General features: G+C 41.3%; 4 protein-coding genes across 7 annotated transcripts; 3 read left to right on the top strand and 1 right to left on the bottom strand.

The window, feature by feature from the left end:
- Positions 1-27,789: 27,789 nt before the first annotated feature.
- Positions 27,790-37,884, bottom strand: lhx3 (LIM homeobox 3). Of its 3 annotated transcripts, none has more exons than XM_041960555.1 (6): positions 37,809-37,884; positions 32,514-32,685; positions 32,164-32,366; positions 30,257-30,408; positions 29,144-29,315; positions 27,790-28,223 (listed from the first exon to the last, which is right to left on the bottom strand). In XM_041960555.1, the coding sequence occupies exons 1-6, from the start codon at positions 37,882-37,884 to the stop codon at positions 27,790-27,792; spliced, it is 1,209 nt and encodes a 402-aa protein (XP_041816489.1). The 3 variants fall into 3 exon arrangements, with proteins under 3 accessions (XP_041816489.1, XP_041816490.1, XP_041816488.1); XM_041960556.1 differs by having other exon boundaries at positions 37,815-37,884; XM_041960554.1 differs by lacking the exon at positions 37,809-37,884 and adding an exon at positions 35,123-35,219.
- A 17,347-nt stretch (positions 37,885-55,231) lies between these two features.
- gpsm1b (G protein signaling modulator 1b) lies at positions 55,232-81,870 on the top strand. 2 transcript variants are annotated; one of them, XM_041959991.1, is made up of 14 exons: positions 55,232-55,443; positions 66,419-66,640; positions 67,046-67,181; positions 67,748-67,890; positions 69,587-69,710; positions 70,859-70,974; positions 71,151-71,306; positions 71,398-71,506; positions 71,601-71,715; positions 73,684-73,754; positions 73,852-74,022; positions 79,288-79,447; positions 79,547-79,752; positions 79,903-81,870. In XM_041959991.1, the coding sequence occupies exons 1-14, from the start codon at positions 55,382-55,384 to the stop codon at positions 80,101-80,103; spliced, it is 1,992 nt and encodes a 663-aa protein (XP_041815925.1). In that variant the 5' UTR covers positions 55,232-55,381; the 3' UTR covers positions 80,104-81,870. The 2 variants fall into 2 exon arrangements, with proteins under 2 accessions (XP_041815925.1, XP_041815924.1); XM_041959990.1 differs by having other exon boundaries at positions 79,285-79,447.
- A 718-nt stretch (positions 81,871-82,588) lies between these two features.
- Positions 82,589-91,133, top strand: ak1 (adenylate kinase 1). Its single transcript, XM_041959993.1, has 7 exons — positions 82,589-82,685; positions 88,346-88,383; positions 89,104-89,139; positions 89,252-89,415; positions 89,885-90,001; positions 90,082-90,273; positions 90,360-91,133. The coding sequence occupies exons 2-7, from the start codon at positions 88,377-88,379 to the stop codon at positions 90,423-90,425; spliced, it is 582 nt and encodes a 193-aa protein (XP_041815927.1). The 5' UTR covers positions 82,589-82,685; positions 88,346-88,376; the 3' UTR covers positions 90,426-91,133.
- A 7,935-nt stretch (positions 91,134-99,068) lies between these two features.
- Positions 99,069-138,563, top strand: eng (endoglin). The gene is made up of 14 exons (XM_041960648.1): positions 99,069-99,171; positions 100,189-100,378; positions 113,523-113,665; positions 120,304-120,417; positions 124,554-124,731; positions 127,901-128,072; positions 128,166-128,268; positions 128,564-128,759; positions 129,166-129,317; positions 129,943-130,173; positions 130,387-130,453; positions 134,171-134,281; positions 134,367-134,414; positions 134,497-138,563. Exons 2-14 carry the CDS (start codon positions 100,321-100,323, stop codon positions 134,616-134,618), a joined length of 1,695 nt encoding a protein of 564 aa, XP_041816582.1. The 5' UTR covers positions 99,069-99,171; positions 100,189-100,320; the 3' UTR covers positions 134,619-138,563.
- Positions 138,564-144,179: the final 5,616 nt, after the last annotated feature.

The raw sequence follows: 144,179 nt of genomic DNA, 5'->3' as shown, positions 1-144,179 counted from the left end.
TGAGGAAGGAGGAGGTTTGCATCAACAAGCCCTGATTTACGTCGGTGAACAGATGGTGGAGAAATTGCTCTGTTTGGAAAAGATGTGCAATTTATTTCACTTGATATTGGAGAGAGAGAGAGGGAGTGAGAGAGAGAGCGAGAGAGGGAGCAAGAGAATTGATTGTTGCAGAGAAAGAGGGCTGAGATGAAGTTACTCTTGAACCGACAGGGTGAACTTAACTCTCTTTGTATGTTAAGAAAACAGGTGAACTTTCTAGATGAGATCATAAACCGTGATAGACCAGAGTGCAGTGCAAGCACGTAGCAGCTTGTTTTGAGCATCAAATCATTACTTTTACTCTTTCTTTTACTTTGTCTTGTGTGTAAGAAGCCCATGCAGTTCTTTAGAAATGAGCTGCATTAATGTGAAGTAAATGGCAAAGACAGTTAGAGCGCCGTCACATGTAACAGACAGCTGTGCAGCTGCAGGTCAGCCGGAACCTTCCACCACCAAAGCACTGCAGACCTCTTCTGAATCTGGACCATGAAGGCATCAAAGTTCAAGCAGCTGACCGCCATCCTTTATTTTTATGTTCTTATATATTTTTGCCGGCAAAGCAGTTTTAAACATTGAAAGAAAGATTACAAGAGAAGAAGACAAGCAAACTGATCAGACAAAGTGGTGCAGGTAACTAGCAGCATGTGCAAACCTGAAGGGTTCGGGTTAGGGTTCTGATCATGCAGCACTTGCACCCCTGTACTGTGAAGGTTCGTCATGAACACGAGGCCCGGTTACAGCCTGACTGCTGCTTTATGATATCCCACCGTGTTTCAGGTGTGTCTAATGAGTGACAATAAGCATTTCAAATCTTGGTACCAGCTCTGTGTTGGGGTCTGGTTTCTGAACTCTCACTTTGAGTTTGGCCTGTTCCGTCCTCCACTGTGTCTGGAAGAACACCCCTGATGTAAACCGTCTCATCAATTGAGGATCCATAAACTACCATTACATCAAATAAGTGAAAACATGATACAGTTACCACTTACTGGATCTGATCAATACAGCACCTACTGCCACTTCACACACACGCAGAAAGAGCATTTTACTATATAATTGATTTATGGAGATTATTCAGCCGGCAGAAACATATTGATCTACATGAGGTAGTTTTGATGGAATATGGTGATTCTGCATTTTTATGATTAATATGGACAAGTGCTCCCAAATGGAGCATTTGGTGCCTTTTACACAAGACTGACAACTGTGACAGCAAAAAGTTAGTCTTGATTGCAAAGCTCCGACTGTGTTATTGTATTATAAAGCAAACTGATCAAAGGCCTGTTGAGTTTAACTGGCATGCAGAGAGAGAAAGGTCAATGCTAACGAGAGTCCCTCAGTGAAGAGGGTGCCAATACAGGCAGTTAAAATTGAGATGGGTTAGAAACCTAGGGTGTGAGATAGGACTGGATGTCAGTCTGTGTTTGTCTGTGTGTGTGTGTGTGTGGACATATAAATAAAGAGCACAAGGGAAAGGATACTAGGGAGGTAAAGCTCGAACCACAGCCACCATTAGCCTGATTGGCCGGAGAGGTCAGCAGGGGTCAATTGATGGGTCAATTGCATTGTCGATTTGATGACCCAACCACATCGGTTTGGCAAATAGAGGGCTGGACGCTGGACATGCTCGCCCTCCCTGCCTGCGTCTGAGTTATTGGGCATGCCAAGGCTATGTTGCATTAACACAGAAAAATCTATCCGATCACTTATGCTGATTTACGCCAGGACTGCACCGCCCTGTCAACCCTCTTGACCAGCTCAAGAAAACAGTTTTAATGCAAGAAGATTTATGCTGCAAATTACTTCACAGTGGTAAAATATGAGTGCATGAGGTCTGATGTCTGAAGTGTATTTGCGTTGGATTTTTTCAAGCCAGACTCAGTAACTGAACGTAAAAAAAAAAAATACAATTGTGATGACTTTCCTCAGTAGCTTATATCACTCAACATCTTTTCACTATTGTATCAATTACGGCCATCAATTTTAAAAAAGCCAGACCCAGATGTGATTCGAACCAAAACGTGGCCTAGATTGAAAACACAAGATAAACGCATCGGTTTTCCCAGCCTGTCTCCTAATCTGTAGCAAAGTGCCAGGAGATCTGCGTATCTTTATCGGTGCTCCATTAATGATACAGCAACTACAAAAGTACCCCAGCTCGGATGCCACTCTTCCTTTAACCTGCCAAGACCAGATCCGCCTGAGCCACCAGGAAGAAATAGCTGCACACGCTGTTCCCAGCGACATGATGTCAGGGGTCAAAAAGTTGAGGGTCAGGAAAGCAGGTGACCTAACCTCATTGCATCATTACCGACAACACAATAAAGACAGGATGAAAAGGGGAAATAGTTCACTTGTTTACCTACATTTCTTCATTTTTTGTTTGCTAATCTGCCCATTTTTTTGTCATGCGACAGGAAAAATCTGAATTTATGGGTCCTGTAAAAAAAAAAAATCTCATTCAAAATCCCATTGACATTTGTATTAACCGAAATTAATAAAAACAAAACATTGTACATAACTTTACTCATTAGTGTGTTGTGTAGTTAAGTCCATATGTCTAAATAAGGAGGGTGCATTTTTATTAAACTATGCAACACAAAATATTAGAAATTACAAACAGCCTTTAATCAGAAGTTTAATGTACACCGTTAAGCATCACCAGCTTCACAGAAGAACTGAGTCCAGGTCGAATGTTGTTCTAGACAACAAAGATTACAGGAAAAAAATCTGAAAGGTGACTTTGAAGAGAGTGTTGGTGGATATCATGGAAGTGGAAGAAGTTACAGTGGGAGCAGAGCAACAAGCTGTAAACATGACAGTGACATATCGTCATCTTGCACAGTTTGCATGGAGAGCGTGTTAGCAAACAGTCGCCTGCGTATCCAGAAGATACGGAGCGATGTTAGCATTCGTGTGGAGTCGTGTTTGTGTCAATCTGATTAATGCACGTCTAATATTAACTGCTGCTGCTTCTAGCTCCAGTCTGGTCTCCAGCTCCTGAGGGAAATATCAGGCTCTTTAGTGGGTAAAGTCTGCACTGTGCTCACCAGCTAGTTGCCAACTTTGTGCACTGTTTTGGTGAATCTTATTGGAAGAAAGTTGCATTTTCTCCTCTCCATGTGTTTTCTGGCATTGGCCCATATGTGAGTTTATCAGAGCTTTCCCCCTTCAAAATAGAATAAAAACAATGAGCTGACGGATGCTATAAAGCCGCATAGACCTGAGGGTAAGTGTAGAGTTGTGTTTGGGAATGGGCAACCTGTTTCACATCCACATAGTGCTAATATTAAAATACTGATTATAGCAGCTTTAAGATCACAAAGGTTTCAGCTGCAGAGGCAGTAAAACCCAGGAATCCTCAGTGAGAGATTGCGAAGCAGTACAGAGGCTAGTTAGCTAAGGATGGATGGAGGATGGAGGATTTCATCTGCCTATAACTTCTGTTTCTCCTGTAACTCATGTTTGCTTTTTGTTTAATCTGCCTTTCACATTTTATTTTCTTGCCACTAATTCTACACCTCATTCATTCTGGTGGATCCTTTTCTGCACGATCCCTCCACCTGGCAGCAGCTTACTGCGTGGCTGTCCAAGCCTTTCCCCTCTCTGTCTTTTGCCCCAGATGTCAGCGGAGGGCTTTAAGTATCTGATTGATCGCTCTTGTACCTCATATTTCTTTGCTAGCTGACAGGAGATAACCAGTGTCAATTAGTGTATATGGGATTGCCAAAAGTCTTAACAATCTGAATCTTATTGGAAGAAAGTTGCATTTTCTCCTCTCCATGTGTCTCATTATTGCCATTTCACATGCAAATACTTCACATGAAGAGGAAAAGCAGTGTTTCAGATGTGAATAGCGATACTGTTTCATCTTCTCAACTCTCTAACGCTCATAAACTGTATCGCTGAGCGAAGCAAATAAAACGAAAATCAGGTTAAGGATATCAGTCCTCCGGGCTTCTGTTTGTACAATAGCTGTGTTCAGCAGTGCTGCAGATCAGGTGTCCGGCTTCGCACACGGTGACCCCAGGTTTGCAGGTTTGCGGTTACCTCAAACTCCTCCAATATTAAACACAGACGTCTATTATCTGCAACTGGTTTCCCTTTACACAGGAACACACGCAGAGGCACACACACACAAGCATCCGCCTTTACGTGCGCACGCACGTTTTGTTTGGTTGTGCTGTGTGGCTGCGAGTGTGCGTGTGTGAGCTGAGGACAATGGATGGGCTCGCGATGAAATATTCAGGAAAGAGCCGGTAAGGTGTTAGAGGTCACATCACAGAGAGAAAGAGGAGGAGAAAGAGGAAGAAACAGGTAACATCAAACTTTGTGGTTATGTAGTTAAAACTGGAGCGGTCCTGGCAACATTCACTTCCTGTCCTTTTCCGCAGTGGTTTCTTGCTCCTATTAAGATAAGATAAAATAAGATAAGATAATCCTTTATTAATCGCGCCGCAGGGGAATTTGCACTGGGACAGCCGCAAAGTGGATAGTGTGATAGTAAGAAGCATCAGCAAGAAAAAAAGCAAGATGTGATACATTAGTAAACAATATAATAGGTAGAAATAAGTACAACAAGGCAGTGGTCGATTTACACAAAAGTAAATATTCACAGCTTTAGCATTAGCACATGTGCTTCTGCTTAATGTCAGACATTTATTGTGTTGTGTGTTCATTATATCAATGGCATTAATAACACTGTGATCCCACATATTTTAGTAAATCAGTTATTGTTACTTTCCTCACATTGAGATATGCCAACACACTCCTTCATTAAGAAAAAAAAAGCTGTTTTCTTATGCTCCTTTCTGTGTTAAAGCTGTAGTTGAGCCATGGCTATTGAAAAAAATCTAAACAAGGTTCCCTCCTATTCAAAATCAGCATTTCGTGTCACCATACTTAGTTCCTCTAGACTTCTTACCATGTAACAACATGCTCATGCTACAAAGGCAGACTTGCTCCAGAGCTTGTGGTGGTTTATCCTCCCCAGGTGGGGTTTTGTCCTGGTCTGCTCTCTACAAAGAGCGTTTAGCCTCTCCTGAATAATCCAATGAGACCATCCGGTAGATGGAGACCTGGGGTACGAAACCTGAGAGCGACATCTGACACATACACACAGAGGGGACCTGGGGACTGGGTGACTTCGGCTGGTAGGTGGTGGTGTGGCTTCTGGACATGTCACCTGACCCACAGCTCTCTCTGCCCCCCTTCCCCTGTTCCCGTGTTGATGCCTAAATGGGGCAGAGTGGGTAGTGGCAGGAATAAACACAGTCTCTCACCTGGCCCTGAAGGGTCCAATTTCTAGCAGATAGTCTCTGGTCTTGCTTGGATGTCTTTCCCTGGTCTGGCTTGATATTTTCCCTCTGCTGTGTGTGTGTGTGTGTGTGTGATATACAGCATTACCTCACGTAACAAACGCTGATGACATTTTTTTAAATAACTGCGAAGAGAGGAGCTAGACGAGAAATCAAATAAGTGATAAATGAATACATGCAAGCATTTGAGAAATGCAGCGTTGCAGTTTTTTCATGCATTTCCCACCAAAGTACGTCATGGTGCTCAGTGCACGCTGCGGCCATCACAGGGGTTCATGTCACTGCTGTCAAGCAATCACAATTACTGTGTATTTGTTGGCCACCTCTACGACTCGCCCCGAACGTGGTGCTCAGTAACTTATTGGCCCGTCCCTAACCTTTCTGGGCAGAGGCTGCATCCATCATCTTAAAGTGCGATCTATTCCGGTCCACCTTCAGTCAGGAGGGGAAAGGCCTGAGCCAGCGTGTGTGTGTGTGTGTGTGTGTGTGTGTGTGAGTGTGTCAGCACAACTTATGGGCTGTCAGCACAAAGTGCAGAGCCTTGCCGGAAACTGACAACCACTGAATGACTGACAGGGACATTGCACCATTACCTTCCCTTTACATGTGTGTGTGTGTGTGCATGTTTGTATGCGTGTGTGTATAATCGTGCACATTAAACCTCCCTTCAGTTATATTTCTCTCTTTGCCCTAAAGGATCTTTCTATTTTTTCCGCCACTCTTCACATACTGAGGCGATGCACAGAATCCCACTCATCATTATGATGACTTCAACACTGACACCTACGAATGTGACTGTGGCAAATTGGACAAGCCTCCTTTGCTCATTGCCACGGTAATGGCGTTCATCCTTTCCCAAGACTCTTTTTCTAATTCTTTTTATTACATTTTAATGTACCTCTATACATTTTCAAATCTTACGCCCAAAAACATATTAATTTCCCTCTTGGTGAGAGGCAAATTAATATGTGCACCTCTGTCTCGTTGGTTCTCAGTGTAGTTCCTATTCTCAAATTTTCTCCCACGACTCCTCCTTCATTTCTCCTTTTTTGCTCAGTTTCTCTCGCTTTCAAATATTCTCGCCTCTTTTTCTGCTCCCTCTCTGCGCCACGTGATCCCTCGCTCCATCTCTCCCCCAGCCGACCCTCCTCTTTCCCATCAGCACCCAGGGGCTGATGAATGCGTGGCCTCCTATTGATCGCGATGGGTGATGGATGATGGCTGGGAGATGAGTGATGGGGTGCAGGCAAAGGTGCCAATAAGGGGGCAGCCAGAGGGTGGGGTCTCCCCTACTGGCGCTAATGGGAGAAGACTAGGGGAGACGGACGCTGTGGCAACCGCTCAGCCCCGCCTTTTCAACCCCAACCACGCGCGGTGCTGTGCTTCAGCCCTGCTTTGCATCTTATTCCCACACATCTACGGGTCACGCTTTCCTGTCCTGTTCGAGATCGGCAATGCATCCTGTGTGTTTTGCGTAATTGCATGAGGTTGCAGAAAGTGCTCATGTGTTCCTGTATGTATGGCCATGAGCGTGGGAGGAAAGCAGAGGGTAAGGGTGTGTAAGTGTGCATGTGTGTGGGTGGTGGAGGAGGGAGAAGGGGGGTGGTGAAGTGCCCAAGTGGTGTTTAGTAGGAAAAGATGATGGATGATGGGGCAGGAGGGGAAGACTGCTTCACAGCTCCAAATTGATATCCCAGCAAATGTTTTTGTCTGCTGTGAAAAATGGTGCCGCAACTCTCATCTCCACTCCCCCGCCGCCCCCCCCCCCCCCCCCGTGGTCTCTCCTCGGGCTTCTCTCTCTGCAGTGAATCACGCCCTGCAATCCATTTCCAACGCCCAAAGCTTTACCTCCCGCTCCCTAGCATCCTGACAGCACCTGATCACCGCACTGGCCTCCTGGCTTTCTGCTCACATTGTATACCTGGCTCTCATTTCCTTGTTGCCATAGAAACCCACCTCGAATTATTGTCCATCGCCCCTCATCATTTATCCCTTTCTTTGCCTTGCCCTTCCTGGCACAGCATTTGGAGAAAACTACCCATCAGAGTGGACTATCAGGTGTGGACTATTAGTGTAGCTGCTGGGGGAGGAGTGGAGGAAAAGGTGGAAGTCCTCCAGGGAGAGGGAGGCTCATTCTCTAATTGAGTGGGATGACGTGCAAGTTTGGTAATAGAGCCATATAGTTCAGAAAGGCTATGCTGTGCAGATTAAAAAAAATAATAATTTCACATAGTTTTCAAATATGACACATTTCTAAATGAAGTAGGTAGTTCAGAGCAAAAATAACACATATCACAACAATAGAGGTGTTTTTGGCCTTTTAATGAGTGTGAACTGAAATGCAGGAAATTACCCATAGTGTAATCATATATTTAGTCAAAAAAAAAAAAAAAAAGAATTAAAAGGATTGAAAAGACATTTTAGTGATTTCGGTCTTGACAAGTTCTGTATTTTTCTGTTTTTGAGTGCCATGCAGTTTTATATTTTTACATATATTTTTCCCACCTTTCCAGGCAACCATTGACTCCCAGTCTTTCCTGTACAGTGTGAAAAGCAATTAGCATAGACTCATAAAACTTGTGCTATCCATAGTGAACATCAACTCCGCCTGAGTTCACAACAATAATGTAACCATGGAAGAAATTTCACTTTGAGTTTCTTTTTTTTAAACTTGCATGTCTGCTTATTCATTTTCATATTGACAAATAATGAATGGAAACCAATGGTTGTTCTACAGTAGTAAAAGTAAAAGTAGTAAAAGTACATTTAAATCTAAAATGCAGCAGCTCGGTTTGCAAAATCATGTAATACAAACCTGATTTACAGTAAACTGGGCAAAACATGCAGAATCTCTTACACAGTCTATAGTTTTTAACTACAGGCTATAAACTGAGGAAGTAAGGCTGACACATTCACACTGTCGAGAGGTATATTTGAAAGTGCTCTGTGCTTTATGGTTCTGGTGAAAATCAAGTGTTCAGGATGAGAAATGAGGCTGTAATGTCGGGAGAAAGGGATGAGGGAGTTGAGAGATAACAGGGGGATAACAGGAGAGATAGGGGATGAGCTCACTTCTTTTGCGGTGCTTAAGGAGAGAACCATCTGCAGGAGAGATTGTGCCTCAGATTAGGAGCGAGGCGAGGCTCCAGTGGAGAGGATTACGCCTGCGAAACAGAAGCAGCACTAATAGAGGACAATCCAGCCGCCTGGAATGAGCTTTGCCACCCACCCAGGAAGACACACAGGAGAAGAAAACAAACAAAAAGAAAGAAACGCACACACGGTGAGATACAGGACATGTAAACTCCACTGTAAAAAACACACATACTTACATTAATTTGCACACTGAACTGAACAAAGAAAAAAATATGAAAGAAATGAATGTCACAACGGCAGAGTTTTTCTTCCTCACTGTTTGTATCTGAGGATAAAGTCCGGTTATGTTTGGCTCCAGGATGTGTCGTAACTCTAATCCTAGTTCACTAACTGGGCTGCCCAGTCAAGGGGCCAAGAAGCCTACTCCCATAAGACCAATCTCTCTGACATCTGGGCCTCTGCCTTTCTCTGGGCTCCAGACAGATGTTGGATGATTGTTAAGCTCCCAGGGTTCTTAGGGAAGGAGATGTGAGAGTTGCCTATGTTTGGACAGCGGTTATGAAATAGTTTTGTGTCAGTCAGGCATGTGAATAAGACAAAAGGTGGGGATATCTTCTGTAAAAGATCAGGTGGTGAACTACAGAAAACATGTTTAGCCATGCTAGCAGGGTGGCTCTAGGGATAGCAATGATGAGCTGTTGGTTGGTCGGTCAGTCCACCACTGTCCCCTAGACTGAATTATTTCAAAAACTATGGTTTGGATTGGCACAAAATTTGGAGCATGCATTTGTGGCATATATCCTAATGACTCCCTTCCTACCATGAAGTTAACATTAGTGGTTTTGAGTGAAATGTCTCAGCAACTATTGGATGAATTTCCATGAAATTCCTATGAAACTTGTGCCGCTGTTAGGATGAGTCGCATCAATTTTGATGATCCCTAAATCTTTCATCTAGTGCCATCATCAGGTCATCTTCATTTGTCCTATACTTTGATGCCTGACCAAACACTTGCAAAGCTAATGACATGCCCATCGGCCTCAACTTGTATTCATTTCAGCATGCTAGCACACTGAGCTAAGATGGTAAACGTGGTCAGTGCAGTAACAGTGCAGCATGCTGTCACCAATAACAGCATGATCATTGCTGTTATCGGTGACTGAAGATTCCTAGATTTGTTAATTGACCCAAGAAAGTTGCATGTTTTTTAAGTACTAAACACCACTAACCTGCACTGTTTGGACTGAATCTGCCTTATTTTAATGAAAATTAAAAAAAAAAAAAAATAGAAAATCACTGGAGGTCAAGAGCAAGTGTTTATTTCTCTGTACTTGTAGGAAAATATTTGGATATTTTTTATGGATTCAATGAAGTCAGTCGACAAAAGTCACATTGTTCATCTTCGTGTTGGAGCAGGCAAAGGTCACAAAGGAGTTCAGGTGAGGAAAACCTTCCCTGCTGCTTCATCAAATCCAAATTGACAACAGTCGGCTGTTTTCTAACCACAGAGTGACCTCCTGCGTAAGTCATTCGGTCAGTGCAAACGTGCTAAAACTCCTCTCAGGATCGTTTTCCTGCCTCTGCTAACTTTAGCACTCTCCTCCAGATTTACAGTTGGCGGGTCAGATCCCTTGTTATCCTCAGTCTGCACAGATTTATGGACTTTGGGTGAGTCTCTGTGGTCAGCCAGTACGAAATAATGAACACATCAGTGAGAATACACACACATGCACACACATACACACACACACACACGGGCAATTATTTCTAATAAGAAAAAAAGGCAGGCATACACCCATGCACATTTACACAGACATGCAGACACAGAAGTTTCCACTGTGGTTTACCAGTCTGCACATTAAAATGACGTAGAAACGCAATGTCAACTTTTGACAGTGGTTCTATTCCTAAATAACACACTCTTGTATCTCTTATAGACACCCTCTGTGGTTGGAGTAAGGGCTGGGGTTAGGTTAAGGTTGAGTGTTGTAGAGATGACTGGTTGGGGTTAAGGATAAGAGCGGGGTCCGGTTAAGGTAAGGGGAAACGCACATGGATCAGGAAACACACTTTAAAGGATCTATAATCAATATTTCTACTATAGCAATGTATCGACAATGTGAAAAATGTGAAAGGGGTCACTTCATAGTGATGAACCTATAGACAGTTATCATCCAAATCTGCAGCTCCTGTCAGTTCTATAGTGACTTTCAGCTTGCTGCTTTATTGTTTTGGTTCACTCTCACTGCTCTCATAGCATCATTTTCAACCATAGCAGGCTAAAAAACATAAAAATCCACAGCTGACCCTCTGTACCCACTCTATGTGCTCTAAAGACACAGATATTTCCCTAGAAGAAGTCAGCAGAGACCAACTCTTTCTGTATGGAGGATGACAAATTGGTCCAGTCCACCTTTGTGTTTTGGATCACTCCCAATAAATGTAGGAGCTTCCACTCAGAGGACAGGTATTGCCGGACTGAGGAGCATTACTATTTTTTTCGACTGCTAAGCTAGGCTGAATGAGCTGTTGTACTGGTGAAATGTTGCAGTTGTATGGAGATGGACAAAACATTGGACAATGGTTATGGATGCTTGCATGTACACACACATGCCGAATACTCTGTTATTCCACTGGACATGATTAAGGGGTGCTATGGGGAGCTTGACAATTATTAGCCTGTGTTTTCAGCCCCTCAGTGGCTTTAAGTTTAGGCTCAACTGAGCCAAAAGAGAGTGAATATTGGACTTATATTCAGCATGTAATTGAATGATATTGTAGCCCTGTAACTGTTGGATGTGTAAATAAGCAACTGTTTGCCAACAGCTGTATCAAGTTAACAAGTAATATGCCAATGTTGTGTTTACAACTTGTTTCTGCTGCCCCCAAGTGGCCACGCAATGTTTATCGCAGGTCTCGCACATGCACCGCTCACCTGAAACACTGATATCAACTCTCCATCTAACTCGATGATCCCTCTAAATTACTATTTCATGTTGTAATCCCGTACACTGCTTGTCACTGAAAAGAATAAGAACTTTATACATGACATGTTAGTAAGTAATTTGTAACTGCTGAGCACTGGTCCTGATTCCACAGTACCCCTGTTTGTTGATTAAACTGTGTGGCCCTCTCACTTCATATGGATTTTGGTTTATCTCTGCAATTAACAAGCGCTCTTTCAAAAACTGAACAGTGCTTTCAACCTAAAATGTCTCATTTGGGTTTGATGTGTTCATGCCACAATGGTGGAGTGGATACTTTCTGAATACATACCATAGTAGGCTATAAGATGCTGAAACGTGAACACACCCTGTTCACCCTATAATGTCCATTTGTCTCTTTAAAATGGCTATGATATAGTTTGATTGGTGGATTAAATACTTATCCCTCCCCTCAGTCCGCCTTATTGATTTTCCTCGTCCCCCTCTCCCCCCACCTTCCTACACCCCTTCTTAAAGGTGAAGTGGACGCATGGCCTGATAAATGGCAGAGGATTGATTCGTATTTAATTAACAATTTGCTGGAGACTCTCTCTCCCTCCCCGCTCGACTCCCCATCCCACCCCTCTCTTCTTCCTCTCTATAAGGTCTCAGACGGCTTGTGAGACACGCAATGAGGAGAGGAGAGGTGATGCATGGGTAATTTATAGTCTGATCGATAAGTCCTGGCCTAACATCTACAGTGCTTGGATCTGAGGGACGGAAGGAGTGTCAGGGTCCGCAAACAGGGAAGAAGGTGAACACTGAAAAAGAAAAGAGTGGCAGAAAGAGAAAGATTGATAGAGGGAGACGAAGACAGGTATGGGGAGAGATGCACAAAGAGCAGTATGGAAATCACATTGAAAACATCACAAAAATGACAAACCATGGCACGTTCAGATGCTAGAATAGAGGAGGGAAAAGGATGGAGAAGCTTGCAGGAGAAAAGTGCTGCAGCAATGACACCGCTGGAGATGGAGGAGAGGAGGTGGTGCATGAACCGAAAAGAGAACCGTCTAACCAGGATCAACTGAATCATGAAGTTAGCGAAGGAAGGACAGAGATGCAGATTAGGTTAGCACTAATCTCTGTGCACTTATGCAGGAAGCCTGTCAGTCCCTGCATGAATCAAACTATCTTCTAACACTTGATATAAAGGTATTGAAGTGGAAACATTGCATGAACAAAACTGCCAGTGGGAAACACAGTTAATCAGTGTTGCACAGCAGAATTTAGGATAAATAAAGCACCAGACAGGTGCAATCTTTGAGGCTTTATAGTCAATTTGAATGTGTGCATTGAAAGCAAACTGTTACTCAGATCTTCTGATCTAGATGATCGATTGAAAAATAATATCAATTTGCAATTAAATGGGGACTTGGTTCATAATATAGGTCATCTTCTATGCAAAGAAATAAAGTAAATTGACAAAACAGGTAATTTTAAGAATTGGCTTGAGCACAAGTCACAGTGATGACTCTATTTTCTGATCATTCACAGATCAAACTATTTATATATTTCAATGAAGAAAATGGTCAACAGATTAATGAACAATGAGAATTGTTAGTTGTTGCCACGTTGGTTATATAACACCTATTAGCTTCATATTAAAATGCTGTTCTGTGACACATCCATCAGGGGGCAATGCTGAGTTTAAGTCCATAGTTTTTATGCTCCTCTGGCAGCCCACACACACAGCAGAAAAGAAAAACATGAAAAACTCCTCTTCAAGCCAACTTGAGAGGCGCATGTATACATCATCTGTCTGCACAGCACAGTGAAGCCCTCATTATGATAAAATGCCTCAAGAGAAAAAACACATAACAGTTCTGATGCTCAGCAGCAAGAAAGGCACCAATATGACACAAGTGTTTGCACGACTGGAGAACAATTCCTTTTCTCCAGAACAAACCCGGACCAAGGTGAGCACAAAGGCAGTCCGTGAGCACTGCTGCCACCCCCAGTCAGGATCTCTGGTTCTGGCCACTGGACGCCCCCCCCCCCCCCCCCCCCCCCCCCCCACACACACGGACACACACGGACACACACAAACAGACGAAATGGGCCGCTGAGTGGGCGCACTGCGGGATGAGACCACAGCATTTACAGCCCTCCCCATAAAAGTGTTTTATCACATATCTTGTAATGCAACACATTAAGGGTTGCTGTTGTTATTTCCAGCAAGGTCATTTTTGCCCCCTTCCCCTGCATCTCGCAGTCTCCATCACTGTCTCTCCACCTCTGTCTCAGCTTCTGCTCTTTGCTGTTCTTAGCACGCGGTGACACCAAGGCCTGATAGTGTTATTAAAGTCATAAAGGTGTGAACATTGGGAAAATATACACATGTGGGAATATCAGGGCTGCATCGTGACAAGGTTATCTGTAGCAGCGTCTGCCCCACATTCACATGCAGTCTGTGGTGTCTGTGTGTACGCTTGTGGTGCTTTGTTTAGCTGATATGCACATTTCTTTGTTGGGAGGCTTATGTGAGACGTGTGCACTAAGTTTCTGCCCAATGTGTAATCAAGTGTGTTTGCGCAACTGTCTTCTATGTCATCGTCGCTGCTGTTCATCTTATCTTGGGATTATCCTTCTGTGTCAGACCTACTTTTACCTTTTATCAGTATTTTTAGCCCTTCTTTTATTCATTTTTTTTAGTCACTCATCATCTTAATGAACACATATATGTATTTTTTTTTTTATTATTATTCCTCCCTTCATATTTAAGTCCACAGGCTTTTCTGGTAATCCTATCAGTTCGGCCTTACCCCCTAACCCCACGACTCTCCTCCAGCTCCAGCAGTAATAAAAGAAAAGCATAATCCAGTGTTTAGAAATATGAGATTTGCTTGTTGGAATCCAACGAGCCATGTTGGATTAAGGATGGCCTAGGCTGGCCGAGAGGAGGTGGCTCTCTGCCCTCTGGTGATCCTGGCTCTGGATGGACGGAGAGAAACAGGGAGGAGAGTGTGAAAAGCACAAGGTTGGATCGTTTAATAACTGCAGTTGGTGATATCAAAATGAAAATATTCCTTTATCTTTAGCAGTGATTAGATCCTGGTAAAATTAGTGCACAAAGACACAAAATAACACCTTTTTTGCACACAGTTTGGTACAGAGATACAAATATGTATTACATTTATATGTATAAGAGAAAATGACCCTGTGCCCAGATGTGTCTGATTTTTTTTTTCTGTACGTGTGTGTGTGTGTGTGTGTGATCGAGAGAGAAAGTGGGTGTGTGTTCATGTTATTTATGGCTGCCAGGATTTGAGCTGATAGAACAGGAAATTGGGCCGCTTTTTCTGTTTTTTTCCCCCTTCGCATTTTACTGCACCCCACTCATTTCTTTAATACCCTCTAAAATGTAAATCCGTATGCACACATGCATCCTGGACAATGCGCCCAATGTGAATTTTATGTAAAATGCACCCATAACTCTAGTGGACGATGTAACATATGACTCGATGTAATTTCATTACGTAAAAAGGGTTTTGTGTTTGTTGGAGAGCGGGAGGTATATGCATGTGACTGTGTGTGTGTCTGTGTGTATGTGTGTGTCTTTTTAGTGTGTGTGTGCATGCACATGTTTGTGTTTGGGGGTTAAGAAGATAGAAGAAGTGATTATTAGTAAAGCCTTATGTTTGGTCATGCCTGTGCGTACTGCGTAGGGTCGAGGGTGAATGTGTGTCAGCGTCAAGATCATAGAAATGCAAAGTGGGCAGAGGCATTAAATAAAGAGGAGAGCCTTTCATTGACATTAGAATAATCCAAGCAGTTTTTTTTGTTTGGAGATTTTACCATGCACTTATGTAGGTAGGCAATCTACATATGGGACCGAACTGAAAAGGTCAGATCCCAATAATTTCTAATATTCTAAGTAGTGTAAAACAGAGGCTGATCTTAACTTCGATAACCCTCATGAGAGGCATAAAGGTTGGGCTTTATTTTATTAACTATGTTTTATTATGGTATTTAAAAACAGCACTTCCATATACCAGTAACGCCTTACAGTCACAACTGTAAAATGTACCATTTCATATTTCATATCAGATGTTTTTGTGTTTTTTTAAATCATTCTTTCCTAAAAAATTCAGACCATATGATATGTTTTTTTTTTTAATGTAATAGCAATGCAAAGATGCTGCATAATTACATGGCGCTGAAAAAGCAAATAGCAAACATTTATGAAAGTGGCCATAATTACCAGACAAGTTTTGATTAATTTAATCTTGGTTCAAAATTTTCATAAATTCAGCTCAAAACCAAATGAGAAAAATATGCTATTTATTGTTTATCCTTGGTGCATAATTTATATTGAACACTCCCACTTTTTCCAATAAATAGATATTAGGAATGATCAACACCTAAAAATGTAACCGTGCACACATATTTATGCACATACAATTCATGAATGTGTGTATGAATCCCTCACAGTCCTTTGGCGTCTTTTTATCACTCTGTGTGTCCTTGCGGGTGCATGCTGATATCTCTTCACACTGCTCTGCTTATGCCATAATTCTCACATATATATATGTCCCTGTGTGGATTTTCTTCAATTAGTGTAATTAGAGGTTGGGCTGGGCTGAGTATTCCATCTTTTCCGGCGTTATTTTTTACCCATTAACCTTCTACCCTTTATGTTCCCACCCTTGTGCGTGAAGCAGCCCACAGTTCAGGAGGTGATACAGGGACTCTGGGAACAGATTGCTTTTCCTTCTGCATGCTGAAAAATACATGCAAACGCTGATTAAACCTAATCAGCATTTGCATGTTTAACAAAGAGCTGTGCTCATTTGTCTTTTCTCGTTTTTTTTGTATGTATTCAACAAATGTCTCCCTGTAATATATCTGCTGTAACACACTGCAACTGGAAATACAGTCTTTTATATCCTTTCTCTCTCTACATAAACATACATTGTGCACACACTGCACATGAATGTAAACATGGACGCTCATACACAGATGCCAACCTTTTCTTTTATTAAGGACCTGCCGATCTATAATGTGGAAATCATGCTCTGCTGATATTGATCCAGGTTTTCTTGGGGGTGGCGCGGCTGTTTAGCAGCAATGGGTGTATTTCTACATATATATTTGTGTGGTGTGTGTGTTTTTATGTGTCTCTCTCTGTGTATAAGCTGTACCAGACACTCCAGTCTATTGGATTGAGATTCATTTGCTATTTAAGGGTCAGGGTTCGGGCTACGTGTGCGCTGCATGCCTCGCTGATCAATACCGCTGCCACACACCCTGCCTGACCCCAGCATGTTGTCACCGTAAATCCCCGAGCTCCCTTTTCTCCTGTTCGCCACCGCCGCCTCCTCCTCATCCTCCTTTTACTTCTTAAGTCGCTGAAAGAAGTGATGGATTCAAGGGGGAGCACTTTGTAAGATCTAAATACATTTAATGCAACCGGGGATGGCCCTTTGATGGCTAATGCTCAGAGATTCAAGTGATGGTCTTGTCTCGGGAGGGATGTGCTGAGAGAGGAATTTCGAGTTCCCTGTCTGACGATGACTCAGTTTGTGTGAGGGGAAAGTTAGAAAATGGTTTTTATGCTGAAGGACATTAGGAGCCTGATCTCAGTGGAAATTTGTACGTACTTGTGCAAAAACAAAGGGTTTTTTTTTCAACTGATCTGCACAAAATAAATCTTTACTCTAATCTTGACCAAAATAATTTTTTGCTGAAACCCCCATAATGAACCAAAAACTTATTACTATAGGCACAATGTTTGGGGTTATTTTGCATTATCTTCATGCATGTTTGACATAACGTTCATAGAAATTAGTTGACCAACACACAGTAAAAATACAGTGCTGTCAGTGTTTAAGAGTTTCCAGGACTCCTTTTTCTGTGTCTTTTAAAACCATCAAATCAGGATCAGGATCAACTTTATTGGCAAAGAAGGAGTGCACACGCAAGGAATTTGCTTGCATAGGAAAAAAGACACACAGCTAAATGAGGACCAAAAGACAAATACACACACACACAGGCATTCATTCATCGGTACGCAAACACACACACACGCGAAAATAAAAACACACGGCACATTTGCCCTTCCTTATCGTCCTTCACACATCCCTCAGCCTGCTCCTCATTCCATACAAAATGCAAACACGGTGCCCCTTCACCTCCCATCACTTCTGCTCTACATACCTCCCTCCCTCCACCTTTCTTCCCTCCATCCTTCCCTCCATCTCTGGGCCGACGGTGGCAGCCGTCACAGACATGTCTGCCTGTCTGCTTTGATATACTGGCATAAGGTTTCCCTGATCACCAAGGTCAGGGACGAACAATCTATTCAATCCACTCATTATTATTAGGCGTATAAATAAATTTAGGATGGGAGGCTGCACCTTGAACCTTGAACCTTTACCCTGAGCTGAAATTTATCTTTTTACCATTTTTCCCCTTGTTGCTTGGCGACAAAAGGTGTCTCTTCCTCAGCCTCTCCACCTCTCCACCTCTCCCTCTCTTGTGGTCTTTGGTCCGAGTATGCATCGAATCCATTAAGTGAATGAGATGGATGCTGCCACTCTACATATGCAATATTCAGAGATACAGTTTCCATATGGACCAATATCTTGTTCCACTATAGAGTTTGGGAGAAGGGTCTACCTATTTATGCCAATTTATTTAATTGAAACAAAGGATAAAAAAATTGTATATTTCAAGTTACATTTTCAGAATTAAAAAAAAAATTCTTGCTCAAAGTTAACACATTTTACAACATAATACAAACAACATATACTCAAGCAGCTTTTGTGATAGATAAGATACATAAAAATGGTGCTATTGTGGAAAACTAAAAAATACTGTGTTAAATCCACAATCTGTGAAGCTGGTTAAAGATTTGGTTGAGATTTGGTTACAACATGAAGAAAAAGTTGCTTTGGTTTTACATGCGTGTTTGTCTGTATATGTGTGTCATTCTCCAGGTGGCACCCTTTAAAGCACAAAAACCATCTAAGCTTGAAATCAGAACATGAGAGTCTTGCACTGCACTGTATTCTGGCCTCGTGTTAACAATAGTTGAGCGTCTCCGTCTTGCTTTTGTCCCCGATCTCTCCCCACCCTCCCCACCCCCAGAAAACCAAATTATAAAATCATCGAGAGCATGATGAGATTGCTGCTCCGTTATTAATCTTCAATAAATACATCTTGACCCAGGGATTAAGTGTATGCCCTCTCCACCCCCTTGTCCTCTCCACCCACTGTGTGCCCCCCCCCCACCAACACACCCCACCCTCACTCATCTCTCCAGAGATCCTTTGACATGAATTATGAAAAAAAAGGAAAGAAAACAACAGCCAAGGTTTGAGGGAGAGAGAGGCTGGAATAAATGTTCCAACCTGGACCGAGCACTGGCGACTGATGGGGGCGACCTTGTGGGGCTCTCGGGCTGAAGCGGGATTACTTTTCGGTGGGAAAGACGAATAGCATGGCTTAAGCGTATGTTCAGGATGGGTAGGATGGATGAATTTACAGTTTTTCAGATGGTTACGACATCCTCATATCTAATAAATGTAATAAAATTACAGCATCAGAACATAAAACTATTTGCGCAACTATATATTATAATGAGACGTGAAGGATTAACCAAAGTCATGCTGCAATTGTATATGATCACAAAAAGGAATTCACTCCCCATCTAAAAACTGTTAAAACCACCTCAAAACTTGTTTGGAGAGATAAATTCATCTACCTTGACCTGCATAACAGCACCGGTAAACTGCTGTTGCTTCAGCATGTGACAGACATGTTCCCTGTTTTGTTAATGAGAGAAGAACTGGCTCATGTCTCTGACCTCATTGATTACCTGTTGCCAGGTAAACGCAGCACCCAACAGGGATAAGCATTGTGGAGATTAAGTTGGGCTCTAAATTTGTGGATGCTGGAAATCAATGTTCAAATGAACAGGCGTACAGGAGGCAGCAGATACCAGGCAGAAAAATCAGGAACAAGTACAGACCACAAGTGCACAATGTGACAAACTGGCAAAGGTGGTGGCTGGTGAGTAGATTATATACACTGACAGACTGATGAGCGAATGAGAGGCAGGTGTGTCAGCAGGTGAGCAGGTAGGTGTGGGAGTCAGGTGACCAGGATTGGGGGGAAGGGGGGAGTCCGAGGGCATCTGGTGGATAGGTGAAGAATAACAGGTCTGGAAAGTTCCTCAGAAGTAGCTGGAGGCAGACCGAGCACCACAGACGCAACTGAGGCGGCCACTTGATTTACTCCGCAGCTGCAAACTGTAATAACATTAAGCAAACGATACACAGCGTGAGGTGATATACTGTGTCGTATGAGAGCTGGAGCTCCACGGCGTTAGTGCCGAAAGTCGGAACACCGGTGCCAGTTCCCCAAAGTTTAAGCTGGAGTGTAGCACTGATGATACAGCAGCTTCATTATTTACATGTTTCAGCCGTTTGTGAGACAGTTATGACAGAAAAAGCGTAAACTAATCATGTTTGTCTGTTAAATATGAAGGTGCAGCCATCAGTGTAAGTGTAAAAATGAGTATTTCTTGGCTGGGTGCATTCTGATACTTTTCTGTTTGGATTAAACAAGCTACATATAGTTTGTAATCAGGGAGCTTTAAAGGTGCTGGTAAGCTGTTTCCTTTTCACCTTTGGACACAGCAAGGCTAACTGTTCCGCTTGTTTCCAGAGTGCTAAGATAAGTTAAACATCTCTTGGCTACAGATTCGTATTCAAAGGACAGACTTGAAGTTGGCGTCAGTCTGCTCGTCCAACTCTCAACAAGATCAGAAAGTTTATTCAGATTTAGTGGACTGAAATAGTAAAATCTGTATATTCTAGGAGGCTATAGATACATTACTGATGCACCTTTTACTGCTCAGTAACTGCTCGAAGATATTGTGATCTGTTTCCAGTCAGGATCTCCAGTGCCTTATTAGTAAACCTCTGAATAGCCTTGTAGCAGGATGTGCCAGACGGCGTCTGTGAAGTCCTTCATCAAACACCACAGAGGCCGACCCCAAAGCTACGAACACGTTCAGCTCCAGATTCGACAAAATCATTAAATTCACCTCAGATAGAAAACCAATATTGCCTGTTTGTTGATGGCTGATGGTGGGTTGCTAGACTACAGGTATGAAAAGGTACATATGATGAAGCGATACACATTGAGATCCAGTAGAAGTACTTTATCGTGAGATTTGTACTGTCTGCCAATAACAATCCAAAATCAGAACAATTGTGCATGGACGTTTCTGCTTTTGTGAAGACATCACTCAGCAGCCTCAGTATGCTGCCCTCCTCTCCCTCTCCTCACTGCCAAGCAATATTCAAATTTAAATGCTAACAAGCAAACAAGCAGGCCTTGCCCTCCTTGGCCCCCCCTTGCTCCACTTCATGCAGGCAACAAAAGTGAGCCGAGAGTGCTTCACCCCCCCCTCTCCGTCTTTTCCCACTTCAGCTGCTGGCTTCAAAAACAACAATCATATGAAGTGATTTATCGTCTCCTTCACCCAGAGATCAGAGCAGACTCTGCACCAGGACTCTTTGATGGTCACAGCAGACATGTTATGGCTGCTTTTGTGAAACACTGGAGTGTGTTCTTTGGGTTTTCCAAGTTTTGGATGCAGGAATTCTCCGCCTTGCATCCCTCTATCGCTCCTCTCCTATCCCCTGTGCCGCTGAGAGCTGACAGCTGAGCAATGGCCTTTCCCCTGCGTAGCGATAATTGAAAAGCATGATGGCTGGCTGCTGTTAGAGCGACCATCTGTGAGTCTGAGTGGTTTGGTGAGTGTTGCATTCGTGGGCGGGGAGGTCGAGGGTTATGTGAGAGCCAGACAGCCTCCCGTGGGGAGCTGTTAACACCTCATAGATGCCAAAAGGCCCCAAGATGGCCCTTTGCAGAGCCAAGGCTCCTAATGAGAAAAAGGGTGATTATCCCACTGTGAGGCAAATATAAACACGTGCTGTTATGAATCCCGACAACAGCAATAAGATGGCAAAATCCAACAGAAGTACAGTTAAAGCATCAGTATTTGAATATAAATATTCCCCCAGTGGCTGCAAAAACAACTATATCTTAGCTGTTAAATCCTATGGGTGAGTTTGTTTGTGAACATAGTTGTAGATGGAAGATTTATGACCTAAAAAAAACAATTAATGCTGAAATGATTGCTCAATTATTCAGATGATCCACGGGAAATTAATTAAATCCAGATTCGATAATTGTTTTGTTTTAGTCATTTATCAAAACAGCTTCGAAATGCAAAAACAGCTGGTTGCTTTTCTGTGTTTCATTAAAAATGAAATGCTTTTTTTTTAAATGTTGGTCAGAAAAAATAAACAGTTTCATCTTTAGAAATCATGCCAGGCTCTGGTGTCTTGTTAAATATCTTGCTATTTTTGGCATTTCAGCTAAACTTTTCATGCAATTTGGTAAATATCATTCAGTTCACACACAGCTCAACTGAAACTGTAAAGCAGCTGTTAATGATAACACCTGACCGAACAATCAGTATGCTTCTCATGCACGCACTCCCGGGTTAATGCCTGTATGAAGTGCTTTGAAGATTGCATAAAAAATGACAAACACCCGAATGCCAGCAGTGAGAAGAAGCGCTGAGTGATGCATTAGCCGATACATTTCTAATATGAATGTTCCTGAATGCATTTCAGTCAGCCATTGCAGACAGATTACCAGATATTGCATTCCCGTCTGAGAATGAAATGAAGAGATAATTATGCAGCTGGCGGGTAATGGAGAGGTGGAGCCGTGATAGATTTGATTAAAGTTGTCAGTAAAAACACACGCTAATGACCATGTTGATTAGTTAGATTGCTTTAATGCCGCTGCAGCCATTAATCTACAGCATAAAACAAAAGTATCCTGTTGGTCAGTGCTGTGTTTGCAGTTTGTTTGCTTCTGTGTGTGCAACATCATGGAGACACTCCAGCCATGTATATTAAGTTTAAAGCAGCTTTTGTGCTTTGTTATTTGGAAAAAGGAATATTTTAAACAGAACCCATTAATTTGTTTATATCAAATATATTTTAGGCATGGAAATTTTACTTTTTTCTCTAAATGTTCTGGAAAAAAAAACTCAAATCATATCCTCTATTGATGTGTGACTAATCATCCTCTTAGATTTCCACATCCCAGCACATCTTTGCCTTCCTACAACCACAAGGCCCTAAACCTCTGTGGGATCTTATTCATTAACACGTTGGTTTAATTGATTGATATTTGTACCACAGATAATCCTCCTCCTCCTCTCTCCCCCACATCACGTCGTCCCTCTCCCCCTCCAGAAGTCCAAAAAAGGAAAAAGAGAATGCCGCTGCCTTCATGCATACATTTGAGCACGCACACACACACACACACACACACACACGCGCGCACACACACACACACACACACACACATGCACATGCACCAAGCGGCCTCCTCTCCGTTGCTGCTCCATTAGGTCTGAATTGTAGCTGTGATGTGTGGGACCCAAGGGAGGTGTTATTGTCAGTCCTGATTTACTCAGCACCATCTGACATGGGGCTGGGGGGCTTGTGAGTGTGTGTGTGTGTGTGTGTGTGTGTGCGTGTGTGAGAGACAACAGGCGTACTGCCAGGCTTAGAGTCCTTTACAGAAAGGACAGTCAAAAGCAACAGTTTAACAGTAGCTGCAAAGCAATAGGCAACCTCAACAGTCATTGGGATATAAATGTGCAATATATTTTATGATTTATATTTGCAGTTTCTATTTCTTAATTGTGATACTGTTACACTGCCAGGACTGGTGACTTTGTGAGGAATATATTTTCATTTTTGTAAAGAAACTGAAAAATAATCATCATGGTACGGCATTGCAGGCAATACTGTAGTAATATACAAACAATCTCAACTCAAACTCCACTATTACATGTCATTTCATCCTAAAATGCACTGTAGATTTAAGCAAAAGTCGTATCTTGCTAAATTACGAGTTCATAAAATGAAAGTCTGGCAGGTTTTTTTGCTAATTCAATCACAATCTTGTCCAAATCGTTTTTCGTCAGAGGCGATGTTGATGTCAGAGAGGAGTGATGATGATGAAATCCTGAAAGTGATGTTATCATGAGAGTCAAAATCCTGTGATATCTAAGAGGTTTTTTGGTGCCACGTTCAGTTGTAATTTCATTGTCCTATGTTCTCATCTTTGCATATTAAAGGCGGTAACCTTTCAGCAAACAGCGAGGACACCTGAGTCAACTACAGAGTGAGAGTAGAATAGAGAAGAAGCTACAGCGTTTTAGACAAAGACAAAACAAAAGGCAGGACGAAACGGTCCCCTTTGTCCTTGTGTGAGCTGCCAACAACATTGGACCAGGAGCCTCATACAAAAAATATGAACAGAACATTAAGCTAAACTTAATTTGGGGTCAGTGAAAGCGCCCAAGCTTGTAATGGCCGATGGCTCAGAGTAAATTTCAATTTGTAAAATGCTGCTGTGTAAATTGTTTTAATAGTTTAAGACTGGGGGGGAAAAAACTGACAGCAGTTTGTTGCGATATTAAAAAATGCTGTTTTACTTACTGTAATGCATGCGCCTCACGACTGCATGAATAAATAAGTTTACAGTTAAATCATATTTATTGTGTTTCCCACCGAAAGGGAGGTCATGTCATCGTAAACAGGTAAACGATGTAGACTGAATTAATTAAAAGAGTTTGATCAGTGTGGACTTTTTAAAGAATCCTGCTTCTGTTTATCCTTGCCTTTTGATTTTATACAGCCAGACTAGGAACTGTTATCAGGTTCGTATGTCAAAACGTTAATTCTCTGAGCTGCAAAACTGCCGTGATCTTCACAGACATCATGTCACACTTAAAGTCAAAAGACTTTGGCCTTTGGATGGCTTCACGTCCACAACCAGGCGACGGCACTTTGCTTTATTTTCTTTTTCTCTCTCACAGTTCATTTCTTTCTCTGCACGTGCATTAGCTCCCTTTTACCTTTGCACATGTCACTGTACAAGGTACAAGATAACTGACATCTCTCAGCCTCCTCATCTTCAACAGCTTTACGCCTCATCAGCAAGATTGGAGGGTTAATGCAGCCTCTGTCTGCTCAACAACAAGCTTCAATTAACTGTCATACTTTCACTTATGCGCCCACAAGCCTTTATTTCTCTCTAGTTTCTCACAGAATTTTCAGACCGTTTACCTAATCAATGTGAAGCTCCCCACATTTATATTGTGGACACTAACACCTCGCTGACAACTCCTTTTCTCGCATTCGGCAGGTCCCATACAAGCCATCTGACAAATTGCGTTTCCGACTTAATCTAATTGTTTACTCAGAAAATGGTGGATTTCCAGCTCAATCTGAAAGAGTGGGGTGGGATAATCCGAGTTATTTGTTCGGAGGAGTTCATCCCATGGTCGCCAAAATCTCACACCTGCTGTGTGACAGTGCTATTACAGGTGAAGGGAGATGTGATCATTGGCTGAGAAATACTTTGTCCACTAAAGATACCATGCTGTCAAGAGTTTGTCAGAGTTCTGCAAGTGCATGTAGCTTTAGCATAGGTGGCCTGTTTCTCACCTCTGTTAAACCGCTTTCCTCATTGAGCTGAACAGAACCACAATCAACAGATTAGGCCTTTTAACAAAGTACTTCCTGTTTGACAAATCAGCCTGTCTGTCCCCAAATACAAGCAGTCTCGTAAACTGACCGAGGCGGGTATCTGGGAGATTAACACAGCCTTTCACACTTCACTCTCACCGCCTTTCTGTCTTTGCCAAACACTCTTTGGGTCAGGTTACGCACCTGTCGCTTTTGAGAGGCAACAGTGATACCTGCCACTCAGCTGGAAGGATTCAGCTGAATATCCTGTCTGGTGTTCCTTTTCTTGTTCTGGGAACCCGAGGAGCGGAGCAGGCGGCCATTAATGGCGGCGGAAGTCGGAGGTTGCACTCCGAAACAAAAGGTTGGAGGACAGCTGGCTATCACCTTCGTGCATGTCATACTTTACAGATCTGCACACACACACACACACACACACACACACAGACACGCATGCATGCACAAAAGCTGCACAATCATGCAGACAAACATTCATGCATGTTAACACAATAATAACCCATCTTAACCATCAATTATTTTGTTCATGATCATCTGATTTTATATGACTGAAGTGTCACATAGTTTGACTATTATTACTATTACTATTATTTTGAATGGTGGAAAAAGTGCTCAGAGCCTTTGTTCAATTAAAAGTAGCAACACCACAGTGTGAAAATACTCTAAATACTCTCTTAAGTGAAAAAAGTTCAGAAGTTATCAGCAAATGCTTACAATTAATTTTAAAAGTCGATGCTCTTATGCATAAGCAGCATTTGTATACATGGCTGGAAAGTGCAATACTCATTTCAGCTACCTCACATTCTGCTTGATAGTTTAATCTTTAACAATTTATCTTGTTGTTTTTTGTATGTAAAAATCTTGATCTACAAAGTAATTTATAGTTATCAGATAAATGTAGTGGAGTAAAAAGTACAATACTTCCTCCAGAAATGCAGTAAATGTTTTGCATATAATAAGCAAGTAATGTACAAGTACTTCAAAAGTGCAATAATTGAGTAAATATTCTTAGTACTTTCCACCTCTGGTTGTCCAAAATAAACAAATTTCACCTTCATATCCAGGATGATTCAGTTGAAATTAAATTCCCACAAATAGTCTTTGGTTTAAAGTTAGGCAGCTTTAGAAAGACTCCACAAATAAATGAACAAGAGACAAATAAAAAATAAAAAGTTGAATGAAAGCAGTTTTTGAAATGGATTGCTGAAAAAGTTTCAGTATCCCACACACACACACACATCACCAGCCTTTATAGAAGCAAATACAAAAACATGCAATTGCGCGTGCACACACACACACACACACATACACACACACTCTCACATGCATGCACCCACCTACACATATACTGTTTAATCTGCTTAATTGAACCTGACTTTGAATAACTAAACAAATGAGGAAATTCACAAGGGGCACTTGATCCCTTCTCGGCTAATGGATTGGAGATTCCTTTCCCATAGGGGCATTTGGGCAAACAAGACCCAGTAATCTCTGAATTGATGAGTTGACTCTCTGTCTGCATCAAATTTCTCCACTAAAGAGCTGTTGAACCCCTGATACAGTGTTGGTAGTTAGCCAGATGCTCAATTTGCAGACACAGGCAGATCTGCGGGCTCGCTCTGGTTTCACTATCAGTGCTGTGATGTGCTGTAGATATGCAGGATACATATATAGGATAGATGCTGTGCGTAAGATAGAGGATAAATGTGATGGATGACGCTACCTGGTTTGTTAGCTCGTGTTTCATAGCTTCAAATTGTGAAAAAAAAATGACTTGAAATATCTGAAACGCTGCTGCTTTCATATATTTTTTACTTCCTGTTTCTAAATGCGTCAAAGCTCTTTTAAACACAGTTATTTTCAACTCATTTCTCATCATGTGTCATGTGATCCACACGTTTCTAGTCCAATCAAAAAGGAGAGAACTCCATCTTGATTTTGGTGACAAATTTATTAAAGTCCCGTCATTTAATCAGGAATCATCATCATCGTCATTACCAGAGGGAATAAATAAGACATAAAACATTTTCCACATAAACAAACATATACATCAGACCCCGGGTGCTACAGCAGTTCTTCCTTTGGGGTTGTTTTCGGTAGAACAACACGAACGAGAAACGTCTGAGAACACACAAATGCATAGAAGTAATTGGACCCCTAGGTACCATTTAAGACAACATCTACATTTTTGCCTATGTCCCTGTTTAAGAATGTACAAAGTCCTCATATCTGGGTTCGTATGCATGTCCAAGAAGGGGTTTTGTATAAAAATAAAGTCTCCACAATGATAAACCATCATATATAGTATATATAGACATTTGGCAACAACCAGACAGTTAAAGACTCTGAATGTAGAACTGAATTCTGCACCTGAACAAAGAGCTGATGAAAATGTGAAAATCCAAATGATCGATGTCTGAACTTTCTGAGCCTCAGTTGGTGGTCTCTGCGTTGTCGTAAAAAAGCTTATTGTGGTATTTCAATCTGAGTATTTTTTGACAGATTTCTGGCTTTAAATAGGGTTTTAGTGAAGAACAGCTGTTAGGCCAAGTGCTTTAAATGAAGGACGTTTTTCTCCTTCCTTCAGTCCAAATCACAGATATTAAGAGGACCTGTTAATCAGATATTGGTGAGATCCAAGGACAGTGGTCTAGTCCTTTATACTAATTTTCCAGTTTCTAAAATCCGACAGAAGACACAGAAATGCAAAAAAAAAAAAAAAAAAAAAAAAGCGTCCAAATTCTTGCCGTTGACCAATCAAAACTGGCCGTGATCCACTTCATCTAACCATGAAGCAGGACTGGCAGGAAAGTCCGGGTATCCTCCGCTGCTGCCGGTGGAGAGGTCCGAGCTGGGGCCGTTGGCGGCCCCCATGGAGACCCTCACGGCAGGGTTGATCCCAGGCCCGCTGCCCTGGGTCATGATGGAAAGGCCGGAGTCGGGGTAGACCAAGCTGGAGATGAGAGGCTGGTGTCTGGGTAGCGCCTGAAGTGACCCCGGCGACTGCGGGAGGCCGTAGGGGCTGTTGGAGCGCATGTCGTGGAACTGGTCTTGAGACGGGAGGATGCCGTGCTCCACGGGGAAGGAGCCGTGGTTGTTGCCCCCTTGGCGGCCCCCCATTGCTGGAGAGGACTCACTCAGGTTGCTGTAGATGCCGTTAGTGAGGCCAAGCTCTGACATGGGTGGTTCATCTGTACAACCGGGACAAGAAGGTGATATTTGTTATTCTGACTAGACTGCAATTACTGAAACGTACTGCATATTTCTCATGTCTGTACCCAATGAAGGTACAAATCCTTTTAAATAAAACGTGTAGACTTATTGTCTCATTAGCAACTGAGCTAGCATGCTGGCTATGCTAACTTGGATATCTGGCCAGTTTGTTAGTAGTTATCTCTCTAGCCACCAGCTGTTGCACTTTCTGTTGCAACCAGGAATTTTAATCAATTTTCCATTGAATATCATCACATACAACAAGCTCAACAACTATTCCATTTAATAATATGAACTATTCTATATGAATACCCAGCATATGATAAGCATGTGCAGATAATGGATAGATGGAAAATAAGAAATGGTGAAATATTCCAGAACATTTTAAGTTTATGTTAGAGATGATCAGACATTTAAGAAAATTCTTATTGTTATTATTATTATTATTATTATTATTATTATTATTAGTAGTAGTAGTAGTAGTAGTAGCAGTAGTAGTAGTAGTATTAGTAGTAGTAGTATTAGTAGTGTTTGCGTTACAAGGTAAAAACCTGTCATTAAAAGGCTGGTCTCTGTAATTCCTGCCTCCTGTAAGCACATTCACTTTCTGTGTAATAAGAAATTTAGGAGGTTATTTAACCCCCTTAACTAGATCATAATGTGGTTTATAACACACTATAATATAAATGTAAGCAGATATAAGGTTATACATTTCCTATTAAAATTCTGTAGCACATTATTAGAGGGGCAATGGCAAATACACACCTCAGTGGAATATAGATGTTATTTATCTTTTGACATGTCACAGTGGGAACAGCACAGGTATAAATAATAAAATCAGTGATAGCTGAATTCCATTTAGCTGCTTCCTCCATTCACTATGTGTGCTTGACTCTACCTGTAAAGGACACCTCTGCGTCACTGTCCATGCCCTCCTCCTGGATGCTGTCCTTGTCGGATTTGGAGCTTCCTCGTGACCTCTTCATGTTGCGAAAGTACTGCCCCCACCTTTGCCGGCCGGCGTCTTTCTTCAGCCTTTTCTCTTTAGCTCGCCTGTTCTGAAACCAAACCTGGACGGTAAAAAGGCCACATGTCTTATTATTATTATTAAGTACACAAACAGCCCACATTGTTTTTACTCATCATGCCTCTCTCACACAAGACAAAGTTCTCTGCTCTTTCCTCGATGCACATATGATCCTTTAAAGCATTAAAAACAAAATTCATTTTCAAGGACTGTCTAGACGTGGCTTTGTGAGTCCGAGTAGCAGTGACACTAACCAGTAATCCTGGGACCAGAGTCCCCTTCACCAGATTTATCACGCATTTAATTAACTTCACTGCCACAAGTTGTCCTCACCCCAGGGAGCAGACAGGTTAGCGTGCCACTGATTTAATCTATTTAAATTTTTCTATACCCACTTTTGATCTGATCTATAAATTTTAGCTCGCACTTTAGAAAACACATACACAGTGTGGCCATAAACTGAAACTGCCTGTAACCTCGCTGCTCGCGAATGTCTATGAAATCTGATGCTAAATGAATAAAGGCCCCGTTTCTTATAAATTTTATCTTATACACAAAATTAATTCATTTCAGTCACAAGAAGCAGTTTTACATTCTCCTTAATGATATTCCGCCCCAAGTGAACCCACTTTGCCCCTTCCCTTTCGCTGAATAATGAGGAGCATTTTAGTGGCTTCCGTCTCTACTTTTGTCCTTGCAAATAAAACAATATATATGACCACCACCTAGCAACCAGCGTGAGGCTCCTCAGCAGCAGACAATGTGCGAGGGGCCCTCTTAGCATTGTTAACGAGCTTGCACTTAAAGCATGCTGACTTTCACGTGGACTTCATTTTACTCCATCTAGCCGTAAATCCCCCCCCCAACCCCAACACACACACTTATTAGTACAGTAGGCTCGTGCCAGTTCGGCCACAATTGTCCCTTGATAATGCAGCCAGGACACTAATGGAACAGCCCTTAATGGATAATAATATACTTTACCTGCACAACGCGCATATCCAGGCCTGTCTCTGATGATAGCTGCTCCCGGACGTGACGGGCAGGTTTGGGAGAGTTATTGTAAGCGTTCTTCAGCGTTTCCAGCTGTTTAGCAGTGATGGTTGTTCGTGGCCTTTTTGCAGTCGAGTCTGCTTCTGCAAAATGAATGGACAGCAGAAAGTATGAGCCAGTGCTGGAAAGTTACTCTGCCAACGTGTGGACGTCAAAGTTGTCCTTTTTTTTAAGGTTGCAGGCCTGAGGTCTCAAGAAACTGGCTTCATTTTTGCAGAGATTAAATGAACAAGAAGTAAGGCAAGTTAGGTAAAGATTCACAGTCTAATCCACAGTTTGTCCATGTGCAGTGGTTCAATTTATTGCTGGCTCTAACATTATAATAAAGGTTATTTCTGACAATAAAAACATGACTATCCAGAGAAACCCTCTGATATAGAGACCCTGGGACAAATTCTGTATGTATTTTGGGTCAGTTGCATGAAAATCTGTGTTAGAAACGCATATTCACAGCAACTGATAGCATAAAACAGCTTATATAATATACAACTTTCTAATTTAACATAAATCCCCCTCTGCCTATAAACCAAAATCTGGCATCCTGTGCATAATTGCATCGTGTCTGCACATCTGCTGGCCAGCACAGCAAAATACAAAACCATCATCCAAATGGATGCTGCCCAAGTAATTGCGCCCTCTCATTAGTAAAATAAACGTGTGTGTTTTCAGTGAAAACTTGCGTTAACTCGCTGCATAAATCAACACTTGGTGTTGGGCAGTAAATTCAAACAAACAGATGGGGAGATAAAACTTGCCCATGCCCGGTCTGCCCTGTCAGGAACACGGCCTGCTGGGACTTTCAGTAAAGTTAATGTGGCGTTGTTAATATGATCAGGGCATCTCATGAAAATGTTTTGGGGCGTATAAACAGTGTCAGAGGAAAATCTGCAGTGTGTTAAAGTATACTTAACTTCTAAAAAACCAAATATAGTGCACATGCTGCAGCTGGTGAAGTGTGTATTACAATAATCACAGTCTATATGTAAAAGCCAATGTTTTCTGTAGTTGAGCAAGCATGCTATAGGTGGGTCTTATATGTTTTTGCTAATAATATGATTTTCATGAAAATAGCTTGATTTAACTTTTTACAGTAATTTAAAATATTTGTGTAGTGTGAGAAAATGATATAAAAACACATATTATTAAAACAATAACTATAGATAGTAAGTGTTCTTTTGGGATACATATATAAAATATTTGCCACCCCAGAAGCACAAGTGTTATTGTTCTGATGCATTTTCAGTGCTGTGACTTATTTGTTTCTGGCAGTCTGTCTGTCTGCCCAAACTGTTTCAATTGTAATAATGCAAATGTAAGGAAATGTTGTTGAGTCGTGCATGAAATTTCTCTCTCTATGTTCAGACAAACTGGAGAACTACAGACTGTGAATTCACTGCAAATGTAGAAATTCAAGAACATACTTTGCAACAAGCCTTTGTCATTTAACTCAATTCCATTTTGCACTTAAACACATTAAGATGTAGAATTAAACATTAATATTTTCCCTCATATTGTGAATCATGTGAGCACTGCACATGATACACATTCTTTTAATATGTGCATCCATGACTCTGTCTCTCTCTCTCTATCTTCCTGTGTCTCTAAGGTAGCACACAATCTCTGGTGTTCCTCCTGGCCCCCACTTTTACGCAGTTTGCTATCGATTGGGTTGCGGGCAACGACGCAGTTAACACAGGTGGGTCACAGTTTACGGCCGACCTCACTGTCACGTCAACCTACACGCAACGTCATCGCATAACTGACAGGATAAGGTCTGCAGACGCATCGTGTCGCGAGTTTCAGCAACAGAGGCGTCGAGACAGTCGCTGGCGCCTCACCTCTCTGCTTGGCGGTCTCGTAGTCGGCCTTGCAGACCAGCCTGCTGTCCTCCATCAGGTAGTACTCGTCACCTGTGGCCAGCTGCCTCTTGCACACGATGCAGGCAAAGCAGTGCAGGTGATAGACGAAGTCCTGCGCTCTCCTCACCACCTGTGTGGGAGGGATCCCCTGCTGACAGGCCGCACATTTTGTCCCGAATCTCCTTTTGGGAAATTAGACGGTTGGCATTAGTTCATAATAACTTTCTCAACGCTGTTGCAGTCTAAATATAATTTTAAGCAACAGAGATATTATTCATAAAAGAGATTAACGAAAAAAAATGTCCCTAGAATATTTAAAAGCTACTCACTTGAAGAAATCCTCTTTGCAGTAGACGCTCTCGCCCCTGCTGAAGCACTTCTCCGCCAGCTGCGCCTGGCAGTCGCTGCACTTCAGGCACTTGCTGTGCCAGTGGCGATCCAGCACTTTGAGGATGAAGCGGTCCACGATGTGTTGACTGCAGCCTGCGCACACTGGGATTTCTGCAGGAGACACGAATCACCTCGGTCAGTTCAGCGCGGATTCGAGATCTGACACACACACACGCGCGCGCGCGCGCGCACGCACGCAGAATATCTGCCTGCGTATCGAGCTTAATATGTGCGCACCGCTTAAATTGATTATCAAACGCTTCTTACTGTGCATGACTAATTATGCAAGACTCCAACAGGAGACATCACAGCTATCAGCTGAAATCAAGACCAGCAGCGAGAACACAACGACAGAAATATGTAGTACCTTCGCCATCATCATCAGCATCATCATCACCCTCTGTTTGTTCCACACAGCCCAGAATTAACTTGTAATATGAATGATATTAATATACAATCATTTCCATCTACTTAAATTCAAGCCAAGCAAAACAATGCAATGGCGTCCAGTTGTCCAAAATCAACAAATCTTTGATGGAAAAGTGCATGAAGCACGTGTCTCGTTCAACAGCAGACCAGCGCTAAATGCACTAAAGCAGATGAACATAATTGCATGGCACACTTTGAACACACAGACAAACAAACGAAAGGCAAACCGAATAAATTGCTGACTTATTGAAGCGTGTGTCCGTCCTGTACTGAGTCTGTACTGTCACCTGACATCACTCCCTCACCAGTGTTGGTGCAGGGACTTTGATATTTAACTGCAGATATCAGGCATCTTTTTAAATTCGGCCTTATCTTTCATGTGATCGAGGAGAAAAAAAGCCCAACATCCCTAAAAAAACGAATAGACAAGAATAGATAAACAATAGAATATAACAGAGCTCTAAGTCAGACTCCCAGTGGGGCGTTCTCATACATTTAACGCCTGCAATCCAGTAAAACTTCACCTGTAACCACTTTAGGCTTATATAAATAAAAAATTAAATAAGTCATATTTTTTTAAAAAGTGAGGAATTTGTAAAACCTGGTATAGAATTATTAGAAATAAACACCAGTGTAAACTGCAGCAATAAATAGACAACCATACTGCTTTTTTCAAATTATTATTATTTATAATATAAATGGGCATTCACACACTTATTCTGCGTATATATTATACTGAGAAATAGCCCACACAAACTTATGGAGGCCATTCTGAGAATAAATCCAAAAATAAGGCAGACTTGCAGGATTCTTCAAAAAAGAAAGAAAGAAAGAAAGAAAGAAAGAAATTATGAACGGCATCTCAAATCCCTGAGTAGCTCATTAATCGAATAATGGTCGGCTGGTTATTATTTTGTCACATGTAATCACCTTTAACCAGCAGAAGCCACGTTTACGCACAACTCAAATATTTAATGTCACAAAATCACATTGGAGTCATTTTTACAATGTTCCCTCAAAGCAGCAGTGATGGATTAAGACAGATTCCTGGGACATTTTGATATATATCAAAATAAAGAAATAAAACTAATGACAACCAGAAAGTCACGAAAGACGTCATCAGGCCTCTTTATTACTAATTAAAAGAGGCTCAAGCACTTCATATTCCATCCGTGCAAGGAATCGCGTTCCTATTGTTCTGCTGTGGACAATTCATGAAACATTAATGACCCATTTCTTCTGGCATCAGCGGCGAAGCCCCGCACAAGTGTGGTGGGAGCCACGTCAAGAACAGGTGTATCCAGGTCATCATTAATTCAGCGCGCTCTGTAAAACTAGACAGGTGCGGCCTACAGTCTCACGGAACAAACCAATAAGGTGTCCGAGCTATTTGTTCACCTTGCGGGTACTTGGTCTATTAAATATATAGATGCTTGCAAATCCCAATCGAAATCTCTGAGGTAAATTCACAATAGCGAACTCTGGAGTGGGTGAGATGCACAAGTCCTCATAACTGTTCATAAGATGGGAATTAAATGTGGGAGTGCGGCCATAGTGAATCATAGACATGGAACAATTTGACAAAAGTTCGTAGAGAAAAGCTCTTAATATGCAGTCTACGCATTACACGCAGCGCTGTGTTCATTCTGAATCTTTATAACCAACGTTTATGTCTCATTCAAAAATGCGTAAAACCTATTTCTAAGAGTTACGCCTGATTTACCCTCCAAAAAAGTGCAACAAATGTCAAATCTAATACATGGAAATTTGAACGAGCGCTCAGATTAATCAAAGGTTAAAGCGTGGTGCGTAAAAGTTGCACCTGGAGCAACAGGAATGGCACATGTCCTCTGTCTCAACAGCTGTAAAGCTAATTGGCACGACAGGACATTTTGCCCAAATTAAAACCCCAGCAGCATCCGTCAGGCATATAGCAGAAATGAAGCCTACATTTATTAAACACAGTGAAAACGTTATCATCAGACTGCAGTTACTCCTACAGCTGCGCTTAAAGGCCTATTTAAGGTCCGATGAATATGATCACACGCTGCAAACACAATTATGTGTGATATAAACAACGCAAAACGAATAAATGGACAACACTTTGGTTTGCGGTTACCTTTCCGTAGCTCCTCACTGTGCGACAGCAGAGCGAGGAGCATCTCCGTGCTATTCGGTGCCTCTTTTGGAGAGTTGCGCTCACCGCGTCCGTCCATCGCGCATGATTTACGCTCACATTAACGCAAACCTGTCCGGTTTGTGATCCGTCCGCGATGGCGCACGAGGCAGGCGCGCGAGTGTGCCGCGGGGTTTGCTTTTATGCTTGGCTGTGCTGAGGCCTGTGCGGGATTACGCCGCGCCGTTTCCCGGGCGACAGGGAGCAGATTAACATCACCTACCGAGTACCTTTACCCGGAAGAAGACTGAGCAGGAGGAGGTGAGAGGAAAAGCCAATAGAGTTTCAGAGCTGGGTGGTAACGTTACTCAGAGACGCGTCACAGTATTGTGGCCTATTGCTCTCCAGGCTGCATGAAAAGATCGTTTTCTTCATTTGGTTAAATTAGACAATGATAGCTCATTGCTCTAAATATTTCCATCATTACACAAAATTTTATGATGGAAATCTATTTTTTTTATAAGCTGTATTTTTTTCTGTTGACGCTGTCACCGTTTCATAGCTTTCATGTCAAATACTCTGCAACTATTTCTGATAACAGTTTTAATGTTACTTCACTGAGCTATGAACTGATTTGATAGGCAGGCGTTCGTTTCGAGAGAATATTATTACATGAGGTGTTCATGATCTGCGCGTGGAAATTGGACTCAGCACTTATGGAACAACAACAACAACAACAACAACAACAACAACAACAACAACAACAACAACTAGATTTACAGCCTCAAAAATGGAGAAAACCGGACACCAGCACCTTGTTGATTTATTATGTAAATCGACCAAAAACCAAAGTGTCTCCTGGCGAGGATTCGTCCTGCCAGCGCCCAGTACTGCCACGCGCTCAGGAGAAAGATGAGGCCCAGAGGGATCACCGCAGTCTTTTCTGAAGCTTACCTTCATTTAGTTGTTTTATCAGCAGAGCATGGATCAGTTTTTAGGTGAAAAAGTGAAAGTAGCACAATGCAGCTATTATTTTCACAAATATCTAAATAATCGCTCTATTTTAGAACAGGGTGTTAAGAAGTACATGGAAATATCACTGTTTCCTTTGTTGCTGCTATTATTAATAATGTCATCGTTAATGGGCAGCAATGCAACGCGTTTTAAAAAAGAATTTAATAAATTAGCTCATACGGCAATGTGAACCATAAGCTTTGTATCAGATCAGATTTTAAATAAGTGATTTTAAATATCATACACACACACACACACACACACACACACACACACACGCAATCTTCCTCCCCTGCGTTGAGCGCTCGAAGACAAGTGTTTATTTAGGGGAGAGATTCGCTGTTCAATAACATGTTGATCGGGCCAACACCCCAATGAATTTTATTGACACTGATCTTTGGCACAAAAGAGCGCCTGGGGAAATCACGGGTAGTGCCACAGCCTCGCGCGCCGCTGATGAATCTAAAATCAATGTCCTATTTGCCTGCATTTTAGAAGTACATGAAAGACGTTTTGGAGAAAGGTGCGGGGTTCATGGGTGCCCCTCTCACTTTTGAGCTTTGTAATAATTTTTATGTCGCATCGATCGCTCACTTTTGAGGGTGAGGCCGACAGTAATGTGACAACAAAGCGATAAAATGACCGTCAGAGTGATGGTCAGTCAGGACGAAGGGAATAAATTTAGGTTTTTAGTTTGAGGTTTTGTTTGAATTTTAAAATGTGGATTAATTTTTTATTTTAATTCCACACACACATTTAATTCGAATAAAATGAAAATGCAGTTTCGTGTTGAGTGACCTTTGCCTGATGGACACATGAACGCACCACAATAACATAAAAAAAAAAAAAAAAAAAAAAAAAATTCTCCCATTTTTGAATGCCACTAAATATCCAGCGCTATCTATCCAACCACAGCTACACGCTCCACCACCACCGCCTCTGGAAAACCTGCAGGTGTCCCACCTGTCGGGGCAGGAACGTGACACCTGTTGAGCACCTTGTGTCGGTGGGCCGCGGGTGGACGGCGGCAGCAGCCCCGCGCCTGCTGGCAGCCTGTCGCGCGGCCCGCAGAGAGGCTGCTGTCGCCACAGCGGCTCCGGTGGTCTCTCCGCGTCCGCTCCCCCGCGCGCCCGCGCTCCCGTTACAACCGCAGGCGGCGGTGTGACATGACAGCACGCGCATAACATCTGTTCGCGTGATTCTCCCAACAATGAAGGCTCATTACAGATTCATAACGTCTCCCACACGAGACGCAAAAGAAGCGCCTCTAAACGGGCAGCATGGATCAGCCCGGGTTGGTGAATAATGGAGGAGTTTCTGCAACTCTCCTCTCCATCATTTTTAACATCCATCTCCTGTTTGAGCGCATCAAAACCTCATATTATGAAGCTTGAAATAATATTTGAAAACCGGCTGATATTATATAGAAGTGTGGTTGCTTTTCACAATAAAATAAAAGCACTTTTCATGGGCTGTTTCACGCTTGTCAGGCTGCAAAGCGAGAGCCGCCGTCAGTCCTGCTGGGCCGATTTGCAGCATTATCGTCTATTTCACGCCCAATTGTGGCCGAACTCATTAACGGACCCCAGGACCCCAATTAAAACTCAGCACTGCCTTCATCTCCCCCAAACCCACATGACAACGCAGCTGCGCGGGGAGATGAGTTAAACTCGGCTCTTACCTTGGCCCGAACTGTACCGGGAGAAATTTCCGGCGTTTTGACAGCTTGACCCCGGGTGTTCAAGCAACATGTTGAAGATGCTCCGATGTTCCAACGGAAGAAAGCAGCGCCGACAGACGCACGCCTATATATATATATATATAATTTAATTTTAAAAAAGCCTAAGACGCTACTGAGAGAGGAGTCAAAGCCGCACTTTCCTGGAGATTTATCCTCTCCAGAGCGAGGTGAGCTCAGTTCGATGGCAGCTCGATTTCTGCAAAACGTTCAAAAGGGCGCCCGTCGACCTTTCTCCTTTCGTCAGCCGCCGAGAACGGAAACTTTGAATATTCATCAAGTTGCTCTTTGATTCCGCGCTGATAAGCTCGAGACGAGGTGGAGACGAGGGGCGGGCGGCGGTGGAAAAAGCGTCTGACCATCAGCGGCGTCAGCTGACCCGACTGAGCCCGGCAGCCTGCGACTTCACTTCAGCTGGAGGAGGCGGCGGTCAGCGCTGCCTCTGTCCAGGGTGCTGAAAGGGGAGTTTCTCTAAACAGGCTGGAGGCGTGTGTGCGGCTCCTATATCCCCCCGTGGCTATCTTTAAGCACACACACACACACACACACACACACACACACACACACACACACTCGCGCGCGCGCGCGCGCACACTTGCCCTCCCCTCTCTCTCCTTAACTGTGTTGTGGTGCACGTGTCTGTCTTTCAAGGCACACAATGGGGCAATTTGGCATTGCTCCGGACATTGTTGTCATGCGTTTCTATCGCTGCGTCTGTCTTTTGTTTGGTGAAAAACAGAGCGCATCGCATTAATGACACAACTGGACCGAGCGTTAAAAAAAAAAAAAAGTTGGGACGCTGTCAATAAAACAGAATTTCATATACTGAAATGAAAACAGTACAAAGACAATGTATTTTAAGTTTGTTCGGGACAGGAGCAACAAAAGACTGGGAAAGTTGTGGAATAATCCAAAAACACCTGTTTGGAACATTCCACAGGCTGATTGGTTACAGGTGATAGCATCATGATTGGGTATGAAAGGAGCATCCTGGATAGGCTCAATCCTTCACAAGCAAGGATGGAGCGAGGTCCACCACTTTGTGAACACATGATTGTGTAAAGGATGTTACTGCATTGACTTAGGAACACTTGTCAGGAAAGACAGTTTGTTTGCAAAGATTGCATTCAGTTTTTATTTACTTTTTCACACAGCAGCTTCGTTGGATGAGCTTATATGATGTTAGACTTTACTGAAGTTAAAAAGAAGTTACGTGCACGTCCTTACAGCTGCTTTAGTTGACAGTTATCCACATAAATAACTTTTAAACGCTGTTTTAAATGGAAAAATGTGGTTAAGTTTTTTCATCAGATGATTTTTCAGTAACTAGATGGAGAAATGCGTCCACTGATGCACAGTAAATAACATTAATAGTTATAGCTGGGTAAAGTAGGTACGAAATAAATAAAAAAAAATGCTGTCGTTAATTTATGCTTTCCTGTAAAATTTGAAGCCAAGCGCGCGCTTGCGCAGCGGTTATTTGGCTGAGTGCCATGCCTCATGTCTTTGACGCTGTGCCAATTACCACCACGACGCACAGAAATGCTTTGACGTGGTGCTACAGCTTTGATTCAATTTTACTCGCCCAGCACGCCAGCTCAAAAGTGGTGTAAGCCAATTAGACCTACGCTGTTCATTAGTCCACTCAGGGCAATTAGCCTCCCAAACTTGAGAGGAAATACGAACCACCTTTTTCTCTTCTCTCATTATACCTCAAAGACTTTGCAGCCTCCCTCCCTCATCCAGCAATTTACATACATTCAGATGATGTCAATCACGTGATGTCAAAATAAAAAAAAAGAAAAACAAAAAATAATATCTAGTGGATGTTTGTTTTCATGGATGAGAACCAAATACTTTTTGTGTGTGTTTTTAATGGGTAATAATCTCTGGTCAACAAGTCAGTGTGGACCTTCATATGCAGATTAAGGGAGATCTGTTCGTAAATCTGGAAGGAGCTGTACACAGTAACCTAAAGCCAGTGCAGCATCAAAGGAGCTTAGACTACAGGCACAACAACAGGGCCGCTCCTTTCATCCACAGCGAGAAGAGGATCTTTGCAGATTGTCTCGCACCATAACACTGTGCATGGTGAAGATATGTACAGAGACTAATGCGTGTTTACAATAAAGGTCAATTCATAATCTATGAAGCATCATTAATGAATATTTTTCCTCTAATTTATTACTTTGATATAACAACAAAATGATTGCTTACAGCAGCATGTATGTTTTATGAGGAATCTGAAGGATACCAAGCTTACTATGTACTTTTTTACAGCCAGTTTCTTTCCTTGTTGTTACATCATTGGCTCCCTTGCATGAATATTATGATGAGCCGACCCCTAAAACACGCCAAGGCTTTTATCCTGTTTTGTTTGTCCTCTGTGAAATCTAGAGCATCATCACGGAAGATTGGTAAAGCGCTAACACACCTGGGCCCTCCTCGAGCAAGCAGCTGCAATCAGCCACTAATGGCCCTCCATAAAGACTTCAGCCCTTTGCACCTATTGGAACTTTTGACCTTGAATATGAGCCGGTTGAACGGGCTCACAAGTGCTCTGTGGGTTAGACGAGCCTCGGCCCTTCAGGATCACTTCAAAAGAACGAACGGCGTGCTGCATGTGAAACCTTTGTTTTCCTTCAAGTGAGGGCGCTCACCTGAAAAGAGAATTGAAGAGTACAAATCTCTACTAAGATCTGTTGTGTTTCATGTAAAGCTGAACAGCTTACAGTATATTTGTGTTTTTGCACTAAAGGGATCTCAGTTGGAGCAAAGACACCCCCCCCCCCCCCCCCCCCCCCCACGCCCATTTCTTACCTGCAACTGTCCAGAAAAAAAAAAAACATTACATTGTCTGATCCAAGCTATAATTGAACAAAACTAGAGAAAAAAATCCCACTCACTGACTGCTAATACTTAAAACAATATAACTGAATGGTATGTTTCCTATAAAATACTATATATTAAGCCAAATTCTCTTGGTAGCCATGAATACCATAGTTAAAATGCAGTTTGTGTTTGATTTGCAAAATTCCCTAATGTTTAACTTAACAAAAGTGCAGCTTGCAAGTGCAGCATTAACTAAATCTGCACAACATGAACTATGAGCACTTTCTAGGAAGAGAAACCTATTACCATGAAAGGCCTTGACGCTCCTATCGTCTCAAGGGAGATTTCTCAGATTCTATCAGCAGCCTTTGTGAATTTGTAGCCTGACTGACTGTCACTGTGTTTTTACATGCACATACTGGAGCACATGGTCTTGCTTTGTTTGTACGTGTCATTTTACATGCTTGCGTATGTCCACAAGTGCCTCAGAGTGTTGTGCATCCTGAATTGCGTACATATGCGTGTCGTGTGTGTGTGTGTGTGTATCTAACTGCTTGTGCACAGCTGAGCCGGGTGACTGAGTGTTACCGCGGGGGGTCCGTGTGCACCCATACCACCCCTCTGACACCAGGCTGGCATTGTGCTCCTGTCATGATCAATCATGTCCTCCAAAGACTGGCCTTGTTCGGGAGGGAGGGGACCAATCACACGCCTCATTACCCAGGCTTGGTTACTCCTAAGCGGAGTGGTCCCAGGACACCTCAGCCTGTTGCTGTCTGGAGAGAGAGAGGAAGCGAGCAAGTGTGTGTGAACGAGAGAGAGAAAATGAGAAAGAGATAGAGAAATATTAGTAAGAGGATGCTGAAGATGGCGGGCGAATGACATCTGAATCTGCAAAACAGTGCTTAAAGTGAATATGCAAAAGAATAGAGGACAAAGGACAACTTCTGAACATTAAATAGATGTTGAAGTTGAAGTTTTCAGAAGGAATCAGAATCAGTTGTTGCCACAGAGATAAGTCAACAAAGGTGTAAGACTAAACCTGGAAAACTTTAAGGAAACCATAGTTTCTGCTGGAACTAAGTTTCTGACCCAAAGAATATTTTTAGATATTGCAAACCCAACCACCACATCATTTATTGCAGATAAAGGCCCACCCTCTGCGTCCCCTGAGCAACCAGCCTCTAGTTTTCAACCACGGCAAAGCAGCTCTCATTGTTTTGAAATGGCTCCATCTGGCAAGGTTTCACTGACCAGGCCAGCCGTGGCTCGCTCCCCCAGCAGCTGGCTAAACTGCCCAACCGCTTTTCCGCTTGGCCCTCGGAGTAACCGACACTATCTGGTGGCTTTGCCCCTCGCACACACACAATAACATACAAGGCTAACTGTCCCCCGGCCTGCCAGTCCTGGGGTCAGCTGGCCTGAGTCGAGCAAGGGGAGGGAGGTATGCTGGAGGGGTGGTGTGGGGTAGAATGGGTGACACCATTAAGCCCTTTGTTATTCACCCGAGAGAACTGGAGAAATGGTCGAAAAGTGTTTCATGTGCACTTTGAGACATCTGAAAATAGCTAATTCTCAAACTAAAGAAAAAGAGCTGTGATTCAAAGTTGGGACTTTGTTTAAATCAGTTATGATTCATCACACCTCTTATGATTACGGTCTTAACTCAACAGCTGGCCCTTAAGAGTAGAATGCAGGTTTCATTATTTGTGCATGAGGGTCTACTCTAGGCTAAAAAGGCTGCCACCTCTGCCCAGCATCAGCCCCTTTGAATATTGATATGCTAATGATGAACAACACAGGGAACAAAGCCTGCCTGCTACCACTGGAAACCAATACAATGGCCCTTCAGTCAGACCTTGACACTTTTACCACCCAACATGTGTCCCTGGTTTCATGCTCAGACAATAAAGGCCAACAACTGTCCGTCCATTTATATGGGGGACGCTGCTGCTCAGTTCCGACGCGCCGTCTGGGGAGCCGACCGGTTAGGTTGTGCTTTACCCGTCTTTGTCGGGGGTGGGAAATATCAGCTTTTGAGAGCAATGATAAGCCACCCCAGAGCCGTAATGCCAGAGAGGTCAGAGTTCAAACCTTTCAGGCAGAGCTGAGGCTTGACCTAGCTTGTCATTACAGATGTTGGCCTTCTGTGGGGTCTGTCTGGTTTGCAGGTGCTACATTTTTGGTAGAAAAAAAAATTCTAAGGATATGAGCTTTACACCTATGTGCTAATTTAAAGTAAGTTACCTTGACCAAATCAGCTTTGGGAGGCTTGGTAGGATGTTTTTATTGCGCTGCACAGGGACATGTTTTGACCATCCATGTCAACAAGGATGCTGCTGTGTGTAAGACCATTTAACAGAATTTGATACATTTTTATAATGTTGGATTCTGTGGTTGTTAAAATGTTAGCGAACACAATGCTCAGCTAACAGAAATTAGTATTTAAACATAACTACCTAGCTGATGTTGCCATAGCGAACACTGAGGACACTGAGTTATGGCCTTGGTATTTTCTCTGGGAATTTTTCAGGGTTTAGCAGCACGGGGGAGTTTTATTCTATAATTTTATAAAAGGCAGAATTTGTTATTTCCACTCCAGAATTGTATTCCTGTCCAGTGTGGAGAACTCTTTGAAAACAGGCTTTGGGAAATAAAAGATAAACCAAATTTAAAAGCTAATAAAACAATAGAATACGCCTTATTGAAATAAGAGTCTAATTAAAGCTCTAATGTTTCATTCTGCTTAATCTTAACCAGATTTTATTTTATTTTACAGAGGAGCCGTGTTTAGGACCATTAGAAAAGGCCTAACAGCATCTGTGATGAACGGTAATTAGTCCAGAGTTTAGGAGACCATGCTCATGAGGTGTAACGAGTAACACTGATGATGACCACTGAGCAAGAGCTGACAAAACAAAAGGCTCTGGCACCGAACACCTGTATGGAATTCAGCCATTATTTATGTTATCAGTATGTTTCACAACTTAAAATGTAAAGTCGAAAAGTCTTTGTTGTAGCATGAGAAGTCTCAGCAGAAATATTTCATAACAAAAGACAAAATTTTAAATAGATTCCCAACAAAACTAAAAAAAAACATAATACTGTCTTGTAGCTTACTGTATGGTACCATGTCATACTGTAATTTTAGATCAATTTTTTCATGTATGTCTATGCCTGTATAAAATCAAACAAAACAAACAAACAAACAAACAAACAAAAAAAAACTAATATGCAAAAAAGAAGACTTAATCAGTTGAATGAGACATCAAGGCTCAATTTAACGCTGTTTGGATTTTTAAGGAGGTCATGTGTGGCTCATGTGAGCGCTTATAATTGAACTTTAATTGAAATCTCTGTCCCGCCCTCTCTCTCTCTAATGAACCCTCCCAGACACCGAGTGAGCTGGACCCCCAACATGGACCAAAACAATGAGCTGAGCATTAGAGGTCCCTGTCTGCGGCGTGAACCGGTCCCAATTCCAAAACACAACAGTCTATTTTCTTTTTACTTAATTTTAAACCCCTCTCTGACGTCCACCAGTACCCCTACTCCATCGTTCTTTTCCCAACGTTTACTGTACAGCCTCCTTTTTAAGTCTCCACAGTCCCTCAGTGAAGTGTCCCTTTCTTTCACCATCAGTAGGTAGAAAGTAGAGAGAGGGGCACTGATTAGCGACTGTACAAGGCAACAGTGACCTCAAATGATGGATGTAATCATTCTGCTGCAAAATGAATGTATTTATTATTAGTAATTTATTTGCAGATTAATCATACTCCATGTCAGAGTATGCGAGACAACCAGCCTGCCATTAGCATCACGGGGTCAGCTGTTTAAAAGCTAACATTTATCATGGTGTCGCTACTGGATGTCATTATTGCTGAGCTGGTTGGGATTCGGTAAATTATAAAACAGTTTATTAGGAACACTGTACAAATCACACCTCCTAAGGTGACATGATAACAGTTTTTTCTATTTGTATAATTTTCCAGCAACAATGCCATGTTGTGATTGTTATGAATATTTATTTGTCTGACTTTAAAGAAGTTGAGCAGTTGCAATATGATGTACCTTTTCCTCAATTACTCCATCAGAGATGACCTTGCTGCAGTGGGAGTCAGTACTTGTCTTAGACTAACAGGCTTATGGCTTACGGTGGTGGGTATGTATGTGTTTTTTTTTTGCCTTTCTTTTCCACTGAAGGGGGGGGGGGTCTAAACATTACGGATAAGAGGCGGCCTGGCACACGCCTGCCTGACGGCCGCTAATCCCACAGTCTCAGACTCATGACCCACTTTCTTGGAGGAGCGTGATGGAGCAGCGACCTCCTGCCCAGGAGGAGCCTCCAGACGCAGGGTGGAGGGGTCGAGGAACCCCCCTACTTTTATCAAGACAAAGGAAAAGACTCTTCAGACTCATACGAAGACTCCTGAAAGCCAAATAAGAGGTTCAGCAACACTAATACCTCAACCTGATGCTCTTATCATCCCTTCTAATAAATAATTCAGAGGATGTGCCACTTTGTACCCAGTGCAAGATATCTGTTAGTTGGAAGCATTTATTCTTGATTGCTCCTGTTGTTTTGCTTGAGGTTCCTTATAGATGCCACAATATTTTAGCAAACGTTTCATTAACGAAGATGTCATATTATGCAGATGATGTTCAATTTTACTGTAGGATTCAAACTTGAGTCAGTGGAACAAAGTGGCAGATGTGCCTACTTTGTAAGCTTGGCCTTCATGTCAGGTGGACTTTGAGTCTTCTCAGGATGCTTCTTACAACTGGATGCTCTTGTGCAATGGAATATTGCAATATGCAACACAACACTGAGCTAAGATCCGAGCCATTTCCTAATTAAACCGCTGAATTAAGCAGAGATCATCCACTAATACAAAGGAAATGAAAAGAACAGCTTCTCCATTATTGTGTCTTATCCCTTGAAAACATGCTGACCGACATCATGGCACGAGCCACAGGCAAATAGGTCAACAAATGCTGCATGGATGTATTATATCATATCACCACCATACATCTTATTTTTTTATTAACCACCACCCGCCCCTCCTCTTCCTTTTTTTTGTTGTCGAAAACATCTCCCCACGCACACCACAATACACGCCGCTCTTACTTCTCTCTTTATCTTAATCCCTGGCAGACTTTAAGTGTCTGGCATTGGGGCAAAATCCCAAACTGGAGAGGAGCATGTTTGGAGACCTAATCCCCTTACCCATAGACTCGAGTTGCCCTCAATTCACCTCTCCCAAAGTAGGCCAAGAACAAGGAGCCACAACAAGAGATGCAAGCGGCTTCACAAGGGCTCAGCATTAACATGCTGGCAGACAGACAGACAAGAGTGACGTACACACACACACACACACACACACAGAAGGACACATGGACAGATGTATAAGCTGATATATAGTACAGTATAGACACACACGCGACAAGCTGACACACCCAGATGCTAACCTGAAAATAACACACTTGCCTCTATGGTTCCTCTCTTGCATCCCTTACACAATGCTGAGTGACACATATACATACATACACACTGCCTCCTGCAGTACTTGTCTTCAGCCATTGGCTCCTTTCCTGTCGCCCTTTAATGTTTGCCACTGGAAGGCAAAACAGATCAGCTTTACTCCAGTGTGTGTACTCTCTGTTTTTCCTGATTCCATAATAACTTTCTTTGATTGTACAGCAGCTTATGGGAGGCAACAGCCTGTTTTCAGTATGGCAGGAGGGGTTAGAGTATCAGCCGTGAACGCAAATCAATAGTTTTATTCCCCATATGCTGTTTTCAGCAATCTGGAAGGTTTTGAGGATAATACCCTCGGTCAAAAAAGTCTGTGGAAGAACATATGAAATGCAAACTTCTAAAAGGCTCAGTGAGGATGGAGAGCGCTGTTGCACATTTCAGTGCAACCGTCTCCATGGAAACTCACGGTAGCAGTACTTGCCATGACAGGTGTGACTAAAGACATGTCAGCCTCGAACAGTACGAAGATTAAGTAATTCTTAATGGAAATGTGCACATTGGTCCCCTCAATGACAAAAATACAACCGCAATCAAGTGGTCAATTTGACTAACAGGAATGTGGACAGCCTTCTAAACATTCTTAGATTCTTTATTAATCAATGAGTCAGGCATAAAGATTTGCATGCATGGCAACTTCATTTCAGTTTCAGAATGGTTGCTTAGCATGCAAAGCACATTAAATGAAGATTCGTTGCTTGATGGATAGATTCGCATTTTTTCAAGTCTGACCTTGAACACTCACATGGCCATATGCACACTGACACAGTTTTTGGTTGCTGTAGTCATTCCTCCTGTCCATGCTAGCAGTGAAGCGATCTCTTCCACATGTGATTTGCAGGTTGTGGGGGACCAAAACCACATTACTTGTTCCGTAGATTAGACAAAGTCCTGATGAGGCCTTAACACTCACTGAGCTAGACAAATAGTTGCTATCATCCCAAAGTTTTAGTCTTTTATGTGCAGCATTTTCTCACAAAGAGGACATTTCACATAACAGAGACTCTGGATTATGTCCCTTATCACTTACATAATTATCACATTGGGAACAGTTTTGGAGAACAGCGAGAACAATAATAGTGAGAAACTATTTTAATGTATGTTTTTATCCATGTGAGTATTGCTTTAATTCACGACTCATGATTCAATTTCATGAAACTAACTCCTCACTGTCTGCATGCATGTAAGTGTACTTTACAATCCTCCCCTTAATGATGGTCCATCTTGAGTGAATCTATGCCAGAGAGGAGTGCACAACACTGCCACCCCTTGGTTGTCAGGGGAAACTCTACCTGTGCATATTGAGTGTTCAATACTGGCAAAATGTACTATTATACACTGTACATAGTTCAATAGACAGTATGACAAATGCATGTGAAATTAAGAAAAAAGAAAGATACAACTATGATACTGGTTAACTGCAATCCAATTTGTATTTAGAGCAGTTAATGCACACAGGATACATGAAGCTCAGAGTAGATGTTTACACAAATTGCTAAAAATCAGAAATATGTGTGCATAACATTATGGAAAACTGAGCCAACACAAATATGCCTCTACATATACTAACGGGATTGTTGGAGGCCAAAGCATTGTCTTGGGGATTGCTGCAAGATAACAAGCCTTCAAAGAGGTTTAAGGATAGAGCTGAGAGACTTCAGCCCCGCTTGGATTCTCAGATTTAAAAGGCTCATCCATTGCTTTCCCCCTCTCCTCCCTCCCAGCCTCCCTTCATCTTCTCTCCAAGCTCCCAGGCTGAGGTCCTGGAGAAGATTAGGTCTGATTTTCCCATTATGCAAATTGTTTTCTCCTTCCAAGCCCTCTGTCATCACTGAGTTTTGTTGGGAGATTGATTTATCATTAGTACCAAACTGCACATAAAATATCCAGGTTTTAACTTAGTGTATTATAACGAGCCACATAGGCCTGCTGTCCTGCCTTCAGATAAGAGAAAGTCCTGATGTTTGATTGGTAATCATAAGAAACAACACTGGTACAGAAAAGACGCCATTGTAATGGATTTGTCAGGTGTTCACCAGGTAATCCTGCACATGCAGTTCACGGATATCTGTTGCATATCAGTATGTTTTGACCATAGATATGATGAAACATGAGCTCCACTTTTCTTTCTTTTTTTTTTTTTCACAATGCCTGTATGGTTGTTTCTAAACTTGGATGAGTATAATGATTAAATGATAATCCTAAAAGAAACTGTAACCCAAAGACTCTTTACATGCTTTACAGTATATACTTTAATTCATGCCACATTCACGAGAAGTTGGCGACATGGTTTTGAATATATGGAGTGCTAAAATGAAACAATAATAACAGAAAAATTAGAAAGCAAACATGAAGTTAAGGTTAATATGCATGTCTTTTGAAAACTGTAAATCCATGATTAAATCAGTGAGGGCACAGATTGAAAGTAATCTTAATCTATATATATAAATCCAAGATTTACATATTTAGCTGTTTGCATATTTTATACTTTGCACCTACAATAAGTAAAACACAGTTGATAAGTTTCGTTCATTTTGTGCCCATTTAGAATAAGATGTATTTGGAATTTACTGGTCTGGAGGAGACAAATGCTGTATGTGTTGTTTTAACAGCATGTAGCCATAAATGTCTTACTCCTTGTTTGCAATCAGCTCCCATCTTAATCTGTTTAACACTGCTTTCTCATGCTGTCCTAGGTGGAAAACCTGGTGTTTGTATATTGCATGAAACTGGGGACTTTCTAGTATTTACAGTACCTGCACCCCAATTGTGTGATTTATGCCTGTTGTCTTAAAAATTAAAGATTAATTTCTAACTTTTTACCGAAGGATTTTCAAGTATGCCAGTCAGGCTATTTCACATCTGCACAGCTTCTGCTTCATGTTTGGACCTTCATTTTATTCCTTCATACACAAACTGTAGGCCTGCACCTGCCTGCACCTGACAGCAGCCTCTTGTTATCTGGGCAGAAAAACTAACCGGTTGAATAACCCACTAGTTATTGATTTTTCATAAGACAAAATAACTAAATAGCTATTTTTCCTTGTGCAACAACAGACGAAAACACACACACACACACACACACACAAAAAAAAAAAAAAAAAACAAGTGGAAGCACACATTTTCCTCAGATGCAGATGATACACACAGTTTTTTGAACTACACAACACCTTGGGAGTTGCATACAGCAGATAGGTCAGGATCAATCAGATGGTGCTTTTACTTTATTTCTCAGTCTTTCACTGAATCCCACACTGTTTTCAGGGGAAAAAGACTTCATCGTGCTGGAACAGTTGGATTCAAGACAAATTTTCAGAATTTTCAGAAAGATTTTACCAATAGTGTTCCTTTTTAATTGGTTAAAGTCAAGCAAAATTTACTTAAAAAGATCTCACTATACTTTCTGTGTCTTTTGTGGCCAATTACATAAACATTGTAATTAGGCAAGGTGAATTTCAAAGTTTTTAATAATGGCTATCTTTAATATCTTTTTCATTGGCAGGGAGAATAAAAACTGGCACCTACAAAAGCTTTACAGAGAAGCTCCAGTCTTGACTGATGCTGGTTCAGCCTGACATTCAAAGGGCATTCAGGTCATGGTCAAAAACAGCAGCTGCAAAAAAACAAAACCTGTTTAAAATCTGTTATGTTCCTGGTATAATAAGATCTTACGCAGCTGAAACTGTGATATGAGATGAGATGCTGGCAACAGCTAATCCCCAGATGATGAAGATGACCTAATGGCAACAGTCACACAATTGCTACCACAAAGAAATATCTGAAAATCGCCAAAAAGTTAAATTAACATGAGAGTTGAGTACAGTTTAATCAACCTACTGCCCACACTGATTTCCTGATTTGCTGTGGATGTTCTTTTCAGGGGGAAAACTTTATAATGCAACAATTACTCTGTATCTGCATCATATTTAAAAATATGGAGAATCTTTATTTCCAGTCTTTCATGTTTGTCACAGGTGGAATCTCAAAACCAGATCAACCCACATCAAAATGTGTCCATTGTGACCCACATTTTTAGCTTTTATGAACAATGATGATGTTTTTCTTCCACAAAAATACTCTCATGTCCAGAAGGGGTACGGAAAATACATGTCCCTTTGATACATACTGACTTCTTATATCCCCGTGGCAAACAATACAAAATTTAGAATATCTAATAGATGGCAGGCAGATGGTTTTGTTATTGCAAAACGGGATGCCTCACAAAAGAGAAACAAATTTGAGTTGCTCAGTTTAAATCTGAAATCAGCTTACCTCAATCCCATTTTGCATTTGTTGCTCCTTGTCTGTAATGAGCGGTAGCTAGTGCTGCCATGCACAATATCCAGCAGATATACGGCCGGAGGATTAAAGCTAAAACACAACAAAACGTAACGCAGGGAGCAGGGAGAAGAGAGAAAACACCAGAATTTAAGGGCATGAAGTAGCTGTTTTGAGGAGCTTATTATTCAAATGCACAAGTGGAATTTCATTAAAATAAGTAGTTTCCATTGCAATAATGTAATAGCAGACATAAACAGATACAGTATAAACGTGCAGTACTCTGAGGATTAGTGGCTTACCATTTGTCCTCTGGGAACATTTTTCTTATTGTCCTTAGTTTATCAAAGCAGTTCTGAATAATCAAGACATTTGTCATTAAATTGACATTAATTTTATTAGTATACACACAAAATGAAACCGTAAATGGTATGACTACTATTTAAAGAGTGGAATGTTAGAAAAAATGGATAAATAGCAGATTAATTTAACACATTGTGACATCCAGCATAAATACTTCAATTCATTATAAAATAATTCAGGTTGTTTCCATTCATAACTTCTCTTGCATCAAATGATAAAATTGACAGACAACCTTTTTAATCATTTACTTATAGATGACAATCCATCAATTATATTATTTGTTCTGTCTTGTCCTCTGTTTAGGGGGAAACACTTGTTTTCCTGTTATGGTGGATGAGGGAAGCTGGGAAGTACAGTGCTGTGCAGCTCTATGTATGAATGGATCTGATTCTCATTATACACTGTCATGTTGCTATCTGCATATTGATGACATAGAAGAAAAGCATTAAGGAGTGACCTGATACACCGCGATCAAAACAACAGGACTGTCAACATCCCAGCACAATAGCTTGGAGCCGAGGTGCAGGTCTGCACATGTGCTGCAGCTCAAACTGATAGTAAATCCTTTGACAAGAAGCTGAAACAATGAATGTGAGATCGTCATACAGCATTTTCATATCACATACAAACTTATTTACATGCATACATGCAAATAATTAATTACAGATGGAAATTAGTTTATCATAAAAATAATGTGGTGACTTATTGTTGTGCATATGTGGATTTGTGTGGCACTGGTCCATGTAAAAGTGAAGTTCATTAAGGTATTTTCACACAAATACAGTCACAGGCCGACATAGAGCAATTATAAAATGTAAAAAAACAAAACAAAACAAAAACATTTAAATCCTGAGATGTGTCTCGTAATGAGAATTCAAACAAAGGCTATCTTTAATTCCTGGTGGAATTAAATAACAAAATGCACAATGAGGGGAAAGCATCAAAAATAATAAGTTAGAGACCAATATCAAAAAATAAAATGTACAATAAAAGTCATATTGAAGACAGTAGGGCAGACTGTTCCAGAGCTAAAAAGCCCTGATCACATTTAATAGGTGAATGTTTAGTAGCTTATGTTGCCTATGTAGCAGACAAACAGGCTTAATTTAATGATAATTTTATATTTTATCAAAAAAGTCATTATAAGAAGTTCAAAGAAAATTAAGCCTCAACAAAAAGTGAACATTATAAGAAATGTAAAGTAAGTGTCTTGGCGTCAAATTCTTCTGTATCTTATTGTTCTGTGTTCATGTTATTGTGTCCACCCTCTGTAGTTCTTTTCACGTGCTCCTGTGACTGTGGGATGCTCCAGGATGCAGAGTGCAATGCTGCTCTCTAATGGTGAACGCTGGGTACTGCACAGACCTTTTGATGAGGTGAAACTCTTTTGTATGTATGTCTGAAAAGATTTCATAATAAATTGAGAATTAAACTATAAACTATGGTTTGCATCTACATTCTGCATCTAATATGTATAATGGCAACGTTATAAATGAAGAGTGACAGAAACAGATAATATTTGATTGGAATGACATAAGCAGTTTTAAGAATGAAGAAGATTCATTCAGTGACTGATAATCTATGAATATTCAAGTAGCTGTTGATTAAATAAATGAAAATATTAATGATAAAATCATGTGCATTTGGTGCATCTCTGAAAAAACATTGCTGATGTGTAAAACAGGACCATACCAATGATTTCACTATCTCATTCCACAGACTGCATACACACTATACATATACCTCGTGTTGCTGATGGCCATTTTCAAAACCTTATATTTATTAACTTATTTCTCTACATGGGCAGCCATTGTTCAGGATGAGGGCCTCAGGGAGCAGGCTTTTTGTCTGCAGAGCAACTCATCTGGCATGTTGCTTTAAGTGGCATAGACAGCAACACAGAAACACATCCCCATTTTATATGTGTGGCAGCACAGGCATAATTACAGAGGCAGAAGCACAGACCTAAATACAGTCTGATACTGTTTTATATTTCATTATATTGTCTATATATTTTTTACTTTGCTAATAGAACTGCATTATAACATCTGACAGACTTTTGATGCTATTTAACTTGTTGTTCAAAGGTTATGAACTTGGGGGTTTGGACCCTCTGAGGTTCAGACATTCCTCTAGTCTTTGCTTTTTTTCTTGTAAATTACTGGATAATGTCTATTACATTTGGTACTTTTTGCTTGACTTCCTCGAAATCCACAGACATACGCAGTCTTGTGATAGGCTGCAAGGGTTACACACCAAAAAGACTGAGAAACAGTGACCTGAAGCATCTTTTTAATACACAGATGCATTCACTAAAATGGAGTTTGCTAATGAAGCTGGCAGCATCCTGACTTGCAAATGATGGCCGGGCACTTGTTGCCCCTTCAACTGTCAAAGTGACAGTGGAAGCAGGCAGTCATCACGGCATCAAACCGGATGGGGGGGTGAAGGGGCAACAGGGTGGACTGCAGCTTCACATTAATGGGGCATATGCATGAGAGCATTTGTGTGAACGGGCTTCTAAACAAAACGAATGACAATCTAAACTAGGATAGAATCAAACTCAGTATACAGAATATGGCTGTTGTTAAGGTTTAGTCTGTGTTCCAGTGCTCAAGGGCAGACAGCTGGAGGCATTACGAGATGATTCAGGATTGTCAGGCAAGCTGAAAGTTGCTGTGCTTGCAGTTTGGTACTACTGACTCTGCTAATGTGGCAGATCACAGTAGCTGTATGCCTCTACACTGACAATATATCAAAAGATGATGCAGTGAGAAACAGCACTCAGCGTGTGCAGCATGTGTGGCTTAAATGCTGCATTAGTCGTATTTAACCAACGGTGATTGCCATTAGTTTGAAACAGCTCAACTTTGCCAAACAGGCTAACAGCTACTTACTCATCCTGCAGGAACAGATCAAACGTGATAAACAGAAATACAGATACGGCATGGGGGGATGCTGAGCAACTTCAGGTGTCGCCAATAGGTAGGACGTTCACCATGGGGACCTGGAGAGAGGACAGGCCACACAAACACAGAAGAGGCAAGCACAGCATTCACACAGACAGAGAGACAAATGAACACACCAAGGGAGAGAGAGAGACGTGATTGCATGCAAACTTAGCTGAACCGCCTGGGAGAGAATGATCCGGATCCAAAGATTAAGAGCGAGTAGGAGAGAGGAGAGAGATTGAAGGAGAGACAGGAGATGGACACTTTCTCAACACCTGGTGAGTGCAAATCCAAATATTGGCTCATATTTTGACACACTTCACCCCAAATGCATCTTCTCCAACAGCCCTGAGAGGAAACTTGCCTCTCTTTTGTTTGTTGCGTAACCGACCCTCAGGTGACACACAGTATCCTGATTTGTGACAGTGAGCTGGGAGAAGCTGGCCCACGGTCAGGGAGAGGGGGAAGGGCTCTCAGTCTGAGGGTAAGGTGAACTCAGTTTGCACACTTCACATTTTCATTGAGGGTGGAGTCTGCAAAGGATGCTGCTGATGAAGCAGCGGTTTGCACTGAAGGAACAGCACCAGTTATCAGTCTCACACAGTCCTGGATTCGACATCCAATCCTTAACTCCATCATATCACCTGGAACATCTTTCTGTCTAGTGCTGCACATGACAGCGTTTTCCTTTGCAAGGCTGGCTGTGTTTGATAAAACGTGATAAAGTGCCCTCTATGGCAGCCCAGTGTGCAAGAAAATGTGATAAAGTGCTCTCTAGGGTGCCCTTCCAGTGAAAATAACACCATCCAGCACCATATAGACTGGCCTACACGCTAGATTAGTAGTATTTAATCGTTATACTCTAGATCTTTAAAAGCTGAGTCACATAATGAAACATGTTTAATCTTAATGAAGCTTGGAACTGTTTGACCCTGAATGCATCACAGCTTTCTCCATGCTGATGCCCCGCTGCATGCATTTTTGCATTTGCTTTTGCCCCTCAGGCAGCATGAGTCAACCACTGGGCAGGTGTGGGCACAGGTGAAACCAAGCACGCGCTCCCATCCGTGGTGCGTTCAGGGGTAAAACAGCTCCATGCAGAGAGGACAGGAGGCTGAAACACTGCTCCTCAGTGGCTGACGCTACTTTCAAAACCAGAAAAGGACAATTAAAAACACGTCACGTGCGTGAAACGTGTCACACCCTCCTTGCCCTTCCTCACCACATCCGCCGCTCTCGCGCATTAGCGACTCCCCGGCGCGTGACGTCATTTCGGGGGCGTGGCCGTGCAATTTTACGGCGTGTTTGCGCAATACCTCACTTCCTCAGCAGCTGCCATTGCTGTGGTGCGCGAGGAGCGAGGGGAGGGGAGTGGAAGAGACGGTGGCGAAGAACCGGAGACGAAGGGGGGAGGGAGTGACAGAGAAGCGGAGCGGCTGAAGGAGAGAAGTAGAAAAAAAAAGGTCAGCCATCCCTGGAGGGAAGCGTTGTGAAGGGGCCGCAGACAGGGAGGAAGCGAGCGAGGAGGCAGGCAGATTAGCGGCGCTTCTATGGCTCAGTCGGCTGCTAACGGTGTGGACCAGGATCTGGCCAGCAAGAGGCTGCACTCAAGGTAGGACCCGAGGGGGGCACATCGGCGAAAAGGCGGGGATGGGGGGTCCAGTCTCGTAGCCTGTCCTTGAATGGCTGTCAGGAGGGACGGGAGGGAGCGGCTGAAGGCGCAGAAATGACGGAGAATAATAACAGAAGCTGCCAACTCCGCTAAGGAGGAGCCAGGCAGGCGGAACTCGACTAGCCAGCTTTCAGTGATTTTTAAAAGCTCGAGACCGAGCCACGGCTGCAGCCAGAGCCCGGCTCCAAGCCTCATTCCTGGCTCGGGTCGTTGCGCTGCTGTGGCTGGAATGTGCAGACAGAGAGGAGCCTCGGATGATGTGAAGGTTTGGGTGTGTGTGTGTGTGTGTGTTGGAGGGGGGGGCACGCTGTAGCAAGGAGTGTCCAGGTTGGACCCTCTGACAGCACACATGGCACCGGTTGAAACGCGCCAGGTGGTGCGCAGAATCAGCATGGATGAAACATGCACATAACGTCCTGTGTGGCAAGGCAGATTTGAATGGCAGCATCTGTCAAAATGTGGCCAGTTTGACCCGCTTTTTTGCATACATGACAATCATATTCCAGCTCATGTTCTGTCCTCTCCTGTCATATTGGTCATATTTGCATGCCAGTTTAAACTTTTAGCTGTCTTTCAATGCCAGCCCCTAACTAATATACAACATCTCACACTGTGGTTACTCAGTTTTGATGTTTTGTTGCCTATAAACTTTGACAAAATATTGTAAAGTGCCCATCAAATTCATGTTGTGTCAGACCAAGAGTCCAAAACCCAAAGAGATTAATTTCACTATCATATTTATCCAATAAAAGCAGTTGAGACAAAAAACAAGACATTTTTTGCCTGAAAAATCAGCCATTGAAGCTGCAGATTGATTTTCTCTCCATCGATTAATTCACTAACCCCCTCAGCTGTATGTATACGTGTGTCTCCACAGATGCACCGATTGGTCCGTGGGGCCGTTCCAGCTGTGGTGTGCCCTCGTGACATGAACCATCTCACGCACCACTAATCAGACGTTGCTGACGCTCGTGAGAGTGATGCGTGTCTGTTTCTACATTTTGACATTTTGAAACGTGTTAATCACTCTAACGCTGATTATATCAGGAGCCCACCACGTCTTTGTCAACCAGTCAAGTAGAATTGATCAGATATACCACCCACAGATTGTGCAAACACTAATTATGCTTGGAAATGATGCATCTAGTAAGGGCATGGTAACATTTACCAAAGAAGTGGTTTGAGGGCAGTGGTTTGTTGTAAGTCAAATCAAGGTAATGTAGTAAAAGTTAATAGCTTGCTAATTTGTTTTTTCGGGGACATATATCAGTTCTAATTGTGCATTATAATAACTGCTTTGAAGCTTATTGTCTGTGACAAAGAACAGACTGCGAGGAATGTTAATGACTGTTGAGTTGGGGAGTGACATTCATAAGCCCTGCAAGGTTGTCTCTCTCTCTCACACACACACACACACACACACACACACATAAATATAAATATATAGAGTGACTCACATGCTGGTTATGATCATATGGTCAGCTCTACTCTCTGATTGCTTTTCCTCTATTTTACAAACACACAAGTCACTACATGACCTTTCTACAATGAGGGCTGAAGGTGTGTGTGTGTGTGTGTGTGTTTCTGCATGCTTATGTATCTTATGAGGAAACACGATGAGCCACAAACGGATATTATCTCTGTGGTCTTAGTCAACAGTTCCAATAAAATGCTTTTTTTGTTAGGACTTTTGTTCCAGACATTGATTGTATTTATTAGTTGTTGCTAAACTGAAAACAGAAGGGTAGAAGTAGGGCTTCAACTAACAATTATATTCATCAATGAGTAATCTGTCAATTACGATTAGTTGTTTGATCTATAAAATGTCAGAAAGCGATGATTCCCAAAGCCCAAATGGATGTCCTCAAATGTCTTGTATTGTCCACAACCCAAACATATTCAGTTTATTAAGTCATAGAGGAGTAAAGAAACTACAAAATATTCACCTTAAACAAGCTGAAATCAGAGAATTTGACCTTTTTTTCCCTTCAAAACGACTAATCGATTAGCAAAATGGTTGCAGATCAATGTAATAGTCCTTATTTACACATGAAGTGACATCAGTCAGCTACAGAATTGCTTAAAGTGCAGAATAATTATCAGTCAGAAGGAGGTGTCCTTTAACGTCGCCTCGTTGTGAGGAAGAATGAATGCCTGACACTGAAAGAGGGCATGTCATTAGATCCATGGCCTTCACAGAGATCATATCAAGGATGTTCACACATCCCAAATCTCTAGCAGCAGTACAATTAGTCATGCCTAAATGTTATGCTGTGTTATTTTCTCTTGGTGTTTCTGAGGACGGTGCAGGATGATATCGCCCTGTTAATATTTCCACAGATAACAAGGTTGGGAGAAACTGAATCGTGGAAATGAAAGAAAAAAAAAAGCAGTTTAACACGAGAATGAAACAAAAGGAGAAAGAAGGAGACAGCTCCGGCCTAACTGAAGGAGACATGCACTGCAAGAGGAAAAAACATTCCTAGAGAGTTTCTCTTTGGTTTCCCTGACAACTAGCCATGGCACTCTGTAATTATGGCTGGATTACTACTCTGAGCACAGAGTTTCAAAGCTAGGCCAAGAATAATGTAGAACCCTGAATATGGAATAAGGGAAAGAAAATGAAAAGAAAGAAAGAAATGCAAAAGAAAATTTTTGCTTATTTTTTGTGAAGAAATACATTTTAATTATATTACATCGTCAGGATTTAATTGGTTAGGTTTGATTTTTAAAATGTGCATTTTTTAACTGGATCGTGTTTTCATAACTCCCTTGCACTTTATTAATAATTGAATAATAATTAATAATATGTATTAATAATAATTACAAAATAAATGTCTCATATTCAGCATCATGCCAGTTATTAAAACATAGTAATTAGGTACAGTCATTAGTTACCTCATTAAAAAGTAACTAAATTGCTCCTGTGATAAGTAACCTTTTAGTTACTTTTTAAATGTCTGCCTTGACATGCTGCTATTGGTAACAGTGTTGTGTGACATGATAAAAATGTCATATCCCGAAAAGGTAATTTCATATCCAGATAATTATATAGGTGACATATCATGATATAGAACATTTTCTGTAAATTCAATGAATAGATAGTTTATATGAAATGACTGCATGGAAAGTAATTTTAATGATCCACTATTGTGCTCTCTGTTCTCCATTAATGGATAAATAGTTTTGTCTGTGAGATGCCAGAAAATATGGAAAATGCCTGTTAAAATGTACCACAGTCAATTTATTTTGGCGTATTTTATTCGACTAACAGTCCAAAACCCAAAGATATTCATCTTACGCTCATATGACAAAGAAAACAATCAAATCTTGGCATTTGAGAAGCAAATGTTTGGCGTCTTGACTTGAAAAATGTCTGAAACAATAAACCCACCGTCAAAATTTCTTTTCAGTCACCGAGCTAATAGATTAGTCCATTAATTGTTCCAGCTTTAGTCGTAAAAAAAGGAATAGGTAGATCAGATCCTATTTACTGTATTGAGAACACTCCCATGACTATTTCAAGCTGCTTGAAAATGCGCATGACCTGTTTAGTGCACACGGCATTGCCCTGAATCTTGTTTTGCACCTCGTTGTCTTAGAAAGGAAAAAAGTACAGAATCGCCTGCAAACTGCGATATGTTGAAACGTGTGGGCGTAGTAGTTTTAGACAGTGTTCCTACCCTATCCTAGTCCAGCTATGTAGCCTGGTTACTGCGGTATGCTTGGGTTAAGCAGCTCTAATAATGCACAAAAGCTTATTTTTGGGGATACGCAATAATATGGGCACATGGTCACTATCAGCTAATGAAGGCTTTCAATGAAACATTTGTACCAGCCTCAAATGAACCTTTCTGCTGATATGACAAAATTGCAACAATCCAATATTGTACATAGCTCGTGAGTTTTCACGGAGGTTTTATTTCACCAGGCCTTTAGAAAAGCTGAATCATGATCGGGAGGTTTTCAGCTCGTATGTTCAGCTGAATGTGTTGCTGCTTACTGTCCGTTTAGATGCCCAAATGTAACCCTAGCCTCAAGTTTGTTTCCTCTTTGCATCGTCTGCAGTATAACCTCTGTGTGGCAGACGAACATGATGTTCATGTATTTATCAACAATGAATACATTGTGATTCATGATTTGACAAAGGGTCATTGTTCAGATTGTACTGTTTTCCACTGAAAGAACAAACATGGCACAGTTCGGCTTACACACAACATCTTAACTCCCTGAAACCTGTCCAACATGTTACATGCGCTGTGCGCTGCCATGGCAACAACCCTGGGAGACTGTCTGTTAGACCACAGGCAGGCTATTATGGGATGAGTGTCTCCCAGGCAGACCAATTAGAGTGGTAATCAGAGGAGAGAATGGCAGACTGTGCTGCACAGAGCCATTCTTACGCCAACCGCAAAGATGGCAAGAATGAAAGTCACTTTGTTGAAAATCCTGCCATGGAGCGTTGGCCTTTTTCTCTCTTTGTTTTGTTGTCTGCTTGTCCACAAATGTCTTTCTCTCACTCTCCATCCCTCCTTCTTTCATCCGTCTCTCCGTCTGTCCGTTAGCCCTCGAGCTAGCTCTCATGCAGTACCTTTGGTTTACTGACTTGGATCAAGATGAGTGATGATGTATTGTGGCCTCTAACTTTACAACTGCACAGCTGAAGTTATTTTTTTAACCATGTCGCCAGGCGCTTTTAAGGCTACACCCTCTTTCCACAATCTGTTTTACAATTTAGGGTTTTACAGTTTGGTAGAGGTTTCCAGAGGCCCCTGCAACATCTGCAGCTGGACTCAGTGTCCTCATGTCTTCCTCCTCATCCTTGTCTTTACTCCTTTTCACCATCATGCTCTCATGAAGACTCTGCACCGATATCCCTGCAAAGCCTTAGCATCTACCTTTGATTGGAGGGATGCTCTGCTCCAATTTGTTCGATGGAAACAGTTCAGCCTCTTCTGTTGTGTAGTACCTCCATCCTGTACTCCTTCCACCTGGCATTGCACAACACACAGCCCCTGCCAATCATGAAAATTCTCACCATTGGCTTCCTGTTTTTGTCAGGCTGAGTCGATGGTATGAAAAGCAAAGGATGCAAAGGAAAGCAACACCTCATTTGTATTTGTATTTGTAGTATGTCTGGGAGGACATGCTGACACCTCGTGTGCAGCATCAGAAACAACTGATGCTGAAGGGACACAGTCTTTACAGCTGACTGCATTCAGTGTCGCCTACATCATGGATATGATTGCTCAATTAGAAACATATTCCCTCTGTAATCTCTTGTAGCTGCATTGACCTTGTACCTTTCATCCCTCTGGCTGCCGCCATTAGTGCCTGCTCCACTTTCCTGTCTTGCACTGAAGAGCAGCCTTGGCGCAGTCAACGACTTTGTGGGCTCTGCTTTGATGGCTCGTTCATATAGTGGAATTATCAACATTTCTGGGCTTTTTCCCACTGAATGATTTCAGAGCTGCAGGGTTTCCCCCACTGTTGCAGCAGCAGTTGTTGCTATTTTAAGTCCCGCTTGTTTAACGCCAAGCAGATGACGTTGCACATTGTATCTACAGTGGTCACCAGTCCCATCCACTTTCCAGACTGGTGACTTTCATCCATTATTTACAGCTCACCTTAAAGGTGTTTTGAGTACTTTCACTTTAGTTGTAGGCATTTTATGACTTCATATATTTTTAATGTTAGTTGTCACATAAAGCCTTGCTGTCTAAACCAGGCTGAAAGGATAGTACCATTAAAGGCAAGAGCTTTGGGTAATATGGCAGTACATACCGGGAGAAAATATGAATTTGTCTATCAGAAAATTTGGCATACTATTAATGTCAACATCTGTCCCTTTAGTATCCATGTAGTGGGCTTTGTTGTAATTCACTAGTCAGGACAGTGTTGAATTCTTACATGATTTTTGCATAAATGTGAGTATTAAATTCCCAGGATTAGTCTTTCATCAACAGTTTCTTTCAGAATAAAATTCTCTCTTACAATATATTAATACCACAGTATAAAATGACATGTCCCGGGATGGAGGATTTTCCATTTTGCACACTGCTAGAGAGTGATATAAGCAACAAAGGGGGAAAAAGCTAAAAGACCATCTGCTCTGGACATCTGGACGTTGCCACAATGAGTTACTCTCAAGGTCAAAGGTTTTTTTTTTTGTCAGATCAAAGAGGACGTGCTTCTCTCTAGTTATGGTCTCAGCCTGCGGTATCAGCATCTGTTTTGGGGAGGTCAGCACTTACTGTATGTCTTTTTCACAGGAGGCCAACAAAGGATGTGTCTAAAAGCTGGCAAAATAGTGTCTTTTTCTGAGAGGAATACAACACCTCATTTATTCTGATACTGTGGTAATCTCATTGAATTAGTAAACTTTGTAATAATTAAAAAAATATATATACTCTGGCAGGTATTTACATATCATAGCAGGAAATGCACAGGTGTAATTGATAAAATGGCTAGTGGCTGCATTCCATTTATCTATTTCAGTGGAAGTGTCTGGGCATTGTGCATGCTGCCATGGCGTACTGACATACCTACATGGAACGGAGCAATTGTTGATGTTATCAGTTTCACCTGTGGCTCCTGCCATCTGTGTATATACGTGTCTGGTGTTTCCATGCTCTAACCCTGTCTACAGTCACAGCAGGCTTAGCTTGAGCACAGGTACAGCAGAACAGCACTGGAATGCGTTCGGGCACAGTGTTGAGTGTAGGTCACCTGCATTCTAGCAGTGTAAAAATATGCTTTGGGTCTTGCTTACCAAGTTTGAGGTTTTTTTTCTACATCCATCATATTTCCTTTAGAATTTGTGAATCCACTCAACTGAACTAGAACTTTAGTTCAGTAACCCCTGTACTCAGTGAAGAATATGCATGCAGTTTAAACATAATGGAAGTCTTGTACTAATTGCTACATTATTTGTTGCACGAGGAGTTAGAATCAAAATACCTTTAAAGCTTTTTACAAAGAAATACCAACCTGTTCTCATTCCCAGACTGTCAAATGCAAATGTGTAGATACCCTTTAATGTCTACATTTACATATGCGACATAAGTTAAAGGGAAACTTAAGTCTATTTTTCAACCTGGACACTATTTTCCAGTGTTTCTGTGTATGACTAGTGGGGACAACAATTTCTGAAATTAATCCAGTATTGAGCAGGAGTGCTACAACCAGCAGCCACGAAACCAATTTCATTATAATAAGTGAAGTGTCTAATAACATGGATAATATGGAAAGGAACCTACAGAGAATGTTTCTTTACTCACAAAAACAACAGACCAGATCAAGCGAAAGGTGAAAAAGAAGGATACAAGCACTTTCATTGGATGTGCATTGATGGTGCGCAGTTGCTGGAGGGACAACATTGCAGCCCGTTTCACGGTTGCCTGCTACAGCGCTTTTGCTCAAAACTGGATCAGTCTCAAAAGTTGTTGACCTCATTATTCACTTACACTCAAAAAACATGGCAAAACAGCGTCCAGGTTGAAAAATACTGAAGCTTTCCTTTAAATATGTTAAATATGTTATGTATGTGATATTACAGACGTGACGTTGCATTTGTGGCATTATGAACGTGATGTAAGTTATGTAAGTATGTAAGTTAACTTCTGTAGGTCAGTTAAAATAAGTCAACGTTGACATTTGGTTTCAAACAGGACATAAACCCTAGGTGAAAGTCCTGTGTTTTACCCAACCATCTCCCCCCAGTGCAGACTTATTCACTCTTTATACTGCGTCTCATTGCTCTGAACGTCTAATACTGCCACGGATGGGTTTTGCATTGGAGTTAGTTGAAAGCCCACTGAGGGGCATACAAAACGTCAGTATTTGATGACCGGGGAATGAGTCAGTCTTGAAAAACAGACAAATAGCATGAACATAAATTAAGAGTTCTCATCTATGCATTGGTTTATTTTTAGTGAAAATAACTGAATTGAATATATGCACTCACATGACATTTATAGGCCCCTTACCGCCCCTTTACTCACAATCGTATTTGTCTTGTCTGGTGACCTAATAATGTTTCTGCCAGTGTCAGCAGATAGTTGGATTAGTCTGGGCCAATCAGTGCACTGTGTGGTTTCTACCAAGGAGGTGCAGGTCCCTGGATTAGCAATTGTCTCTGTCGCTCATCCTTCCTCTCTGTCTCTCTTTGGGACGTATTGCTCTCGCTGTGTGGTCACTGACTGACCTCCTGCTCTCACCCAGAATGTTCCCTACATTACACCCTGCCTCTTTTAAACCGTGACCTCTGATGGGAAGGCAGAACAATGGATCTCCCTGTTGCAGCTGGGACAGGTTGAAGAGGATCACAGGAGAGGACGCATTTCTGTTGGGGACAGTAAGACCTTATTGACCGAACAGCAACAGACAACTCATCTTTCTTTATCAGATTCAGTTGGATCGGTGAAACATGGCGTCTGTAGACTTTTTAAATTAACGTGTTTTGCTAAGAGATACGGATGAAACTTGAACTACTTATTTGTGGAATTTTCTCCAATTCCCTCCTGACTGGCTTGACTATGGGAGCACAGGGTTCGCCATTCAGCTTTTGGAACGTTCTCGAGGACTCGAAAAGCAGATGTGATTCTTGGCTGGTCCTGGACTCAGTGTAGAAATTCCAGTTGGATTGTGTCCAGGTTTGCTGTAGCATTGCTGACATTGTGGATTATTAGGGAGTAATTCAATGGACAATATGGACTGGGAAATTGGAAATCTCACCTCAATTAGCTACATCAGCTGATGTCACTTAAAGTCTCAGCACTGATTTATCAGGGATAGTGAAGTGCTTGAATGGACTGCAGTCTCTACGTTAAGAGTCGCTCATTTCTTTTTGACTTGTGGCTGATCTCTAAAACTTGACCTCATGGCTTCTGAGCCTTGCCCTCTGACCGGAGCTGAGAGAGCTGTGTGTAGACTGGTCCACCACGGACCCCGACCTCAAGCTATGCTAAGGCCTCTACACTTGGAGCTACAGGTGTATGTGGACAAAACACGAAGCAAGCAAAAACACAGGTACTGCTAGAACTCCTGAGAAGAACCAGTTCTGTGGTTGTTTTGTTACTAAGCGCGCAGTGTTCTGCAAACTAAATGACCTCGCTGAGCACACTGATCCTAGATCAGGACAAGTTGAAACTGACCAGAAGATCACAACGGTAATGCAAATTGCTGTTAATTACCTGTTACAATAAATCCCTTTGGGCATTGAAACATACCTACTGTTGCAATTACAGTCATGTTTTTAGCAGCAGGAAGACAGACGGTTTGAGTGCAAGTGAAATGACGTAACGTCGCTTGTATGCTTAACTCAAAGAAAAGGAGAACAGGTAGATTAAAAAGACATAAAAGCAGCATAAATAGAGAGTAGATAACTCAGACATGTCTATGGGATAGGAGGAGTGTAAAGAAGAGGAGGATGTGAAGGTTTTTTAATGGGCCCGTGCAACCAGTGAACACTTCTGCTAAACCTGCAGGTGAAGCTACATATGGTACACATCTCTTAGCTGTACTTTTTGAATGGTACCATTTGTAAAACAGATTACATTCAAGGATAATCCTTGCTTAACTCTACATTCTAGTGCCTTATCTGGAATTTAGAGTTGCAACCAAATTGGCTGGCCTTTAGTTTATCCTGGATTATGCGATGAATCTGACGTGTATACTTTCTGCATGCGACTCACTGAGGAGGCCTTGTCTTGCCTCTTATGACCACAATTCATCAGTATTTCGAGACATGATTCTTTTGTCGCTTGACAGTCTTCTCACAGAACACCTGGTTTCTGATTTATTTTGAACAAACATCTAAAAAGAATCGTCGATCTATGCAGTTTTTATCCTCTAACCATACGATGCTTCATTTCACCAAATACCGCAGAATTCGATTGAATAGCTACAAAATTAATATTCTGTTTGCATTCCCTGAGTCAGTGTTATTGATCCAGCAGCTGCCATGGGAACCAATGCATAAGAAGTGGTTTGAAGCCTCCTCTTGACTTTGCTTTGATAGTTATTTCTGTAAAATGGTGCTTCTATTATATTTCAGCTTAGTAATTTAGAGGAGCAGAGATGCACTTGAGTCAATATGTGTTGACACAGAAACGGCCACCTTTATTGATTTGCTGATTTCCCCATGTTTACATAGCTTAACAATGTCAGCTAATTACTCAAAGACACAGCAATCAGCCACAACATTAAAACTGCCTGCCTAATATTGTAAAGAACGTTGGTGGTGGATCCTTTGGGTCCCCTGGGTAGCAAGGCGGGGCCTCCATGGAACGGACTTGCTCCAGCGTATCCCGCAGATGTTCAGTTGGGTTTGGATCTGGGGAGTTTGGTGGCCACCTTGAGCTCTTTGTCATCGTCCTCGAGGTATTCCTGAACAGCTCTTGTTGATGTTGCGGGATGCATTGCCCTGCTGGGGGGAATTATGTTACCATGAGTGCTTGTACTGGGTCACAGCAGTGTTTAGGTGGTTGGTATGTGTCAAAGTCCACACGAATGCCAGATTTACCAGCAGAACATTGCATTGTAACGAGATGATCAGTTTTATTGACCTGTGAGTGGTTTTAGTGTTGGGTCTGATTGGTCTATAGCCAACCAATGACACAAGCAAACTGTGTCTTTATAAATCAGGTTAACAACAGGCTGCTATGTGCAGTAGTGAGCCAAAAGTGCAACACCTTTTCATGGTGCTCATCTTAGAGCCTTAAACTCAGTTGCTAGGGCAACAGTCTACATATATGGCTACAGACTTTGTTGTCATGGTTATACTGGCAATTTGTTCCACACCATGAGAAGATGTTGCCACTGTAATAAGAGTCCATACACTGTTCGATGTGTGGTAGTGCTCATGCAGAGCTTTCCATCTTTCCCTGTATGCATGTGTGTGTGCACCTTTTAGGATGGAGGCCTCCTGCCTGGAGTTGGCCTTGGAAGGAGAGCGACTGTGCAAGGCCGGAGACTTCAAAGGTGGAACAGCGTTTTTTGAGGCAGCCGTGCAGGTCGGCACAGAAGACCTGAAGACCCTCAGTGCCATCTACAGCCAGCTGGGCAATGCCTACTTCTACCTCAAAGAGTATGGCAAAGCCCTGGAATACCACAAGCACGACCTTACTCTGGCCAGGTAAGCATTGTACCTTTCTAGGCTAAAAGAAAGGATCAAGTTATCGTCTGTGACAATGAAAAGTGAGGGGACTTTCATATAGTACCAATCCACTGCTACCAGCCATATATTTAGCTTATGTGAGTAATCCGGTCCCCTGCCGTGAGTGCAGCTGCTACTTCAGCAGGGAAGTGATCAAAGACCCAGGGGAGATTTACCTTGTTACATTACAGTCTCACCAGGCCCACTGGGACCTGGTCCTAAGAAGGAAGCATCCAATTAGAAATGTACTCGTCAGCATCTCCCAATTAAACCGTGTTACAGTACCTTAATGGCTACCGTTTAACTAAATGCTATTAACATAGAAAATCTGTAGCCTTTGCTCGCACCTCTGAACATCTGAAATGTGTTCATTTGCTTCCTCAGAACAATAGGAGACAGAATTGGAGAAGGAAAAGCCAGTGGAAACCTTGGTAACACATTAAAAGTGTTGGGGCGCTTCGATGAGGCTGTTGTGTGCTGTCAAAGACATCTGGATATTTCTCAAGAGCAGGGCGATAAGGTAACATGTACCCTTTCTTTTTGTGTAATATGGTTTATTTACTCCTTCAGCTACATAAAACCTACAGAATCTGTATTGAACATTTGAGACACTTTACATGAGATTGCGCGCACAGTATTTTTATACCTCCGAGTGTTTATCTAAGCATCATGAAAGATGCACAATATTTTGTACAAATTAAATGTCTCATCATTGTAATAATTTTTGAATAATTTGATTACATGTTACTGTCAGTATATGTGGATGCCTGTAATTTAGACGAACACACACAACACACACTGCAAAAAGTCAAGGACGACAAGAAACCCATTAAACTGAGTGAAGTATTATTTAAAATAAGCAAAATTATCACAGATTTACCGACAGAACAGGAAAATTTCAGATATTTTTAGTTGGATTTCACTTTTTGCAGTGCAGCCTTCTGTAAAAAACAACAAAACTAAACAAATCATTCTATGTAATCGATATATACACATATCTTTATCTACAGAGAGATGTTTCTGCATCCCTTGTCACTCTTTTTTAACCTTTCTTCTCTTCTCTGCTTCTGTATTGTCTGGTCGTAGGTTGGCGAGGCCAGAGCGCTGTATAACATAGGCAACGTGTTTCATGCGAAAGGCAAACAGCAGTTGTGGGGCTGCACCCAGGAACCAGGGGACCTGCCTCCTGACGTCAGAGACACACTGCAGAGGGCCACCGGCTTTTATGAGTATGTATTGTTGAGCAATTAACAGATGCAACAGATGGATGTATTCAACAGAAAGGGTGTTAAAATGGATTAATGCAGAAAACTCCCAAAACTCCTAAAACGACGTGCAGAAATCTTGTCCCCCTTTGGCTATTCTTGAATACATCTGTGCCTTTGTGGCACATCTGGATTGGTTCTGGTTGCAAAAAGAAGTCAGATTGTATGCAAGCTTGTGAGAAAATGACCCTACTTCTCACTTGATTTATTACCCCACCAAACATTTTCCTTATGAGTTTATGGTCCCAGTCGCTAGTTTCAGGTCTTCTTCAACACAGCATGATGTTCATTTTGTAAATTATGGTCCCATTTAGAGTCAAATGGATGATAAAGCAGGGTAGTAGCTAGGAAGCTTTAGGGCGTGGCTACATTGTGATTGACAAGTCATTACCACGGCGTGTCCTTAGGTTCTCTGTCAGATCCAATCAGGATAGAGATATAACAGTGCGTATCCTCCTCAGCTCCACCCAAATATGATCACTCTGTCCACTATTTTAATACAGTCTGCGCTCCAGACTTGATGTGGCTGCCGTGTGTGTGGCAGGTGTGTTTGATCCATACTAACCGCTCTTCTTCCTCATACAGAATAACGTTTACTTGAATTTGCCACCTTTCGTTGTTTCATGTATTCTCACAATTCCCTCACTGATTAATGCTTAAAAACAACCCCACAGAATGCTGCCGCTGTCATTCTTAACAGCTGGGATGCTGTGACGTTTCATGGCAAGTCGTGTCGGTTTGAACAGAATCTTACTTCACATTGTTGCTGCAGATTTCCTTTTATTTTCATCAGACCACAGAATAATTTACTCCGCGCTCTCTGTGTCTAATATGCCGTCGGGCAAACTCCAGGCTCATGTTTGCCTCTCGGTTAAAAGCGGTTCCTTTAGGCTTGTCTGCCTCGTAGCCCAGTTTTGTGAAATACTACACCGACGGCTGTTCTTTTGACAGGATCTGCTCCCACAGCTGGAGAGCTCTGCAGCTTTGTCAGATCTTTGCTTGGGTTGCTCAGTTTCGTTGAACAACAGGCTTTCACGAAGAACGTGTTCCCTTGCAACAAAACAGAAATATTATACACATTTTATTTCAAAATCAGGTGTTTCCAGCTGAATTGGTCACTAGACACTCAAAGGCATTTAAGGGAAGTTAAATGCATTTCGTGTTAATTTGGAGGGCCTTTGCAAAGAAGGGAAAACCTTAATTCATAAATCACATATCAGGAAATACTAGGAACACATATGTCACACTTAAAATTTGTGGTCTTATGCATGTGTAGATCAGTGTTGAGCTCTGGCTTAAAATGAAGTGCAGCAAAATGCAGAAAAAGTGGCGGCGTTAAGTACTTTCTGAAGGTGCCTGAGAAAAAGGCAACTGATAAAACCATATTAGTGGCTCATCACAGGGCATATGTTATATATTATGCAAAAACAACCCATTAAGGGTTTGCTTTGTGTATGTCATAAGTAATCATAGTAAACATATTTGATTGTTTTACACTAATATTAAAAAATGTATTATGCACTTATTTTTAGCTGTTGTCTAATGTTAGTGAATTACTGGTCGGACAAATTCAATGAATGAAATTGTTAACATTTACACTAACAATTGACTTTAATATCACACATACTGCTCCTAAATTGGTGTGTGCTTATGTCTGCAGGATGAACTTGTGTTTGGTCAAAGAACTTGGAGACCGAGCTGCTCAGGGCAGGGCCTATGGGAACCTGGGCAACACCCACTACCTGCTTGGAAACTTTGTGGAAGCGATCAAGTTTCATCGTCAGGTGAGAAATTTGAAATGTTTACCGGCATCGTATCAGCACCTCAAGTGCATGGATAAGAGATACCAGCCTTGTTGTTGTTGCGAGAACAGAACGACGACCTTGCGTCGTCAGTGCGACGGCCCGACTGTGCTTCTGGCTCAAGGTCGCTCACCTCGCTGCTCTCATGTGGACTTATGTGGAGTAACTTTCTGATATTGCGCTGGAATGCACTGTAACATACATGTTAAAAAGTGGTTTGGGGGGTGTTTTGATGACATGTGCACATGCTGTGTGGCCATGATGTCCGAGCCAGGGATCTTTGAGTGTCCTCCCTGAAGCACATGCTGTGTGGCCATGATGTCCGAGCCAGGGATCTTTGAGTGTCCTCCCTGAAGCCACTTGAGCTTTTAGCTTTTAGGTGTCGTTAGACTACAGTGCTGTTCATTTCGGTGTAGAAGGAGGTTATGTGCATTTGCTTTTGTTGGAAAAGATCTTACCTAGTTTGCCTTGCACGGACTTCAGCCTGACTAAAATTTTACATGCAAAGTAGCAAGACTTGCCGGCGCACAGCCAGTTTGAGAGCGGCGCAGGGACTGACTTCTCATTCAAAAATGATTTTCTTCTGTCATTGCATTGTGCATGTTTTTTGTATAATTACAGTCTGATTTAATACAAACAGTTTTTCATGGGATCACAATCCACCTCCCTGCACCATCACACTGGGTGCAGACAATGATGGCCTGTCTTAGAAAAGAAAAAAAGATTATTGGTTTCTTGGTGAATCACTGGCAAGCATGGCTACAGGCTCTCTCTCCTCATGTTTCCTGTCACTCTCTATTGTAAACCACTTGCTTCCTCAAGAGAGAAGCCAGTCTCTCCTCTGTTTCCCATTACAAATCTATCAGTGTGCCATGCAGGGGAGCGCCGGAAGAATCACAGGAGCTGATTTGATACGCCACTGCTGCAGCATCACATCTTTTCATGGGACCGTGTGTCCAACAGAGCATGCAACTTGAAATTGTAAAAGCCTTTGCTTGTGCATGGAGTCAAAAAATAAATAAATAGATCAAAGTAAGGGAAACTGACATGAGAAGTTAACATTTTCTGCCATTCAGCTGCTAAAATTAAGAGGCTGTTTATTCTGTTGACCTTTCTGCTCTGTCTTTCAGAGATTATCCATAGCCAAAGAGTTTGGGGACAAAGCGGCAGAACGGCGAGCCTACAGTAACCTGGGCAATGCCCTGATATTCCTGGGCCAGTTCAACACAGCCACTGAGTACTACAGGTGAGGAACGAGGAGAGTCTGACATCTAGTGGAGGGAAGGTGAAGTGCTGCAATTTCAGCAAAAGAAAAAGTTGACTGCAACACAAATAAATATGAAAAAATAATTCTGGTGCATAAAACAAGAACTTTTAAAATCTGAAATTGTATTTTTATTTGAATTTTTTTCTTTCCTGTAGGAAAACTTTGCAGCTGTCCAGGCAGCTGAGGGACCAGGTGATGGAGGCTCAGGCCTGTTACAGCCTTGGAAACACCTACACCCTCTTGCAGCAGTATGAGAGGGCGGTAGACTACCACCTGAAACACCTGTACATAGCCCAGGAGCTCACTGACAGGTAGTCTGAGAATGAGCAATATATAATGCATACAGTCAAACATGCACAGGGACAGTTTTTAGCATTTGCCTGTATGTTCACGTGTCTTCAGAGTTGGCGAGGGCCGTGCCTGCTGGAGTCTGGGAAATGCGTACGTGTCTTTAGGGAACCACAAACAAGCTCTCCACTATGCCCGAAAGCACCTGGACATCTCAAAAGAAGTGAGAGAAAAGCTTCCGTGGTAAATTTAAGGCTTCTTGCATTCAACCTAATTTGACCCGTCCGGCTTTATTTGCCTCTTTGTTTCTTCCTCAGATTGGAGACAGAAACGGGGAACTGACAGCCAGAATGAATGTGGAGCAGCTGATGGAGGCTCTGGGGGTCAATGAGAGCGACCTATCGCCCTCTAGCTCAGAGTTTGAGATGCAAGGTGACACTAAAAATCCTTTTTACCTTTTTTTGTGATGCTGGCAGGCAGCTGTTTCCCCCTGTTTCCAGTCTTTATGCTAAGCTAAGATAGCCGGCTGCTGGCTGTAGCTTCATATTTAACAGACAGACGAGAGAGCGGTATCGCCGTCCTCATCTAAGTTTATGCAACACAGCAAATAATTATTTATCTCAAAATGTTGAACTATTCCTTTAAACAAAAGCAGCATATCTACAAATCCGCAGAGTGGGCGAGTCTGGCAGTAGAGAGCCCTTCATTTACTGCATGTTTGTCATATTCTCTGATTTGAATGTTAGTAATGGAATAACACTGGAAGCCCCTTATTATTACTATGTCGTTAAAACACAACATTGTCACCGTTCCCACCAATTATACTTGTTCCGATAATGTGATAATGTGATGTGTGTGAACAGAGTTGGGCTCTTTTTGCTTCAGTGTTACCCAAGAGCTTTTATTTAGCTGTTTTAACAGTGAAATGACCATTTATTAAATCTATTAGTCGGGTGTATTTGTTATCATTTAAAAGCAATGTGAGCATTAGCTTAGAATTTCAGATGGGAAACATACAGTATGCTAAACCATTGTACAAGTATGATCTTATAAAATAATCATTTATTTGCACATAATACTTGAAGTCCTCTGAATTTAGGTTTACTATAAATTGAATTTTGTACATTCATGTTTGCGTCTCTCTTTATGATTTACTCTGCTGTAGATTTCACATAATATAGAACATTTAGGTTCATATACAACCATAGGTTTGGTCAGCAGAACAGAGTCTTGTGGTGCCTTCGCTGACTGTGGGACTACTCAGTGAACTTTAGGTCACTTTGGGCCATCGTTGTCTTCTCCACCACTGTTTTAGGTGCACTCGTGTAACCTGCATTTCTTTAATGTTGTGTAAGCAAGTCGCTTTGTTTCCTTAGTCATGGCGAGGGAAAGGCTGCGGCAGATGAAAAAACCCAACTCTGTGTGTGTGCTTGTTTTTGTGTGTGTGTGTGTTAGAGTGTGAATGTAAAACAGAGTCTGTTTGCACTCTGTAAACTGCGGTTAAGAGAAGCTGTCTCGGCGCTATTCTTGCCCTTCCATCTCTCAGAAAAGGGAACACCAAATAACGGCCATGGAGCTCTAGGAAATATCTTTTATCAGGAGTTTTAAATGTAAAAATTGACTTAGGGCTTTAGTAAATGGCCATTTATCATTTAAATCTCATTTATTTTAAAGCTACAGATGACAGACTTTAAAAAAGAGTTTTTAAGCAGTTTGTAGATTCTCTTGCTCTTTTAACTTCAGTGATTGACAGACATAACATGTGCAGGCTTGAGTAAACTAACTGGAATACTGTGCGTGTACACAAGCTGGCCATTTAAATGTAAAACTAACTTAAGGTGAGACAGACAACACACATAGACGGTGTCTGTGTTACGTCTGAACTGAGACTTAATGCGAGAGAAAGCAAAAGTGTATATTTTGGGGGTAACATGAAGATTCTGGTATTTCCGGCCAGTAAAGGTAGATAGCTTGTCTGTTTCAACATTATCCTGAAATAATACGATTATTATTCTAGATTATTGGGAGCCCTATAAACATACAAATGCATCTTGGAGAAACTGGACTATCTTTACCTGCACAGTCAGCCTGGCTCTGGTGTGATGTTTGCGTTCATGAACCCTCCTCCGGGCAGAAACTCACACCCATGTCCTACATTTCCCTCTCTGGTGCAGAGCAGGCAAACAGACTCTTATTCAGATTGTTTGCTCAGTTGTCCGCCCAAACCGCATATCACACGGAGCATCATGGGACCAATGCTGACATGACAGGCTGCAGCAGGGAAAAGACAAAGAGCGTCTTGCACGCTCGATTTGATTTTAGACTCAGCTCTGAGAGATTCTCCAGGTGCGAGATGCTTTAATGTACTTACTCCTGATTTTTTTTTTTTTTTTCCCGCAGGAGCAAGACCCAAATTCACCAAGAGAAACAGCATGGACAGTGTAGAACTGTGGAAGTACTCTTCAGATAAGGTGATTTCTCACGTATTGGTACGAATGTGCCTGTGAATGTGATCCTCTCCCCTGAGGGTTAGCAATCCTGCTCTAACAGCATGTTCTTTCACTGCAGAATGGTGAGAACCAAGACTTGGAAAGCATACCCAGGAGATCCAAGAGCCAGCTGTCACAGCCAGGTAAAAGAAAAGGCTATCCTGACAGCCAGTCATCAGACGAAAGGCCGTGGTTGGACTCTCCTGTCGACACAGATGACATCACTGTGCAAGTCCCGCCTCCTGTGCCAGTGAGTAGCTGAAGCTTCGTTTTCGTATTAGCTTCCTTTATTTTCTGATAAACTCACTCCAAATTATGTTCCTAATGCAGTGCCAGGTGTAAGTTGACCTCCACATAGAGCCAGGCTAGCTGTTTTCCCTTGTTTTCAGTCTTTTTGCTAAGCTAAGCTAACTGCCAGGTGGTGGTAGCTTCATAAAACAGGAAAACAGCTATTCCTTTAAAGATTTCTTGTAAACATCCATTTTTGGCTTCATCTTACAATTTTTATGTATTTGCCTGTTCTGAAATTCTGCTCATATTGTTTACTGATTTTTAATTCATGTAGATTAACCGAAACTGTGATTATGAAATCCAAGTTTTGTATTCTCCGATGCCACACATTACTGCACTCATCCAGCTGTCCATTTTCCAGTGAAGCACGTGTCAAAATACAATACTCCTCACTTTTGAAACTTAGTGACTGCACTTTAGTTCATAAAAAGCCGAAGGATAAAGAACTAAATGTAGGTATTTTCCTCTTAATTTTTCGCTGACAGAAGGAAAAAAAAAAAAAAGTCTGCTGACGCTTTAATTTCTATGTCATGCCTCAGAGGGTTAGCCAGCCCACCACAATGTGTAATATCAGCCCATAGTTCACATTCGCTGTAAATCTAAGATATGCCCACCTTTTAATTCAATCACTGAGGGCCCACCTGAGAAAAGATGGGTGTAAATTTTCCTCGTAGAAAGCATGAAGGAGACCTGAAATGCTGACGGCTGAATTCACTTAACTGCTTTTTCCATTCTTGCCTGTTCAACCCCTGTCCAAAGTGTCTTCAGGGCTTCTGATTTAAAGAGGGAATGAGAGAGATTAGAGAGATTAAAATGGGAACATTTCCTTTAATTTCCCATGAGGTTATACAGTATAGCATAAGAAGTCAGATACAGTGTGAAAGGTGTCTTCTCATTAAATACCAGCGGTGCTCCATTTGCTGTGAACTAGATTGTTAACGAACGGGCCATTTTGCAGCTGTTGAGTCCCCACAGCACCGATTCACGTCGGGGGTCTGTGACAATGCTAATTGTTGTAATCAGCGATCTGACATGGAAGAAAAGTGAAAATTACTGGCCTGCATGATGATAGTTCATCGCAAGAGGCCGCAAATAGCGCCCAGGGCTAAATGCTGGTAATCCCGATGACACTGGAGCGTAGCCCTTTTCAAATCTGCCAACCTTTTCAAGACGTTTCTGAGCGAGAACTCAGAGAGGAAGCCACCGCGTGATGTCATGACGGTGTATTATCAGGGACAATGATTAGTTATTAAGATGAAGGTCACATTCCAGCATTGTTATTTCTTATGAACCAGTTGAAATCAACCTTCAGACATCTCAAGAAGCAATGCAGATCGAAATTCTTTCGATCTGCTTTAGGTTAGTTTCTTTGGTTTTCTAGATTGATGCATGTCCATGAGGCTGTAATGACACATAGTTGACAAAACATCCTCTCCTCAAGGTTCACTCACTCACTTGTTTTCCTAGTTTTCGACTGTATCACATGGTCTTCATCAGCAGAATAATCATACAGATCGTCATCTGACAGACTTGTGGTCATGCTTGTGGCTAAGATGTAGACAGAGGTTCATTACTGTGTTTCAAGGCTGATTGCTGATTGGCTGGTGGATTACTTTTTAACTTTAGGTACAGTTTTTTGCGCCTGTACAGAGTATGATAACAGATTTAACATTTGACCATTAGTTACGCCCCACTTGTTACTGCTGCTGCTACACCTGTCATACCCTACATATGGAGTTTACAGTGATAACGAATCAAATCTGAGCAATTTTTGAAATGATGATTTTGATTTCAGACAGAGGAAGACAAAAGCAAGTTTCTCACGCCCAGCCAACGATGATAGATTTCATTCGCTGCAATGACATCTGTTGCTAACAGAGTTTATCAGCTGCTACCTGATACCGCTGATTAAGCTAACGTTAGCCCCACGAGTACCGCTGACTATTGTAATTTCTCCAGCTGACTCATCTTAAAAAAACAACAACCCTGTAAAAGGGTCTGAAATATGCAGTGGCTAAGCTATGCTAAGCTAAAGCACTGAGGCTGAAGCTGCATGTCCCAGGCTAAGGATCAGCATCCTCACCAGCTGATGATCCACGTTAAAGACATGCAAATAAACAAACAGCATCGTTCTTATACTGCAGAGTCGAGCTGGTTAGTCCTTGTACTTTATGAATGATGAGGGAAAAGCTATGATTGGACGGTCGCAGTGTGTTAGCGAAGTGTCCATTCATGATTCTTCCTTTTAAATGTTCTGGAAGAGGTTTATGATCTAGGAAACACTGCCTTTGTCTTTTATCCTCCTCCACTCGCACACTCACTCCCCCTCTCCCTTTGAGCTTCCCCACCTCGCACTCTCTTTCTCCCTCTCGTCTTTCTCTCTCAGCATAATCACGTGTCCCCTTTCTCTCTTGTTCTGTCCCTCTGGCCTACTTGATTAATTGGACAATACAGAGAGGGAAGTGAGGAGATCCGCACAGAGACCATGGGGCCAAGGACAGAAACTGCTAGGATCGGTGTGCAAACAGCGAGTGAATAAGGAAAAAGAAAAAGTAAAATTCAAAAAGCCACCGCTATGAATGGTCTATCATGGGGCTTTGTCATGTGGCTTTTGAAGAATGGAGTGGTGACGTTGGCGGTTCTTGTCACTGTTTGCATGCAATTTACTCATAACTGCACCCCTGCGCCCATCTTTCCACCCCTTTTCTCCTCTCCCTCTCTGCTGATAATGTGACCTTGATCACAGAGCTGCTACCCTCCCCACAGGGTCAACCCCCCCCTGCTTCCCATAATGAGTTGTTTTCCCACAGTGGGTGAGCGGGACAAAACATGGCCTGCAGGATAGAGAGAGAGAGAGAGAGAAAAAGAGGGAGGAAGAGGGAGTGGATGGTAGAGATTCAAAGACGGCTGGAATAGAGGGATAGAGGAGAGGAAATGAGAGGGAGGGAGTGGAGTACAGCAGGGGGGCAGAGAGAGAGAGAGAGAGAGAGTGATGTAAAGTGGTGGTTGAAAGAGGTGTGAGCCAGGCGTGTGGATGGAGGAAGAGGGGAGAGAGAGCTCAGAGAGACATGAGAGAGAGAGAGCGGGATAGCTAGAGGACAGAGAAGAAGCGCTGCTGGTAAGATGATTCACTTCTGTTTTTAATAACAACACGATGCAGAGGACTTCAGAGGTCATTAACTCTCTTTCCCTCCACATTTTGTATTTGCAGTTTTCGGCTGTTTTTTTTTAACTCCGTCTCTCAGGGAGTTGGCGAAGTGTCAGCGAGGAAACTTTTTTTTGTGATAGCTAGCAAACGTTCTGTTCTGTCTTGTCTGAAGCATGGATTGATTTTTCCAAAACAAAAGTTGCAAGAGAGAAGATTCCTCGAATAGAGCTGAGTGAAATCGGGTGTCTGCTGACCTACTTCACATCTCGCTGCAAGGCGAAGCGATTTTAACTCCATCCACTAGTTGGTATTAAAGGTGACGTATCTTATTCTGGCACATTGGTAATCTTTTGATTGTGATTGGTGCGTTGTTACTGGGGTTGGTTTGTCAAGGCGCGGGAGAGAAGTACGGTTAAAAAGCTTTTATAATGGAGAATGTTACTCTGACATCATCTCCCACTAACCTGCTTTGGGACATCACAAATCGCTTTTACAAAATAATTCATTTTTTCCTAAAGTGTGAGATGCCTTGTGTCCTAATCCATCGTTAGTCCAGTTAATTAACATTTAGCCCAGTTTAATGTGTAAGAGGACACATAATTCAACATGAAACAATATGCCACCATGATGTTTTGAACTAATCTGTGTAGTGTTGTTGAATCTTTTAATCTAAGAATTACATTTTTGTTCATTATATTTATCACACCTCTATTTTATACAGTATATTCTAATAGTGCTTATTCATGTTTAAGCACTCCGACTTTTTCTCGTAATTCCAGCATAGGTAGCTTTATTTTAACAAGCTGAAAATGAGTTTAGATATTTTCCTGGTTCATTTTAAAGTTTAAAGGAGGTTTTAACTGCTTTGTGATGCATGGTGTTGAAGACAAAACTCCTGACCTTCCCAGTTTTAAAGCTTTAAAGGAAAAAGGGGGAGCAGGGGCCTGCTTCAAGGAGCAGTTTTGCTTATTTTCCTGGTTGTGTTTGCATGTTCCAGATTTGAGGAGGGTCCAGGTTTTACTCTGCAGAATAATCCAGACGTCTCAGTAAACCTGCTTCTTGGAGCAGACCCCAGACATTTCTAAGTAGAGCCGTGGAAATTTACAGGATAAGTTGGAGGAAGTGCAATTCAGCCTGTTTTTTAGTTTATTATTTTGTTCAAAGATACAGCGAAAAAGTTGTATTGTTTGCATTTATCTGATAGTTGAATGAGTTTGGTGGCACTTTCATAAGTTGTCAGACAATTTCAGCGGGCCAGCAGCGTAGCTTTTATTTTACTCTGTGTGTGCACATCGTTTTACTGCTGCTGTCAAGGGGGTGAGCTGTCACTCGGTGTCATAACATCGTAGCCTGATGGCCAGGATATTTCAGTGGCAGCAGTATCAGACATAATAAATTCCACATCTGCTTTGCTGGCGCAGTGTGATTTGTAGCTAAAGCATTTTTCGTGTATTTGTCATCCTCTTCAGTTTCAAAGCTTGAACACATTAGCCGGGCTGTGACTCTGGGAGAGGGAGCATCAGCCGCTATGATGTGAGAGAGCGCCTCTCGGTGTTATCTCAGAACAAACAGAGCCCTGCCGGAGGCTGACCAGCAGTCAGGCCGGAACACAGAAAAAGCATTCAGTCAATCAGTGATTGACCCATTGATCTGCTGATCATTGATTAGAGCTATATGCTCATTTCTAGCACTGCCACAAGGTTGGTGCTGCTTGTGTGTGTTTAAACCAATGAAGAACTTTCAAAATAACAGTACGTAAGTGACGCCGTGTACAAGTTAAATATTTCCATCTGATTTTATAGGGTGTCCCTATTTGGGCCATTTTACTTTATTTTTACATGACATTTCATGATATTGTACCACCTTCAGTATCTAGGCCAAGGTAATCTCACCAGGAAGGCCATCCCTTGTGAGTTAATCAGATTATTTTTTGTCATCAACAAGCCGGCCATCTTGAAAATCCTCATCCAGCACATACTGGCATCGAGTGAATTATTTTATCTGCACATCGTCGTGCTTAATAACACTTAAGCAGCAGAAAACTAAACTAAAAGTTTTCACTTTTCCCTCCAGAAGCTGGGCCGTGACCCGTCCGATGAAGACTGCTTCTTTGACCTCCTCAGCAAGTTCCAGAGCAGCCGCATGGACGACCAGCGCTGCCATCTTGATGAGCCACAGAACGGAGACAACGGAGAAGGTGCTGCGAACTCCGTGCCGTCCCTGAACGAGATGATAGGTTGGTCGAGAACAGCATTCACATACCCGCTCGCTCATTTGTCGGCTATTTTAAGAGAGCATCAGATATATTTACACTCCGCCTTCTCTCTTCTCGTAGATCCCGCGATCACCACCTCCCCCCAGACCGAGGAGCTGTTCGATTTGATCGCTAGCTCTCAGAGCCGCCGTCTTGATGACCAGCGGGTGAATGTTGGTAACCTTCCAGGCCTGAGGATCACGCATAACAATCTCGGACACCTGGTGGGCGAGGGAGACCACCAAGAACCCAGCGATGACTTCTTCAACATGCTTATCAAGTGCCAGGTAAGGCTACATTTCACATACGGCAGGAACTCAAGAGCTTAATCCTCTTAGATTCTTATTATTAGTTTAAAAGACTTTGGAGACTGTTGTATAGATTCAGTGGTCCCTTTTGCCTCAGCACTCTAAGTTTATGAATCTTCCCGACTGTAGTCCTCAAGGATTGATGATCAGCGGTGCTCCCCGCCAGAGGCAGGCCCCCACGCCCCCACAGTGCCTGACGAAGACTTCTTCAGTCTAATCCAGAGGGTGCAGGCCAAGCGTATGGACGAGCAGCGCGTCCAGCTGCCCGCAGACGACCAGGACGGCCCTCAGTCCCCCGACCCAGAGCCACCCGGTGGTCTCTCCAGCTAGGACTTGGCGAAGAACGCCGCACAACTCCATGTCAAAGAAAATGAAAGCGGAAGGCGTGCAAGAAGCGTGAGCCGACATTTGAAGACAGCACTTGAAGGGTGAACTAACAAGATTTTTAATAACAAGACAAATTCCATGTGCAATAGGTGGCGCGCCGTCAAATGTTGCTTGATGTGTTATGTTCTTAATGTGTGTAAATATAACAAGAAAACAAGCAGAGTTTAAGCTGGGTGGTGAGGGGGAAGATAAAAATACTTTTGGGGTGACATGACAACAACAAACGTGAAATATGTACTCAATCTAATGCCTTAATCAGCATTTTTTTCCAGACTCAAGATTGTATTTCCTGGTGTCAGACGTGTTTTGTAGAAGCACATGATGGGCATGCAGTGTAACCTGGACAGACACGCGGAGACCTACAGCAAGAAGATTTACTGACAGGAACAAAGTTGATGAAAACAGCAGAGAAATGACAGATTTGCACTGAAATTTGAACCAGTTTTATAAAGACATGAATGATAATGTATATACTAACTGTCTTCAGGTCAGTTCTGATCAATGCTGCTGTTATCATTCAATTTTTGAGGTCCCCGCCTCTAAGGGAAAAATGGTGTTATTTGTGCTGTAACAGTATTCGGGATGTCCATCCAGTGTTAAACAAACTGCTTTGGTCAGTTTAAACTTTCCACTGACTTCATTTTTTTGACTTATCCAACAGATTAAGATTCATTAGAACTGACAAACTGAGTGAAATATGATTTTCCACATAAATTATATTTCTGTGCATTTTTGCATTTATACAAATGCATCTTTTCACACAGTATGCAGTGGCAGCGGCAGTGAAATAGCTGCTTATTCTATAGGGTGAAGATTAAAGTTGTGGAACAATTCAGGCTCCAGTTAATGTTTCTGCTTAGCTTTTGAAGTAATGCTGTCTCCTGCCCACAGTGTTCTTAACATCTGATAACAGACTACTGCTTACTGCCATTATCATTATTATCTTAACACAGAAGAAGGAGCTGAAGGAAAAACGGATGTGTCATATGAGGGATCTAATACCTTGAACAATATTGAAGCACTAATTCTTTTTGTGCTGCTGGTGTGCTGCCTCCCTGTGGTCAAAACTTTGTATTACATCTGTGAAATGCGGCGCGCGGTCCATTCGCCTCCCTGGAATATTAGTAGAACAGTGTAAGAATAATTTTACGATACAGTGCAAGTATGCCGATCTTTCCTCTGGTTCCAGCAACAATGTTTTGACAACGTGTGACATAAATGTGGAGATTTTTGCAAATCATTTTATCTGGTATCATTTCACGGTATCTGTACATTTCTATCCATTTGTTGCAATGAAATTTCCAAAATCAGACTTTGAGACATTTTGCTGTACAGTGCATCTGTATAATGGTACTGTACAAAACCTATTTGACTTTACCTATGGGCTTGCTATTGATTCAGAAGTAGTGCATACCTCATTTTTGTACCTCAAAGCTTTTGAACCTTAGAGATTTTCTGAATGAGGGTGGATCATGTACCAACATAACCACTATGAATGGTTATGTTAGATTCATCTGTCTTTGATAAACAACAGATTGGGAGCTGAAGTTAATATTTTCTTTTTCTGTGAATTAACATTTTTAGAAAGTCTCGGTACGCTTCTATTTGTCTCTCGCCATAATTTGTACATATAAATATATTTTGTATTTATGTTCCATTTGAGGACATGAATATGTCCCCTCATGCTTTTAATAAAATGTTTCAGATGTTTCTTTGGGCTCTGTTTTTATTTACTTTTGACTAAATGACGAATAGGGAAGCTTTTGTAAAGTTTGCAAACATGAATTCCTCTTCGTAAGTTTAGGAAAATCATTTGACTAACACTGATCTCTAAAGCACGGACAGATTATATTCCAGTGTACTGAAAAATTATTCCTAGACCTACTGAGAAATACACAATCAGTTGGGTTTCCCAAGATCTAATCTTTACTGGAACAAAGCACAAAGGACTGGCCTTACTGGTTGGGCAACTCCTAGTTTGTTTTGCATAACCGTGATTCGGCAGAAATGTAAATAATTCATTAAAACACTAAGATGTTTATTTAACTTTTGCTTTTTATTGACAAATAGGACACTTTCAGTTCTCTCATGGCAATAGTAATACACTTTTCAATTCCAGTTTCATCACTGTCATTCCTGACAAACATGTCTGATATTATGATTATGGCAACTACACCCATGCCTGACATTTTTCAGTATTCACAAACACAACATTTTAAGCTTGAAACAAGGCTGCAGTGACAATCATTTGAACTAATCGCCATGCATTCTGCCCCCCCTTGTCCCTCTGCTTCTAGTTCTCACCCCTACCTCCTCCTGTCCATCTCTCGCTCCCTCCCTCTCCTTGTCTGCACTTCCTCCCTCTTACCCAGAATGCAATGCCACTGAGCAGGCTCAGCTGAGCTATAAAAAGGCATAGCATGGGGGAGGGAGGGCTGCCGTGCAGCAGGAACTGCGCAGACACACAGGGATCCAGGGACGGCAGCCCCTTGCACTGGGATCTAGAGCCACAGCGCGAAAGAGAGGTCAGTACAGAGGACAAAGGCTCCATAGAGGAAGAGCGAGCATGAAATGACAGGGACTGGGTCTAACTTTGCCAGACGAATGGAGAAATGTCAGGGAGAAGGAGTGTGGGCAGGGCTGTTTTGATGGGATGGAGACTGAGAATAACAGAGACTGTAATGGTGAACTGTCACTCTGGTTAGTCACTGATGAAAATGGTTGACACTGTCATAAGATCAGGCATTTCTGTATAGTGCAAAAGCATGCAGCGCATATTACTGGCATTCACACCAATGCCACTCAAAGGATGTCTTAACTGTTTGCTAAAAAATATGTCTTTCTTATTTTTCCACATTTGCTCAGACATTTCACTGCAGGTGGTTTGCCTTTACTCTGATGACATGTTAACATCATCCTCCACCTACACACATTAAAGGCCATTTTCATACATGCTGTTCTAGCTCTTTAATTGCCCTACCATGCTTCTAGCCCCAGAAATGTCATTAACGTCTGATTAGGGGCTGAGTACTATTGATTCCTGTGACTGATCTCGCTCCATCCTTTCACAAACATCATGGAATATCTCCTACTGCACTGACGTCAAAGGGTCCCCTGTTCTCCCTTAAAGGGACAGTACGCTCAATTAATTTGCAGGGCGCCATAGTAACCAATGGTACACAGAGAGAATGGACTAATAGATGTGCTCTGTACTTTGTCTTCACCCCTGTTGCTACTAGGAGCAGGCAGTGAAAGCGTCACCCCATGTGCTTTTTGAGAATGGTTGATATGCTATCCCTTAACAGCTGCAGACTGACTGAGTCTTTTTTTAGCTGGGCTGAACGTTAAAAAACAGTAATAAGACATGAGGGTGGGACAGGCGAGATGGCTTAACATTGGGGTGGGGGTTGTGGGCAGTCCAGCATCTCTATATTTCAATTCAAGAATAGAATTACAAAAACATCACATATTCGAATTTGCCTCCATGTATCAAGTTTTCCATTGCATTCTGACACTCAGCTGCATGGTATTACATTATTTATGTAGTTGTGAGAGAGTCATGCATTTTAAGGGGAAACAATATGGAGCCAATCTAAGTGCAACATTCACAGGGCTGGGCTCACGAATGATAAAGTCCTGTTCAAACATGTTGCCACATTTCCAGCACTGATACAGCCTCTGATGGCGCGCATATTATCGCAGTCACACTGCAGCAAAGCCATGTGATGTATGTAATGTCATGCATAGTAGGTTTCGTTTCATAATTCCATGCATGATTCAGTGCAATCCCCACAGCGAGAGCCATGTTGTTTGCACCATATTAGAACCGGGGCACGTCTGACATGCCAAAGAAGCAGGGGACCCAGACGATGGCACCATAATAGGCCAGAGAGGGATTCCCAAACAGGCTCTGTGCTGACTCAGATGTCATCCTCCAAGTGACATTTACACAGAGCACAAGGTTAACGTTGGCCGGCATAAAACTGGACACCTGAGAAGCAGCATGACCAGTACTGAGGAGTGATGCAGAAGCAGAGAACGAGCTGGTGGCATTTGAAGCTTTGGTGTACACTCTGCTAAAGTATAAAGTACATCTTCATGGTGAACCATCTCTCTCTCTCTCTCTCTCTCTCTCTCTCTATATATATATATATATATATATATATATATATATATATATGCAGTCTAGTAGAAGGTTAGTAGAACTAATGTCACCTTTCTGGCAACATAGTGTTTGAATAGGAAGCATGTGCCAATGAGCAAGCAGCCACATTGTCACGAAGTCATATTCAAGCCTTGTTAAATCTAATCTGTCACTCGCCCGTCCGTATCTCTTGTAAAGTTGGGCTGAATAAAACAGGCAGTTTATGGGATCACCCAACGAAACGGAGAGCATAAGTCTTCAGACAAATTCAAATATATGCATGCAGTTTTGCCTACTTCAAAATTGAAATCAATTTCACTATCAATCACTCAAAGATTTATTATCCTAACCCATATAACATCAGTATTAACCATAATAACAAAGATGAGTAACATTAGAGCACTTTTAACTCCTCCTGCAACATCTGTGGATATCCTTAGCTCTCACTTAGAATTACTGATTTTTTTAATTTAATGTCATGACAGGACTTTGACACTGAGTCACATTCTGGCATGTCATCGTTCCCACTTCTCCCCACTAAACTTTTCAAAGAGATAATGGAGCCCGTTGCACCTTATCTGCTCAATTGACTGGCTCTCGGGCCCCAGGTTTTTGCACTCAAATGCAAAACTCAAAACACAAAAGGAAGCTAAAGCATGAAGGCTGGTTTTAATAACAAAAAGGCTCTAGGTTTCTTACAAGGCAAAACATAATGTGCTTGGTAACTAGACAAGGAAAACAAAAGTCTCAGGGTTTTCGTCAAGGCGAAACTAAAGTTAAAAGGTTCTCTAGAACAAGGCATAAACTGGCTTTATCACACGACAAAGTAGACAAAATCTGGCACAGGACAAAGGGAGACGCAGACTATAAATACACAAGGTATTAAGGAACAGGTGAAAACAATCAGGGCAGGGCAGACAATCAGACAGGACACCAGGAAGTCAATGGTCTGAAACGAGAGGAGAGTTAGGTTTCACAATAAAACAGGAAGTGCATAACAAGACATGACGCCAGTGAACAAAACACATTAACAGAAACAAGGAGACATCACATCCATGTTCTAATCAGTTACCTTTTCCCTCAGTGTGTGCCTGACCTGTTGAAGATGGCATGTGCTCAGCTGCTTTTGAGAGGGCCCACGATGGATCTGGCTGACATATAAAACTCTATGCCAATTTTTAGAGAGATCACAGTAAACAGTGTGGAAACAGCTCTCCTTCATGTAACAAATGACCGGTTACTGGCTACTGGCTCTGTCGTAGTGCAGCTGGCTTTATGTGCAGCCTTCGACACCTCAGAGCACAAACTTCTTATTTAGAGACAGATGAAATGGGCAGGAATTGCTGGCCGCTGCACTGGTGTGGTTCTTAATGTTTTGTCTCCAGCAGGACTTTAAATGATCAGCAGCTGGCATCTCCTGTGGAATGCCACAAGGAGCTATTCTGGGACCAGTTTTATTCTTACTGCACGTGTCATTGGTCATTCATTTCATACTTATTTTACTGCTATACTGATGATACACAGTTATGCCTCTACTTTTAACCACACAAACTAAATAATCTAACCAGACTGTGTTCCTGGTTTTTCAGTGTCAAGGACTGAATGGAAGCTAACTTTATACAATTTAAGAGCAATAAAACGAAACTTTTGATTGCCACATATCCTTTGAGCAGCATGCCAGGAATATCATCCAAGTTAGTTTTAATGGATTAAGAAAGATCTCCAGGATTTAACACATGCTCAGTTTTAATGACACATGTCTTGATATCATCACAGCTGGACTACTGTAACTATAACTCTCTCTCGATCTCCCACTCAGGCTCATGATTGTAATTCATCCAGAACCCAGCAGCCAAATTATTAACTAAATCTAGGAGGTCCTGTCATATCAGACAAATTTTAGCATGGCTGCGCTGGCTGACCAGTGGATTCGGTTACGGCCTCGGCTTTGGAACAGCCTCCTCCTCAGTTTGAGATCAGCAGACTCCAGTGAAGATTTTAAGTGTCTCCTTAAATCTCCCTTTTACCTGCACTTAACAACGTTTTCCTTCTCCATTATTGCTTTATCACTTTCATATTTCTTCTTTCTATGACTAGTTGATGGTGTTTCATTTTACTTTAATTACCTCTGCATATTTTAATTTTGCTGTTTTAGTGACATTAATAGTGTTTTTTAAATGCATTTCCATATATTTTGCACTTAAATTTAGGAGGTTGTTCTTCTATTAGCCATTCTATCTGCTTTAAATGAGATCAGCTCTTATCTGTTACTTGTTTATATATGTGGTTATCTCCTTGAATTAAATTTCCCTACTTTTATTCACATTTTTTTTTAAATTTGAAACATCCATGTATGGATGGGCTGAGTGCTGCTTGATATATGTGCTCCCATATTTCTGCAGTAACGCTCCTGTACCAACTTGTTTGAAACATGTTCGTGGCATCAAATTCAGAATAAGCATATATTTACAAAAATCTTTGAAGTTTAAACATTAAATATATTGTCTTTGTACTGTTTCCAACTGAGTAAATGTCAAAAGAGGAAGAGGAAGGATTGGCAAATTGTCACTTTCTGTTTTACTTATGTTTTGCACAGCGTTCCAACTGTTTTGGAATCTGGGTTGTAAATCTAAGCTTGGACCTCATCACGTAACCTAAGAAACTGGCCCTTTGCCCTTGTCACAAATCTGGTTTCCCAAACCTCAGACCAGCAACTTCTCAGGTTACTTGATTACCACAGTGCAGGCGTATGTGTGTGTGATGTAAGTAACTGGGTTACAAGCATATTCAACAGGCAAAACTACAGAATGCATAACTGTATGGGAAGGTGAATATCACTGTGACATAATAGTAGATATAGACAGTATATAATCCATATGCTGCACATTACAGGTGGCATACGGTGGTGTTCTACATCCAAATTAATTCCAAACATCAGTAAGAAGCTGTACTGAAGATATCAGATTGACTTAAAATAGGTGCAAAACAGAGAGCAGAATTTCAATAAAAGCAAAATCCAATTTTGCCCAAATAGTCAAAGGAGATGCAAGAATATTTGGTTATTTTGGCATGGGCAACACCTGCTGAGGCAGTTCTTTCAAACACACCCATTTTCAAGCCGTGACACATGACATAGGCAAGCAGCTAGTTTAAGATATCACATGGCAGCACCAGTGGCTCCCTCGATCTCCTTCTTCATTTCTCTGTCTGTAAGTCTGCTAAAAGAGAAGTGTAAACAGGAAACCATGTGGCTGTTGTCTTCTTTAGATATATTTAATACTGTTAGTACAGAACTCATAAGCATTTCCTGTCCAGATCAAATGTTGAGCGACTAGAATTGCTGTGGTCTTCCTCTGAACTGGCAGCATGAACTGAACCCACTTTCTACAATCAGAAACTTGTGTTGCCCATTTTACTGCAAGAATTTAATTGCTCTTAAAGGCTGAAGCACTACTAACACTATTAGCAGTACAGCTACTTCTACAAATGTGTTGGAGGTGGAAGTGAAAAACTTCACAGCATGAGTTAAAAGGCCTGGAACTGAAGAGTGCCCAGTTCACAAAGAGCAGGATACTGCCAAAGAAGTGGGTTTCTTGGTAACAGCAGATACTGTATTTCACAATATTCACAGAAAAAATAGAGAATCGTTCTCTGAATAGATAACACCGCTGTGCAACACTTAAACGAAATGCTTTTGCGGAAATAAATGTATGACCTTGAATATGCTGGTTCAACAATAAAAAAGCTTACTGCTGGGACTATTTTTTGGGATTCACAATGGAAAGCAATTTATTTGGAGAGCCTGAGTTCATATTTGATAAACTATCAAATGACAAAAACATCAATTTATCCTGACTGTGTGACATTAACCCCTCAAAATGAACCCTTGTAATATAACTACAGAACGTCAGTGTACCACACAACAATGGACTCACTGAATAAAGTGGAGCCCTATTCAAATTCTATTAGACTTTCTGCCTTTGTCAAAATATCTGTTGCAGTGAACTGACTTCCTCTTCTGTGTCCTTTTCTGTCTTCAAGTTGAAGGAAGACACTCATCTAACGCAACACAATGGCAGGTAAATAATATATCATGTAAGACTGATGAATGATAATTAATAATGAAAATGTCAATTTGTTTTTTTATTGTTAATCCTGTGGTGGGTGAAGCAGAAGCAGACTGTTTTCTTAGACTCTACTGCCCTCTTAAGGTGATTTTTGAGAATGCAGGCGAGTGTCACATTTAACATTGCTCACAGTGCAAGATACTGCACTTAGATATGGTATTTCATTTTTAGTTAAAGAACTAGATTAGCTAATATTCAATTTAATTAATAACACCACACTGTGAAATAATACATTGATCATATGACATATATGCATGCATTTTCATGCAGCATAGTTAAAAACAAGTCCAAATCTTGTGCTTTCATGTAATTTATTTCGCACTTGTAAGATTTATAACTCAGACTTTTGCTATAGTTCCCTGTGAACAGTTATACCTGGCTACGTAACATTATTAGGTGACAACAGTTGCCAGGCAACACTGAAGACTAGCACAAAGCAAGCACAGTCAAAACAGTCGAGTTGACCAGGCGACGCTGTGCCCTGCAGCTGGAAAAATGGGAAATATGTGTACTGCTGATTCTACTGAATGCCTTTCCTCCACATCTTACTGTCGAGATGGTTTGTTACAAAAATCTTTTACTTGTTAGTTTAAATTTATTTATTTGGCTAGAAGAACTTTTCCATATCACAGGTATGTGCTCATAAACCTTTTTTGTTCATGCTCATTTCAGACAAAATTAAAGATGCCAAGATCATCTTTGTTGTGGGTGAGTACGCTTGGTCCGAATTTTGTCTCATTTCTGCACCACACAACGCATTAAACTACTGACAGTTACTCCCCTTCATGCTGTACTGATGCTTTTTGCCTTTCTTTCGCAGGTGGGCCTGGCTCTGGAAAGGGCACCCAGTGTGAGAAGGTAGTTGCAAAGTATGGCTACACCCACCTCTCATCTGGTGATCTGCTCCGTGCTGAGGTGGCTTCTGGCTCTGAGAGGGGCAAGCAGCTCCAGACCATCATGCAGAAAGGAGAGCTTGTGCCCCTGGTAAGAGACTGGGACCTACCATTTAATTTGATCATTTAAAAAAAAACAAAACCAAAACAAAACAAAATGTGTGCACAGATAAAATGGAAATGTGTAGGTTCTTATAATGGATGCTAATATTTCTGCTAGCTTATTAGGTATACCTATACTGTACCTAAAACTAATGCAGTCTGATACAACGGTCCTGCAATAAATCCAACCTTCATGGAGGTTATAATGATCAGTTTTTGTTAAAACTGTCTTAAAGAGGCACTGATTCAATTTTATGGTAATTTTGGAGGATGTAGCTTGTGGTGCTGTTGAATTGTATTGCATTATACAGAAAGGAGCCTACCCTCATTGATATTCATAGGGAGGACAAAATAACAGGAACACCTGTCAGTATAATAAACTGGCACCTGAGTGTATTTTCTACCACAAACGCTGTATCATTGTGAAGGTTGATCATAATGTCTTGGTCTGCTTTCAGGACACAGTCTTAGACATGATTAAGGACGCCATGATCGCCAAGGCTGATGTGTCCAAGGGCTTCCTTATTGATGGCTACCCCCGTGAGGTGAAGCAGGGCGAGGAGTTTGAGAAGAAGGTAGGCATGAGATGCTGGTCTGAAATTCATCCCTGCAACAATGACAAAACCTTAAACCAGCAAACTGTCTTTGATCCCAGATCGGCAAACCCTGCCTGCTGCTGTACGTTGATGCAAAAGCAGAGACCATGGTCAAGAGGCTTTTGAAGCGCGGTGAGACCAGCGGCCGCTCTGATGACAATGAGGAGACCATCAAGAAGCGCCTGGACCTGTATTACAAAGCAACCGAGCCAGTCATTGCCTTTTATGAGAGCCGTGGCATTGTCAGGAAGGTGAGTACACCTGCTGAACTGAAAACTGAACATACTGTATAAATGTGCATATGTTCTCACGCCTGGTGTCATCTTGCTTTGCCCAGGTCGACTCCGAGCTGCCAGTGGACGAGGTCTTCGGCCAAGTCTCCAAAGCTATTGATGCACTGTAGTAAAAACAACATAACTGGATGAGCTGTGTCTGGTTGTTGTTGTTGTTTTAATTTTTTTTTTTTTTCTCAGAGTTGGTCTCATCAGGACAAAAAACATGAACAACAACAGAAATAATACTCCTCCCACTCATTTTGGTTAAAAATACTGAAGGCCATTAAGGATCAAAGATGCCTTAACTCCACTCCTACTGCAGCAATAGGACTCTACAGTATTACAATGAATCTGCTGAAAGCAGCATCTAGAAATCCATTTGTTTCTTTAAATAAGGTCTTGCTTCTGCGCTGAACATGTATGCGGATTTATACAAATGACATCTCAAAAGGTACTCTACACAGGAGGTGTCAGCCATCTCCCAGCCTCCCGGGCACCATGCTCACTCTGGGGCAAACCTGCACTTTTGTTCCGTCTTGTACCCTGCCATGTAGAGTCCAGACTTCATGGGAAAATAATAGCCTCCTTCATTATAGTGCCACTGAACCATGGCAGAGATCAGCCACTGTGGACAAACTGGTGCAACTCTGCATACATGTACATTGACAGAATTTTTTAATCATTTTTCTCAACCATTATGGACTTCATGTATTTACTTCTTATATCTAAAGCACAGATACATTCTATTTTTTTTCATTCAGATGTACACATGGAACATGGGTGTCTATAAAATGGTATATGTAGTGAAAACAAAATTAAAATGTAAGAGAAAAACATGTTTGAAATTAGTTCATTGACAGTGTCAAACTGCACTTTCCTGTGACATGCAATCTGTGGAGAAATGCTATTCATTAATATATTATGCATAATCCTGGATAGCCACATAGCCACACACATAAACAAGGGACTTTGACAATGCTTCGAAGTTGAAAAAGGAAACGGTTTTCTTTTTAAAAAACATGGTCAAGGTTCTGGAGTATGTAGACACAACAGGATACAGGACACGCAGCTGCAGCCATAGTTCCCCACTGTTAGTATAACTTTTCCTTTGAGCCTGTGATGATCAGCAGGTCTTCCTTTACCTCTCACCTTCCTCACACATACACACACACACACACATCCAGCTGGCCAAGAAAACACTGCAACAGGTATCCGGACAACCCTCCAAGGAGAGCTCTGATCATGACTCTGCGCTGTAGGGATTAGGAAGAGGAAAACAGCTTCTGAGGGGGGACAGGATGCATCCATCGGAAAGTCAATCAAGAAGAGGCGTCCGTAAGCACTTTCATAAAGTCATCGAGGATGCTGCCTGAATGCTTGGAATGCTGCTCTTACCTCATAAAGGTGCAAAACAAAGGGGATGAAAAGTGGTGGTAGTGGTATTTATCACGTACTGCAGCGAGAGAAAGAAGGACACGCATGTCTGTGAATGTGGGGGAGAGAGGAAGCCATGAGCGTCCTAAGTCTAAACTTCAGGGAGTAAGTTTCACGCACTATGAAATTAAGTTTGAAGATGACCCCTTGAACTACCCGGTGCAGAGCATTTGAGCATTCAAGACAATTTATTTGAAGCCTCTACGTGTCCAGTTTGACAATGTCTGACCTCCTGTGGTAGTAAGGCAGACAGCACTGAGCTACACCAATTTTAATCTGGTGTAATATGATATTGCCACCTCAAACCTCACTACATCTAATCGTCTAGCCTGTATGATCAAATCAAAATAAATAAGCAATGTAAAGGCCCTATAATAAAGGAAAGGCAAAAACAGTAGATCACTGCATTAACTTCTGGAAAAGGAATAATGGAAAATGCCTGCTTCCAATCAAGTGAGGAGCATTTATTCACCACATCAAGAGTCAACAAAGTAATTTCCCACCTACCTGCAGAACTAATGGTTAAATCCTTGAAAACAGGGTTTAGTGACTGTAGAAATGGGTTAAGAAGAAAATTGCCAATTTGCAAATGGAACCGTCTACATAAGGCCTCCACCAAGGCGGATATAATTAACCTACAACGAGCATGCACCTATATACCTGTGTGTGCTTACTGTAGCTGTAGAGTCGAACATAATTATAATGAGTAATGTGCATTAGTTATGAATATCACACACCAGTTTTTTTTTTTATCAACTCTCTTAATTAGGATGGTAATACTAAAATACATCAGGTGGAAAATGTACTGTGGAATTTGGCAGCTCAAAAATAAAAAAGATCAATGTCACAGACATACTGTATGCTTGCATATCGTATTAATACATGTAAGCATACATACATGATTTTTTCTGCTGCCAGATCACTGTACTAAATTTAAAAAGCTAATATCCAGAAGCAGTGGCGTGCACAGACTTTTTGACGGGCAGGGGCTGAAAGGATAAAAAAGGGCACATATAGCGTGTCCTCGCCACTGAAGAGGGCACTTTAGCACGCGTTTTGGGGTCCAAGAGGGCACTTTAACACGCGTTTTGGGGTCCAAGAGGGCACTTTAACACGCGTTTTGGCTCCCAGGGGGCACTTTAGCACGCATTTTGGCTCCCATAGAGGGCACTTTGGCACGCGTTTTTCAAAAACTGGGCCACGAGGGGGGGCAGTCGCCCCCCGTTTGATTTTTCGAACGGGAAGTTTTTATAATGAAGGCCCTGTCAATTAGCTGCCTTATGGGATTGCAGATGCACACTCAATGACTGTGTAAGGCTGTCAGGCTTCTGTTCATCTGGTATCAGTCTCGGATATGACCGCTGCAAGGCCATGCGTCAGATCCCCCCTTAGAGGACGATAAGGAAACGAGAAAGCTGGCGTATACACTCGATTCTCTCTCTCTATGTATTGTGGCGGAACGGCTGGCTGGCACCACAGAGACCCAGTGGCACCGTGCGGGAACCAACGTCAACCTGTGATGAAAGACGATGGCCGATTGTTTCCTGTTATTGAAACACTACTCATGGGTGGGGGTGCAGAGTTGGGGGTAGGCTCCAATAAAAAGGAAAGCCATTGAAAGAGAGTGCTACTGTAGAAGTGTCCTTTGGCCAGCCACAGATGTGATGGAGTACCTTAAATGAAAGCCAACCGTGGCATAGCCTGTGCCTCTAAATCCAAGTCATGTCAGCTACTAGAGGATTGCAATCATTTAAGTAACACAGAGAACAAGTACAGTAAAATTGTCTCTCCTTGCTGTAGCGTAGTATTCCATGTGCATTGCTTTGTTCAGGCTGCCTGGAGGAATGAGGTCAAAGCAAGTTCACAGAGTCAACGAGCAGAATATCAACTAGTCTCAGAAAACAAGGCACTATGTACGACTGTTGCTAATGCACTGTGGGATTTTAGCACTTCAACTTGTCAATTAGTCCAATTAGTCATTAAGCTCTTGTGATTTGCAAATGTGGATTAACTAGGTTAGACCTGTTGAGTGTCTACGGTTCAAGTGCACATTAATCTCAATTAAAATTACTGAGACAGATATGTTCTTTGTGCATGTGAATGATTACCTAAGATTTAAATTGTGGTTCATTGCCTAACTGAATTGAAAATAGAAGAAATAGTTTGTCGGATCGCACCTGTCCTGGTGGATAATGCAAATAATGTGCTCAAAACAGAGCCATCACACCAGTTCTGACAAGCTTTCACATTACCTTGCAGGCCTAGACTGTCACCTTCAAGACGGCTGTTTACCATATTTGTGACTTGCCTGCACAAAATCTGCAACAAGCAGTTTTTGTTGTGTCTTGCAAGTGCACTAACTTCCTGTGATGTGGAGGTACAGCATGTTCCTGAATCACAAAGTCCATTTTTGAGAGAGGAGATAGGCTTCACTTCAAACACTCCTTTCAACATTTTTTTAATATCAGGATTAGGACCAAATGTAACTGAAAATAGCTTGACCGGCTTTTCTCACTGAAGAGCGAATGGAAGAGGATGGAGCTTGTTTCTGCTCTCCTGTTGTGTGCCAATATTGCTTTTAATGCAACACATGACACACAAACACACACACAGAGCCGAAACAGAAAGTGACTGACAGGGTTGTACTCTGTGAACTTTTGTTTGCTATAGCAGCTTCGTAATTACTCTAAATGCTTTTGAGGCATTGTTGAAATCTAGCCTGTATGTGTGCTTTTCTTTTCTGCTGCTCCTCCTCTGCTCTTCCAATAGACTTTGTGTGGAGAGTTGATTTGACGGAATGATGACTCCTCTGAGTCTGTTCAGTACATTAAAGGATGTTGTGTCTACTCTTTGTTCCAGTCTATTTTTCTTTGCAAGCTACTAGTGGCGCAGTAGCCAAAGATGTGCCTCCATGTGAAGCTTTTGCTTTTTCTCATTTTCAGCTTTCATCCGACTAAACTTATTAATGATAACAAAGAACAAAATACATTTTAAACATGTGGGCACAAAATATGACGTGAAACATTATTTTAAAAATTTCTAAATCTCCAGGAGCTCCCAGTCAGGGGTTGTTAGGCAGATTATACAGTTCACAACACATGACGTCCACTGAGTTCAATGTAAATACACAAATGTCTTTTGTAATTGTGTCTGGCTCTGACTTTCAGTGCTTGGCCCAGACACCCACAACACACCCACAAAGGGGCTTTCACTTATTTTGGTTGATTGGACAGGACTGTGAGGGCATGTGCAGACTGATCTTTGATAGACTTATTTCAAGTAAAGATTTTAGCATGTCACAAAAACACAGAAATAATCATCTGGAATAATAATGATAGCTGAATTCAACTTGTTTTCCACTATTTTGGGTCCTGCTATAGACCATTTTCAAGGCAGATATCTTGGTATGTCAGCAGGAAACGGACAGGTGATTAATTTACAATACAGCGTTAAAACTGACTGCATTCCATTTGGCTGAGTTGATTCCAGGGTTCTGGTATTGTGCGTACTGGCAAACTGGGACACTTGATAGAACTGATCCATCGTTAATGAAATTTGTGTCACCAGTGCTTTTCCTGCTCTGAAAAATCAAAATGTCTGCCTTGAAAGGGTCTATTGTGTATGCTGGCTTACAAAGAATGTTTTCCATTCACCTGTTTCTCTGTGTTTACCGAATTGGCACATTAAAAAAAAAGTGGCATTTCAAAAAAAAAAAATATATATATATATATATATATATTGGCAAAAAAGTTTTCATGCTTGGCTGATGTGGACAAGTTTGTGAGAAGATGAAATCAGAATGCGACAAAGTGCAAACAAAACAGACTTAACAAATAAATCAAGAGGTACGTGAAGAATTTGATGTCACTTCCACTCCACTTAGCTTAAGAACAAACAGGGACAGACAAAAACATCAGGTGTGTGTGGACGGATGAGGACATGTTAATAATAGGTCCATTTCCCTTTACATCATAACAACAGCAATCACAGCGATTACAAAGGGCAGAAAAATGTAACATCTGAAGGTTCAGTCTAAATGGTTCAGTCTAAATTAAAGGGCCAGTGTGCAAAATTTGGGGGAATCTATTGGCAGATTATGGCAGAAATGGGATATAATATTCATAAGTAAGCTTTTCATTAGTGTATAACGTAAGAATTGTTGTGTTTTACTTACCTCAGAATGAGCTCTTTATATCTGCTGAGGGAGCAGGTCCTCTTCCACCGTGTGTGCCATGTTGCACCGCCATGTTTTTTGCAAATTTCGCGGCCACTGCAGGGTCTTCCACACACTTGGAATGGGAATGGTGTGGCGTTTTTTTTGTTTGCTGCTTTTTTTTGCCTTATTGTAATCATGCTGAATAAATAATAATGTTTTCTTTAAAAAAGTGAGAGGTATTCAGTTGGTTGCAATCTGAAACCTCACCACTAGATGCCACTAAATCCTACACACTGGTCCTTTCCTTTCAGGGTCCACTTTAGGTTGAATCCCGATTGAATACACCTAGAGATTACACAAGAATCAGGCCTCCTTCCACTGGCATTCAATATGGTGACAGGTGTTACTTGTTTCCAGCTGATATTGTAATGTCTCATATATGCACCAATCACTTGTGCATCTCTGGTAAAAAGTCAGAAAAACTGATAATGAAGTGGCTTAAATATATAGCTGTTCTTTCCACAGTATAAATTCATGTGCGACACATTTCAGATGTTGCAGGTTTGTGTCTGGACAGAAAACATTCTCACAAGTGTTGAAGTAGTAATTAAAAGCTCACAAGAGAGTCAAACCTTTGAACAAAAGGACTTACCCTCTTTATTTACACATTAATTACATCACCAGGTGTCATGTTATGGCATCCGTTGATTGACCCACAATTGAAAATAGGTAAACTATTTTTACTTAAATGGACTTGGTAGTATATTTAAATATGCATCAGTTTCATAAGTGGGGCTACAGACCATAAAATTTAGCACTGACCTTTAGCTGATAATAGGAGAATAATTTCCATATTAACACTGTAATCACACTGAAATTGCCTCCCTGAGGCATGCAAAAACTCACTTCTGTATTACTGTATTCTATTCGAGTATGTGAACAGATGCACGACAACAAATGGTGAATTATGTTGAAAAATTTGCATTATTTTTTCACAGTGGTGCATCTTGAAACCATAGCAACAGCTCAGGACGGCTTGGACTAATCCATCTGCAGATCTATAGATGAGAGAAAAAGCCCATTTGAACAGCTGAACCTTGGTGACTTGCTGCAACCTAAGAGGCGAAAGCACAAGACTATAATTACAATGTAAACACTGAGCCTGCTGTTCTCATCAATATCAGTGAAGCGACATGTGTTACACTGTGATGTGTCGCAGATCAGTTGCGTGTGCAGTGCAGGTGGAAAGTCAGCAAGGTTCTGCCAACATGTATGTAAATCTTGTTCTCTGGGGGTCTACTTTGTGGTTAAATTGTATTTATGTGCTTAGCCACATCACAATCTCATTGTAACCACACAGAAGGGTTGGCCTACACATCACACACATTTATATGGCACATAACAATTACTTTTTAATAGATAATAATGATACATCTAAAGAAAAGAAAGGAACGAAGCCAAGCAAAAATAGGTGGTATTTCCCTTGACGTTTGCTGCTCACCCTTCAAATAGGCCTGTGTGGAACTTAAATAAAAGGTGTATAACAGAAACAGGTCTCTCTCTCTCTCTCTCTCTCTCTCTCTCTCTCTGTGTATGTGTGTGTGTATATATATATATATATATATATGTAAGAGGCTTTAAATGTTACTGAGCCTGATTAAAAATGAATTTACCATGTCTGACAACAATCAAAGGATATTACTAATATAGGTGACTGATGTTCTACTGGAAATAGCTTGATGCCAGTTTAAACTGCTATGACTCATGAAATTAATGTCCTTTGTGGTGAAACCTTGGTTATTTTAGCCATCCTTTGTGTAAAAAACCTCATGTTACTCCACTTTGGAAAGTACAACTAGGCTACAAGATTTGCCCATCTAAAGGATATTTACAGAAAAAAGAGTTATTATTTTCATCCATTATGGTTATATCATCATTCTGTGGGTCAAATTTAGCCTTAATAGCAAATGTGTAATATTTGTTCTCTCCTTATTTAATATAATCATGCCCTACTCTGGATAACATGTGAATACAGTAGCTCACAAGAATTTTTCATTGTTCGCAGTGAGACAACATGGTTTGTTAGGTCACTACTGGTTGAAAGGAATAGTTTGACATTTTATTAAATATGCTTATTTGCTTCCTTGTCAAGAGTTAGATGGCAAGATTGACTTTCATGCTAAATATGTATGCTAACGAGTGGTTGCGTAGCTTAAAGAAGATAGCTTAGCTTAAAGACTGGAAGCAGTGGGGAAACGCTAGCTTGGCTCTGTCAAATAAAAAAAAAAAATCACCTATAAAACCAATCTGTCGATTCACTAATCAACATTCACTTATTTGTATCTCCTTTATTTAATAAACACTAAGAACAATGTTTAGGAATGACAAAATAGGTTTTTCTAGAGTCTCCTCTGGTTGCTTACTCCAGAATGATACTAAAATAGGTTGGAACCCATAAACCACAACATCCTTTTACAATTGGGTTTTTGTACAAATGAACATAAACAAATGACACAGAGTGTGTTCATTTTGGATGGATTTTTGCCTTTTGACAGTGAGGCTAGTTTCAAATCAAATCAAATCAAACTTTATTTATATAGCACTTTTCATCCATTTAAAATGCAACACAAAGTACTTTACACGATAAAAGAAAACAACAACAGAGAGAATAAAAGCATAATATGACAGACAATATCCCGCTTCCAGATATACACGCATGCGCTCACACACACACTCGCACAGCTTAGTGGTTTTTCCCTTCTTCCAGCTAAACTAGCTACGTTACAGCTAGCCGCCTTCTGGCTGTAGGTTAGCTACCTAGTAGCTAGCTTCATATTTACTTACAACTCTTACAACTATAAGAATGATATTTATCTTCTCAACTGTAGTACTAACTTTTTGGCAAGAAAGCTGGTAAGTGTGTTTCCCAAATGTTATTATAAGGGCAGATATATTGATACAAATTATATCTGAAGAATAATAGGGGCTATTATTACATATAAAACAAAATTAAGCGCTATAAAGTCTGAGTTGAGATTTAAACGTATTTTTAATATACTCTGTGTTGACCACATTAGACAATGCTCTGACAGGGGCACCATTTACAAGGAAAAGGGGAAAGAAAGGCCGGTGGGAGGGGTACAAAAGTAAATGTGCACCGCCCAGGAGGCACAAAAAGTTTGGAAAGTCCTGACATCGTTAGCGTTACATCGCTGAATGCAGCCACATGCTCTCCCTTGGATTATAAAGCCTGCCTTTCTCAAGAACGCCAACCTGTCTAAAAGGTAAGTTTATGAGTCGTCATTTTGTTTTCGTTTTCGTATTCTCTCAGGGATGTGCGGTCTCTTGTATTTCCCTGATAGCGCAGAGGGCTTGTAACTGTAACTCTTCCCTTAATCCTCGGCCGTTTTATGTCTTCTGACATGACTAGCCGATGCTAAGGTTAAATGACAGTAGAAAGTGCTAACAAGTGGACGTGAGTTATTGAGTTATGGTCAAAAAGGCGGATAGTCGTACGTATCGGCGTCTATTACTTCCATTATCATTATTTTAGCGGACCTAGTTGCCTGTTTCTCATATTGAGCCTGCGTTATTTAGTTTTCTAGTGCACTTCTTAGTCAGTAGTCGCTAGTTAAAGACGTTGTTCTCCAGTGAAATAACGTGACTTTTTGTTTTCCTCTGGAAGTGCACAAACAGTTTACACAGGCTCTTCCTTTCCCTCCATATGAATCATATAACAAGAGCAGTCTTCTTATCTGATCTCGGCATTGTGGTATTATTTAAAGAAAGCGATGCCGTGCTGCTTCCTGAAACAGTTGGCCAGAAGTTAACGTTGGTGACCACCAGATAACCCTGAGGTTCAGACCCTCATTGTGCACCAGGAAGACAGGCAGAAATATTGTGGGATTGTCTCAATAGGACAATCCTGTCATCCTGCTGAAGGAATTTAATACATTTCCCTCACTATTAGTGTTGAATAGGGTGTTTAAATGACCGATGATCCCTTTTGTTCTCAATTATTTTGCTGCTAGAATTTGACCAAGTAGCTTATAAGAGGTAAGCCGAATGTTCAATATTCATGTTAACCATCAACGCTTATGTATAATCAGCATCAGAGAATGTCTTTGTGTTATAAACTTTTCATGACAAAGGCTTGGATGACAGGAAATAGCTTTGCATACAGACTTTAACACATGAGAGTGACAGGCATTAGATTGGCAACTGATCACATCCTTATCAACTATCGCATCCCCTCATTGATTCCCGCCTTCTTTTTTTTCCTGACCTCTCGACCTTTGAAGACTGGAACTGCCCGCTCTTTTGCTGTCACAGTCATTGCTGCTCTGCCGCCGGACAAGGACACATCAACCTTCAACACTTCACACCCCAGAGATCCAAGCGCAGCTTCCACCAACACCTCAAAGTTAACAGAGATGGAGGGTCACATGGCGCGGTTTGCCCTGCTTCTGTGCATCACTGTTGCAGCCTCTGGTAAGTCTGCCAGCTGATATTCAATATTTTCAGGATTTAGATCTTTTGTTTGATTTCCTGCTAAAAAATGCATTTTGAGTGTTGACAGTAGGCCACAGGGCGCATTTCCTAACCCTTCAAAGGCAGATATTAATCTTGTCCTGTCTTCTGTTCTGAGATCATTTCATTCTCAAGACATAAAAGAATATTATGTGCTCTGTTTTTATTTTTCTTGCACCTTAAATCAGGATTTTACAACCGGTCTGTGAAGAGAGGTTACGTGCAAAATTGCTGTTGTGAAGTCTTTTGGCTCGAACGGTGGTTTGTCCTTACAGCAAATCAAACATCATACATCATGCAATATTTTAATAGAGTAGGGAGATAAATACACAAGAGCTAAGTTCAAAACATATGTAAGTCCAAATAGCATTCAGACTATTAAACCACTGAGTCATCTGGGGAAGCATTTGTTTGTGTTCTTCAGGTTTTAGTGAGAAAGAATATTTCACTGAAAGACAATCCAGGCACAAGAAACAAGAAAAACATGTGGGGCGCTCATTGATTTTGTGTTATCCTTCGCTGTCGGCCCCCTCTAACACTCCCTCCACCGACTGCCTGTGGCTGCCCATATCAAATTCAAACCTGTAATCCATACAAGGTGGCAAAGGGAGCTGAAACCCTCTCTACACCCTCAGGCCATAATCCAGCCTCACACTCCTACCAGTGCTCTGCATTGCTCTTTCAGGGTGTTTGGACTCACTTCCCTGCAGCAAACTGGCATTTTCAGTGGCCGCATGGTTTTCAATTAATGAAACAATGCTAAATTATTTATTATTTAATGATTGTTCTGTTTTTGTGCACATATCTTCATTATAATGTTCCAAATGTTCTGATCTGATGAACGAATATCAGTATCAAAATATGTTTGGCAGTTTTTGGTAAAATATATTTTTTTCCAGGTAGAAGGTACAGTTTCAAGTCTGCTAGAGATCAGCTGGTCTTTTCAACCGTATGAATATGGTTGTTATACTTTATAGAACTGAACTGAGCCCACTGTCAGAGAGTGTGACATTATAACATCTTAAAACTCTGTGAAAAGCATCATTTTGATAGCAGAGTGTGAATGTAAAGCACAATTTCCCTCAGACTCTAAATACCAAAAAAGAAAGCATAATGCATCCTGCTGTTATGTAACACAGTTTGAACATGAACTATCAGCAAAATAAGGTTGTCTGAATTCATTTTTAAGTGCTGCGCTTGAAGGTGAAACAAACACTCAAGAACCAGCAGTTTTCTTACTCTGTGTCTGCAAAACACATATCAGAAAAATAAACTGGCATTTCCAACTTGCTTCTTAAATAAGGCAAAATGACTCTGGCAAACATACATCAATGTTAAGCGTATGCACCAGAAAAACAAGCCTGTTCACTGAATCTGGCTTCAGTGCTGGTCGACTGTATGACAAATCACAATATTGCCACAAGTGCTAAACACCCTCTCGGCAGGAGTGCTGGTGGCAGGGATACAGAGGTATTTTTTGGCCAACTGGCAGACTTGTGGAGAGTTGACCTCACGTAGCTTCCACCGCAGGGGACCAGTCTCACTGTCTGCTGGTGGAGTCTGTAAGGAGCTGTTCAGCTCAGCCTTAATTGCCCCTGTGACACATAGTCTGGAATTTGCTATCATTTTTCTTTTCTTTATTGAAAGAGGTTGCAAGGATTTTCTTTTTCTCTTCCTCTTATTTTTGCATCTGCTCTAGCAGCTTTAGGAGAAGACCCAGAGGGAGCTGCGACACTGTTCTCAGACAGCAGGAGTACTATGACCCTGTGTACCGAATGTTGAAGCATTAATCAAAACATTGGTGTGACATGTATGAGTTCCTCTATCTCAGGCATTGTTTATTCGTCATTATATAGTCCAGGATTGTCATATTAATTTGTCATTTTCTCTGACGTTGTCTCCTGGGCTTTGTACTGTGGCGTCATTGAACAAGTGTAGCACAAACATCGGGTGTGACACGCCAAGGCCAACAATATACTCCATACCAAATCAAATTTGCACATTCCCAGACTGAATAAGGTGCTGCGAAATAAAACATCAGCCATATATTCACTGTGATTTGAGGTCGGTTTGTTTAATAGCATTCTTGCCAGCTGCATGCCACTGTGGGAGCAGACACTGTGTGAAAGTTCCTCGAAAGAAAAGTAAACACAGAAAAAGTAAATCAGAAATTGCCTGAAGCTTGCAACAAATCACAAGGCACCCTTTGCCAGTTGCTGGTGATGGTATATTGTGTTTTACTTGAGCTGAGTTTTACTTTAGCTTTGTTGAAACTTTTTATGTTTGACCTTCTGTCAACTCCTTGATATCTGGCTCAATCAATCCTTTTGTAATGCCTGAAACATAATTTGAATGTACAGCAGCTGTTACATAATGTAACCCAAACACTCCTTGGCCAGATGTACTGTAGAGATATCATAATACATAATATATGATAGATAACCTTGCTAAAGCCAGAGCACGGTGTCTGAGACTCATATACTTGCTTATCCACTTCATTTCCTGAAATTGGAAACTTAATTCTTACTTAGAGCACCCCTCTGGCCTGTGTCATGCATTTATTAGTTTTTGGATAGATGCCGTATGGTGACTGGCTGATTAATGGAGGAGTTGGTGTTGTGCAGTTTCAACACTATATCATTACTTGTCAGTAGTTTGTCAGTAATAGAATATTTCCATTCCAACAGATGGAAATATCAGTGCTGTTGCAGCCCCACACACATACCCTCAAAAACAATCTTAGCAATCCTGCAAAATTTAAACACTCTAGGGTTGATGGTAAATACTAGATGGTTCAGAGCCTTCAGAGTGGTTATGTTGTTATGCCCACCAGATTCAAGGGCTCAAGTTCAAACACTCACTCTCTGTCCTTGCTTTCACCTTACACCTTGATTATTATAATTCTCTACATGTTGGGATCATTCAGGTCTTCCTTTCATGTTTACAGCTCATCTGTAATCTCTGGACAGGCTTCTGTCAGGCTCCAGTAAAACAGACAACATTACACCAGTCTTGGTTTCACTACGCTGACTCCCTGTGAGGTTAATTATGTTTAAAATTTTGCTGTTTGTTTTCAAGGCCTTACATGGTCCAGCCTACGGGTTTGTTCTGAGCACCTGTGTGCCACAATTCATCGAAATCCCTTTTGTCATTTAACTGGGTATTTGGTTGTGCCAAGATCATATAGGCGGTGATGCCTTTGCAATAGTGGAATTCATTCTTTTGTCTCCTTTTATCACACCTTTCCTGCCAGGTAAACACCCATGTTTTACAGACCATACACCCTCAATGTATTATGCACAGGCTTTCTGTTATAAATTTGTCGTCTCCAAGTCCAAGCTGAGAAAATCACACATTATATATATTATTTTGCTATATGTATGACACTATTCAACAGTTTTTACCGGCTAATTAGTAGGGGTGTACCGAATGCCTTTATCATCATTATTATTATTTTTTTTTCATTTGAAGCTTCTTTTGAAGGGTTTGAATGAAGTTTCAAATGTCTGTCGTCCTATATCATAATGACATCACCCAAGCTCTTTGACAAATAAAATTTCACAGTTTTGTCAACATATACATACATATAGATATACTTCTGTGTATGTAGTTAGAGCGCTGATGCACACTGTAGCCTTGCTCAATGTCCCACCCAAAGCACTACCTGATTGGTGACATTACTTGAATGGCTACTGTGCCACTGAACGCATAGAGCTGTATTTCAAAGGTGAGAAAAAAACTCCACAATCTCATGAGTTATAGAATGTGAATTTAGAATTCGGATGTCAACCTTATGAATGAAGCTTCGAACTGTTCGGTGCAGCCTCACTAATTAGTGCTGAATATCAGTGAACTGATTTTCAAGTAAAGTCAGTGGGGTGCCCCTTCAAGACTTTTAAAACCTAGAGTTTTAGCATATATGTATTTTCCGTAGCTAGCGTTCCCAGACTGATGGGCCTTTGAAGGAGTTCAAAATGTTCTCAGACTCTGTCTGCCTAGTTGTTTATGACATGGGAGATAGCTGTATCGCAGTTCCATATGAGAGATTTTCAAATGTTTATATCCAGACCACTTTATAATGGCAAGTATAATAACGGCTACCACTTAAACTGACTGAAGCAGTTGGATGCATTAACAATTATCTATGTGTCTGGCTGCAGTCTTTGTATTTAGCGATTTTATCCACTGCATGCTTGGCATTTCCTGGCAGGGAAGTAGTGTTGAATATGCCCCCTGCTGCAGCAACTTTCCCAGTGGGAGCCAGGCATCGCGATGTTAACTGCCAGACCTCCTGCTGCATTTCTGCCTACCCCAGAGTCTCCCTCCACGGGCTGAAGGAAAAGCACAAAAGTGATTAGCGAGCCGCTGGAGAAGGTGGGAGGGCTGTCTGCAAATGAATCTTAAAGAGGGAAAGAGAGCGAGACAGACAGACAGACAGACAGAGATAACAGAATTCATAAAGACTGATTCATGGAGACAGTGAGGGAGTGGGGGGTCAAATTTATGTGACTGTCAAAGAGCAGATAAGTGGTTCAGAGGGAAGATGTGGGGAAAGAAGTAAATAGGGGATTAAAAAAACAGAGAGATAGGAATAAGGACAAGACAGAGATAAAGACGGGGAGATTTGGAGATCTGGTTACATTATAAGTTAGAAAAAGTGCAAATAACAGACCTAGTAATTGCACAAAAGAGAAAGAACAACAATTTTAACTAACAAAGTTGTTAGTAGACAAAAATGGGTGTCAGGGATTTAAAAAGAGGGAAAAGAAGGTTTTCTCGGAAAGCATGCTCTAGTAGAATAAGCCCAAAGGGGGAAAAAAAAGAGAGAAAAAACGTCATGTTAAAAATGGCGTTGAGAGTCAAAACAGTCCACTTCCCCTGTTTTACTGTAGTGAGCCAGCTCTGCCTGCAGTCAGACTGGGTGGCAGGGAGACGCGACCACTTGTCGCTGCCTCAGACCGATTTCAATCTCCTACAATGTTATGCCCCTCCCAAATAACAATCCATTTCTGACTGCCTTGCTTTTCCTCTGTTTGAATACAGAATGCAGTGTGAGAGAGCCTCACCAACGTGCGTTCCTCTCTGTTGTTTGTTCCCACATGGTTTTCAGTAGCTAACCCTTGACTGTTTATCAAGCTGGGTCTAGCATGCACTGTGGCAAATACATAATGATATTTGTGGGATCCTAAAAGACTAAAAAATATAGCTACTTTTGGGTGAAAATCTCAAAGCCGTAACCCTTTTAGACCATAGCCACATATAGTGTTTGATCTTGCCTCTATGTTACGTAACTGGGGCCCCCTTATTCTAAATGGAACTCCAGCATTGCTTTAATAGTCAAGTATAATTCAAAGTTTTAAGTCCAGGAAGAGTTAAGTGAGTTTGGAGAGTTTAGTAATCTATAATTTTCATTATTATAAATCAGATTTCAGATTATGGCTGCTTGCTGCATCTTGTCTGAGTTTCTCCAAACCATCATCACTGTGTGACTGCAATTTCTTGCGCCCTCCAGCCCTGTGCTTTTCATTATGCAGTTGCATGAGCACTGAATGGCTCATTAGTTGTGGGCGAGATAAACGCCTCGTCAGCATGGCGACCACTTGTACTCATTTCAATGTGCCTGCTGTCTGCGCAGATAAGGCATGGCATTATGTACTCTTATCTTTAGGTTTGTCTGCCAGTGGTCAACCCTGGGCCCTCCACAAACGCAGGAAATGTACCTGCATATTTGGTCAGAATTTGGAGGGAAAACTATTGGTGGGTCAGTAACACACCTATGAGTTTAAGTCAAGGATGCTCAGAGCAGGGTTGAAGAAATTCTGGGAAGGCTTCCAATCTCTGGCAAAACAAAGTATTTTACATCATATGTCTTAATTTTACTAAAACTTTATTCACCAGTGACTTTAATTAATTAGGGTACTGTTATGCAGGGCAGAATCAGCCACTTAATCTGTCCCTGGCAGAGTAGCTATGAACAAAATGTTCTCAGCTGAAATGTTCTAAAATGCTTCATGTCATGTTTGTGCACGAACGAAGAGGCTTTGCTTTGAACATTTCTCTTGGCCTAAAGGAAATGCCACCAAAACCTGTAACAGTAAATGTTAATGCAATTACTTAGCAAGAGAACATAATATCTTTCTGCATCGGCCTAACCTGATATCTAAAATGGTCAGTGCTGTGCAGTGTGCAGTTCAGTGTTGTATAATGGAAGAACCTCTTGATTCAAGCACTGGGTGGGTAGTTTTCCTGTTGATTCAGGTGCCACACCGGTCAATCTGTATTTAGAGAGCTGAAATCTCTCTCTGATGTCTGACTATGTGTGTGCGTGTGCAGTATGTGTGTATGTTTGATGTGATGAGAGAATCCTCACTGGATTTGGACACTGGATTTTTCATTTTGCTCGTATTTCTGTGATATGTCAGAAAGCAGAATATGTGACTCAAAGAAAAAGCCTTGAGACATCTGACAGATTATTTTAATCTGCTCATAGACTGTAACTACAACAAATCCAACAGTCAAACTCATGATACTTAATAATCTTTTCACAGACGCTGGAGGGAATAAAGTTACACTTGTCAAACAACTCTCCCCAGTCCAGACACTTCCATTAGTTAAATAATGAAAATGAAATCATGAACCTGAAGGCATTTCATAGATCTCTCTATGAGATCATTCAAATACCTTTATGCTCTTAGGGGCACAGTAAGTTTTTGTGACCATATAAATTCATTGTATTTGCATTTGCATTCGTCGTCTTTGAACTTGTGAGAAAATCTACATGTTGTGCTTTTCAAGTTGATAATTGTAGAAAATAGGCTTCCTTTGCTGTCAGTGTCAACAAACTTACATCATAAGAAAGCAATATTAGACCGTTTTTCTGGTGCGGGAGTATTAAAAGAGCTGTCAAGCGATGTGGGAGTGATAGCTTCGATCCCATACATTGCATTTTTGATGGTTTGCCAAGTCTTTCGTTTACACTTGGGTCATGTACCTTTGACGTCACTCACTTTAAAGATGTTGAAAAAAATAACCGAGCCTTCATTAGTATGCCTCCCTTGTATCGGAAAACATTAATATTTACTGGCAAAAATTAGTCAAGAAAAACGGGCTAATCTCTGTTGGTTCTACACGAAGCATATGTTGTGCAAAGCTACATTAATCTTGAATGATTAGGAGCAGCCACTGTGCAATGAATCTCTAACGCTTCAATCTGCTGTGGTTGCTCGCAGTTAGCATGAAACTTGCTAAATTAGTCTGTCTATCCACCAATTAACACTCAGATGATTAATTGTGTTTTCCTAGTGCCCTGTCAGTGTATTGAAGAAAAACCAACCTCAGAAGTGAATGGAGAAGATGCACTATACCCAGTAACTGATGGTATCTGGACTATAACGGATCACCTGAGAGCATACATGAGCATCAACGTAAAATCACAGTATATTTTTCACGCCTGCAGCTTCTGCGTGCTTACAAAGAACCTTAATCCATACAGTCAAGTGTATCTGCATCAGAGAATATGGAATGGCTAATTACTAGCAGCGGGACGGGACATACAGTGAGGGACGCAGGAAGTGAGCCATAGACCTTCGATACGCCACTGTTGGACTTGTTGTTCAGTCGGCTTCCGACAACGATGAGACGACGGACGAATGGCTCCCAGAGGTGTAAACAGAGCTAGTGTGAAGACAGGCTGTCTCCAGACCCGCTATCACATCCTCAGTTCCTCTCCAGCAAACATAGGACGCGGGACTTGGCACACAGGCACACATATGAAAAGTCACAAGCCATTAATCTGACAAGGCTAATCAGCAAAAATTTTTTTGATAGAATTTCAGGACTTCGGGAGAGGGATGGTCAGGAAGCTTGTGTGTTGTATGGAGTGTGTAATGTGTAGTATGCAGGGGTGAGAGGCCAGGGGACAGTGCAGGCCCCTGCAGAGCACTGATAAGAGCTTGTTTACCTTCCTGTGGATGGTCAGGCCTCAATCTGCAGTTGCGGAAACGCCGGGACAATAGGTGTGTGTGTGTGTGTGTGTGTGTGTGTATGTGGCGTCCAAAGAGAGACTTGGGCCAGCCTTGAAGCTCCCCTTTTCCCTCTCCGACTAACTCTGATAGGACCGCTGACCCCTCCCTCCCCCTTCCCCATCATGACTCCGTCGTCCGACCCTGGACACAAACAGTTTACTCTACCCCGAGGGACCAAGGGAGACAGTCGGTCTTGACGTTGTCTCCTGTCAGGGTTTCCCCCTCTGCCGCTTCTTTCAAATGCTGTCATGCACTGTAGCTTCAAGTTCTATAAGTCTTCCTTTTGCATCTAAACTCTAGGCAAGTAGCTGATGCTTTTTTGCACAGTGACTTACAATGAGGGAGGTCATGAAAGACAGGGCATGAAATCAAGCCAGCCAACTTTCTCGCCCGAGGTGAGTGAAAAGGCAGCTAGTTATTGGGCTGCAGGTACTCAATCCCTTGAATCTAAATCAACATTTAGCTAAGGTGTGATAGTAATTTAAAATTTCAAGGGCTCGCCACTGCCTGTCAGTACTTTGCAATGTTGGCGCAGCACAGATGCTGAAAGTTGAGGCAACAGTGTTGCAGACAGGCAGGCACCCCTTGAGATCTTTAATTTACTGGCAGGAGTAGCTAGCTAACGTAAACAGGTCTGGCAGTAGCACTAAGAACAAATCTCATCCATCACTTCCACCAAATACATTTGCACAACACTGCCAGTATGGAAAATATAACCTCAGCAAATCTCAGCATAAGTGTGTTTGTTCAAGGAAACATTTATCTGAATCCATCAAATCAAATTTCATAGTACTTTGATTTTTTAGAAGCTTATTGAGGAATTGCCCTTTTTCCAAGAAGTGACTTCTGATTATTACCCTTATTACCAGAGTTCTTTCATTTCTTAATTTAGGGACTGTCATTTTTATTTCTGCTAACTCGTGAGATACTGACACTCCGGAATATGTTCAAAACAAGAAGTGATAATCTAGTCAGTCAGATATACAGGAACTGTGATTCTACATGAAGGTACTTCTGCTTTTTGTGCAGTTATGGACAGTCAGGAGCCACAGTGTACCATTTCCAGGACCTATCATATGACTTCTCAATTATTTTTGTCTTTCTTATCGCTCATGTAAATGAGTGAAGCTACACCAATTTCACCTCCTCTGTTCTGTCATCACTCCACTCCCAGCCACTCCAGGTTTTCTACTTGCGGCTGTCCATTTTCTCTCCGCTCACCCTAAAGATAAAAGTCATTCCACTTTGCTCCATACGATGTGTTGAAACAGATTCATTCTTTCTTATCACCATAATGTTAACATAGTGTGTATGTCGTGATTGCTATCCGAAAGTTTGATTATGGGCTGTTAGCATAATGTAATGCTTGTGGGATGGTGCTGTGAGTGCACTGCTCACGTACCTTGCATTACTTTTTGGCCTTACTAATGCTCCTATGGGCGCCCACATTATGGAAACTTATTTCTGTAGGACTTTTCTAACAATATAATGTCATCTGGTCCACCCAACTTTGAAATACATGTGTTCTTTTTTGCATTCAGCAAACTTTGTGATGATTGAATTTAACTGCTGTTTAGTTTAAAGACATCTGACAGAGAGCATCAGAAGAAGGAGACATACAGGATGCCAGCACTGTGTAGGCCTACTTTGATCCCTAATGATGATAAATTACCTCAAAGTCTCTAGTCATACCCAAGCACAGCTTCTGGCCTCGATACAGCTATGGTGCGTAATTATGGACAGTGAAACTTCGTTTAACAATTTCAGGTTGGCAACCTGAGCTAATGACGTTTTTACAGTTTGTTAATGTAAACCTTTTAACAATGGTGAGAACACATTGATACACACATAGAGAGCCATTTATTTTGATGTTGTTCAGACTCTGTCCAGCAAACTAAGTGACCGTAATCGACACAACAATATTAAATGCTATGTACAGTTCAATGTGTCAGGCTCATCTCTATATTGGACACTACTTTATTGAGCTGAGCTCTTGGTTGTGAGGCTAAGCTCAACATTCATAAGACTCAGCCACACGTCAGATTCTGCTGCACAAAGTTCATACTTTTGAGTGACTGATGGAAGCAGAATCTAGTTAATGTCAAGCTAATCCTGAGATGCCCTAAAATGGTCACAGTAGTGATGCTGTCTTAATGGTATCATGCACAATTGAACACATGCGGAAAACGGATGTCTGTGATTTGGTGAACTACGTAGTCTCCTATCTTTTCCTGGAATGCCCTGGTGGGTTAGGAAAGAAAGAGCAGACAGACTCTGGACACTTCCACTCCTTGTTAGTTGTGGCTCCAGGGTGCTGCAGACAGCCAGAACTGCTGAGGGCAGTTTAAAGTGTTTCATATTGTAAGCTGCTCATGGCTCCCAGGTATTGGCACAGTTGACAAAAATGGGCTTTCTCCTAAAGGTTGCTTCACTGATAACAAAATGGCCAATATTGATTTTGGCTGCACACGTAGTCTCAATTTTATAAGCCTTTGATCAGTTTGCTATAATATTTTGCATACGTTTTTTAGTTAAATAAACATGCCTATTAAGTTTGGTAATTTGGCCATATAGTATTGTTAATATGGTAATAAGCAGCACTGTATTCAGGCATACAAATGAATTGATAACAACTTAATGTGAGGTGTGCTACTGAGATGGAATTTACATTAAGAATTAAAAAAAACCTTAAAATCAAATGTGTTTACATGCACTTTTCATGAATTGAGGCCATTTTCTGTCCTCCCTAATGTCCACTAATGTTTTCTGTTTTCATCTCCCCCTCATACCTAACATCTAAATGGAAATCACGAACATCCATAAACATGTCTTCTCATGGAATGGGAAATGCAGGGGACTGATATAAGTAGATAAAGAGGACAGGGAATGGAATGGTTCTTCTATACCTCATTTACCAGCAGACCGCTTAGCGAGGCCATTGGCATTTCCGGGGTCAAGAGGGCAAAATGAATGTTCTTCATATCCTATGGTGACTCGTAAAAAGGAGACCAGTGACACATGCCTGTATGCACACACTCACATACACACACACTCAGTCTTACACACTCAGTGTGATTTATATCAAGACCTCTCGGGCGACAGTCATGGGCCGTTGACTCTGTCACAGCAGAACAAGAGAGAAACAACTTTATGGATGTGGATATTGAGCAACAGACATTAACAGAGAGGGCCAAAATAACAGGAAACCAGCCTTGGCCTCTGTGGTGAGGGAGGAAAAAAGAGATGGCAAAGAAGCATGGATGGCTCTCCATCTTGATTTGCAAGAAAAGCTGCAGTCCAAAGCCGAGCAGACCAAAACACAGCGAAGAATGTTGCACCTAAAAAAAAAAGTGTCCTTGATTTGACACAAACAAAAGATAAAAGGAGAAGAAAAATGTAATCAGTTAACATCATGTGAGATATGTGTGACAAGCTAATGCTGTATTCACATGGATCAGGCAGATGATAGACGGCACACTGGATATCATTTTAGTGGACGAGAGCAGGACGGGTTAGGTTCTAAAAATGGTCAAATTAAAATGATATCTCATCTGTACCCCTTCCTCCATCAGTGATAGTGTGGGTCAGATATGTTATGAGCAAATAAATGAATTGAACAAATGAAATAAGAGTCCATAATACAGACCAGATTTCATTGTGGGGACAACAAAAGCATAAGACAGAGCTAATTATGTAACACGTTCGAGCTCCCTCTTTGGTTTTGTAGTTGTTTTTCATTGCATTCATCACTTTCTATCCCATTTTATCTCCGTCTCTGTCCATTCTCCTCCACCACTGGTGATGACATTGCCTCAACCAAGGTCTTTGATTAGTGCCGCTTCTAAATAAGGCACATCCTGTTGACCTTCCAAACTTTGCAATTTCCTATTAACTCTTTCCTCTCTGTTCCTCTTTCTTTCTCATCTCACTTGTTTTACACCACATCTCCTCTCTGAGGGATTGCGTCCTGCTGGGTAAACAGACCAAATACATCATAAAAGTCAGTGGAGCGCTATGTCATGCAGCATTTGCTCACTAAATTAGTTGTTTCGGTTATGATATTGCACTTGCTCGCTTATATGCTTCAGCACCAGCTGTTTTGGGGGTGATTGAGAGATGCATGGTGGATGCTTAGAGGTTGCTTATATTTATCTTACTCTAGATAGGCTTATCTAATATTTAGGCGCAACACAGAGTAGTTCTGACGGCTTCCATGAGAGATGGGTGGCTTTAAGGCTTTGTCCTGTGGAGTAAATCCAGATTAGAGACCATGTCATCCATGGTGCTTGCCACCAAGCCTGCAGTCCCACAGGATGCCAAGTCAGACCCATTCAACTCTTATCAGCAGAAGGTGGGAGATGGGCCAGGAAAAAGATACCTGATTGAGTTGGAAAAGACATCTGACCCTCTACGCTGCATTCTTCACTGTTCTTCTTGAGGAAAGAGGAAGTTTGCTGGAGAATATTTTGTCCCTGCCAACTTTAGACAGGTTAGAGTGAACACGCGCATGCTCACTCTAATCTAACACAATAGAACACACACGCACACTCATAGCCCAGGTCAAATACCAGGCATTTACACCCCACCTCATCCATGACCGCACAGCCTCGGCTCGATTAATTCAGCCTCCAGAGACACCGATCCCCAGGTTAAACAGCAGACTCGTAGTAGAGAGCAGAACTCGCGGGCTTGATGGATGACTGCAGACCGGTCTCCTGACACGTCTGATAAACTTGAACCGGCAGATTCGTTTTTAAGCAATGCAGTCCTACCCACACATTTAACATCCATAGTCTGAGAGCAGCGAAAAGCTTTCAGAATGACTAATAACAAATTTAGCCCCTTTCAGATAAGAAATCTGTAACATTGCTGGATTCATCTATAATATAGGTCTTCATTCATGTGCTGCTGATGTCCAAATATGACAGGTTTGTTGTGGATAGAGCCATAATCTCACACCACGCTGTATTTGACACATAGGACGAGATAATGCAGCGGTGTAATGTCGGAGGCAATTATTTAGTGCAACTTGATTACATGCTGCTGACACTACTTAACCATTTGTACTTGATTTCTTTCAGCCTCACGTCAGACATGTGATCCAAAGGAGGTTGATGCCAACCCATGGATCTACATGAGTGAGATGCTAATTGGCTGTTGGACCAGCTTCATCGGCGAGGACAAAACAGAGGTCCACATCCTTAGCCTCAACTTTGCAGACACGGTAAGCATGCAAATGAGACGGTGAGCAGCTAGTGCTAATTATGTAAATGTGAAGTGAAAAATCTGCTTGACAGGGTAAAATGTAAGACACCATGCTAGGAAAAATGCAATATTATAATTGAAAAAACTCACCTTACTAGTTACTTAACATAATTAGTAGCAGTAATATTCAACGGGTAAATGAAGCCTTCTCAGCACACCACATTGTATTAAAATAAACTCCAACAGAACACTGTGAATACAACTTGTCATTTAAATCCAATAATATGGCCTGTCATGGGTATGTTATCATCTGCTAATTAATCATCTTTGTAAGTGGACAGTGCAATATGTCAAGTCCAGCCTCACCTAAGAAGCGGCGTGCCAGTCCATGCATTGCACACACGCTCACCTTGCATGCATTTTAAACCTTTCAGATAATAGAACATGTCACTCATTGTTTCAAACGCAAGGAATCCGCTTGAATTCAATCTTTCTTTTATGTACACAGCTGAAGGCTCTGTCAGATTGGATGCAATATGTCTCAGCATTCAAATCTAGCAAAGCCAACAATGAATGCTGATTTATGCAAAAGAGATTAAATACATCACTTAGGTGGGAGCGTTTTTTTTTCTCCCAGTTGTGAGAATGTGGTTGATTATGCTCAAGACATGACAAAGTTACCAACGTCAAATACGCGAATTTCACTAAACGTTGTTATACCTTTAAAGTAGATTACAGGAATTGTCATATTTTCAGCAGAGCAGGGACAGGCGAACAAAAATGGCTTTTTTCACAAGAGATATTTTGACTTTGACAGTGGTGAAAGGGCAGGAATAAATAATAAAATGAAAGATGGCTGATTCCATTTAGCTGCTTTGGTTTCAGGGTCCTGGGTTTTGGTCAATAGTGAAAAAAAAATTAAGTCCTATGTCTTTTCCAAAATACTTTTCCTTGACCTCTATAGAAAATGTCATGAGGCCTGAGGAAAGATGTAAAGAGAATTCATAAGGACCTAGGAAATGCTAACTGCGGGTTAAGGTTCCTTAGCATTTAAAGAATTCTACCAGCTAAAAGAGACTATTGCAGCCCTTGTATTGTGCATACTGTCGCACTATCACACTGTATTGGCTTCAGTCAATGTTATTAGTTAAACCTGTGATTTTCTCACTGTGACAAGTCAGAATGTCTTCTGTGGAAAAGTATTTGGCTGGAATGCTAAGACAACATGATTAACCTGGCAGAGACTGACTGATAGTTCTCCTCTGTGTACTGAGGCTAATTGCAAACAAGGAGCAGCTGGGTAGGCAGGTGAGAGGGTCATGTGAGGAGCTGACTCAACACTGGTGGTTGGCAGGCAGGAGAAAAATGTCAGATTCAGAATGACCTGATGAGAGGTTAGTGTGCACAGCACAGAGATTTGCTGGAGTCAGAAGAGGCTGGTGTGCAGGAACTCTGATGTTATACATCACAGTCTGGATACAGGTCTGAAGTAGTACTAATGTTACCACTACATATGTTGAAATCTCTAATACATTGTCTCAAGTGACATTGCTGAAGATTGTAGGTTTAATAATGTGAAAATTTGGGGTTGTGCAGTTAGTAAGTGATTTTACCAAATCTCTGTAGCCCGCTCCTCATCTCTGCTTGAGGCTAGCGCCTCAAAGCAACATTAGTATTTCCATGATCCAGTTGAATCTTTGCCTGAACTGCTGGCAGTAGAGTTGCATTGTGGGTATGGTAGGTGCCAGGTTTTGGCAAGGAAGAAGAATATGTGGAATAAAAAAAAGCCGATATCTCTGATTCTGCTGCATCAATTTTGATCCTTTTTTTTCCCTCGATGTCCATTGTGAGTTCGATGACTTTATTTTTGTTTAATGACCTTAAATTAGTCTGCCAAAACCCTCCACACTATGAAATATAAACACACACACACTCCAATTCCAATCTTTATCGGCTAAATAACCAGCTAGCCCTTGACAAATGCCAGACATAACGGAAAGATGGGGTTTCTAAACACGCCAGAGTTTTTTTAACACTGAACAGGCTTCTACCACAACCCAGCTCTGCACATTTGGCCGTTTGTTTCAAGTTGTTGTGTGAATTTGTTTAAAATTCCCTTTTCAGCTAAACAAACACACACCATAATTGCAGATAGTGTATTGGGTCATTTTGATTGTAAAACTTTTATTTGTAAGGAATGACACTGGAAAGTAACTGCAGTAAACTTTTAATCTATATGTTGTTATTGCTGTGCCAGACTCCATTTTTCACTGTCCAACATTGTCGGTCAGCTCACATTAGTCATCTCTTTATCAGTGTGCTCTGTTTGTTTGCTTCTCCTGTTTGTTCTTACTTAGACTTCTTTATGTAGTACTTTCACATAACTTGTGTTAAGCAACTGCTGTTTATTTATTGTCTCTTTTTATTTTTCACTCTGTAGGTCATTCTTTCTCATTTGGTAGTGATTATGAGGAGAGAAGCAGAAGTGCAGTCTAGCCAAAGCACCATCACCGGATGGTGCAATACAATGCCTGTCTGAGTCCATCACCTCTATAAATCCTTCAGCCACTTTCAGGAAAGGTCTAGAGAATCCTGTCATCATTTTTCTTTTAAGGGAAACTTTCACCAGTAAACTAAGCTGACTTATACGATATGAGCGCTTTTCCTTCAGAATTAATTCATTTGAATTTGACATTTGAGGACACTGAAGTTTAGTTTTGATGTTACACAAAGACACATTATCGCTGGTGGAACGCTCAGGTCTGTAAGAGGTGTTTTATTTTAAATATGAGTGAAACCATTGCACAAGCAGATGATTGTCTTTCCCTGAAAGGCTGGGTTATTGGCATAAACATAGCTGAACTCTTTTGCCAAGTCTTTAGCCTCATGTAATGGACTGCAGTGTTGCAGCATATTTAATGGACTGGAAATCAGAAGAAAAAGCAGTTTGATGACTAAACAGATTTAAAGCATATTAGGAGGGAAATGCTTCCCTCAGTCATCTTATTAGGCCTGAAGACTAAAAGCCAGGCACAGTCTGTTGCGTGGGAGAATAAGAAAAGACACATTTCACTGCAAAAAGTTTGAGTTTGTACAAAAGATGGTGCAAGTTGTCCTAGTGTAAATTGGCGTGGGGTTTGTGGGAGGAATTTGGCTTGGGATCTGTGTGATGCAATGGATGTTGTACAGAGTTAACATATTTTGTTCTCTTGTGGGACTATGAGTGGATGTTTTATCAAATGAAAGAAGAAAGTTGATACAAGATCCCCTAACACAGAGACCCCTTATCTGCTCTCGACTGTCTGTTTAGAACAGATTTTTCTTGTAAACATCGATGAAGGCAAACGTCTTCATCTCTTGCCAAACTGTCCAGTCAGACGTGTGGGCTGCTCTTGCCTCCCCCTTTCTTTGTCCTTTAGGTTTTCTTATCACCTTCTTCCCCATCCCTTTTGTTTTTCATACTGATTTACAACCTGCCAGAGACGGTTGACTCTCACAGTTTGACCGCACAGAGAATTATAAAGGGAGCATCAAGGGGCTGCCACAGGCCAGGAGAATTCATAGGGAGGAGCTGCTTGTACAGGGGCCCATTGATGTCACACAGTGGCTTGGGTAGTCAGGGTCTTGGCACAAGGCCGAGACTAGACCAACGGAGCCAATTGAAGTTAAGGGAGAGAGCCAAAAGAATAACTGGAAACTGCATCAGCAAAGGCCCTTCAAAAAATGCTCTCGAGAAAAAAAAAAGTCTGAAAAGCAAAACAATTGTATCTTGAAAGCGCAGGAACAAAAGTAGCAAAGGTGAGTGATCAGGGTCAGCAACAGTCATGATTCGGAATTCAAAATGAAAGAATGAAAGTCACAAAAGGATGAAGGGAGGGAAACCAGGCACAGAGACAATGAAGCTCATTAGAAGAGAGTATTTAAGGAAAGCACCTCTGAGTTATCTCTGTGTGAGGCACAATGAACTCCGTAGGAAATGCCATTCATTCATTTACCGCATGTGCGTGCAACACGATTCAGGTAAAAACGAAGGCGTATTTCTGGGAAGACCTTTGCGTTACTACAGTTCAAAGTCTCAGAGTCTGTGATAAGTAGAGACTCTTGTTATAATATCTCAGTCCCTCTTATGTTCCGTGTGTCTTCAGGGCAGTCAAGTGATATTCTTTTTATTATTAATAAATTCTGCACTGAAGATGAAAGGGAAGTGTCTCATTGAAATGTTTAAACAACAACAACAACACAAAGCAAGACATCAGCGAGCAGGTCTGTTTCACAGATGATCCTGACTCTCAGTCCGTTCCCGTAACAAATGTCACCATGTTTTCACCTGGGACTGCAGTGCCCCCTTTGGCCAATATTTAAAAGGAAGTGACTGAACACATTTATGAGGAGCAGCAGCCATTATGCAAAACTCACCCTGCACAAGACACTCTCTCTCTCTGTGTGTGTGTGCGTGTGCGTGTGTGTGTGATGACAGGTGCCTCTGTCCATTGCGCTGGGCGAGTCTCTCTTTCCAATGCATTTGTGTTTTGCTCATAGGCAATTTGTTGATGGTCTCCTTAGACCTAATTTGTTGTGCACCGGTCTGACAATTTCCATAGCACAGGCCTGAGCTCATCACTATTCTCTTGGATCAAGCTCTGGCAGCATCAGGTAGCAAGTAAACGAATTTAATATTAGGGATTCACACTGTTTCCCCAGCATGCTCATTGTGTCTCCAGCAGGCCCGGCTCTGAAAACAATCTACCTTCAAATGAACAGAATAAAGTATTTGGTGGCGAAAGGCATCACAGATAAATGAAAGCAGAAATTTGTATTTATGAATGTTAAATTCTTGAAAAGCATCACGCTGGAGAGATATTCCCAACTTTTTTTTTTCTTTTTAAAGCCGTTATTCATTTCTAATGCATTGAGTCATAAAATTGAGCCAATTTCAAATCCACGACTCTCTCACTTTTCCAAACCCAATTATATTGTGGCTGTTACAGAAGTAAAAGTAATTAGAACTAGGATTTATTGTAATTAAGTCACTCTTGGAAAAAAATGTCTCCAAACTCAGACTTATTTTTCCACAGTGAAAAGGTTGACTCACCCCCACTTATATCCATAAAACTCAGCAGTACCAGCTTTAAACTACACACATGAGGAGCATGGTAATTAAGGCTGATTCATAGAGTGACTGTGGTGGTGATTAGCGAATCACATCACCATTGTGTTATCCTCAGCTGAAAATATTGTTAATGAGGTATTACATTATGTGCTAAATTATGTTAATGAGGTTTTACATACAGTATATAAACACCTCCGGGATCAGCCATGTGTGGGAGGACACTGGCTTGCGAATTATAAAAGGCACATAAATTGATATTAAATGCTAAAAATAATTCTATCATCACTCCAGAGTTTTAGCACGTAATTTCAATACTGCAGAGACGTGGAGCAGAAATAAAAAAAAAGCAGCTCATGGCACGTCAGGTAAATATATAATTTTGATAGCTTTTGGCTTTTTCCCCTTGTTGACTGCATAGAGATGTAAGAATAGAACCATGCTGCATTACCTCATTAATGTCTCTGTCAATACGAAGGCAGACAGCAATGACAGCTTCCTGTCTGTCTTTACAAGCCCTCCTCAAACGACTGGCACTGCTTTTTCTGGAGAGATGCATGTGTTGACATTTCATAGTCGCGAAAACAAGGATAATTGTCATATTACCTACCCCCCCCACGACTGATTTTTGCAATAGGGCAGAAATGGAATCAAACTAGTGTGGAATTAAACTGCAGGAGGACTATTTTTAAACTTGGTGCTGCAAGCAAAATGTCTCTCTACAGCATCAGTGTGAGGTCTGTGCATTTAATGACACTCTACACCAGATGGGAAGGTTTGAAAATTGATGAGTAATGTAGTTATATCCCATTTTATACACAAAAGAAATGCTGGCTTGAAGTCGGCATATTGGCAGATTTTGATTCTTTGTGAAAAGGTCATAACAATTACTGTTCATTTTGTTTGAGATAGAGTCCAAAATTCTCACACTTAAGGTCACACTTTATAAAATGCTTACATCACCTTTAATTAACCTTTAATCTCAGCTGTGAAGTATGACATATATTACATGTCAATGGAGGCTGTGCCATGTTTCCATTTGACAAGGCTGCATAGAAAAAATGTGTCCCTACACTCTGCTGTATGACAACACAGTTAGCTGTTATGTAAAAGGAGCATGAAGGATGGTTTAAAGTCCTTGAAACATTTCATAAAGTGTTTTTTTTTTTTTTTTTTTTTTTTACTGCTTTGTTTGTGTAACACAGCACACACTCAGTGTGGTACACTCACCAAAAACTCATTATAGGCAGCACAGTAGATCCCATATGGATCGCTTCACAGGGTGAGTGAATATTTATACCAAACAATTTCTTTGTGTTTCTAATCAGTCCCAGTGTTCCACCTGGAGATTTACACCACTGCCAAACTTTCTCTGCCTGCAACACAGTCATAGACTCCAAACCCTTTGGCTTTCACACAGAAGTTGTTATCTCATTAACAGGCCAAATAAGTGAGACTAAATATTTAAAGGTACAGTTTGAAGTTGAAGTCAATACAGAACATTGGGACTATTTTAAAAACATGTGATAATATCTTTCGTTTACTGTCAGGATGCCAAGATGTTCTCTCTGGAGATGACCAATGCCAAGCCAATGAACCTCATCCTCACATCGCCAGACAACGCCCACTGCCTGTGCAACATCAACGCTGATGTTAACCTCTATGTGAGTAATGCTTCTTTGTTTTTCTATGTCAGCATTCAGGCTGTGCTCACACCTAGCATTTTCTAGGGTACGGAATGGGCCGATACATGCGGAGTCAAGGGAAAATAAGATGCTGATCAGGCAACATACCACTAAATTGTATTTCACATTTTACTCTGTTGTATGTGATGTGGTTAATGAGCTTGCCATTGATACAAAAGATTGTTTAGTAGCTAATCATGAAAACAGGTTGCAGGGACACCAGTATAAGTGGTTATTTTTTCAGCAATGTATAATTTTCAAATTTCTCCAGATGTACTTAGCTCCTGTCAAGTACCAGCTGTTTAACATACAGTCAAACTGCCACAGCTGTGCAACTCTCCAGGCCTGTTAAGAGACAGTGAACCATGTTGGCTTTCCATGGATGTTCCCCAGTGGCTGGCTACGCTGCACGAAGCACTTTGTGTTTTTTGTGTTTTTATTATCCACACCATAAAATTGGTAAGATAAGTTTTAAAGTGGCCAGCAACAAGAGGGGCTGTTGGCATCGGCTGTAGAATTAATGTTCCAGTGAAATTAGAAATTCTGACTTTTACGCAGTGTCATTCGATTAAATCTGTGAATTAAATGTAGCGAGGCCGCAAAGCAACTTTTACTCCGCTGCTTTAGTGTCTAATTAAATAGAGGAATAATACCGTTATATGGGCAAAGTATTGCAGCAGTTTTGGTATCGTAGTGTGTCAGACTAGTTTGGTATTTAATTTGGCATTGGTGATGAACCTGACAAGGTGAATCAAACACAAAGATATTGTTATTAAAACAAACCAGACAGTCCTTAAATGTGGTTTTGACAGAAAAGTCTTCGAATAATCAATCTTTTATCACCAAACTAAATAGCCTTTCTTTAACAGGAAATTGGATTATAATGGACTGAGGCGGCTAAATAAATGAGATTGCCTGGAATATTAATTCTACATATGCTAATGATGAAAGTACTCATTTCTTTATGAATAACATTGATTAGTTTTAGTTGGGATCAAGACATGGAACTAAGGTGCCGTGGAGTGCAGATAAGGAACCTTATTCTCATAATCAGTTATAGTAACTTTGATTAAACCAATGTTTAAAGCATTATGCATCTCCACTTGTTATAGAACTTGACTACAAAATAGGTTCATTGGTTACTTTATTGGTCTGAGCATGAACAGTTTCAGCCTCCTGTGCTGTTTTGTTGCACCAATGTGTCAAGTCTGCTTTACACATTTTGGTTTTCGGTGAAAGCGTTTCATTCGTCAAAGTTACACTTTTGTACACTGATAATGTGTTTTTCTTACCTTAGAGGCAGTCACCATTGTCAGTTCATATCAGTTCAGCATGACAGCTGAATTGAGATCTAAAACTTCCTCGAGAGGAAGAATCACAGTGAACATTTTATCAGCTTCATGTCTTTCCGCAAACTTATATTGTCATTGCGCAGTCTCGGATTGTCATCCTGGGAACGCTTGAGACTTGACAGTCGGCTGCCAAACGGTAACCTCGAAAACCTAAGATCCTCCAAAATTCACATTCCCTCTATCATGAAGTTATGGCTAGTTGTTTGTCATCCATGTTTGAGTTTATGACTAAAGTGCAAAACTGTTTGGCAGCTGACTCCCACATGTCAGAGCTTTCCTCCTGCGCATGAACGCATCATTTGGAAGAATTCACAACTCTGTCCTTTTAACCACAACAACACACAAAAGTATCTTCACATTGACAAAAAAGATGAATTAATGTTTACCATGTTTGTTACCTATATGTCAATGTACTTTCATACTGACATAAATTGAAACTACTGGAAGACGGGAAAAAATGCTTGAAAAATGGTCAGCAGTATTGTAAATTCTTAGCAGATACAGGTGACAAGCTAACACGTAAAAAATACATGAATAAATAAGATAAAAACCACAGCTGACCAATCACAATGATGAAATATTTATAGGAGTGTCATCAGTTAGTGATACGCTGACAGCAGTGTGATACCACATCCTGTATCATGTCCTGTCGAGAGCCTGGACAACATTGCCTGTGACTACAGGATGTTTTTGTGGGATGAGCAGTATCACTGGGGGATAATAGTGTTTTAGTGCAGATTGCAGTGTAAGAGAAACAGCATCTGTTCTGCGTCTGAGAAAGTACGTCACCAGCTTGACAGCTTGGCACAGTGTTGCAATCACAGCTCTTGTTGGCCTCAAGAAGCTGACCTGAGTACACACGGCTGTTAAAAAAGCACAAAAAACACGAGAGCAGCAAGATTTATTTTTAAAGTCTTGTGACTCTTCGTACTTTTTATAATTGTTCGTTAGTTGCGAAAGCAGGTTTATCACTGTATTTTACACATTATGTAGTAGAACATATTTATTTATTATACACTTAATATACTTAAGTGAAGAATCCAAGCTGCTTTTTACAAGGCAGACTGATGGGAAAGAAGTATCATCTGAACTTTCTGTAGTATCATCAAGACAGAGACATCTTTGAGTTCCTTGAACTTTCCTGTGAGCCTGCAGAATATCAAACTAATTTCACAGAGACTAATCTTAGTTAAATTCCACTGTAATCTTTCAAATGACTACCATTGTTGTTTCCCTTTTTCTTCCCGTCCGTCCTCTCAGTCCTTCCCTGCCTGCCTGCTTGTATCGTGACTAGTTTTCCCTCTTTTATTTTTGGAGTTTCCCTTCACGCTATTTTTGATATTGCGTCAATCAAATATTCATGTAGAAAGACCAATGACTCCCTCAGGCTTACTTAGCTTTCAACTTTTTTTTTTTTTTGTCTCATTTTGTGATACAAGGACACACACGTATACACGCACACAAATAATCACACGTACTAGACATGTCAGGATTTCTGTTTTGATTCACACTTGATAAACATTAACAGTGTGATTCATATAAAAAACACCACCAGTCCTCTCTTTTCACATTTATTTATTTTTTTACTTACACGTAATTTTGATGAAATGTTAGCTGTGTTGCCTTGTCCAAATACCCTGCTGTATGCTAGTTGCAGTGTTGTGGTGATAAAAACACTCATGAAACAAAGGAAGCTGAATAATTTTTGAGTCAGAATCCACTAAGCATGTATCACACTATCCATGAATTGTGCATTTTAAGCTAATAAAAAATGAATACACAAGCTAATTAAAACAAAGCACATCAACATATGAAAAAAAGTACCCATCATACTGTATGCAGCTCAGTTTATTGGAGTTTTAAAATTGCACTGGAAAAAAAAGATTTCCTAAAAACCTTTTCAGGCTGATGATCTCATTCTGATGTCCTGTTTAGAAAGTTTAGAGTTTCCTTCAGCAAAATGAGCTGTTCTCAAGTGTCAGTGGGCATAAATGTTTACAAAATGAAGGGTCGCAGTACTTACACAACATTTTATTTTCCACTTCAGCCTTTGGACTGCTGAAGGAGAGAAGGAAAAATCAGTGTAGATTAAAATAAATATAAGTTTGAGCCCGAAATAAAACTGAAGCACATGTTCTTTCCTCAATTGTTATTCACTGAGGGCTTTGTTACATATTTCTAACTGTCTAGAAGCATACTGTAGTCAATCTCCACTCCTCTATTCCCCTCCCTGCTTATTCATGCAAAGCTTAATGTAAACTCCATTATTTCCCATTGGCCCAGACGAGGAAACAGCGGTGTCTAGTCGATGGGATGGATGTATATATTTATACCTTGTATGGAGCCAGATTCCAGCCGACTGTGGTGACGCACAAAGCTAAAAAAGGTCCCATTTCCTGGCCCCACTCAGGAAGCAAAGGAAAGACCATGGCTCCAACAGGGTTGTGCAACTGGGCTCGTGGACACTCAACCATAATAAACATTTCTTTTTAACAGGACCCTGCTCAGAGAATAGAGGGAGAGTTGGGTGGAGCAATAGAGGAGAATGAGAGGGATGGGCAAACATGTTTGATATGACAAAATGTGAGCAGACATGGGGTAAATATGAATAAATATAAAGCTGACTCACTCAGGTCTGTGTTATTGTAGCAGTGGGTAACAGACAGACTCGTGCATTTTAGGACGTAGGCGATCCTGACTGTGTCCTTTCTGGAAATAGTATTTCATGAAGCTAATTGGCATGACTTGGCCTCTACTTTGCAGGTAAACAATGACTCCACAATTGTCCTTCATGGTAATCAACATCACAACAACGTTCACAAGCAACACTTCCCCACTCAAGATGAGGAGCTGGTCAAGTGGGCAAGACAGAAGTTCGGGGGTGTGACATCATTCACCACAATCAGAAACCTGAAAACAATCTCAGCGACAGGAACAAATGGTGAGAATTATTTGTGTAACCTGGCTGATATAATGGCAATATACTGTTCTCCTACTAATTTAATAGTGTAATAGTTCTCATAGTTTGAAGGGAGTCTTTTCCAAAGTGTGGTAACATGCCAAAATTTGAAATGGGGATGCATGTGAGACAGCATTATAGGATTTCATCAGAAGAGAGGACTTTCTGCCTGCCTACAAATGTTTCCCATTTGTCAACCGTGACCGGACGGTTTTTATCTGGGATTTGCTATCTGCATCTTTCTTTGCTCTAAAACAGCATTTCTGGTGCTGTAGAGAGCAAAGTAATTACATTCGGCACAACATAGAGCTCCAGCTTACATAACTCAACTGTGAATCTGCAGTACAGTAATCAGGGATGGATGCAGTGTTGTTTCCAGGGCTCCCTCTGTCTACTAACCTCTTCTCTTATCTCAAGTGTGTATAAAAACCCCTTCTGATGAAGTCACAGAGAAAACACTGTGCTGTGATGAAGACTACATTGCATTAAAAAAAGCAATGCCTGTGTATTCTACCTGGCTTTTTTGATTTTTATATTGTAGGAAGAGGACCTCAAAACTACACTTGTCAGGCGCTGAATTGTAATAATATATTAGTGCAACTTATAACCAGTATAAAGGATCAGATGATTACTATGTGCAGAGTTGACTGATAGATGTGACAACAAAACGTGCCCCACAAAGATGCTTTACATATAGACCCGGACTCCGTGCTGTGTCAATATTACAATTGTGCGAGTGAGCCGAGCACCGGCTGCCATATGGCACCTGAAGGCAATGAGGGAATAAACAGTCCACTGAAGTATATTGCTGTGACACAATTCTATGATATAAGAGCGGTGTGTAGAATTTAGGGCTATGATATTCAGAATTATGTATTTGAGCGTTTGGGAACTATTAATTCCCCACTTAATATTTCATCCATGTTGTTTGCATGCTCATTCTTTTCACATATCATGTGTACATACTATGACTGTCCATACTAATTTGGAAAAGTCTTATTCGTGATCGTTCTATTAATTAATCTTCTAATCCTTTATTACACACGGCAGTGAGCTAAACAACATCATGAGCATTTACAGAATTTAATGACCAGACCATCTGTGGAGACTTAAACAAACCTACCTCAGAAAAGTTGTATTTATTTTGTATATATGGAGCATCATGCGTGCAGAGCTTTGAATTTGCAACCAAACCGATTTTGTACTGTATAATCCAAAATAAGCAGCACTACTGCTGATTTTAAAGCTCAGTAAACCTCTCATAATGCTGCATGTTTGAAACGCAAATACCCGTACGTTTACATGCTTGTCATATGGGAAAATCTCAAGTAGTCAGTGCAAATCCTTAGCTCGGATAAAGTAATGTGCTGGGGGACTGAGCTCGACGCTCTCAGTGCTCACAGGACGCCATTGCATGTGACAAAACATTTGGAACGGGAAGCCATGGACAAATGGCCAGCGCAATGCTCGAGATCGAGGCGCAGGAGTGCTGTGATTTAAAGTGAGCTGTCATGGCATGAGCAAAGGCTGGACATTTAGAATATTATTTGCTGCTATTGCCAGCAGCAGTAGCAGCGGGATGCTCAGTGCAAGCACAATTATTTCCTAGCAGAACCTCCTTAAGGCGGTCTGAGCCGACGCAGAGCTCTGACATGGGTTTAGAGCAGTGATAATGCTGGAATAGTGGTGGCTGCTTTCAAGTCCAGTGTTTGTTTCTTTTACAGTATTTTGCATGGGTAATTTTTAATCTCTCTCTTTATGATTACCTGTCCTTCTCCAGGTCTGTCAACTATAGGGTGTTACAGCAGGTGATGCCTGTCTGGCAATGGCAAACTGCTCTTTTCCCATTTTAATTGTGTTGATGAAATTGTGATGAAATGCTATGTTTTCAGCCACCCTCAGTTTTAGCGAGTGTTTTCACTGACTCACAGTCCACAAGGGCATTCAAATTACTCAAGCAGTGGAGCAGTTTACATCGCTGTTTTGTTGTATCCCTTGGCAAGTAATGGGGTGTGAGGTGGACCTGCGTAGGCCTTGTTGGAGGCGTTTGAAAAGTCTGCACAGTGACTACACAGCAGAATGTTGCCAAGTTGAAGGCTCGCTGATATGAAAATACATGATCTTCAGGTTTCTTGCATGTCTGAATATGATTTGAAATTCAGGTCACGCTACTGCTGGTGCAAAAGAGGCATGTTTAGCAGTGTTAAGGAAGCTACTTTTGAATTCCAGTTGCCCAGCTACAAGCCAGTCAGGACATAGTATCACAAAAGTAGTTTAAAGTGATAACCGCACTCCAAATCATTCTAGACCCCTGTAGGCTTGAAAGGAGGTGGTTAAAAGCTGGTAGTTTCCTCTGTTCAAGGAGGACAGTAACAGTCAGGTTGAATTCAACTCACAGTGCACTGCAACGGTAACAAGTCTTTATAGTGGGAAAAATTTTTCAAACCACGTAGCGTAATCCACTCCTCCGTGTCAGCGTTCATGTGCTCAGTATGCTCCAAACACTCATATACTTTAGCTCAAATATGCTGCAAATAACCGCACTTTGCTATGGGTATGATGAGGCTATATGAAGTGATGTGGGGATCATATATCACCCCCATTTCCAGCATAGTGTATTGAAACGAAATGTTCAGCAATTTGAGCACTGCACCAGGGTGCACCCGTAAACCATCCGTCACCATTATTTGGTCAGAGGCTGAGCATATGTACTCTCAGGAGAACGCTCCTGGAACATCCTCCACAGCGAGGAAGGCAAGGTGCATCTGTGCCTGCCCCAGCCGTTTGGTCTCCTGTTACAGACTGGGCTATGGCTCCCCAGTGCTGGGCACCAAATAAAACAGTCAGTTTTGTTACCAGCCACACTGAACGGAAACAGCCTCTCAGAGCATCAATCTCGGTGAAACTACCCTGTTAAATAAATGAAAAAATAGGCTTTAATCGTAATTGCTTATTGCAGCCACTACCTCACTGCCACATTTAAGTACTTAAACAGAAGTGCTGGCAGTCAATTTTTTTTGAAGCTGTTGTCTTTTTTATTATATGGGATTATGCATGCAGAAATAATTTTATTACTTATTATAAATATAATCCACTGGACTATCCATTTTTGTTTCGCGTCGATGGAAAATGATTGTTTGTGGTTTTACAGGAACCAAACCTGGCTCTCGTTACTGCACGCTTAAAAATGAAGATGCGTCAGAGAAGCACTTTGTGGAGATTGAAACAGCTTCCTCGTTCAAGTCTTGCTCACCAGAGCAGCAGAACCAGGGTGATGAGGCTGAGCTTCACATCATAAACATCCCAGAGAATGCGGGCATTCGGTAAACCTTGAGACTCACAAGAAATCTTATGTGTTGTTTTGCTATCTTTGTTGGCGAAATCCCTCTTGTAATTTTTGATTCTTCACATTGCAGCAATGTGTCACTTCGCGTGGACAGTAGGAAGACCAGCGTGTTCCTGAGAGGGCCTCAGGGCACCACATGGACCATCCTCAATCCACAACACACCCAGTTTGGTGTAAGCTCAAACACACGCACACACACATACACACACACTCCAGTAGTTACAACACAGAGAGTTAGCATATTTATGGTTCCACAACCACATGTGAGGTAGGATTTATTAAGAGGACAAAGATTCCACACTATGTGATTATGCTGTCAATAGTGTGTTCCATCTCACTAAATGATGGTTAAATGATTTTGTACACACAACAAGCTTTCTCATGCTTGTGAAAATGTGCTTGTTATTAAGTGAGTACTTGTATAAGACAGTCTCTAAGTGTTTTATTTGAACTCGTCTCTTTCTACAGTCTAACAATGACATCCTGCTGCCCGCCATGACACTCAGAATCCCGCCTTTGCTTACAGTGAACAATGACAGTGCAGAGAGTGTACAAAGGGAAGCTTTAAATCATTTTAAAGCCAGTACTTTCACCAGCTATACTGAACTGAGACCAGAGGACTCTATGATTTTACTGGTTCTCGGAAAAAAAGACAACCCAGCAGGTAAGTTGATAAAAGGTAAAAATGTGTTTTCAACTTTGAGGAGTTTTCTACAAAGTGAGTAGTTTTAATACAGCAAAAAGCCTTAGCCCATACTTAATACTTGTTATAGAGTGACTGCGTTAAACATTCTCACACCATCATCATCATTGCCACGTTCAATGTATTATTTTACATACACAATGTGCTGTTCTGCCATTTGAATGACCCTTTTGATTTTCACTAAAGATTTTGTCTTGAGGAGGCTGTCCTTAAAAAGAGTGCTAAAATATCAACGTCTGCACTGGAAAGGACAACTATCTGTATTAAGTTCACTAGAAATTCAAGAAAGTGCATTAACAGTGATAAAATTGATGTCTATGGGTTATCTTTTGTTGATTTTTTTTAATTTCTGCTATTTCTCTGTCAGTTACAGAAACAGCAACAAAATCTGTCATTCCCATGACAACTAATGCTCCTCATCAGATGCCTCTGTTGATGCAGCTGTACACCTCCCCAGACTACCGTTCTCCCCTGGATCCTAACACCAAGGTGCAGAGTGACAAGAGAATTTATGCAGAGGTAAGAAATAATTTACACTCTTGGCGGTTTTTCAGGTCTCCTGATATTTGCCCCACACTAGAGGATAACTGGGTAGATTTTGGGTCCGATCCTCTCCTCCTGACAAGCGTAGGGGTGACGAAATATCAAACATCTTTGATATTTACAACATGAAATGTTCAAGTGTGAAAGGAACTGTGGAATGGAATATTGAGCAGAGCCCTGCAATGGCTAATGAGAGCAAGGTGACAGGGAATCGTAACCAACCGGGTGCAACCGGGGGTTTCGGTGCAAAACATAGCACACACAAGTTCTGAAACTGTTTAGTGTAAATGCGGTCCTGCACATCACACCGGGTGTGTGCGGTCTCTCAATAAAAATATTAAATCTGTCTTTAAAATCAGTTAATCCTTTAGTAACTCAAAAAGTAGTAACTCAACTCATGTGCAAAGATAGCTAAAAAGAAAAAAGGTGGATAATGTAGAATAGCAGAAACTTGGTTTCTTGTTTACTTGCAGCTAATATATGATTTTGGTCAGTCTGTTATTCAAAATGACTTTACTGCTTATCTGATGTCCATTTGACAGATTATTGTGCTTCTTCCATTCTGTTGCAACTCATTTTATCTTTTCTCTGTTTCCTGCAGATTTCAGGGCACACTTTAGGGGATATTGTCTTGACCATCAAGGTGATCAGCTGCTTTGTGCGCTCCAAGGGCTCATGCCCTGTAGTGAAAGAGCTGCCCTTCATACCAGAGGCCTGCTCCTTAAATTCTTGTCCCAACAGCACCCGACTCAGCTTCTCCTTAGATCAGCTCCAAGAGCTGACGTCCACCACATGGGACCTGGAATGTTCTGTCAAACTTTGCCACAGTGAGGTAGGAGTTTATCAGTTTGTTAGTTTACACAGCACTTGAAATAAAGGTGGTCAAATGAAAGTGCTTTTATTCAGATATAAAATGTGTGTGTTTGTGTAAATCTGTTGCTGAAGCTTAAGTGCACATTTTGACAGGCTTATGAGATAGTGACCTTTTGACTTATCTAGTAAATAAGTAAATAAGTCTTATTTCTTTCTTTCTCCACCTCACCAGAAATGTGGAGATGGAGGAAGAGTGAAGAGGAATCTTGAGGTTACCCAGCCGTGTCTGCAACCACCAAGTGAGTTCAGTTTAAACTCCAAAATATGGATCAGCTAACTTTTTTTTGAGTCCAGTTCAGAAGCTACAGAGTGTTCATATTCTTCACTGTGGGTTTTTTCACATACAGGCTTCTTTAGTATTCTTATGATCTTCTCGCACTCAGTGCTCTTGTCTCCACTTTTAAATAAAACAAATGATTTCTACCCAGAATTGTTGCAGTGTTTACCCACAAATTCCAATTTGCTCTTAGGCGAAGAGGCCCCAGTCTATTTGTTTTGCTGATTTCTCTTTTTCTTTCTTCTTTTCCTAGTCTGACTTTCTTACTAAAACTGACATTCCAGAAAGTAAAAAGCATTTTGCAAAGCAGTCAAATACATGAAATGTCACACAGCTATACAGAAACAGAAACTATTCAGTGAGTGATCCTTTTTTCAGTTTATTTCCGTCTTTGTGATTTATTACTATTAAAAAGACACAGCAAACTTCTTCCATATCACTGAAAATGCACCAAACATAACAAATGCAGAAAGATCCAGTCTCCGAAATGATCCACACAAAATTGTGGGAAAAGTTGTGCTGATGCTGACAAACCCTTCCTATGAAGATGAATGTTTTATATTTAGTACTCTAATAATAAATTCTCTGAACTTTCAGAAGCTTTTAAATTGTAGAACTTTTAAATTTCCTTTTTGCCCTTAGGACTTAATTGCTAGTCTGGTGCTCGGCCAGTGAATTGCAGCTTGCTGCTATAATTTTCATTCCTATTGTTGCTTTCAGTGCACAACAAGTGCTGCGGGGGCGGTTGTCATAGCAGTGAACTCAGGATATGCGGTGAAGCCAGCAAGGGGTTTTGGGGCAGGGCCTCGTCCTTTAGGAAGGTCTGCAGGCTGACCTTGTGGCCACAATCAGATGTAATGACCCTCAGGGGAGGGGGGCGAAGTCCTTTGTGTTTCCAAGGGGGTCTGACCGTGTATGCTGTCCAAACACAGCCACTGGGCCCGATGCTATTGTCGGACCATTCAACGCAGTTAACTCAAACAAGGAAAGATGTCTTTCTTCAAAGAAAGAATAGTGTCCAGCCTGATGATTCATCTCTAGGAAAATTCTAATGATTCAATTTCTGACTAAAAAGACACAAGGAAGTAGATGCTGATTAAATGGGGCAACACTTGAAGTTCTTTTGTTAAACTGATAATAGATTTGTTTATTCCTTAAGCTTCCTTTATCCTCCATTTCCTTCTAGAGGAGAAAGATAAAAGTTATGTCAATGTTGCGGCACACTGTATGTGTTGGGAAGCTGGCTGAACTACTCATCCATGCTTTCCTGTTTGTCCTCTTTGCTGTTTTGCTTAAACTACATAATGAGAAATGTTTTTTATTGAGACTAGGACCTACTGAAACACTGGCAATGACCTCATTGTAAAGGAACACTGCTGGTTTGGTAGGTCTGTTTATATGGTTCCATTCATTAGCCCAGTGTCAGAGATATAAGGGTTATATCAACTGGACTAGTTGACTGCATTCTGTTGCAAGGCTTCACTGGGGGGGCTCACAGCCCTGGTTCGCTAGGCTGAGTGCTCCATTCAGCAATCATTCCTGTTTGGTAGTTTTCATACAGAGGACTCCAGGGAGTCACAGCACAGGCCTGCTGTCTGTATCCTCCTCTCCACCTGCACTGGAGCTTCTGCTTCCTGCTCCTGTTTACTCAGCTTTGCTGTCAAAGCCTCACTTATACAAACTAACACAGCAACTGATTTGGAAAAAAGTCTCAAGAGAGAGCCAGCTCAAGTTGCTGTGATGTTTCTGGCCCATTTGGGGTCAAGGAATGTTCCTCTTAGAAAGATCAACAAACTGGGTTGGCTGTCTGGGATGCAGTCAGCCCAAACGCCCACAAGATGTCACTGTTTCAGTGCTCTGGGTCATATTTAATTCACTTGATATTTGGTATTCTTTAATTACTGCACACAATTATTCAAATACACATGATGCACAGAGTGGTGGCAAGTTTCTACAGAACAAACCTGCTGTCTTCTGTCCTTCATGTCCTCTCTTTAATGTACTTCAGGAAAGGAGAGCTGTAATGTATGAAGCCCAGTATAGTTCTTAGCCTAGCACACTCCACCAGGAGGCAGGAGGCAGCAGAGGCAGGTGAGAGAAACTCGTACAAAGGTGATGATTAGTTTCTTCCAATGTTCTGGATACTTGTGGGAGGATGTCTGCAGGTAGCAGAAGAAGGGGAGAAGGAGAAGCATGTGTTTGCATACTTGTTTTCTTGATATGCAACACATAGCATACACACACTGGCAGTGTCTAAACAATTTGACAGCCTGGTCAGGCACAGTGCATATTGAAGAAGTCAAAGCTTCAATCATAATTATAGCTTTCCAAACTCCCAACTCCTGCTTTCTTCATCAAAATGATTTAAAAACTGATCTTGGTGGACCATTGTAGGGAAGTTTTTCAAGCATTTAATAATATATGGCATGTTTATTCAGCCTGAAAATTACTTCGATTACTGCCCAGTGAGTAGATAGTTTGTACGATCGGATGTTGGAGGAGTTAAAGGTGACGTGTGAGTGAAGGGGAAAACTGGCCACGATCTATTGTACAGCCTTTTTGAAATGACGTCTGTCTCAAGGTAATCCGTTCGTGGCCTTGCAAGACCACATAGAGAGAAGCGAAGCTGTGGGATGGCCTTGCCAGGCTAGTACAGTATGTCTATGCCACAGCTCTGTCTGTCAGAGGCTTGAGCGAGTTTTAGTGTTTGCCTGTTCTCATACTCTTTCAGAGCTGAATTGAGGGAAAATGATTTTTTATTGCTGCTGGCTCAGGGTTTTATGTTTTCTATTAAGTTTGTTAGCAGTGAAGCACGTTGTGTGGGGCAAGCCAGCACACAGCCTGCCCAAAGAACAGCACCAATGCCAAACTTGATTGTAAATTGAAATTTGTATCATTAAATTAGAACAGAGAAAATGATAGAGCACATTTTTTCCTTTTTTTTTTTTGTTTTGGTTAGGCTAAAGTCTAACCCTGCAAAAGTAATAACTGCTATTTAGTGCTTGGGCTTTGCTTTGTATTGTCACGGTAACTAGGACCAAAGGCCAAAGGGTTGTATTTAAAGACCATACCGTAGCTCGTACAAAGTGAATAGATTTCATGTTACTCTAGGATCTAGACTGTACCATCAATCTTTAAACTGACCTTTTTTGGGGGTTAAAAATAAATTGCTGGTACACAGTTATGCAGTTGAAAGCAGGATTTTCTTTAGGACAAAAACATATTGGTGCATGCCAGGAAACTCCTACATATTGAATTCAAGATGTTGCCTAAAAACATAGTATTCACTTGACACACGGTACAATTACTGTTTGGGTGTTGTGTTGAACTGCAAAAAAAAATTTGCTGCTGGCAACCAGTGCTTTGACTTCTTGTTTGCTAGGGTTCTCTGGAGAAATAAGCCAATCAGAATGGAGCCAACCCTCGAACTCTCTGCTATTACCCATGTGAAACATTTCATATATCTCTGCAAAGTATTTACAATATATACCCATATAGTGTTCACTATGACCGACCACCTACTCTGTATCAAGAACATTTTAAGTCTCTGCAAATGCACTTTCATACTGTGTTGGAATGAATGTGAATGAACCATGATGTCAGTTTTGGTTGAGGTTGTTGTGATTGCTGTTGTTTAAGTGAAGCTTGCATACATTGTTTTTTCATGTATATGTTTCAGGCCCACCATGCTTTGATTTTGGCCTACCAGGTGTTCTGGGCATTGCATTTGGAGGGTTCCTGATTGGAGTATTACTTATTGGAGCACTGTGGTTTATCAAAATTAAAACAGGTAAATTAAGGACTAATGATATAAATTTTCTGGTTGAAAATAGATTTGACTTTATGTTTGAATTGTCATTTTCTGCTTAATTCAGGGTACCCAACTGGGCTGGACATTAGCTCAACTGCAGCAAATCTTCCTGGTAAAGAAATTTTCTTGTCTTTCTATTGGTTCATTTCTTTTTTTCTTCTTAACTTATTGGCTTCTCCTTCATCTTCCTCCAGGATGTCCCTGCTCAGGATCAAAACGACAACCTGTTTCTACAAACCCTTCCCCCTCTGAGAACAGCAGCGCCAACGCTAGCATTGGAAGCACCCAGAGCACACCGACCAGCAGCATGGCATGAGATTATGGTAATCTCCACCACCAGCAGGACCACCATGTCCCTTCAAAGTCACCTATACGGGTTATGTGCTTTTGTCTTCTTTAGTAATGCTTAAAAAGCATTTCTCCCTTCCCTGCCCTGTCCCTCAAATTCTCATTAAAAAGCACAACCCAAGTCTTTGACACACCAAACCTGAAATGGATGTGATCTGGGAGTTTGTAATGGTGGATGGGGGGAGGGCGCCGGGTGACGGATAACAGAAGTCTAATCAATGGCTTCTGACGCTTACCTCTGCAGCCTCTCTGTAAAGTCAAGCTCCTAGACAGGAAGTTAAAGAGGGCAAGAGAAAAAAAAATTGGCTCCCACCAACAGGAAAAACAAACCATATCCCCCAAGAGCTAACAGGAAATTCACTGCATTCCTTTCAATGAATTGTGCTTGTGTGATGGCAGCACAATAATAGTTAGACAGGAGACAAACCAGTCAAAAGACTGACTTTGAAAAACAGATGAAAAGCTGTTTTGCATTCACATCTAAGCTACAAAAATACGAAGGGCTTTTGGCTAGGTCAGTCCAAAAAGATATCAAGAACACCTCGGGGTTTGGAAAGCTCAACATGTTAGGATCTCAAACCAGTCAATGAAATGCTCACTTCAAGGGGTATTTGTCTTAATTGGAGTTCGAGGTCAATGAATAACAGCTACCTCCTATTATTTGGAAGTCTGGAGCTAAGTTTAAACTTAACACTGGACTTCTCTGGTGAACTGATCTTATTTTCCGCCTTTTTTGTTTTTTTGTTATTTTCTGTCACTTGTGGGTCATATGAAACAAAGCTGCAGTGCCATTTTCATACTGTCCAATAGCTGTTTTAGAGCCCTCATATCAAAGTCAAGCTTTTTATCCCCAGAGAGATATACTTGATTTCCTAATAACTCCACAAAACCAATCTTAGATCATATTTATTGCCCAAAGGTAGAAATACATTATGAACCATTAATGAAAAAAAAAGTGCTTTCAGTTATGTGAGCTCAGAGATAATCACTCTTGTAATGAACATTACAGCATGCAGAGATACATGACTGTATGCGGAGCTGAGTAATGGGCCCCTAATGAGGAGATAGTGCCAAAACTCTGCATATCAGTTTTCAGACCTCAGACTTATATATGGAACTAAGTGCCACTCATACAGCAACGCCCACAAGGTGGAGTTTCCCCACAATAGTTTGACTGGAGGTGGAATTCCAGTACTTTTCCTTTGCACAATCCATTCTCACCAGAATCTGTAATGAGTCATTACTGACTGAAAATTTGTTGTATTTGTTGTTTTTCGCCACAGATTTCGTGTTTGTGATAGCACACGCAAACACATACATGGAAAAAGGCATATAAATATTGCATTAAAGTGTTTTCACAGACCTAGATGCAGCTATTTATGGTGTATAAACCATTACTCTTCCTATGTTTGAAGACTGACACTAAGCAAGTATTAACTGTCCGACCTGCCTGCTCATATTCAATGTCTTTTCATTCAAAATGTAGCCAGACACTAATGCTCTGCCCTGTCTTGTGACTGGAGATGAATGCCCAGAAGGGAAAGAATTTTTAGGCCTCTAATGGATGTGGTGGATCACCGGCGCATTCAGAGACTTTGACAAACAAGCAATCCTTGATCCCTGCTACATCCTCAAGTGTTGCCACCTCGATGTGATGAAACTCCTTGAGACCTTCATTCATTGTGAAGGTAACCTTAGGTACAAACAGCAGGCTAAAATATTCCAGAATGAAATTCTCATTTAATTAGTATTTCTTGCACAGAAGGAAATTAAATCTGTGGGATTCAAGGCAAATGTTTGTTTAAAACAAATGGGCTAGAAAACCCAATTTCCAGGTGAAAACTGGCAAACTCAGATGTGTGGACTCTTTGTAGGTAATTTTGATATAGGTATACATCAAAACCCCACAAAAGAGAGAGCTAAACACCTGAAAGCTTCCCAACACTGTTCCCTACCTTTGAACTCAAACTTCCTGTATAAGTCACCAGCTCTGAATACAGCCTATTTGGACTCCGTAGTGTAATCAATAGTAACCATAGTATAAGACCATATTATCTATGTACTGTTTGCAACAAAGCATGTGTCATCAGTTGTGCTTTAACCTCATGAAGACGGCTTTAAAAATCCAACTTTAGCTTCACATGACATGCTGAATGATATGGAAGCTGTCATTTGAGAGAGATCTTGAGATTTGCTTGTCAAAAGTATTAACTTCTGATCTCTACATTGGATAGGCTGCATCAGCCACTGCAGTGCTAATGCCAGACAGAAGCTGCATACATGCATAATGTGGACTTTCATGAGGGCAACAACTGTAGAGTGACGGTTGATCCGTGAACCCACTGTTTGTTTCAGTGTACAGATGTAAATGTATTTTATATTTTTATTGTCACTCTTTTACCTCTTTAAAAATATTCCCAAGTCTTGTCTTGTGGTGTAAGTAAGCAATTTGTATCCACAGTACATAGCTTTGACACATACATCAAAATTGTGATGTTAAACTTTTCTTTGTATACATTTGACACACTGATTTTATTCACTGATGCATATACTGTATATTCACACTCCCAGTAGTTACTCACCTTCTGATTTGGGTTGCCAGAATAATTTATTCACCTTCAAACCTAATCTCAAAAGCATCCAACCAACTGTGTTTGTAAAATGTGTCCTCATTGCACATGTGGTCTATGTAGCTTATTACCCCTCTCTCACTCAGTGTGTGCGTGCATGCACGTTTTTCTGTGCATTCCTGATTTTGTTTGTGTACTTGTGTCGAGACAGAGAACAAAGAAGGCCAGTACAAATTGCCACTTGAGTATTTGTGCAATATGATTAGGTAAACTTGTATTTAATGTCAATATGTAGGTTTTTTTATCATGTTTTTTTTTGTTGTATGATCTTCTTAACCTGCTTTGTTCTTTTTTGTATTTGGAGAACTGGGACAATTCCTAATCAAGGCACTTATCAAATGCATAAGATTTGCTTTGTATAATAATCTTTGTTTTTCATTCTCGCATAGATTTAAGTTCCGATTACATTGTAGCCACAGACAGTGCGTGTCACATCACGTCAAGGACAGAACATTTGGTTTGTTGGCTCTACCCTGTTTGACTTTTGCCCTTATGCTAGGATTCACCCTGCTGTCCAAAAACACGGCATATCTCTGTCGATACTGACATCCTGACATTGTATTGTCTGGAGTTCTCACCACGGGGAAGCCTTCCAGTTGAAGATTCAACACACGCAAACTTGTCGATTGCAGGAAAATTCAGAATTATAACAGTGAAAATGTGGCAGTTTGTGAGAATGTTTTTTTTTTTTTTTTATTTTAGTCAATTGCACCAATATTAGATCCACCTCCACCAAATGTCAGGTATTCTGTACCTGTGTTAAACCAGCCCCATGAGTACCAGGTTCTGTCTGAGCTCTCACTGTAAAATCAGACAGGCTGTCAGTTAATTCACTTGTTAACCCTGCAGACGCCTTCCTTACCTGTGACAACTTCCTCCTCCTCAGACACGGTTAATGAAATGTGTGTGTGTGTGTGTGCGTGCGCATGCATATACACAGTATATTTACTGTATGTGTGTGTGTGTGTGTGTGTGTGTGTGTGTGCGCGCCTGTGTGTAGGTGTACAATAGAGACTGTGCCTACATTTACGTGAGCGGATTATTCCTCCAGCCTCTTAACAATGTCCATATTCTGAATTTTTACCAAAAAATCTGAAGCCTTAACGACATGCCAGAATGTCTGCTTTGTAGTGTTATTTTTGTGCAAGAGTGGGCAGCCTTTTACCATTTAAAATGGGTCTATTTGTTGAGACAGTACTTAACTGATGTCATGTAATTCTATGTTGTCTCTGAAGAAATATATGTTTTGTCTGAAATTATCTTAATAAAGTAAATAAGACAGACGCCCTTTGCGTTTTCTGGGATCTTTCTTACGGCCTTGTGATCTTGTAATGCTGGAAAAAACAAACTCCCAGGACACCCAAGATCTTCCAGGACAACACACTTGGTAAAGTACACAGAATAAAGAGCCTGGAGTACTACACACACTACAACTTAATTAATCACAGTGGAACAAAAGAAGCATTAGGAATATACAGAATTTAAGATGTATTAGATTAGCGCAAATATAGTAGGTGAGGTTAACTTCTGTTTCTGATTTGATGGCACTAGACACAATGACTAATAACAGGAGATCTCACAGTTTACCACAGTTAGAACACATTGATCTCAGATTCTAGTGGTGTATCATAAGCATGCAGCCTGCTGTCAGTGTGTAGCCCACACCAGAGGAGACAAGATTAAATCCTGGATCACAAGTGTGTTTCTGACTGAGATTTTAAGATCTCGAATGCTCCAAAATTTATAATAAATTAGCATCACCACAATGTCATGCGGTTGTGGTAATGTGGTAATAGTGTGTGTAATGTAACACTCTCTAAATGTCCTGCATTCAAAATGTTACTAAAGGTTGAATGAGTAGGATTTTTTCCTTTAGAAAGGTTGTAAAGAAACAAAAATAATCCCTCTCAGTCATCACTTTTGACCTGATAAAGTGTGAGGTGGAATCTCTATCTGCAGAGACTCCACCCTCCACATGTATTTTCTTATTTCGCCATGTTTGGGATGTTTCTGGGTGTCAACGTTTTGGCAGTGGGTGTGTAGCCCCAAGCCAATAACAGTAGGTAGGGTGGGCTGTGTTCTGGCAACCACAGATATATAAAGTAAATATGCTCACATATTTATTGTACATTACATCTCTGACTAGCATGAAAGTCTTTGTTTCATTTATTAGATTTTTAATGTCATTATTTTCTGAGACTTTCCCACAGATTGGTGGTTAAAAAATGAACGTGGCACCTGTTCTTTCTTGAGTGAACATGTTAATATAAATCACATAATAGTGACCAGATGTTTTGTGAGGGCCCCAGTCCATGAGGTCTTCAACCCCTCCTCCAGAAGAATTTCTCTTGCATCCCGGGGGAGATTGAAGATAATGGAATCCGAGTGGGCAATGTTCAGAGCTCTATTGCTGATGAGGGAGGCCTTTTGGGCTTGGCTATTCCATAGGTGTCCTGAAGCAGCAGACAGGTACCTGGATGCAAGTTGGGCTGCAGCTTCGGCAGTCGCTGAAGTAAAAACCTTGGTATGGGAGGAGTTCAGGCAGGCTATGGAGAAGAAGTTTCGGCTGGCCTCAGGGAAGTTCTGGCAAACCATTTGATGACTCAGGAAAGGAAAGCAAGGCTTGGCTCAGGTTGTGTTGAGCCGAGAGGAGAACTCCTTAACTGGACTGTGGATATTGTCAAGTGGTGGAAAGAGCAATTTTTGGAGCTCCTGAATGAAACCAATATGTCCTATGTCGATGAGTTCCAGGGAAGCCTCATGCATATCCACGGCAGAGGTCACTGAAACGCTTTGTGGCAGCAAGCCGCTGGGTCTGGATGACATTTGACCTGAGATGCTGAAAGCTCAAGATGTGGTTGAGCTGTCTTGGCTCTTCGGTGTTGTCCAGGACAGTACCCGTGGACAGGCAGATCGTGGTCGTTGTTCTCATTTTCAAAAAGGAGGACCAGTGGCTGTGCTCCAATTAGATAGATAGATAGATAGATAGATAGATTGGGGTACCACACTGCTCAGCTTTAATTAAGGGTGCTGGAAAGGAGGCTTCGACTGATTGTGGAACTGCATGATCAGAAGGAGTAACAGTGGACCAGTTGTTTGCCCTTGCAGGGTTGTTGGTGGGGGTCGTGGGAGTTTGAGGACTTGGAGAAGATATGGTTCTCTGCAGGAAAATGTTGGATTGCTCCCTCCAGGTTGGGAGTGAGTTGCTGCCCCAAGTGTATGAGTTAAACTATCTTGGGATCTTTTCCATGAGTGAGTGTGAGATAGACAGGCGTATCAGTGCGGCGTCAGCAGTAATGCAGGCGTTGTACTGGACCATTATGGTGAGTAGGGAGCTGAGCTGGAAGGCAAAGCTTTTGACTTACCAGTCGATGAGGCGATTCGTGCATTTGATTAGGTGCCTCCTGAGTGCGTCCTTTGGAGGTTTTCCAGTCACGTCTAACTGGGAGGAGATCCCAGGGTATACTCAGAACTCGCTGGAGAGATTACATATCTCATCTGGCCTGGAAATGCCTGCTGCCTACCTTACTTAGTCCACCACCACTGCAATGTGACCCTGGATAAAGTGGACAAAAATGAATGAATGAATGAACATAATATTGCAGAAAATGATGTCCTTGTGTCTTGTTATTATTTTCATCTGATTCAGCAGACCTTGACGTATGGACAAAATGAGAAAACCTCATACTATAATGGTGTAATGGGTCAAATATTATCTTTTTTTGGGTAAAATGATGGAATTAATGGTGTTTTTGTCTTTCCATGGCCTTTCCTGAGGTTTTGAGTCTTCCTTTTTATATACAAATTCAATAGTATTCTCCAAATGTGACCATGGAATCATTTTGCCTTGCACATGATACATTATGTGACATGTTTTTTTTTTGTGTGTGTGTCTATATGTGTGTGCTTTCTTGCTTGTCTCTTCAGGTTGTTGACATCTCGAGACAAATCTGTTCTTTTCTGCAAAATTGTGCCAGCTGAAATGTGTTTGTTATCTGTGCATAAAGCATACAACCACGACCCCAAGGCAAAACCAGTCCTCACAGCTCTGTTCCATAAAAATTAAGGTGTGAGTCTGTAAGAGGGACGACTTTTCCATTTCTCTTGGTGGTGTCACGCAGTCTGTGTGTTCAAATGTGAATAAAGGATTGTATAGAGCTGTGAGCAATAGGGATTTTGTTTTTCTAAAAAAACATGCACTTTTGCAGATTGAATATAAAGGTATATATATATATATGAAAAAGAAGTAAAAAGTATTATGTTCCTGTTGCCAAGAAATTGCCTCCAAACCATATGCATTATAGTGAGTTGCTACATTAGTTACACATTAGCTAGATCATTAGAAAAACATCTTCCTGTTCAGTCAGCTAAGACGAATGCTTAATAATGTGCTATAGATGGTGATTGTTAACGATGTGGGTTATTTCATAGCCTTACCTGATAACTAAAAATGTTAACTGAGACCACAAAAAAAAGGGTGCTGGAGCTTTCTTATCACATTTTTCTTTTTTTTTCCATTTCCTGCACTGTGTGGCAGCATACTCAAGCAAATCAAGCAAAAATATTATGCATACTGACATCTGTGATTATGCTTAATTTTGTCACTTTTTCTATGTCAACTCATTACATATTCAAAGATGTTAACAGTAATTATGCAGTATGGAACTAGGACACAGCTAGGCCTATAGCAGTCATATATCTTCTGAACACTGTGTGAAGGGTAATATGTCTACTTGACACGTGTTTTCATCACTAACATTTATTAATACCAAGAGTTTCCTAAAGAGCAGCCAAAGCAGCAGCATTACCTTTTTGATGTTCTGCCTACAGTTTTGTGGTTCCAGCATCATTTGAATGAATTCTTGCTGCAGGATGCCCACAGACAAATGCTCATAGATTTCAGTTTTAACTAAGCATGCTGTGAGAAAGAGACTGGGGATCAGACAAGGAGAGCTGAGCTGGTGTGGATAGGCAGATCCAACATGTCCACTTTCCTAAATGACACAATGCCAGTGACTACCAAAATGATATGGCCGCTCCCCAAAATGACAAGTACTGCAGGTATGACCACTGCAGAGTACCAGTGATAGATGTACCAGACAAACAGTTAACATTGTGGAAAAAGTCACAGTTTGGTATTGCAATGGAAACAGCAATAAGCATTTGGTTAATTCGGAAAAGATCATAGTCTGGGTTAAGTAAGTACGTAAGTTCAGTTACATACATAGGTTAACTTTCGTTATGTATGTGAAATAAGTTAATTACCGTATGTGACAAAGGTTAAGCACGGTATGTCAATTAACTTACATAGAGAAGTTTAAATAAATCAACACTGTGTCATGACCCGTGCCATGCACGCCGGGTTTTGTTTAGTGTCTTCTTTGTTCATGTTCATTTCTGTGTTCTACTCTGTGTATTCTTAATGTCTTAGTCTTTAGTCATGCCACATTTTATGTAAGAGTTTTTGTATGGTCTTGCCACATTGTGTTTGAACATTGGTTAAGTTTCCCATTGTGTCCTGTCTTTGCCTGGTTTTGGTTACTTCCTGTTTTATTTTGAAGGTTCATGTCATGTGTCTTTGTGTTACTTTACTTCCTGTGTTTTCCCTCCTGTGTGATTGTCTGATGTGTTTCACCTGTGTCTCATTAGTGTTCCTCCCTAGTGTATTTAAGTCCGTGTCTTCCCCTTTGTCCTTGTCGGGTCGTCGTCAGCGTTACCTTACCTTGTCCCCTTGCCACAGTTATTGCCCTTGCTTTAGCACCCATAGTAAGTGTTTGTCGTGTGATTCCTTGTCATGTCCGCATCGTGTTCCATGTAAGTTTGGTTCTAGTTTTGTCATTGTCTCTTGTTGTTCTTATAGTCTGAGTATGCATGTTTCTTTAGTGTTGTCTGTGTAACCTTGCTGTCTACGTTCTCACAGTCATAGTTCAAGCCATAGTCCCTTAGTAAGTGTTTGTCATGTTTCGTGTAAGTGTTTCTTGTTGCGTTTCCTTTGTTGATGCCCGTGTTTCTGTTCAGGTCTGAGTTGTTCCTTGTATCATCTTTGTCTTTTATTGTCCACAGTTCTAATAAGTTTTTTTTGCCTTTTTCTTGTCTTTGATCTTGTCTTGATTTATGTAGGGTCCCTGTCTTTAGTGTTGTCTGTGTTTCTCTCATTAGTTTAGTCATTAGTCATTACTCATTAGTTTTCCATGCCCTGTTCCTTCCATAGTGATATTTGTTTGTAACGTTATATTTGGTTTCGGTTTTCTCGTCATAGCTATAGCATAGCCGATTTATTCTCCTCGTTTAAGAGCGATTTTCTGTTCTCTTTTGTTATTTAGATTCCTATTCCTCCGTTTCATAGCCCTTTGAGTTTTCCTCCTTCAGGAGCGTTTTTGGTTTGCTAGTTTTGTAACCGTAGTGTTGTCATTGTGCCATGTTTCATGTATGTGTCTCTTGCATTGTCTTAGTCGTGCCATGTTTTATGTTAACATCAGTTGCTAGTCTCGTCAGTGTCCTAAGTTGTCTTGTTCCAAGTTAGTTCTTGTGTTTTCCCAGAGATTTGGGTTTTGTTGAGTTAGCTTTGTGTTAATAAATTCATTTAATTTGAATCTAGCGTATTCCTTGGTTTGTCTGTGTTCTTGTCCTGATTGAGTTTTCCCTTTTATTGTATTGTCCATAGTCTTGCCTTGTGTGTTAGTGAGTGTTGTGTTGCCTTAGTCTTGTCCCCAGCTCCATTGTGTCTTGTGTACATGTGTGTTCGTTCCCGGTGTTGCGTGTTAGTCTATGTTCCCTGTTGTGTCTGCATCTGGGTTCCACCCATAGTTTCCTTCATAGTTCCCCTCATAGTTTCCCTAAGTCCCCACTTCCTGACACACTGACTTAGAGACACACACAGTGGTCTTCTCTGTGACAGT

Source organism: Chelmon rostratus, chromosome 19 (assembly GCF_017976325.1).
Source record: "Chelmon rostratus isolate fCheRos1 chromosome 19, fCheRos1.pri, whole genome shotgun sequence".
NCBI classification, from domain to species: domain Eukaryota; kingdom Metazoa; phylum Chordata; class Actinopteri; order Chaetodontiformes; family Chaetodontidae; genus Chelmon; species Chelmon rostratus.
The sequence above is the reverse complement of the archived record's forward strand: the minus strand, read 5'-3'. Positions and strand labels throughout refer to the sequence as shown.

Coding starts and splice junctions, on each gene's coding strand:
- lhx3 (XM_041960554.1), bottom strand. CDS start 35,219: ATGGACGGACGCGGTGAGCGCAACTCTCCAAAAGAGGCACCGAATAGC. Junction 32,686..35,122: donor CAGTGAGGAGCTACGGAAAG/GTAACCGCAAAC, acceptor TGTCTCCTGCAG/AAATCCCAGTGTGCGCAGGC. Junction 28,224..29,143: donor CGCAGAGGTGTCCTTTACAG/GTAGAGTCAAGC, acceptor CCGGTTGTACAG/ATGAACCACCCATGTCAGAG.
- eng (XM_041960648.1), top strand. CDS start 100,321: ATGGAGGGTCACATGGCGCGGTTTGCCCTGCTTCTGTGCATCACTGTT. Junction 100,379..113,522: donor CATCACTGTTGCAGCCTCTG/GTAAGTCTGCCA, acceptor GATTTCTTTCAG/CCTCACGTCAGACATGTGAT. Junction 134,282..134,366: donor GTTTATCAAAATTAAAACAG/GTAAATTAAGGA, acceptor TGCTTAATTCAG/GGTACCCAACTGGGCTGGAC.
- ak1 (XM_041959993.1), top strand. Junction 89,140..89,251: donor CAAGATCATCTTTGTTGTGG/GTGAGTACGCTT, acceptor TTTCTTTCGCAG/GTGGGCCTGGCTCTGGAAAG. Junction 90,002..90,081: donor GCGAGGAGTTTGAGAAGAAG/GTAGGCATGAGA, acceptor CTTTGATCCCAG/ATCGGCAAACCCTGCCTGCT.
- gpsm1b (XM_041959990.1), top strand. CDS start 55,382: ATGGCTCAGTCGGCTGCTAACGGTGTGGACCAGGATCTGGCCAGCAAG. Junction 55,444..66,418: donor AGCAAGAGGCTGCACTCAAG/GTAGGACCCGAG, acceptor TGCACCTTTTAG/GATGGAGGCCTCCTGCCTGG. Junction 73,755..73,851: donor GGAAGTACTCTTCAGATAAG/GTGATTTCTCAC, acceptor CTTTCACTGCAG/AATGGTGAGAACCAAGACTT.